This window comes from Neolamprologus brichardi, chromosome 6 (assembly GCF_056152115.1).
Source record: "Neolamprologus brichardi isolate AB-2024 chromosome 6, ASM5615211v1, whole genome shotgun sequence".
Classification (NCBI taxonomy): Eukaryota; Metazoa; Chordata; class Actinopteri; order Cichliformes; family Cichlidae; genus Neolamprologus; species Neolamprologus brichardi.
Genome location: NC_142109.1, coordinates 8926875 through 9063708, shown reverse-complemented (window position 1 = coordinate 9063708; position 136834 = coordinate 8926875). Strand labels below are relative to the sequence as shown.

The following is a 136834-nucleotide window of genomic DNA, read 5'->3' as shown; positions in this document are numbered from 1 at the left end:
TAATTCATATTGTGAATATCATTAGAAAAGAGTAAAATATACTGTAAATGAGAAACATCTGAGCTTCCTTAGCAAGAGGTTCAAAATGTATGAATTCCATGCGAAATATCCCTGCAAGCGAGGGTCTCAGCTTCAATACTTACTGTAAATAAAAAGGAAAAAATACACTCACAGCGGGGAAATTAATTATTTGATTCACTGCTGAATTTGCAGTTAGCAAGACATGAAAGGTCCATTCAAATGAAAGTAATATAAAAATAAGATACTGTTCATTTCTTTGTAAGTCAGCAAACTTAGAAATTCAGCAGGGGATCAAAATATGGTGTGTGTGTGTCCCCCTACTGCTAAAGACACTAGTTTGGGAAATATGCGTATACGTTTTCTTTACTTAGTATCTATACTCGTGAATATGAAGCTACTTACTAAAAGTGCAGTGAAAAATGTGTCGCAGCATGCAGCATTATTATTAAGTCATTTTAAAAAGTTATTTAACTGCATCAACTTAGAAGCACCCTACAGTTTGCATTGAAATAATCCAATAAAAGGGTAATTACTGACCAACATCACTGCTTTAACGTTCTCCATAAATACTGAATTTGTCTGAGTGCTTTGCTGGGCTGTTATCACACTTACGTTTCCATCAGTGGAGCTTCTGCTGCAATGCTACAATCAGGTAAAGCCATCCGTATACAGGACGGTGTGCACTGACTTAGAGCTTGTCTGTCCAGCCACACTAGTCAGCTACAATATTAAAACAACCAGTCTAAAAACAGATTTGAGGTGTGAGGGATAGATTTATTTTAGTTAACAAAGGTCACATTTTCAGTGTGACGTTTTGGTCATAGTTTAAGAATTCACATGCTAATGATCACAGAAGTGAACACAAATTATTAATAAGAAAAAATGACAAAGTGATGACATTTTCCAAAAGGTCAAAGGCCAACATAATATAATAATGTTTTGCAAAAACACTTTTCTTGTCATTACTCAACCCTATATCTCAGGAACAGAAGGGAATATTGTGATCACTGAACTGAGACTAATCTTTAGTGCTGATCTATTCAATTCCCATGAAGTCTTCACTACATGCAGTACATTATATAAATCTGTTTTCAACATACATGCAACTGAACTGGTTTGCAGTGGTGTAAAAAGTAAAAAAGATATTCTAGTTCCTCAAAAGCCGGGCTAAGTGCTATAGATTTGGTGCTTAGTACCAAAATACCATAGAATGTAAATAAAGGATGGCTGTTAGGCGCATACAGTTTAGTTGCATTGACTTCAGTTGCTAGTTTGCAGTCACGAATACAACATGATGTTCATTTTGTAAATCTTTCTTACATGTCATTGAAAAAAATTACCGGATTTCATATATTTAGACTTCCAACATCTAAAAAAACAGAGTAGCTGGTAAAACGATTGTCATGACAAGAAGATGATTTTGTTTTTGCGTGTATTTTTGCCATGAAGTTAGTCTTTAAATCAAACACACCTCTTGCTCCCTCACTTACTCGCTGTTTAGTTCAGTTCCAGCCAAGATTACTAAAAGAGAGACCTTGTGCAACAGGATCTATACAGCCAATTTCAAAAAAGGTCAGTCACTGTGTAAAATGTAAATAGAAATAGAATGCAATGATCTCATCAACCTCACAAACCCATATTTTATAACATAGAAAATATATGAAATGTTTAAACTGAGACATGTCACTATTTCATTAAAATACAACTCAGAATTTAATATAAATTTAATGGGTTTTGTCTCGTATTAAACTATGAAGTTGTGGGAGCACTACTGGGAACTTTGCAGAAATTGTGCAGCACATTTAGTTAGCAGCCTTTGGGAATACTGGTCATTAGGCTGAGAAAACCTTTGGATACAGTATCTGTCCCTAAAACTGTTATTTGAATACATAAAGAATAATTTCCAGGTTTCATAAAGCAACCAGCAAGTTGCATCTGACAGACAGGGGAGTCGTATAGAGGTCACAGCCTTCCTGTTCTGCAGTGTTATGGCACACAAACAGAGGAGCAGGGAGTACACCGACTCCTCAACATGGCCCACTCGAGTAACAGCCTTGAACACCTGCAAAAACATGCAGAAATTATGCAATCTAGTATATCTGGGGAAGTACATATTTAGACTGTGCTGGCTAATTTGCACTTAAAGCACCAGGGCACACTCTCTGGTACTTGGTTTGACAGCTTGGAAATCTGCAAAACTACAGGAAATCCCATTTGTATATTGCATGTGTATCAAGTGTTCAATTCTCCGGGTACTCGGAGTGTACGTTGGGTACTCAGGGCACTGCAGCCAAGAAGTTGGTGCAATAGAGCATTTCAATGTTGGAGACTGTAGCCAAATCAAACTAATTGGTCCAGTCCACAGAACAATTTAAAATAGCTCATCTTGAGGCTGTAACTTTTTATGACCTTTCTATTATCAGCGTAGCCAGAGGGTGCATTAAATCTCTTACTGGCAATAACAAAAGCCTGACCGTGAGATTGAAGCATTATTAATTTTCAGATTACCACAGATCTCTTGATGAGGACAGACAGTATGTCCTCTAAATACGAGATTTACTAAAATGCTAAAAGGTTTGTCAGAACTTATTAGCTGTTGGGAAAAAATGGGACTGGGCTGTTTTTCACTAAAGTGTTTGAGGGGCTGTTTGTGTTAGCACACGGGACTGCAAAGGACTCAGTGAGACGCTGGATAGAACTGATAATGAACATGTGAACCAGCAAATATTTACAGATGAACTATAGCACTCCAGTGATGTATTTTTAGATCCCCTTTGAACGCTTAAAAGCCACGAGAGTACTTGTTTCGCTTGTTTTCCATTAACTTTGACAAGTAAAAAAAATACACGCGATGATGTCAGTCAGGAGAGCAGCTTATCAGTTTAGTGTTGTTGATTAAGCTTCGACTAGATTGGCATACGTTTATCTGGGGATAACTCTCCGATTATGGGGATGAATCCAATAACCAGATAATAACATAAAACCCTCAGCCCGGCCATCAGCCAACTGCTGATCCTGAGTTCTTGGTGGTGGAGGGGAATGTTAAGGTTGAATGCCGGCATCAGCAAATCGGGTTAATAGGGAGAAAATGATCGGTTACTGGCTTCTCTGGGGATAAGAAAAGAGTGTGGGCTTATTTGTTTGGATGCTGTGAAGAAGAGCGAGTAAAATATTCTATTTTCAAAGTCTTAGAGGGAGCAATTATTGAAATATTAAAAAGGAAAGAATTCCTGAGGCACTGGCAGCGGGATAGACTGAACAATTACCTGAACTGCTGTCAGGAGATTTAACCATTGATCAAGTCACTTCGTGAAAGTTCAGCTTGGGCTGCATTCCCTCGTCGTGGGTTTAATGTTCCAATCGATATTCCTTGATCACAAGTGTGACAAATCACTGAGCAAGTGATTAAGTCATTTTCTGCCATTGATCACTTGCATTAAATCTTGAACATGATGTTTTAAAAGGTTTAAACAACCGAACTAATAAAGGGATACAAAAACGGTTTTATAAAGTTAGTGCTTATAATTTTTTGCTGAATTTTTAAGTTGATCAATCAATCAGTTTGCTCAGACAAGTGCCCACTCAGTGTGCTGGCAAATGACTGTTTTAATCCCCGTTTGTGTCTCAGCTTGGTTATTGTGTAATTTCATGCAGATTGGTTTTTGAGACATTTTTCTCCTGAATGAGAAACTGCGGCTCTGTGAGGATATCGTCCATCTGTTGCATCTCCTGAAGGACCACAGAGGGATTGTGGGGTGGCGACATTATGCAGTCACACTTGCACACACACACTCTTGCACACAGACGCCTACCTCTTTGTAAGGTAATGCTGTAACATTTTCTTGCACATATGGTGTGGTCGATGTGATCAGTGAAGGCCACATTATTATGGCTCCAGTGGGATCATTTGTCTCCCGTCGGTGTCGTCGGTGTTTTCCACCTACTGTGCAATCTTCTACGATGCTTTGTACTTGGGTACCAGATGGCCACTTTTATTTGTGATACCCTGCATCCATGAGAATGTCATAAACATGCTGTTATGGACTGACATACAGTTAGTGTCGCTATTACTTATTAACTGGCTGCTTCATTAACTTAACCTTGCGATTGGCAGGTTGGACCACCTGCCAGAACTGCAATAATTTTTCATGGCATAGATTCAACAAGTTGCTGGAAACACCCCTCAGAGATTTTGATCCATGTTAATGGCATGATAGCGTGCTGCAGATTCGTTGGTGCCACCAGTGGCGGTCCTAGCCTGTTCGGCGCCCTGGGCGAACACTCTCTCTGGCTCCCTTGGTTTTAATTTTGCACTCCAGTATGAACACCCATCCCCCAACTCGAGGATCACCACAACATAACCTAATAGACCTACACCTTAGTTCACAGATTAACTTTGTCTAAGGTGTATTTCTGGGATTTCAAACAACCCAGGATTCAAATCATGAATACATAATGGGCTTGAATTTACAACATTATGAATGAAATGGGCTCTATTTGGAAGCAGCAAGCCCCCCTCCCCTTTTGACGGGTTGTGTGTGAGACTTTAAATCATCAGACTGTAAATTTAAAATTTTAAATTGTTATTGATCCCTTTACCCCTGGTACTAAAGTGTATATTTATTTCCTTACTCTTCTTATATTTATTGTTTGTTTATTTGCACTGTTGTAACTGGAGCCTCGTTGTCTCGTCTCTCTATATACTGGACTGTATGTAGCAGAGATGACAATAAAGTTTACTTTGACTTCAGCAGCAAGCAGGCGCACCGAGGGCTCTCGCGCTCACTTTTCGTGTACAGAATTACGAAAAAACATCGGTGCAAATTATAAATCTGTATCATGATGTCTGGTGTTTTCGTGTTTATTGGTTTGTTTTTATTTTGTTTTACTTTGCGAGTTGATTATTAGATGCTGCTCCAGCCGGTCAGAAAATCCCCCGCCGCCCCGCCCTCTCCTCTCTGCGCCGCAAGCAGCAGGCGCAACTCGCAAACGAAGGGCGCCCTTACTCCCAGGAAATGGGCGATAGAAAGCCGATCGGTGCCTGTGACATTCCCAATATGCGCTGGCTGATGTCGGGGCAGCATGAGCATTTTTTATTTTTTTTGCCGATGCCCGTGATGCCGCCCCCCACCACGATGCCGCCCCGGGCAACCGCCCGTGTCGCCCGTATCTAAAACCGCTACTGGGTGCCACATCCATGATGTGAAACTCCCGTTCCACCACATCCCAAAGGTCTTCTGCTCAATCGAGATCTGTTGACTGTGGAGACTTTTCACATTAGAGAGTTTTGTGACATGGTGTGGGTGTGTTATCCTGCTGGAAGCAGTCATCAGACGATGGGTAGGCACTCATACTCAGGCAGGTTGTGGAGTTTAAACAATGCTCAGTTAGTACTAAGGGGCTCAAAGTTTGTAAATTCTGCACCACCATCCACCGCCACCACTAACTGTTGATGCAAGACCGGATGGAACCATGCTTTCATATTGTTTACACCACCTAACCCTGACATCGAAATGTCACAGCAGAAATTGAGAATTGTTGGAAGTCTATGTGAAATCCTGCTTTTAGGGGCCATGAGTAGCATCGTGCAGGGGCATAACCAGAGTTTAGAACTTGGTTAGGTGCAGAGATTTTTCTCTTAATGTACCATATTTTAAGTGCAGCACCTGGGCTCCAATGACCAATAGAAAAGGATGGCCTACTAAAGACACCAGGTCTTAGAATTGCAAGCAAAAGCAGAAATAGTAAAAACTGTAAAGGAATTTATTTTCTAAAGCTTCCCTCTTTTGCAGGAGTGTAACGGTGTGTAAAGAAATGTGGAAGAAGAGAGTTATGTGTTTAAAACAATTAAATACAATAACAACAACAAATACATCTTCACATTTAATCAAAAGCACAAGATGAACGGATACTTACGCAGGGGCTCTGACCATATTGAGATGCTTGTCTGCGTACCTTGACTGCAACAAGTAGTATGTGAGTTACTGTTGGCTTGTTACAAGCTCAAAGCAGTCTGGCGATTCTCTTCTGACCCTTGACCTCAACACTCACTGGATATTTTCTCTCTTTCAGACCATTCTCTGTGAGCTCTGGCAATGGTTGTGTGGAGAAATCTCAGTAGATTATTAGTTACTGGAATACTCAGACCAGCCTGTCTGGCACCTCTCAGTAATTCAGGTGTACTTAATGAAATGACAGTAACGTCAGTGTCTGGTCACACCAGCAAATCATTAAATGTAACCGACTCCAGCTTGATGTGCCTTTTGAAATTTCATTGCAGCAGTTCACAGAGCAGTCAGTGGTATAAATCCTTTTTTTTTCTGTAGAATTACACACTTTTGATTTATTTCCACAAATATTCAATGTCTCATCATATATTTCTTACTAAAAGTGTTAGCAAGTGCCCCTTCAGCACTTTTTAGAAATCCGTCCTCCTCAGAAGTGCCAGGCTTAAAAGCGGGCACTCCCCCAAACTGGAGAAAACTGGGACAGCTGTGATGTTACTCCGAAAAAATGTTTTGTGTGAGAAACCCCAAACTGTATCCATTACAATGAGATTATGTGGATTTTTTTCCCCCACTTTGACAAGCTGTTTGGATTGTAAGCACATACAGTACTGTGTGTAAAAGAAGAATGGATATCATTTGCTAGAATCAGAATTCCTGCTGGTATACTTCCCTGTTAAACATGCAGATATGTACACACAAACACGGCATATGCACCAATTAGGTAATTAGTTTGGTTGGATTCACGTGACACAGCAATGTATGCGGAGACGTGTGCATATGAGTCATAAGTAAACAAGTGAGTGTGTCAGGCCTTAAATGAGGTGAACTTGCTCCAGCTGTTTCTTGACATTATCGCCGACTTTCTCCAGCTGCTACTGGAGGCTACACCATTCATTTACTCTTCCCCACAGAGGGGGGTGCGACAGACAGAGACACAGAAAGCGTAAACAGCTTTGGCAAAATCTCGATGCTAATTAGTCACGTGCCAACTTCAGAGGGTTTGTGTGAGTCTATGTGGAATGGAGAATTTGCTCAAGAAATACCTTTGATGGCTCTCCTCTCCCATGCATCCTGATTACAATTGTTGCTGCCTGTGCTTTTTCTGCAACTGGCAAAAACACTGTGGCGTAGGTGGACTGACCATCATGAGTGGCCAACTGGGACCAGCAGCGAGCTGAGAGAGCTCTGTGCCTTCCCCATGCACAGAGAGGGAGGGAGAGAGAGCACAGCGTGGGATGAGGGGGCTGGGGGGGTTGTTGAGGGCATCACTTGATCACTTGTCTGTGGCTCTACTTTTAGGCTCTTGTTTAATTTCTGTAAATAGAAAAAGAGCATGCAACGAATGAACATAAAGCTCTGGTGAACTATAAACATTTATAGGCATCCTGTAAAAGTCAGAGGGGGAAGGGGTCGTTTGAAAAGCATGCAATGTAAGGATAATTGCCTGTTAACCAGCCGCTGTTGTTCTACTGGGTGACTGCTTTTAATAAGGAGTGGGGGTCCCTAAAGGCAATAGCAGGGGTTAATCTACAAATGGTTGGCAGGTGTGTTAACCTGCATATGCTTTTCTTTCATATTATGGGGTTTCAAATGTATCTTAACAAGTCATTTTGCCTTTTCACATTAAGACATGGTTACTAGTAAAATGAACAATGGCTCTTTCAGTGTGAGAAAGCGTGAATGACACCAGGACCCTGAAATCGAGGCAGCCAAACAGAATTCATCCAGAAAGTGCAACTCAGCACACAAAAGGTCAGCCTTCTCTTAAATGTTTGACCTTCACTGTACTCCATGCAGGGCGTGACATGGGCTTTTGGGTTGTTTTTTTGTTTTTGCTTTCAGATTTCAACACTTTAAAAGTATTGAAATCCAGCTGACGGGTTACGTCACCAGTGTTACCCCTCTGCCTCTTAGCAGATGCACTGATGATATAATTTGAAAATTCTCAGTGATTTTCATAAAAAGTTGACTTAGACCTTGAGTTCAAAGTCACTGAGATTTGAACTTTTGTGAGATTTTTAGTAGCTGCACATATGGTGTCAATTTCAAAATCCTGCATCGCCTCATTCTCGAGCTATTGCATTCACAAACTTGGGTGTCCCACCTGCCCAACGGCGTTTTAACAGTACCCCTCAGCCTTTTATGCAAGATGGGGTAAAAAAAAACAAAACAAACTATAAAGCTTCTGAGTTCAAAGCTTTTTTACCTGCAACCACAATTTGTGAAATTGCAACTAGTTTGGGAGCAAAGCCTGGTCCAAAATAAGCCAAGTGCATTGTGGAAACTTGAAGCTTTTACTAGAGAAACTCTTCAAAATGTGTCTTTCTGTGATGCAGTCAAACACTATGAATCCAGATCCAGTGGTGGAACTTTTGAAATTAAAACTGTCGCTTCCTTAATGTAGTTTCAGTGATCTTTTATTTTATCCTATTAACTTGTTTGTATTTATTTCTGCTGCTACTCACCAACCTGCCAGTTTCTCACATAGCCACTGCTTTTTCCAGTTAATGTCAGTGCACACTGCAAGACTTTTGCACTGATTTTCCACTCCTAAGCAAACCTGATTCTGCAGCTGCACAGCCAAACCTTATTACTCCAGCTGCATGGTATGTGTATATACCAGCCCAGTAATATTGCAGGTTCAGTCTCATGCTTTCAATATTTACTTACATGTTCCCCCTCTCTCTCTCTGAATTTATCACATCTGCTTACGGAAAGCATTCTCCCCTCTGTTAAATCAATCAGATCTTGCCATGACCTGTGAAACTGCTGCAGGGAGCTGTCATTTTATTTTCAGATCAATCCAGCCCTCATCCGCCAACATTCAGCTCCAGTTTCAGAACCAGCAGCCAACGCTTGCTGGATTGAGCTCATCAGCAGGCCCGCTCCATATCTTCAGATCATTCTTCACCTCTGCTCCACCACCACGGCCTAGACGCCATTCAAAGTGCGAACAGCTTGTCACAAACTAAGCTTGTATAATAACGACGTTCCTAATCAAATTAATTCGTTAATTCGTTTTGGATGCTTTTCCCTCCCTCGGCTCCATTCTGTTTGTAAAAGCTAGTCGCTTCTCTATTTTCTATTGAATCCGCACACTACTGGCTCAGTAGACAGTTTGACTTGTCATGTTGTCTGCACAGGTGCAGTTAATACAATTAAAAATGGCTGCACTGTGCATGCTGGCCTCTTTGGGACACTTGATGGAAACAAACTTAATGAAATTAGTTTCACCTGTGCTTTTTCTCATTTGTCAAGTTAAAATGTGCAGCGTTGAAAAGGTCTGCTGCAGCCTGCTGTCTTCAGAGACAGAGACCATTACCCCAGCTAGTTTTTCTTTGGACTTTTGGCTGACTGCCTGATCCCTCCTGGCCTTGTTTGCCTCTGATGGCTGGCTACCTGTTACTGACCTAAATGCTGTCTTTTTGACAAGTAAAAGCCTATTTTTGTCCCACTACCTGCTGTGTTTGCTTGCAGGTCTCATTTCAAGTCTGCTATAGATACAACCTAATTTTTGAGGCTCCACATTTAATATGTTTTTATGAGCAGAGCACAGAAACCCTGCTGACATTAGTAGGAGTAGCACAGTTAAGTATATGAATGCACTGTATTGATTTTTAGCCACTGCCTCTTAGGATATTTCCACCTTCACTACTTAACCTGTCGACAAACCTGGACCTCATTACCCCATTAGACCCACGCTATATGTAGCTTCCTAGTAGTTCAACTTTCTTCTCCAATTTGTCTATTGCAGCCTTTTTCTCTGCATCTACCCACCTGCCAGTGTGCCTGCTTGCATTGGTAACTTTGAACCCAGCTAGTTTTTGGACTTTTGGCTGCCTGCCCGAATGCTTCTGGTCCTGTTTGCCTCTGCTGACTGCCTACCTGTTTCTGACCTACATCTTGCCTTATGCCTAGTAAAGCTTCTTTTCTCATACTTACTCCTACCCGCTGATTCTGCCTCTGAGTCTGACACCTGTTACAGTGCTAACCTAAATTTCGAGCATGCTAAATGTAGGGGCAGAGAACACGAAAACCATTCCAACAACGGCAAGAGCAATGGAGCACAGTCATAAAAACCAAACAGTGTCTGAAGAATTTGTCCCAGCTAGTGAACCACGAGCTAATAAAGGGCACTGGAGGATAAAACTGTCTTCTTTTAATGCTCACCTGAATGTTTGATTTCACATTAAATTTCATTACCATTCATGTTACGAGTGTTTAAAATGCCAAGTTCATTTTAAAGGCTCTCTTGAAAAAAAATGATTATACTGTCTCTTTGTAGACCACGCAGTACTTTAATGTCTTCTCTGCGGGGTGTGGTGTTATTGCCGATCTGTAGAAGTTAGCCCTTCTGAATATAAATTTATGGAACCTGCCTCGTCCCGAACATCGATACACAAAGGGGAAGAGAAAAAAATTTGATAAATCACAGCTGCACATCTTCCACATATTAGGCGTAATATGAATAAATGTCTCAGATTGCAGTACAATTAGTCAAAGCAAGCAGCAAGTCTGCCAAGTCTAAGGCCACAGCTGTCCCTTCTGCTAGGTGTCTCTGCTCCATGTCTAAATAAAAAAGAAAATCAACTATGGGTGGACTGCCTACTTTCCTCTACTTAAAAAGATCAGAAATTGTAATTTGGCTTCATATAACAAGCTTACAAGATGCGTCAGCTTTCATATAAATTCCAATTCTGTGCTTCCGAGTGCCAACACAGGTGTTATCTCTGTTCCACAGTACCATCCCGACATGAAAGCCGAATCTCAGAACCGAGTGGCTCCCGATGATCAAATAATCACCTGCTGTGCAGAAAACAACGTGATAATTTTATCTCTGTTGCCCCTTTGCTCTCATGTTCTCAATAGTGGAGTAGATCTAAAGCTACACCAAGCGAACTTACAATGTTGTGTTCAAAACACCCAGAGGGGAAAGATGCTGAAGCTGAATCATGTTTTAATAGCCCCTTTCAAGAAATACAGCTAAGTGGGTTTGCTGTAATAAATGTTGTGAATGTAGATAAATACCAGAGATTTGTTCTAGTAAATGAAAGCTCATTCCCGGAAGCTGTAGAGGAGACAAATAACGTTACTTTCCATTATCTGTTAGAGATAACCAATCAGTCAGATATCATCCTGTGACGGGAGGTTGCTAGTCATTAAAATCAAAGCCAAGCTTTCTCATAATAAAGCATTAATTCATTAGGTCTACTTTCAGTAAATCCTGCTCTCTTTCCTCATTTATTACACTAAAACGTTCAAATAAAAACTCTAAAATGTTCGACTGTTTTGTTTTGTTTTCAAAATATTCTGAGCTGCAGATTTTTTTTTATTTGTAAAATATTAACTTTTGGTGATAACAAACCATACAAAAAACAAAATCAGGTAGAAATGCGGACACAATAATCAGAGTACGAGATGCAACTGAGAAAAGCCACAGATGATGTGGTTACATGGAATCCGTCATGCACAATCATTTATCATGTCCCCATACAGGTATATTGTCACAAACTGATATTATCTGGGACATGATTGGCTGTTACTTTGAGTTTGTTTTGTTGTACATGTACAAAGACAACAAAGGGCGATAAATATGCATATGCTTTAGGGATAATAAATGAATTTCTGAGTTTTCTTGATTGCTACTAGGCGCACATGCTATTCTGTGCTGTATCTATGACCTATTAGTCCATTTATAGCGGACATGCTTTTTACTAAACTAACTGATATATTCTCATGGGTCCACACCAGTCATTTGTTTCTTTTGTGATAATTTCATTCCTTGACTTTCTTTTGTTCAGCTTTCACACACATTTGATTTTTTGTAATTTTTGTAATTCTTTCCCCACACACCACAAAACAAAACTACTGCAGTAACTGTGGAGGAATTAAATACATTTTTATGTTTTCAGAGGCTTCAGACTGACAAGCAGTTTCATGGCCAGGTGAGAGCTGCTCCATTGTTATTTCATGACAAATTAAGTGGATAAAATATCTGGAATTGATTCCAGCTGTTGAAGTTGCATTTGGTAGTTTTTTGTTTGAAGTCTCAATAAATATGAGGTCCAAACAGATGTTGATGACAGTAAACTTTGGGAATAGCAACATTTAAAATGTGGTACATTCTTAAAGAAAAAGGAATCCAGTTGCCCACTCACCAACACCAACAAAAAAAGATAAATAAAGTGGGTGATCACAGAATTCTTTCCATGGTTAAGAAAAACAACTTCACATCAAATTAAGACATTTTTCAGGAAGAAGGTAGGTGTTTTCCTGTCGCATCAATCAAGAAACACCCTTGTGGGAGGAAATGTAGGAAGCTTACAGCAAGATGCAAACCACTGGTTACACTCAAAAACAGGAAAGCCACATAATACTTTACCAGAACACATCTGGTAAAACACCAGAATAATGGCAGGAGTAAAGTATGGATCCGAACCATACCACATCTGCCAAAAATGGTATGGTATGGTATGGTATGTATTACTGCCAGTGGAACTGGGTCACTGGTGTTTACTGATGATGAGTAAAAACAGCCAGGAGAGTCAATTCCCACCTTAATTCTTTGCACTATTTTCCCTCTCTCTTTGAGAGACCTAACATTGACCCTGAACACCATGTCTGCTTTGTACAAGTCCAACATGAAGTTTACCACTTTAGCCTGCATCACAGTATACCAACTGCAAACTAATTTCCAACCGAGCATGCTATTATTTTCTTATTATTGAGGAAGTATTTTGATGTTGTCACCGGAGGCAATACCAAGCTGCAGCACACAAAAAGATGAACTCATTCAGCAGCAATATGCAATAACCTGCCAATCAGATTTAATGGCTCATTAATTGAAGGTGCTAGAATGCTGTTCTGGCCTTTTCCGGTCCGTTCCAGCCCATTTAAACCCCCCTGGTGACTGCTGACAGAAGTAGCAGAAAGTGTGCAGGGTTATACTCTGTGCTCAGCCAAAGATTGCAAAACTGACTAGAAAGCTTTTCATCCAACCTAACTCTTCAGTGAGCAAGTCAGCCACCTCATCTCAACCCAATAAAGCATGTCTTTCAATTACTGAAGACAAAAATGAATACAGAGAGACCCACAAACAAGCGACAGCTGAAGGTGGCTGCTGAAGGCTTGGCAGAGCATCTCAAGGAGGAAGCACGGCATTTAGCGATTTCCACTGGGCCTCTAAAAATGTTGATGATATCTTGAATTAAAGCTTCAATCACATCTTGATTGTCTGATTTAAAATGTGCTATATAAAAATGTGCCATTGTTCAAATAGTCATGGACCTAACATTATAACTTATATATAACTTAATGTCCTTCTTTTTTTTAAATTTTGTTTTACAGAATATCATGTTCTCCCTCATAAAAGATTTTCACATTTCTCCACAGCAGGTCTTCTTCATTATGTAAGTCAATAAGTAACTGTCATACATCCTTTCTTAACCTCTCAGATGTTTTAAGACAATTTATCATCATTAACTAACCCTCGCGTGCACACACACACACACACTCAAACTCACACTTCATTGAAGAAGGCGTTTGATTGGATACATTGCCTGCGAGTCTCCAATCTGGCTTGTGGATGCACAAAAACAGCAGTTTTATGTGAGTGGCTGGAACAAATTCACTGCGGTTTGGAATTCAACAGCAGGAAAGTGCGTCTCTGAACAGGAAGGAATTCAACATGTGACTCAAGGACACTTTAGCAGAAGCAGCAGGGTTTATTTGAAACTGATGGACACACAGCAGGGCCCTCGCTACTCCGACAGCCTCGCTGTTCTCCACGATCCAGCCTATCCAGGTGGAGCCTCTGTTAAGTGGATATGAACGTATGAGCCCTGCTGCTTTCCTCTCTTCCCAGCTCTCTGCTCCTCTCCGTCTCAGTCTATAGATTTGTCTCTCCTGCATGCAGACAAACACACACACACACACACACACACACACACACACACACACACACATACACAGTCCTTCTGTCCCAGTGGGACTTCTCTACACTCACCCTCTGACCTACTACAGAGACTGCTTGTCTCAGAACAGCTGTTCCAGCTCGAGACTCTGCCGACTCCTTCAGCAGGAAAACTAATGCTGGCGATCCACTCACTGCTCTTCTGCCCGTCTGCCGTTCACCCAGCAAAGCCTGGTAAGCAAGAATGGTCACAACCGCATCCGTTTCAGACTCGAAAGGTAAGTAAGCAAGGGAGGGCTTTTTGTGGGGAGCTTTTGCTTTTCATTAAGAAGCCATGCATTTAGTTTCTTCCTTAAAAAAAAGTTTATCTCTTATATTCTTCTGCACTAATATTTCTCGACTCAAATAGCAGTATATCTTTATCTTCTGATACCACTCCTGTAACTTGATGCATGACCTTCGAGTAACTGGGTTTTGCTCTATATGTTGTTCCAGAAAGGCAGCTCCAGCGTGTGGGGTGACACTGTAACTTTCCTTGACTGATTCACTCCGGAGGTGCCCAGGAACATGTCAAGCATGATTGATATTTACTGTTTTCGGGCCCAGAGCAAGCTGTTGTTGGGGAGCAACAATTTCTCGCAGCAACTTCTGGATGTAACAGCTCCAAAACAGCCAAATAATTCAAATTTTAATCCAAAGAGAAAAAAATAGCACAAATGCTCGAAGCTGTTGCCACCCTGTAGCTCTCTAAAAATCACTAAAGAAGCATGCAAAGAGAAAGAGACAGAGAGAGAGAGTCATACCCTCTGCTATCATTTACCAAATACAGTGGTTCACAGTGTTTTTCTTTTTTTCTTTTTTATTCTAAAATGAGGCAACGTCTGCTTGAAATCAATCCTCACAGGTTACAGATCAAATTAACCTTTTTCAAATTAACCAAAATTTGAAAATGACCCCTTCCCATTTGCTCAAATAATTTTTGGAGTCCTGAAATTATCCACCACTTTAAAAATGCAATTTATTTGAGGAAAGCCTTAAGACATTAAAACTACCCATTTTTCTTTTTCTCCTGGCTGCTCCCTTCAGTGGTCAGCACAGTCCAATATAACCATTTCCAAGCCCACTCAGGCTGGTATCTCCACTTTTTCTCAGAAACACTCAACTTGGGCTGTCCCTCTGATGTACTCACATTCACCCTTTACACTCACCTCCAAATACTCCACCCTGCCCGCACTCTCCTCTTCACTTCTCTTGTGCACCACCTGTTGCTTTGGATGGTTAACCCCAGGTATTTAAACTTCGTTCGCTACCTCTGCTCCTTACGCCTTTCCACCCATCTCCCTCTCATTCACAGATAATGTATTTTGTCCTGCTTCTACTGATTTTCATTCCTCTTTTTTCCAGCACATACCTCCACCTCTCCAGCATCTCTTCCACCCGCTCCCTACTCTGGCAGGTGTGATCGACAAATATCAAAGTACACGGAGACTCCTGCCTGACCTCATCTGTCAAACCGTCCATCGCCATTGCAAACAAAAAGTGGCTCTGAGCCGACCCCTGGTGTAATCCCACCACCACCTTCAATCTATCTGTCACTCCTACCACACACTTCACCACTGTCTCATGAACCTCCTGCACCACCCTCACATACTTCTCTGCCACTCCTGACTTCCTCGTGCAATACCAAAGTTCCACTTTTGGCACACTATCAAATTCTTTCTCTGAGCAAAACATTTTTCACTCTTTTTATATTTTACTGGTTATTTTACATCCATCATTCAGTTCAGTTCAATTTCATTTACATAGTGCCAAATCAACAAAACGGTTGCTTGAAGCGCCTTTATATTGTAAGGTAGAGACCCTACAAAAATGGAGAGAAAATCGAGAAAACCCAGCAATTACACGACCTGCTATGAGCAAGTGCTTTGGCCACAGTGAGAAGGAAAAACTCCCTTTTAACAGGAAGAAAACCAGGCTCAGGGAGAAGCGGGCATCTGCCGTAACAAGTTGGAGGTAATTCAAGACAAAAGACGTGGAAGAGAGTCAGAGATGAATAATAACTAAATGCAGCACATAGTGAGTGAGAAGGTGAGTGAAGAAGAAACAGGGTGCATCATGGGAGGACCCCAGCAGCCAAGACTTATTTCAGCGCAACTGAGGAAGGATTCAGGGTCACCTGATTCAGCCCGTCATCTATGTGACACTAAATCTGACATACGTCTACGATGAGTTTAGTGCACATTAGCTGTTCACACTGAGAGCTCTGAATATGGTTTTTAAAAAACGAGCTGAGCCAACTTCGCATTACCTGCGCTACCTGTTGTGTCTGGAAGCAACAACTATGAAAGATATCAACCAAAAACCGAACAAATCCGCTGACTGGCTGAACCCTATAGCATGTAAGTCGCTGTTTCCTTAACAGTGCCAAAAATAGCTCCGATGTAGCCAAAGGCTTGTTTGTGTGTGTGTGTGTGTGTATTTTTTTTTTTTCCTTAAACACCAGCGAAGTGTTCTTGCTACGCTTCTCGCCACAGTGGGTTTTATATCAAAGCCAAGACCTGTTTTGATACAGCCGGGCCAGCCGGTCATGTGTCGGGGGGAGACGGCAAGGTCGTCTGGGTTATGGAGTGAATCCAGTGGAGATGCAGCAGTTTGTGGCTCTCTGCAGTTTGTTTGTTGTCAGGCGGGTCCATCTGGCGGGCAGCAGAAGGATTGCTCATGTGGAGACGTTAATGGCACATTTTGTGTGTGTGTGTGTGTGTGTGTGTGTGTGTGTGTGTGTGTGTTGTTGTTGTTGTTGTGGTAACTCTCACCTTCATCTGTTATGCTCCATTTCCCCCTTGAGCCATCTCATGACACACTTTCCCACCGTTGCTGAGTCCGGATGAGAGGAAGTGTTTAATGCAACAATAAAAAAACGCGCACTGTATAGCAAAGCTCCGACCAGCAGGCAGGTACACTGCAGGGGAAATGAACTTTTACCCACTTAATGGTGCTCCATCTTTTGAAATAAGCGGAGGTAGTTTATTAATTAGGTTCACGTCTTATTCACGTTTTATTAAGAATGAATGTCACGTGCTTTCCTTGTTTATTTTTTACACTGCATACATCAGCGTGCGTCGCCGTGTATATGACTGCTGTTGCCCATCCGGGGGACCTTATCTCTTCACACCGGAGTGTGTGGAACTCAAGCCCCCGGCCGGCCGCCGAAGAATAGCGGTCGTTAAATATTCATCCTCCGTTCCCGGTGGCACACTTTTCCTCCCTGCAGACCGACCCTTACTGCTTCGAGACCCGCTAGAGCAGCAGCAAAGGCGTAAAGCTGTGTGAGTAATTAAGATTTTTTTTTAATTAAAAAGGGGATTGTTTTTTATTTTATTTTGATTTTAGTCTTTCGCTCTATCTTGACCCGTAGGAGGATGGTGAAACGTGAATATGGAGCTCCAGTAACGTGAGGCTGCCCGTTCCGAGGTCTGGTGTGTGCCAGGGAAAGGTTGGTTATAGGTGCATAAATCCACACCCATTCCCCCTCCCTCCATGCCTCCCACATACAGTGCACATCTATCTGTTTGCCTGCATGCTTTGGCTTTGGTGGGTCTTATTCTCTCCTGCAGTATAATGTTTTTCCTGGAGCTGGATTGTTTCTCCCAGCCCGTTATTATAAGACTAAACTAAATCATGTAAGGAAATGCAGAATTGTTAGGTAACTGCTGTGTGTTGTGCAAGCTTTTTGCCACAGGCCTGTAAACTTACCTGATATCCGACCAACTCCTGACTACAAGAAGTGCTGCAGGTGTAATGCTGCTCCACTAGATAGCAGCAGATTACTGTGTGTGTATGTGTGTGTGCACGTGTGTGTGGATGTATGTGTGCAAAGTGACAAAGATGGTCTACAGCTTCCCCTTGGGACCTGAATGCGTTTGATGAGCCTCATCAAGTCCACCTCTGTCATAACTCTGCTTTTTTTGCCCCCTCCCGGGCATTTATCCCAGTTTCTCTATGTTGTCTCTTCTCCGCAAATTCTATCAAAAGATGGAGGACCACCTGCCAGCAGCGATTGCTTTGGGAAAAGGGAGACTGGCTGCAGCTCAGAGCTTTTCACATTTGATAAGGGCTTTTCATTCTCCTTCAAAGGCGGATGTACAGTTTGAAACAAACTGTGGGAAAGCCAGGGGAAGAAAAAAAAACACTCTTTCATCACACTCTCCATCTATTTAATACACACGTGCACCCACTCAAAGGCATCTTTATGAGCAACCCTGTGCACACATGCACTGCTTGTGCCCTTTCCTGGTGTGTAATGATCAGATAGACTTACATCCAGAGACCAAAAGATCAGGATCTGGCAACCCAACACCTATACTCTGTAACAGGACTGATCCAGCAATCCGACCCCTTCCCTCTCGAAGAGGAATAATTTGGTTGATGGCACTAATAATCACAGCCCTGTTACTGATCCTTCACTGGTTCTCTGTGTATGTGTGCGTGTGTATGTGAGAGTCATTCCTCTGTCATTGATACCTAGAGGGAAGACGTCATATCTCTAGCAAGTGGGTGCTTCTCCTGCCTCTGCTCCTTCTTCTGCTGTTACGTATGTGGAAGTAGGTTGGTGGTGGCTGCATTGCTCATTTTGAAGCTGTTTAAATATAATATTTCTTGAAAAGAAGCCTGTGTGAGCAGGACACACACACACATGCACATAGCTGACAGAGTTCAGGAAACAGAGTTAGAGAATATTTAAGGTTAGATAGCATAAATGTGTGTCTGGGTGGTCAGGTCAGGGTTGTTATTTATTACATCTTTGTGGGGATGATGACATTTTACTGCCAATCAGGCTTATCTTATGCATCCCATGTCTGTCTACCTCTCTTTTTCCTTCTCTGTCTCTCTCTCACTATCTCAACCTTTTGTATTATTTATGCCCCGCCCCCTCAGCCGCCCAGAGATCTCAAGTTTCACCTGTAGAGCCAGATGACAAATTAAGACTCCTTCTACGAGCTGCCAAAAGGAACTCTTTAAACCTACACATATACACACATACACGCACATTGGTTGTCACACACTCTGAGGAGGGCTTGGTGAACAGAGTGGCGTGTTGAGTGAGAGAATGTGTTGTAGTGAGCAACAGAGGACAGAGTAGGTCAGAGGAAGAAGCTCGGTGTGACCCAAAGACATTTGCCCAGAGTTTTTTGCTGAAGAAGAAACTTGCAAACAGGACGCGTCAGATTTGAAGACTGCAGACCCCAGCCAAGAGCGCAGCACTTCCTCTTTTGTGACGTTTTTTTTTGTCAGTGAAGTGGAGGTGACTATGACGGGAAAGGTTTGGATGAATGATTGCGGCTTTAACTTCAAGTCTACAGATGAAGCACTGACTGGACCGTAGAGGGAGTACAGCTGGAGCTGGTGAAACAGCTCCATATGTTGTTTGTGTGTTTTCAGTGCTTGCAACTGCACAAACGCAAACACCGTAGGGATCAAACTGTGTGGAAATGAGTAAAATCAACACAGTAACAATCTCCTTTCAAAGAGTTTGCAGTGAGGTTTACAGTCAACACGTTGCATACTAATGTAGAATTGCAATTTACAGAAGGCTTTTAGAGCTGACCTTAAAGCCTATAGTACAGCTGGACATTGATAGATGATGGCTCTTTTCACTGAGGTTGTGTATCGCTAAGAGATTTCTGCATGGAAACTGGACATTTCTAGATAATGTCTTTATATTGTAATATAGAGATAGGTAAAGGATATGATATTACGACAGTATTCGTGCTAAGACAAGAACACTGACTTATCTTACTAAATGCATTTTACTCATGTTTCTGAATGTGAGAGCAATATTAATGTTAGTCTTATTTGTATGTGTGAGATTGTAGACATTCATCTATCTATCTGTCTATCTATCTATCTACCTGCACAGAAGCCTTCATGGGGACCCGATCTGGGCAGTGTCAAACTGCTTTGGCCAGGTGGACCTGTCCTTACACAGATACAGAACCCGCATATAGCTCTGGCACAAAGTCAAACAGGCACATATAAGGCAAGGAGTCTTTTAAAGGTCAGACTTTTTGGAACACAACATGCCTTTTATTGAACTTGAGACATTCTCACGGTGGTGCCTTCCAAACTCTACACATGTGATATCTTTCTATTTGTCTTTTGAAGGTCAGCTCCATTGCATCTCGTAGAGAGGGCATGGTGTGCCCTTAGCCAAAATGCCTGGCAAGAAAGACCCCAAAAAGGACGCAAAGAAGGGTGGAAAACCTGAACCAGAGAAAAAGAAGGAGGAGGAAAAGAAAGGCAAGGATGACAAAAAGGGAGGGAAGGACGACAAGAAAGCCAGCAAGGATGATAAGAAAGGCGGAAAGGATGATAAAAAGGGTGGGAAGAAGGGAAAAGAGGAACCGCCCAAGGGGAAAGATGATGGAAAGAAAGGAAAAGACAAAGGGAAAGGCAAGAAAGTGGAGTCTGAGGAGGAAGAGGAGGAGCTCCTGAGCGATGAAGAGGATGAAGAGTTCAGTGATGAAGAGGATGAGGAAGACTCAGAGGATGATAGGAGAGGGAAGGGGCGAGGAGGCAGGGGAGCTAAAGGAAAGAAAGTGGGGAAGTCTAGACGGGGTGAAGACTCAGAGGAGGATGATGATGATGATGAAGATGAAGATGACGAGGAAGACGAGGATGATGAGGATTATGGGAAATCCAAAAAAAAATCCAAGGATGATCGCCACCATAAAGGAGGGAAATCCGATGCTGACGCAAAGAAGAAAAAGGGCAAAAAGAAAGAGGAAACACCACAGATTCCAGGGAAAGAAATCCCAAGGAAAGGTCTGAAGAACATGTCCAGGATGTTCATGAAGTTTTCAGGCTTCAAGCGACGCAGGAACAGCAGGAAGAAGCTTAAAAGTACTTCACGTTTATTCCTGGGTTTGGGGAAGAGAAAGACGCGAATTGCTAAGAAGAAACGTCGCAAGTCCATGCTGAAGAACACCTCTCGTTTCATGATGAGATTCAAGGCCAGCAAAAAGAAGAAAAAGGAGAAAGAGGCCAAAGAGAAGGCAAATGGTGGGAAGAAGCCAACCTATATGCTGCTTCGCCTGGGAGGGAACAACTCCAATGAGAAGAAAGGGGGCTTCTTCAAAGGCTTATTTGGGAAAAAGGACGGTGATGGGGCTGTTGACGACTTCAAGAACAGAAGTGTACTGCTGGGGAAGGTTGCAGCGGCAACTAACTGGCTGACCAAACGCTTCCTGTCCACCAAAATGCGGGAAAATTCGGGACAGCATGGCTGGCAAGGGCGTAGAGCTCACAGTCGGCAAGCCAGCTCCCGACGTTATCTCCAGGGTTACCAAAACAATGGTTATGAGCATGATGAAGATGTGTACGGATACCAGAAAGTATATGAAGGGTATGATGACGGTTATGGAGATGAGGCAGCATATGGAAATCATGGTCACTATGGTTACTATGACAATGACAATGGGGCAGGGGGAGCAGGATATCAAGACCTTGGTTACTATGAGGATGAAGGATTCAATGATCCAAATGCAGAATATTATCCTGATGTTCTTTATGATGAGAGCACGGGGGATTATTATAACCCTTATTCCTCTGCTGATTACTATGCTTACGAGCAGCAGCAGGCAATGTATGGTGATGAGGGTCTGGACTACTATGCAGTAATGGGTGATGACCATATGTATGGAGGGGAGGTGGATGGGTTCCTTGACCCTCAGACTCAGGGCTATTACGATGAAAATAATCAGGGAGTTTACTATGGTGGCGAACAAGTGGGCTATTATGACATTGGACAGGCAGGTTATTATGAGAACCCTTATGTATCATCTATGGGAATGCAAGGTGGATTTGCACAGGACTATCAACTTAGCTATACTGATGTTGGCATGCCATACCAAGACTTCAGCTCCCAGCAGGCAATTGGATTCCCTCCAGGAGGCCAACAGGTGTTTGGGCTTGGAAACCAAGTTGTAGGTCAAGGACAGGACCTGTATGGAAACCAGAATGTTGGCCAGATGGATCAGTATGGAGATGATATCAGTTTAGTTCAAGGGGGGGAGATGACGTTTAGAGTTCCCAGACCTCAAGTGCGCCTTTTCGGGAAAGAACGTCTAGATGTTACCTTGCCTCCTCCACCAACTTTGCCGCCTGATCCAGAATTTGAAGACATGTCAGATATCCAGTACGAAGACCAGATTCCTCTCGTGCCAGGTCAGCCTGGTGGCATGATGTCATTACAGCAACAGATGGCAATGTCACCACAACAACAAATAATGATGTCTTCTCAGCAAAATCTGTTGCCCCCTCAAGAACCAATGATGATGTCCCCTCAAATGATATCACCTCAGCAGCAAGTCATGTCACCGCAGCAGCAGATGATGTTACAACAAGACCAGAGTATGTCCCCCCAAATGATGTCATCGCCAATTATGTCACCACAGCAACAAATGATGTTAACGCAGCAGCAGCCGATGTTGCCACAACAACAGATGATGTCCCAGCAAATGATGTTGCCACAGCAGCAGACGATGCCCCAGCAAATAATGTTGCCACAGCAGCAGATGTCACAAGAGATGATGTTCCCACAACAGCAAATCATGTCACCACAAGAGCAAATGATGCCACAGCAAATGATGCTGCCACAACAACAGATGATTTCACCACAGGTAATTCAAGCTGTACTGTGTCATTGAACCTGACAACGTTCTTAAAGCTAGAGAGTCACAGGAGGGTGTCTTTGCTGACTTTCAGTGTGATTCATATTGCAATGTGAATATAAAAAAGAAAAAAATAGGACATTCAAAAGAGTACACATGCACTGCCCTTTCAAGTTACACAGTTCTCTTGTTTTAAATAATCCCACCACACAGAGAAATGTGGCAGTAACATATTCCATAAATAAAGAAAATATTGCTCAACATTGTTCAATTCAGTTTTTCTATATAGTGCCTAATCACGATAACAGTTGCCTCAAGGTGGTTTATATTGCGAGGAAAAGATTATACAATTGTATAGGAAACAATCAGACCACCACGACAGCGGTAAGGAAAAACTCACTTTTAACAGGAAGATACTGACAGAAGCAGGTTCAGGGAGGGACGGCCATTGGTTGGGGGCGAGGGGAGGGAGACAAACTAAAAACACACTGTGCAGAGAGCCAGAGATTAGTAATAACTAAGAGAGTGAATAGCGCTGAGTGAAGAAGAAACATTCATCATCGGAAGCCTCCAGAAACCTAAGCATTGTACAATATAACTAAGGGAGGGTTTGGGGTCATATGATCCAGTCTGATCCAATCTTAAAAGTAGAGCAGGTGTCTGTCTCCCAAGTTCAAACTGGGAGCTGGTTCCATAAAAGAGTGGCTTGAAAGTGTCTGCCTCCCATTCTACTTTAAAATACTCTGGGAGCCACAAGTAAACCAGCAGTATGAGAGAGAAGTTGGGGTAATATGGTAAATTTAATTCTAGATTTAATATGGAGCCAATGAAGTGAAGCCAGTATGGGAAAAATATGCTCTCTCTTTCCCTCCAGTCCCTATCAGTACTCTTACCAACTGAAGGCTTTTCGTTTTTGGGGGGGTGGGGGGTGGGGTTAGGACAGCCTGATAATAATTAATTACAATAGTCCAGTTTAGAAGTAATAAATGCATGAACTACATGTAACACTAAACGATTAGTGATAGCAGCATTAAACCATTTCATTTCATTTGAACTGGAAATAGCCATAGATAATCAATAAGCCAATGTTAGACAGGTGTACCTGCTTTCTTTTTTGCTTATGACCAACAATGTGATAAATAGTTCTTTGAAATAATTAGTGTAACATTTTCTTGATAAAAAATAATATTCCAGGCAAAATCAGCTTGCAAATCTGATAACTGCTTTTCACAGCCTGTAAGTTACTGGGCTAAAGTCCATGTTTCCATTTTGAACATAAAGCTTTGTGCTCTTTCAGCAGCAGATGATGACTGACCCAATGATGATGCCACAGCAGCAGGGTTATGGCCCACCATCCATCCCTACTCCAACTGCAATGATCATTAAGCAAGCGAACATGTCCCCTCTTCCGGGACGCCGTATTCAACCCTCTCCGACACCATCCCGCCGTTCTGTCATTATGCCCTCCCCACAAATGCAACGTCATCCTTCTGCTATGGCTTCCCCAGTACCCTCTCCTATGTTTGCACAAAGACGCAGTCCCTCTCCACAGCCATCCATGAGGAGTGGTTTAATTAATGCCCAAAGACCGCCCTCTATTATGTCTAGGCAACTCTCACCTCCTTCCTCGCCTATGGCCTCCCCGCTTGCTCGTCGTAGAATGCAACCTCAGAGATCACCCTCTTCCCTGGCTCGAGGTCCTTCACCCCCCCACTCTCCCCGTTCCTCAATGATCCGGCATAGTCCCCCACCGTCACCAAGACCATCAATGAGGCGACGATCTCCACCTTCTTCACCTCGTGCTTCCATGAGAAGGCGAAGTCCTCCACCAGCACCCAGTCCTGCCCGCAGCCCATTTGAAGCTAGAAAGATTCATAGGTCACCATCCCCTACCCTCTCTCCTGCTCATGTATCTCCCCCCCTCTCTCCACAACTCAGCAGAAGACCATCTCCTTCCCCATCTCATCGTAGCTTATCTCCTGCTGGGCCCCGGCCTCACCTATCATCCCCTACTCTTTCTCGCCGCTCAACTCGACTGCTTAGGGATCCAACACCAGTGGCCCGGCCTCGGATGGGTGGAAATGTTCCTTTAGGTACTGTCAGACCCTCCCCTATGGGTCTCCGAGGACGTCCAGTGCCCCCACCAACCCAGAATGTGCGTCCTTTTCGTGCCTCCTCTATAAGAAGCAATAGGTCTTCTGTTCTCACAGTGGACTCGCTTCACTCCTCTCCTTTCCACTCCCCTCACATGGTCCACCGTGCTCCCTTGAGGAGAAGAGAATCTGGAAGATTACCTCCTCGTCCCATTGCTCGAGGACGTCCACTTGTGGCCCAGCGGTCAGTAAGAAGTATGCCACCCCCTTCCCCACAGTTGTCCATTAAACACATACCGCACTCCGCGTCCCCGCACCTCTCTCCTCGAGTCTCCCGTCAGCCCTCCCCCCTCTTGCCCCCTCGTGCTGTCCACTCGCCCACTTATACACCAGAAATTATGGCCTATGCTGATCCTTACACTCAACAGTCACATCAATTTGTAGCTCCATCTTCTCCCATGCTTTCTGGTGCTTTGCAGAACCAGTCTCTCCGACAAGCCTCCTTCTCATCCCCCCTTGGACCTCAGGTAGCCCAAATGGTAGGGATGGAGGATATGGTTCCTGAAGTAGACCCTTATGTTCCCTTGTCCCCTACTTTGTCTGGTGCAATGCAAAACCAGGCTATTCGTGATGCCTCCTATGTCCCCTCACTCCAGAGGCCAGTGTCACCTTATGGTCAGCCTATGGCACCCTCATCTCCTATGCTGTCTGGGGCTCTGCAAAATCAAGCTCTACGAGATGCATCTTATGTTTCACCTTTACAAAGGCCAGTGTCACCTTATGGTCAGCCTATGGCACCCTCATCTCCTATGCTGTCTGGGGCTCTGCATAATCAAGCTCTACGAGATGCATCTTATGTTTCACCTTTACAAAGGCCAGTGTCACCTCTTGAACCTTCTCTGTCCCCTTCTTCTCCATTACTATCTGGAGCTCTGCAAAACCAGGCAGTGAGAGAAGCGTCCTATGTATCTCCTATTTATAGACCTCAATCCCCTTATCCCCCATCTGTACCTCCATCTCCAGTGCTCCCTGAAGCCATGAGACATGGACAGGCACTAAGAGGCGTAGCTTCCTATCAGACACAGTTCAGTTTGCCATACGGACCAACTGTTGTTACGCCATATGATTATATCTCTGAGCCTGCCCCTGCGCCGCTGCTCCATGATGCACTGCAAAACCGATCTGGTTTGCAGAGTGTCTCAACTATGAGATCCCCTATGATGCAGCATCGTAACCCTTATGCACCAGCTGGGCCTCAGCTCCACAGTGCTCTTCAGCAGAACCCAAACCTTCGTCAAGCTTCTTATCACACTCCTGTGCAACTCAGACGATCTCCATATGGACCCAAACCACCCTCTTCCCCAGCATTAGGAAGTGCCCTGCAAAACCCACAATTGATGCAAGCGTCTTACCGTCTGCCAGATGGAACTTTGGTTTCACCATATGCAGATCCACGTTCCTCCCCATTGCTTGGCCATGCCCTGCAAAATCAGCAAGTTCGTGGAGCTTCGTATGTTTTGCCCGATGGATCGATCAGGGTACGTAAATGGAATATGTCAGTTATGTAGGCTACAACAACAGCTGCCTCATTACATTATACTCTTCTAATTTACACTCTGCCTCTACCCACATAGGACCCTCGTATGCCTCAGAAGCCAATGTCTCCTAACCTCTCGAGAGCTCTTCAGAATCAGAACATTAAGACTGCTTCATATACTCTTCCGGATGGGACCATTATAGATCCTAGACAGCAAGTAATCCATGTCTTATGTTCCTTTCTTAACTCATTCTTTTCATCATCTGTTTGTTCAAAATAATGAATCTTTTAATGCATTTTTTTCTCTTTGTTTTTGCTCATTCAGCAACCCATTTCCCCAAACTTGGCTAAGGCCCTAAGCAACCCAGTTTTGCGTGAGGCCTCCTACTCTCTCCCTGATGGGACCATTGTGATTGACCCCAAGAAACAAAAGTCCCCCAATCTCGCAGCAGCACTTCAGAACCCTTACCTCAAAAGTGCATCCTACACCTTGCCAGATGGCACCATCATCATTGATCCACGCAAACCTGTCTCTCCAAACCTTTCCGGTGCCCTCCAAAACAGCGCCTTGCGGAGTGCCTCATTCAAATTACCAGAAGGGGTTCAAGACCCCAATACACCCATATCACCAAACTTGACCAAGGTTAGTTATTGATATGTTATGTGCTATGAATTTCTCTTTCAACTCACCCTCTCTTCCCCACATAGTAGGACTTGTGTAAAAGTTAACAAGTATAAGTATCATGTCTTTAAAAGTTCTTGTGGCTCCAGTTTGTCTAATAATCACTGTTGACCTGAGGTGCCTCTTTAATTCACTGATGACTAAATCATTTGTCTCTGTTTTAAAACATAGGCTCTCCAAAACCCAGCCTTGAAAGGAGCTTCATACACACTCCCAGATGGAACTATTATCATTGACCCAAGAAAACCAAAGACCCCCAACCTGGCAGCTGCCTTGCAGAATCCTTATTTAAAGGGTGTGTCCTACACCCTGCCCGATGGAACCATCATCATTGACCCACGGAAGCCAGTTGGCCCTGATCTCTCTAAAGTGCATACCTGTTAAAAATAGTATATCATTTAGCTTTGCTACAGTAATCTGTTACTATTTATTACTATTTACTATTACTATTTATACCATTCTATAAAGTATAAAGTAAACATTATTTGTATTGCTTTTATTTATGTTTTTATTGCTGTTTTAGTTGCATTTTTTTCTTCTAAAGTTAAGCATAACATTCTAGCTATTACAGACTATTGAAATGAAGTGTAATATTGGGGACATTTTAGTGACCTAAACTGCACTCTTGAGTAACGTCTCTGCTTTTCCTCTGCCTCCTTCAGGCTCTTACGAATGCAAACCTTCGAAGTGCATCATATCGTCTTCCTGATGGGACCCTGGTAATCCCTGGTCAGCCTCCAAACCTTTCATCTGCTCTGAGGCAAAACCGGGCTCTTCGTTCTACAGGTCTCTATCATTTGTCAGAAAACTCTGTGCTGACAGGCGTGCCCAGACCCACACCTCCCAACCTATACACTGCGCTGCAGAAGGAAGATATGCGTGGCGCCAGTTACAGGTAGGAAACTATTCTGTTACTGGAAACTATCACAAGTGACCTGATTAGGTTTTTCCAGGTAAATAACCTGTTAGGAAATCAATCTGCAAGCTGGGGATTCATTTAAACTAACTAACAGACAAACCCAAATCATCTCCAGTTGACTTTATAAAATCTGCATATGTTGATGGTTCTTTTATACTTTGATTCTGACCATTTTGCAGCATTTAGTCTTGTATACTCCACATACTAGAGAGTAGGCCCACTTAATGTTCGTGTTCACATTTTGCCAGTGTTCCACAGTTATGTGCTATTCATCAATTTTCTTGTCCATTAGGCTTTCAGATAAATCACTTCTCACACGGCGGTTCCACAATCCAAGCCTGTCTGATGCCATTCAAAACCAGCAGCTTCGTTATGCTTCATACGCGGTGCCAACAGGACTGCAGGGTGAGGACAATCGCTATGCTGTGATTCCTCCGTATGGGCCACGCTCAGGCCACTGGGCCAGAAATGCCCAAGGAGGAGGGGATGGAGGTGAGGACGTTTGGGCAGCTGAGAGGGTTTTACCACATGGCACTGTCCAGAATTTATCTAAGTGGTCGATGTACAAAGAAGATGGGGTGTTAGAAGGATATTCACCCGCACCTCGATTTGTGGATGGAAAGGCTCAGGACCCAGACTGGGCTCCGGAGAGAGAGAGAGCCAGGCCGAAAGTACCAGGTCAAAGCTGGTATGACAAGGTACCCGAATGCAAGATTAACCCATTTTTAGGAGGATTTAAGTTTCTATAATTTTTTACAATTGGTGGAGAATAGATTGGCATAGGAACAAGCATAATGTACAGATTATTCAAGCAATAACTGAGAAGCTTTAAAGCTAAATGGCCCTAGCAGCATTTCCTTGTAGAGTTCACAAACATCTGAATTTCTGCATGTTTTGAATCAGCTATGCATTGAGCCGTGACTGTACACCCCAGGCTTTGTTATTTGTGAGTGCTTGACTAATTATGTACATTTCATGTGTGTGTCCAGATCTATTCTATCCTAAGCATGCCCACAACAAGCCACAGGGTTAAACGCTGGGCGGAGGGAATGGAGGACTTGACACAGCTCCCGTAAGCACAAACCATTATTAGCAGCCTCGCTTCTTATTTACTTATATCACACTCTTACAAGCAGTTTATTCCCTGAGCACAGTGTAACACAGTTTATTCTATGGCTTGTTTGTTCCCAGTGTCCCTGTAAGCTCTGAAAAGCTTTGAAACACTATAATTATGTAAATTATATGTTAAGTATGTGAGTGTTATTAAAAACACATCCAGAGCAAAAACCCCACATTAGATATTTGTTTTGTTTTTAACTACAAGTCTTCGGAAATCAGAGAGCTCTTGAGTGTCTTTGAAAACGAATTAATGCTGGACGTCAAAGTGAGAGTGGGAGTGCTGCTTCAGCAGGACAATATGTGCTCAGGACATGAATTTAAATTTTCTGTGTTTAATTTCAGTGAGCTGAATGAGACCACTGTTCTGATGAACCTGAAGAAACGCTACGATCAGGATCTTGTCTATGTATGCTAAATCACTCATTTGAAAATTAAATAACGTAATATCATAAAATGTCACGGACACTGCCAGCTGCCTCAGTTCGTTTACCCTCCCTTTCCTTCTGTCATCTCTGTCTTCCACTCAGACCTACATAGGCAGCATCCTTGTGTCCGTGAATCCATACAAGTTGCTCAACATTTACGGGACAGACATGGTGCTCCTTTATGAAGGTCATGGACTGAGTGATAACCCCCCGTAAGATCTGTGGTTGTGTGTGTGTGTTTGGGCTTTTGCCTGTGTTGGACCTGTTAGAGTTTCTGCAAAGAGGTAATGCAAGATAGGCCATTTTTGAGTATTTTACTATTAATAAACTGCACAAGAGTATTAGGCTCGAAATGATTTAATTCTAACTTTGTCTCAGAAGTATGACAAAGGTCAGACATTTTCCTATGAATTTAGCAAGAAGTCACCCTTTCTAGACTATTTATTTATTTATTTTTGTAGACTACCTGTTTTTGGATTTATCAGATGTGAACATGTCTGCCTTGTTTAGAATATAATGAATTAGACGGCACTAGCCCTGTAGTTCTAAACTGAAAAAGTCGACAGGAGCTTTTCTTTTTGTTTATAAAGCAAAAAAAGCAGGTAGCTAGCTAGCATTATAGTTCAGCTTAAAAGATGCCGTTATTTTTTACATTCTGCCAGGCTGCCACTAGCAAAGTGATACACTGAGCTGGCATAGTTCAGAATAAAGAAAATATTTCCTTCATGAAACTTTTTTGGGGGAATAAACGGGTTGTAATTCATTGCAAGAGATATTGCTAATGACTTTTTCAAATGCAGTTTTTGGCAGTTTTATATACACTTTATTCTAGAGAAAGGCAGACGTCTACACAGCTAATTTCTCCTGGTTACCTTAACCCAAAAATCTAGATGCATAAATAAAACTAAAGGCCAGAGAATGGTTCATGGTTCCAACTTTTTCTGAACCATGAACCACAATTGTTTGAAAATGGAGTGCTTATTGAAACAATTTTTTGAAAAAAAGTTAAAAATATTAATTTGCATCTATATGAGTTTAAAAAATGTATTGTGTAATTCATTTTGGTTTTCGTGGGTGAAAAAATTCACACTGATGACGCAAAAGTCTCAAAAACTCACAAAACACCACGTATCAAATGTGATACACTAACCGTTAAAAGGTTAAACCTTTAAGTGAAACCTTTACAGCTGTGTTTGTGTGGGCATACGCTGTCCCACTACATCTGTCTACATGTGTCGTAAGCTGTGCTCTGAGATCCTGTACGGCGGTAAATAAAGGTGTTAAAGGCCAGCACTCTCAGGTGTTAGTAACAGGCTCGCCTTACACTGTTAATGGTCTGTTGCCAAGGGAGAGTTTGGTTATGGATTTCACTGCCACTTCTACACACACCAAGCTGACATGCACACAGCTGGTGTGTGTGTGTTTTTATTCTAATTCGACATCTTTTGTTGTGTTGCAGTCATCTCTTTGCCATTGCTAATCTCTCATATACCACCATGATGGATGCCAAAAAAGATCAGTGTATAGTGATCAGGTATGAACTGCTGATTAAAGTCTGATTAAAGGCATCATAAAACAAGCGCTGTAAATCATTCATATTGGTGGTTTTTGTTATTCCAGTGGAGAAAGTGGGTCAGGAAAGACTGAGGCCACTAAATTGATCCTGCGTTACCTGACAGCCATACACCACAAACGCAATGTCACACAGCAGGTATATGTCCAGTGTCCATTTTTTTTGTATGAGTGGACAGACACAGAATGAAGCTCATATTTAGACAGTTTAAACTAACTTTTTTTTTCTTTCACATCGTGGTCTTTAAATCTATCTTCTGCCTTCAGATAGAGGTAAAGTATTCTCATCGCTTCCCCCATATTTTGCTCTCTTTGCCGTCATACTGAAAGTGCTCATAGTAATTTTCCCTCTGTGCTGACTGGGCAGATCCTTGAGGCCATGCCCCTGTTGGAGTCTTTTGGGAATGCCAAAACAGTGCGCAACGACAACTCTTCACGCTTTGGCAAATACACGCAGATCTACATGGACGAGTGAGTAGTAACAACTTTTGCTGATACATTCTTCTTCTTTCAGCTGCTTCCTTTGGTGTTGGTGTTACGCCAAAAAGGGATTTCCGATGTTTCAGCGTGTTTTTTTATTTGTAATATTTTTGCTTTCATTGTTAGATAGACTGTAATCTATAGCATTTATGAAGAGGCTATATATAAAATAAAGAAACGGCCTATTTTGTGACTCTACTCTGTGTTATACATTATCTCGCCCATTTTGGTCACTTGAAATGTCTTTATAGATATGTAATGTTATCCCTGTATCATAACACACACACACACACACACACACACACACGCACACAGAGAATTGGTGACACTGGACTTACTGGGGAATATGCAAATGTGTCACACTGACACAGTTAGATAAGGTGTTGATTTTCTGTTAGAACTGTGACAGAGAGCACATTACACATGCATGACTTGTTACTTAACTCAGCCTTACTCTGTGTATGCATGTGTGTGTGTGTGTGTGTGTGTGTGTGTGTGTGTAATTTTACCAGGGGTGTAATCAGCGGTGCCATAACGTCTCAGTACCTGCTGGAGAAGTCACGCATTGTCTTTCAGGTGAAAAACTCTCAAACACACGCATTCACACAACAGCTCAGGTGGAGTCTTTTTACCACTGAGTCATGAGCCCCATTCAGACATGCACTCCTTTCCATTAATCTAACACCATCTGAACCTAGCGCTACATATCCTAGTAGGCACACTGTTCTCTTTTCCTGTAAAACCTGCAACAGCAACCTTTCTTGGTACTAGACCACTTACACGTCACCGAACGGCATTTGCGTTGAAGAACAGGCAAACACAAAGTCGTAACAGTGTCTTACCTGTGTAATTAAGTTCACTGTTAATTTCAAGTAAAAGTTCAAGTAAAATTTAAACATTGCTCTGTGATGTGCTTTTGCCATCCACAGTCCAGATATACCTCTAAGCCTGGTGTAAGGGAGAGTTAAATGTTCACATACTGTGGCTCTAATAACAGTGACGTATATCTGAATGGCTTTGAATGACAGACAGCTGTGTCCTACAGACAAAAAGAGACAGATGTAGAGATGTAGCCCGAGACCTTTCTTCGTGGTCGCTTTCATCTGGTCACACATCCTTTGAGTATCCCTCAAATATGTGTTTCTCTGTCAACGGCATTATGTGTGTCCGTTTCAGTCATAAGAGATTTAAACTGCTAAGCAGTCCTAGTGTGTGTGCGCCATGTGTCAGGGTGACTTTTTTCTGTATGTGTGTTTATTCACAGGCCAAATCAGAGAGGAACTATCACATCTTCTATGAGATGTTGTCAGGCCTTCCTCCTCATGAGAAGCACTCACTGTACCTGCAGGAAGCTGAGACTTACTACTATCTCAATCAGGTGCTCAGATTCAAACACGCAGACATCCATCAGATATCAAAGAAAATCACAAGGACATTAACCTCCTGTAGAGTTACCATTAGCATAACTGCTACTTCAGTAAGCCTTAAGCCATTAAGTCTTGGGACTAAAATTCAATAAGAACCATACTGCAAAAGCAGCCCAAGAGTTTCTTGAGGCAAAGAAATGGGATAATCTGTAATGACCAAGACAGTCACCCGATCTCAGCCCAATAGAGCATGCTTTTCAGTTACTGAAGCCTAAACTGGATGGAGAGAGACCCACAAACAAACAGCAACTGAAGGCAGCTACAATAAAGCCCTGGAAGAGCATCTGTGTCACGTTATCTATAATATATATATTTATAAAAAATGGCTTGAATTCCTAAACAGTTAATGGAATTTTTTTGTGAAACCCATTTAATTAAAGCTGAAAGTCTACACTTGGATTACATGTTGATTGTTTTATTTAAAATCCACTGTGGTGGCGTGTAGTGTGATCCAAAATCAGCCATTGTTAAACCAGTCCTGAACAATGGATGGTCATCCTGAAAGAGATCAGACTAATGTCACAGTATTAATGTAGCACAGAAATGACCATTTCATTGCTCACAGATTTTCCATTGTTTTTGAGAATTTACTGTACTAGCTGCTTTGCTTCATAGGTGTTGTTTCATTTGTTTCCACATTATTACCCTTTGTTATTTCTCCCTAGTATTACTCATCTAAAAACTATGGCTTATGCCAAGTCGTTACTTGGTTATCACCACAGTAATTACATGCTAATTAAAGGGTATTATCACACTATCACCTATAAAACGCGTCCAAAATGATTTAACACAGGATGAAGTGATCACACAGAGCAACTTTATATTTAAATACCTCCCCCGGCATTACAACAGAGCAACCATATCTGCTTACAGTCAACTGTTTCTGACCTTTGAAATGTGTTGATGCTAAAACCATGAAACCACAGCCTATCCTGGTGAATAGGATTAACGTTATACTTGAATGTCCACATTTCAACATTTATATTGAAACACAGGTGTAACTGCAGCCTAGCAAAGCTGCAGGCACAGCTGTAGTCTTGTTTCTTCTTTGTCAGCTGTCCTGCCAACACCAAGTTTTTTTTTCCACACAAAAACAATTAATTAGGGCCATTTGTTCATAATTATGACATTTTCTGTTTGTTTTTGCACCTGTGGGCTTTATTTCCAAGCTGATTTGCGCTGTTGTATTTCTTTATGAGGTAGTGTTCATCTTGGACTATTTCCCACCCAGTTAGCGGTGTGTTTGTGGTAATTACAACAACATTTTTTGAAGAGTAACTTAACACCGGGCTGAGAGATAGCGTGTCATTGCTCTCCCTGACTGAAAGTGTGCTGACAAGTGAGCCCTTTTGCACTCGTAACTGCAATCGCCAGTGAGGTCACGGTGCTCTGATACACCCTGAAGTGGATCCTCTCCATCACTGCACCAAGAGACTCAAATCGCTGATAAGTTGCTCTTAGATTAGACCTAAAGAGGGTAAAATGTGTTTTCCCTAACGGTGCACGTGTGTGTCCATGCATGCAGGGAGGGAACTGTACCATAGCGGGAAAGGATGATGGGGAGGACTTCAGGCGTTTGCTGAGTGCCATGGACATCCTGTGTTTCACCCCAGAGGAGCAAAATGGCATCTACAGACTTCTTTCCTCTGTCCTTCATCTGGGGAACATCTACTTCCAGCCACACCTGGTCTGTCTTTCAAACACAAACATGTATTTAGTTTCACGACCTAATGGTGAGGATGACGTTGGCAGTAATAAAGACAGTGACTCCATATGTATGTGTCTGTGACTGTGTCCCGCAGGCTGAGGGTCAGGAGGTCGCATCAGTGGTGAGCACGCAGGAGATAAGGGTGGTGGCTGAGCTGCTGCTGGTCTCACCCGAGGGCCTAGAGAAATCTGTCACCTTCAAGCTGACAGTAAGTGGTGCACACTTTTGCAGAAACAGCCCCATGCACACACCACAGATATGATTATTTCTGTAACAAAATATAGATGTTAGATATCAGAGATGTGTTTGATCCCCCAGGATACGGTGCGGGAGAAGATCTATACTCCGCTGACAGTGGAGAGTGCTGTGGATGCCAGGTGAGTGAGTGACTAAAAGTCTCAATCTGTTAAATTAAACATGATGCACCTTGCTCTGCTTGGGGGAAAAAAACTGAAAATCTTAGGGCTTTTTAATGTCCTCATGTTTTTTTCACCCCCTTCTTTAAAATCATACCAGGAGACTGCTGAGAGCGAGCGAAGAGTCTGTGATATTCTCTTCCAATCTTTGGTAGAGGCATGTGAGGACAAAGGACGTCAGGGCTTGGAGTCGGGGGGGGTGGGGGGGTTTCAGATGTCCTCTGTTTCCATAGGAACCGGGTTTTCTGTTTCCATAGAAACCTTATTGTGCGTTTTTCATAGAGATGCTGTTGCCAAGATCCTGTATTCGCTGCTGTTTAGTTGGCTGACGGAGCGCATCAACGGACGCGTCTACCCTCGCAACGAAGCCCTCTCCATCTCCGTGCTGGACATTTATGGATTTGAGGTCACACCGAAGAGCACTCGCAGTAACGTCACACCTGTGTTTGTGTCTGAGCTGACCCGTGTGCTAAGTGACTCACATAACCCCCGGTTGTCTCTTCTGTGTGTCCTCCAGGAGCTACAGGTGAACAGTTTTGAGCAGCTGTGCATCAACTATGCCAATGAAACTTTGCAGTTCTACTTTAACAGGGTCATTTTCCAGGAGGAGCAGGTCAGAGAACCACAAGTTAATGTGTTCATTTCCCATTTAGCTCACATCAGTGACATCACTGACCAGTTTGTTAGGTACACCTGTTCAACTTTTCATTAATGCAAGTATCTAATTGCCCAATCACATGTCAGCAACTCTATGCATTTAGGCATGTAGATGTGGTCAAGACCACCTGCTGAAGTTCAAAGTGATTTAAGTGATTCTGAATATGGCATAGTTGTTGGTATGAGATGTGTTCGAATGGTTTAGAAACTGCTGATCTGATGGGATTTTCCCAAACAACCATCTCAAGGATTTACAAAGAATGGTCTGAAAAAGAGAAAATATCAGTTTCTCTGTGAAAATGTCGTTTTGATGTCAGAGTTCAGAGCAGAATGGCCAGACTTCTTCAAGCTGATAGGAAGGCAACAACCAATGTATCCAAAAGAATGAATGCACAATGCCTTGAAACCTGAAGCAGATGGGCTACAGCAGCAGAAGACCACACTGGGTGCTGCTACTGTCAGCTAAACATTGAAACTGAGGCTATAATTGACACGGCTCACCAAAACTGGACAAAAGATTAGAAAAATGTTGGCTGGTCCACTGAGTTTCAATTTCTGCTGCAACATTCAGATGGTAGAATCCAAATTTGGCATAAACATCATGAAAGAATGGATCCATCCTGCCTTGTATCAATGCTTCAGGGTGCTGTTGGTGTAATGGTGTGGGGATATTTTCTCGGCACACATTGGGCCTCCTTAGTGCCAAATGAGCATTGTTTAAACACCACAGCCTACCCTGTTTAAACACCACAGCCTACCCGAGTATTGCTGCTTACTATGTCCATCCTTTTATGACAACAATGTACCCATCGTCTGATGGTTGCTTCCAGCAGAATAATACACCATGTCACAAAGCTCAAACCCTCTCAGACTGGTTTCTTGAACACAGTGGGTTTCACTGTACTGAATGGCCTCCACAGTCACCAGATCTCAATCCAGTACAGCACATTTGGGATGTTGTGGAACAGAAGGTTCACATCATTGATTTGCAGCCAACAAATCTGCAGCATCTGTGTGACGCTATCATGTCACTAAGGACCAAAATCTCTGAAGAATGTTTCTGAGCAGCTTGTTGAATCTATGCCATAAAGAATTAAATCAGTTCTGAATGTCAAACAGGAGCACAAACTAGCAAGGTGTTCCCAACAAAGTTTTCAGTGACTGTATGTATGCGAGGCTGCCTGCAAACTATCACAATAGTTTACAGGCAGCCACAAAGCAAAAACAACAACAACACAAAAAAACCACATAGTTCGCCACTGAAGCCAACAAGATAATTTAATGTAGCGACAAAAAAAGTTAAAATGACACCAGAGAAGCTTAAAGAGTTTTGTGTTAATGATACAGAAGCACAACTATGAAACCTATATTCCCGTTTCACAGTTGTAGCCCCATGTCACCCGTCTAAAAAAGGAGGGATTTCCAGAGGCACAACTCAGGCTATCAAATCTTTCACAAATCATAGCAGAAAGCAAGAAATAATTAGCAGCGAGTTAGTTGAGTTTTACACACACCAGCCTGACGAATCTTGCGCTTGTTTTGTGCTGAATTGTGCTGCGTAGGAGGAGTACATGCGGGAGCAGATCAAATGGCAGCAGCAGCCCTTCGGCCACAACGAGGCATGCCTCGACCTTATTGCTGCTAAGCCCCATGGGATACTGCGCATACTGGACGACCAGTGTGGTTTCCCTCAGGTAAGCCCATTCCTGTTAAACTAATAACCGTTTTCTCCAGAGTTATTGGAACTCGCTTAAATTGAATCAAAAACACATACAATATGAAAGTGAATACAATAAAGGTAAACACAAGCAGTTTTTAATTAAGACAAAGGTGTTTAATGACTTATAACTCCACGGAGAGAGAAGCCCCAAGTGTGCGAAGAACAAGTGATTGAGACAGACTCAGTATGTGGAAAGCGAGCGCACTTATAATAAGCTTATATTAGATTACAGGAAACTTTGGAAGAGTTGCACTCTTTAAGCATACTGTTAAAAAAAAACACAAGCCAACAACAGCTCTAACTTCATATTTCATATCTCAGTTTTTAAAAAAATTGAGTTAAAAAAGAAAAAAAAAACCTGCACTATTGGATTTCTTATTAACCAGGAGACTGTATTGTAGCCAGCTTCAATCAATACGAAACTATCCCACATGCTCACTTAATTGCCTACCTGCTGCTATCATTATTCCCGGGGCTCCCAGTGTAAGAAGCTGTCTGAGCTCATAGTGAGATAAATGTATTATAAGTCTCTGATGCTCGGAGTGAAACATGAACACGCCGTTACATGAAAAACCCACTGAGGCGATCTGCCAAACGCACACACGCAGACACGCACAGGAAACGTGTTTGTGCTGTAGAGGTTTAGTTTCCATGGCTCAACAACCATTAACCATCTCCAATCATTGCTAGGCAACAGACCACACCTTCCTTCAGAAGTGCCACTATCACCATGGAAACAATCCGCTCTATGCCAGGCCAAAGATGCCACAGCCAGAGTTTACCCTGAAACACTATGCAGGGAAGGTCACCTACCAGGTACTTCCTGCCTTCCCTGTTTTCTTTCTTTCCTGCTTCTCTGTGTTTTGCTTTTTAACATTTTCAACTTTTAATTTCTCAACATTTCAATCTCTTTTATAGCTTTTTTTTTATTCAATGTTCTTCCTCTGATCATTTCCTTTACCCCCCTCTTTTTTGCATTCTCATATAAAGTGCATCTGGAAAGTATTCACAGCTCTTTGCTTGTCCTACATTTTGTCATATTACAGCATTATTTCAAATCACTGATTAAATTCATTTTCCACTTTAGAAATCTACAAACAGTACAAAAAAAGTTTGCTTGAAATTTTTGCAAATTTATTAAAATAAAAAGCTAAAATATAACATGCACATAAATAAGAATTCACACCCTTTCATCTGTCAGATGTCTGTACAACTTGATTGGAGTCCACTTGTGGTAAATTCAGACATACAAGGGCCGCAGGTCAGACTCAAACTGGGGCTTTTCAGCCGTATAGCATATGTGCACCTGCTCAAACACTGAGTTAAACAGGTGCCCATCAGATCCAAAGTCCACATTGTTCTTGGATGTAAGGATTTTAAACAATTTAAAATGAATACACACCAAAATCCACAAATCTGACAAATGACATTTTTAATTGAAAATTTGAGTGAGTGATTTTTCTTTTAGTTGACTAATTGCTTAACAGCTCCAGAATTAACAGTCTGTCCATCCATCTATTTTTTTTCTCCATCCATTCTTGTTCAGGCTCACATGCGTGGCTTCTGTTGTGAATAAATCATTGTGAAATAGTACACGAGAGGTTATTGAAGGTTATTAGGTTTTTCATCAAAATGTCTTGCTTCGGCCAGTATGATTGTGAAACAGGTAGTCGCTTGAATGCTGTGTGGTATCTTTTAAACATATTCTAATGTAATCTGTCAAAGACTCCAGAGATATTTCCGTTCCATAAAAATCTCCCTGTCGTTCATGCATGTGGCTGTAAATTTCTGGTTTGAATCAATTTGCAATAGTTTTGAATGATTTGTGATGCAGGTCTACAAATTCTTGGATAAGAACTTTGATATGGTGCGCCAGGATGTTTTGGACCTCTTCACCCAGAGCAAGAATAGAGTGAGAAGTGGAAATGCTCAAAAAAATCACAAGTATTGATTCAGATACTAAAGTATGGTGAAGCATGATATTGTAACGTGGATATTATCTGTGTCTTTCTGTGTGTGCAGATGGTTTCGAGCCTCTTCTTGAAGCACTCAGAGTCTTTGTCTCAGCAGCGGTCTAACGTGCGGCGCAGCAGCGCAGCTCGCCGTTATCAGGCCAACACGGTCAGCGCAAAGTTTCAAAGCAGCCTGCAAGAGCTGCTGGAAAAGATGGAAAGGTTTTAGGCTCATTTATCTTTTTAAAACAAGAAGACTGCATCGCAGCTTTCTTTGAAATCTCTCCCTCTTTGACACTCACTCGAGTTCCCAGAATACACTGAGCCTGTCATCAGTTCAGGTGGACCACAAAGTCAAGCTCAGCTACAACTGCGATGAATCAGCTGAATGTTCAGCTAACAATCTTCTATGCATCCAGCTGACAAATTGCATAATGGGTGGGCAATTTAAGTAGCTTTATCCTAAAGTCACACAAGGAAAAACAGTGGACCGCAGTGCAGCCGTGTGCAGTAAAATTAAATGCTTGCTTTGAAGATGAGAATCAGGTCAGTTACTGTCTTTAAAGCGGTTTTGGTGGATCAACATGCTGATAAAATAACAATACAACTGAGCCAGTGTGCAGCTGAATAGGGTCAATCTGGCAATTATGTGAAATCTGTTTGTGATAATCTGGTGTTTAACTGTGACTAATTAGATTCAATCACAAATCTGTTGGCATCAAATTCACATTAACTACTTTCATTCAGACTCCAGACACAACCTCATAGATTTGAAACAAATATTCAGAAATTACTTGCAAACTAACCATGTTACCAGCAAACCTGCTTTTATATAGACATGTAACCAGATTACAATCAAACGGAGAGATGAGTCCCCCGTTGCAAAAAAGACACCTGCATACATGTTAACCTTGACTCAGAATATAAATTAGAAAGTTACTTGCCAACTTTTACCAGTCTGTATGTGAGTGGTTGCAGAGAGTCAAGTCAGACTGCAGTTGTTTGGAGACAGGTTGCCTACCACCAGGCAACTGGTGCAGTCACCTTCCAATCAAAAGTGGTCGCTCAGAGGTCCGGTTTTTCCTAGTTGCCATGAGGTTGCCATCCTGTTTTTGCTGTAGTGTGACTGAGCCATGACTCTGCTTGCAGTTAAGAATCATCTGCAAGTCCCTTTGTACCAAGCCCCCCCCCCCCCCCCCCCCCCCCCATCTCCTCCTTTTATGGTGTGTCTGACTTAATCAGTATCATGTCTGCTGTCAGTTCTGTACAGACAGTCTCGTTGGTCCTCTCCCTGCTGCCTCTAGCTTTGCACGTGTGCACATGAAAGGACGGGGAGGTGAGCAGCGCCACACCACCAAATATGAATCGCAGTCGTGGGAAATATTAATCTCCTTTTGACTAAAGTGGTCCTGACTATCACTGGTGAAGAAAGATAATGATGCTTCATAAATGTATGAAATTGTCTGTGATGAGAGTGTCTGATGTGGGCAATGAGCAAAAGAAGGAGTGGTTTCTTTCACAGCTCTCATCAAACAACGCACACTCTATCATGGCCTTGTTCCTAAAGGCGAATTGAACAATTTGTTTTGCCGTGGTGTACCATTAGACTAAAGTGATTATCTCTGACAGCCTTATTAGCCTCAATCATGTCTCAAATATATGAAAACTGAGGCCTCAGGAGGTCTGTCAGTCTGAAATTGTTAATAATGTAGCTCCAGCTATAAAAGTACATGCCATGCATTCTCATTTTCAGCTGGAAAGTAGACTTCCCCGCACAGTTTATCAGGTTTCATCAGCTCATGCATTTGTTTATTCACTCACCCATCCATTCATTCTCATCTATCTGTGACAGGTGTAACCCTTATTTTGTGCGATGCATCAAGCCAAACCATCTTAAGGTATATTTGCAAGTTGGATGATGTGTGCAGGCTTGCAGTGCTTTCTTGTTTAGATTTTTATTCATTTCTGTTTTTAAAAAAAGCATATATATATATGTGTGTGTGTGTGTGCATGTACATTGTACTGTTATAGGAGCCAGGAATGTTTGACATGGAGTTGGTCAAAACTCAGCTGCATTACTCCGGCATCATGGAGACCATCCACATCAGGAAGGAGGGTTATCCAATCAGACTGCACTTTCACAGCTTCCTATCGAGGTTGGCCACCTACTTATCTCCAAGCTGATTGTGTTTGAATCATCATCCTCAGCTTCCTTTCCTCAAATAAATTGTTTCTGCTGCCCTCTCCACTCGCTGCTTTCAGTTTTCAAAAATTGCTCAGATGATTGGTCTTTTTTTTCGGGGTAGAATACGTTTCACACAGATTTCTTCACGCTGAAGTAGCCATCTGGCTTTTGTCACCTCCTGCAGTAGGAAAGCAGCTGAAATCAATTGATCTCACAGCACCGTTCACTGCCAAAGTAGTCTGAGAAAAAAAAACAATGTCAGCACAGTCCAGCGTTTACATTAAGATTCACAGATAGAAGTTACCGAAGCTGTGAATGCCCAGATTCCCAATAAGCTCTCAGATTCACCGCAAGTAATAAGCAAAGATACACAAGATTTAGGTGTTTTCACAGAATTCAGATTGAACTGTCACATGTCGATGCAGGTATAAAGCCCTTCTCTGCCTGAAGGATACTCCACCTGCAGACGGAGAAAACTGCGTTGTCATGCTCCAAAAACTCGGTCCAGTGAAGACCGACTCGTATCAGCTGGGTGTCAGTAAGGTGAGCGTTCTCAGAAATCTGCACACAAGTACAAATCGTGAGGTCAGCTATGTCGTGCTTTAGATTTAAAAACAGATGAGTTTTTATTTGTGTGTGTGTTAGATTTTTCTGAAAGAGGAGTTGTATCAGCTGCTGGAGGGCAAGCGTGACCGTCTGCTGAACCTCGCTGCCAGGACGCTGCAGAGATACACACGCATGCGCTTCATCCGAAAGAACTTCATCAAATTCAAGCGCTTTCTGACTGTGTTTGAAGCTCGTAGCAGAGGCTACCTGGCCAGGTAACGTGCCCATCGTGTTGCCTTCATCTAACGCTTCAAAGCATCATCACTTCACATTTCAAATGTCCTTATATATATATGTATATATATATATATATATATATATATATATATATATATATATATATTTCCTCCTCAAAAAATACAGAAAACAGAGAAAAACTCCAAATAGTCACAATCTTATTTCTCTATTCTAAAAATCTTAAAGCTGAACACTATCAGTATCATCAGTCTTTTCCTGGAAGTTGACTGAGCCTCGGCTTTCTTCAGCAGCCAACATGTTGCCCTGTTTAGTCTGGAGTTTCAGTCCTGCACTTGGCAATTTAGGCTTTAGGGTTTGGTTTCACAGAGTCAAACAGGTCAAACCTTATCTCAGACAACCTGCTTCTTTGTCCTTGATGTGAGGAGACAAGGCCAGAGGATTCAGGCTGTACTTATCCATCAAAGGTGATAGATGTCTGATTCGCTGCCGGCCCAGCAAAGCCCATAGATGTTCCAATTTACATTTTGTTCTAGTGTGTAAAAAAATCAATAAAAAAGCACTAAAACTCAAGGTCAGACATTTCAAGACATTAATTATATTTCAGGAGCGGCTGGTCTCCCTCTGATGAATTTGGGGAAATGATACATTAAATCTTGTTACACCAGTTGCAGCATTAATTCTTATTCGAGTAGGATGTCAGACTTTTGAACAAAAACATGGCAATTTTATTCATTTCTTTATTTACATACAGTCATGATAAAAAGAAAGGACATAATAAAAATGATATCAACTACTTTTTAAAATTAGGTAAATGCAACCTGACATCAACAAAAGTGCATTACATATTAAACTTTGTCATTATTTTACTTTTTTTTTTAACAAAAATTAAAGCAAAATGCAGAAGCAGTGTGTGAGAAACTAAGTGCAGACCATGACTTAATAGTGTCTAAAACCACATTTAGACATTTACATACAGTAATCATTTTCTGTGTGACTTTATCAATCTCTCACACCTGAATGCTCCAGAGCAGAAAAGTGCAAAAGCTTCTGCTTCTATACAACAGCTGCTCACATTCGCTGATGATCAATTTGATTAACAGCACCCAGCTGCTACTTACCCTCTCAATTCCTATGGAAGCAGTAAGGGTCACCTTAGTTTTGCACACGCTGCTGCTGCATTTTGCTTTAGTTTTTGTCAAATAAGCGCATGACAGTGTAATATGTCACATTTGTTTGCTCATCTGAGATCGTATTTTTGTCATTTTAAGACCTGCTGATGACGTGATTGTTTTTATAACGTCCTAAAACATAAAACTTCCAAATTTTAAAATCTGGTATTTCAGTGATTTTGCCAAGACTCTATGTACTGAACATTAAATCAGTGTTTTCTCTGCTCTCTGTTTGCTTCTTTTCGAATCCTTCATGGTTAATCCTTCCCCTAAACAGGAAAAACTTTGCTCTGAGGAGGAAGTACCTAATCAGGTTACGCACTGTCGTGCTGCTCATCGTCAATCGCCAGCGTTACATGAGGGTAGGCGCACACAGTTTGAATAAACTGCTGGACGCATACATATTTACATATTTCTAAAAACAAGCAAACAAATAAAAAATGAACCAGCCTGTCAAGTATGATGCTGTTGTGTTTCTGTCAGACAGTGGTGGAGCCTGCAAGGAAGGCGGAGGAGGTGAGACAGGGAGGACGTAGGGAGAATACGTCAAAGGGAGGAGGGCCGCATTTTGAGTAAAAGAAGAAGATTTCGTGTACGTGTATAAATGTTTGAGTGTGTGTGTGTGTTTGCAACGTGTGCAGGATCGCATCAATCGAGAAGTGGTGAATGTGACAACATTGCCCATTCCCGCTGAGCTGGCCGCCCTGCTACAGGCTGCTTCAGGTACACACACACACACTCATATATAACACTTGCTGATATGAAGACAGTGCTATAAAAAACCTCCATCAGAAGATGTGTTCCATCTTGTTTGCAGGTGGCCTTGAGAATATTTGCTGTCGTATTTCTGTGCTCACACACGGCCTGCTGCTTTTGTTTGTATGCGTGTGTCGTGCAGGTGGTGAGGAGCTGCATTCTGACTGCTTGGCTGTCGTTCAGGCTCCAAAGGTTCAGGTTGACCCCCAGCTGACCCTGCCCCTGGACATCAACAACTACCTCATGACACACTACATCCGGGCTATGTTTAGGGTAATAATGAAGATACACAGTTATGTTCAGATTGTGTTAGAGGACATTACACTGACTTACATTTATCGCATGTAGACTTTCTGTAACCCTAAACATGCTACTGCTGCTACTTGCTGAACCATAAACCTTTTACTGTAACATTAAATCAAGTGGTTGTCATAAAATGTAATTATTTACATCAAGAGGACTTGCTTTTTGTCACCACAGGGGAAGCAGGTCTGCACAACATCACTGTCTAAACAGCTTCATGTCCCTTACAACAGGAAAAGTACAAGCACTCGGAAAATGCATGCAAATTTTTGTGAATGGTTTAAATAAATGGGAAGCGTCACAGGACTCATTTATATGAGGGTTGTAAATGGTGACTGCATATATCATTTCTCAGGCTGAGTGTGTGTGTTTATAGGAGCCGTTGTTTGGGATGGTGACAGCCCCGCTGGAGAATTCCCTGATTCGAATGGATGAAGAGCTAAAACACGGAGCCCTCAACGTTTTCCTTCTGGTATAGTTACATTCAGTTGTTGCTGGGTAACTCTGGTATCTACAGTGTAAATGAAAACCTTGCGGTGCTGAAAGGTCAAATCTAATGTCAGGAAATGAAAAGCAATCAAATGAATGTGTCCTCCAGTTTTTGGCACTTTAAAAATCCCTCAGCTACAGTTAAGTCCACAGGTTTTTGGAAAATTATACTTTTTTTTTCTTGTAATGTTGCCTCTGTATGACACTTTGGTGGATTTTAAATCAAACATTCAAACAAGCAGGTGACCAGGTGAAGCCAGGTCTCTTGTTATTTCTTTAAAGCTTAGGCAGATAAAAGATCTGTGGCTGAAGGTGCATTTGCTGGCTCTTCAGCTCTCAATACGGGGTCCCAAGACATGCAAGGGAAGGAGGCTGTCAGAGAGGTGGCAAAAACTTTAGGAGTGGCCAAATCAACCCGCACCAGAGTGATGGGAAGAGAAAATATGGAGAAGGAGAGAGACAGCTCACCATCCAAAGCATATCACATTATCTGTCAAACATGGGGGGAAAATGTTACAGCATGGGCATGTATGTATGGCTGCCAGCGGAACTGGGTCACTGGTATTTATTGATGTTGTGACTGCTGATAGAAGCAGCAGGATGAATAGTGAAGTGTGCAGGGCTACACTCTCTGCTCAGACTCAGCCAAAAGCTGCAAAACTGATTGGACAGTGCTTCACAGTGAAAAAGGATAGTGACCTAAAGGAACCCAAGAGTTTGTCCAGGCGAAGAAAGTAGAAAATATTATTCAGTGACCAAAGTCAGTCACCCGATCTCAACCCAGCCGAGCATGCTTTTCAGTTAGTGAAGGCAAAAGTGAATGCAAAGGGACCCACAAACAAGCATGCATCAAGCAGCTACTGAAGCTTTCCTTTTTTATGGAGCTTATAGTTGGGGCTGGATCAGGTGACCTTAAATCCTCCCTTAGTTATGCAGCAATAGGTCTAGGCTCCTTCATGGCTTCCCATCAAGTACTGACTGTTTCTTCTTCACTTACCTCTTTTCACTCACAGTGTGTTTTCACACCACTCTGTTATTATTAATTAGTTATTATTAATCTCTAGCTCTCTTCCAAAGTGTGTCTTTTGTCCTGTCTTCCTCCCGTCACCCCAAACCGGGCATGGTATTCTGCTGGAGGTTTCTTTCTGTTAAAAGCGAGTTTTTCCTTCCCGCTGTCACCAAGTGCTTGCTTATAGGGCGTCGTTTGATTGCAGGTGTTTTCTCTCTGTTATTGTAGTGTCTTTACCTTACAATGTAAAGCACCTTGAGGTGACGTTTGTTGTGATTTGGTGCTTTATAAATAAAACTATATAAATTGAGGGAAATATGCATAAAAATAGCTGTAGTTCCTAAATAGTTCATATAATATTTATATTAAACCACTTAATTAAAGCTCAAAGTCTGCACTTCCATCACATCTTAGTTGCTTGATTTAGTATCTGTCCAAACACTTGTGGTTCTAACTGTATCTGTGTTGATTTAACCATCAGTTTAATTGGACATCAACTGTTCAAAATCAGTAAAACCTTTTTTGACCAAACCTATAAATTTGGGGGCTTGAGTTTTACTTATGCATGTCTTAACTACCAACTACCCGTGCTTTTAATAGATACTTAGGTTCATGGGCGACCCAAACTTGAACGGGGCTCAGGAGAATCTGTTCGGGAACTACATCATCCAAAGAGGACTGGCCAATCCCAGCCTCAGAGATGAGATTCTGGTTCAGGTGGCAAATCAAGTAAGAACCACTTTTTGTGTCTACTAATAAACTACATTACTAATTAATTTTTTTCCTAATTTACTTCATTGCTGTCTTTTGTACCACTAGGTGTGGAGGAATCCTAACATCCTAAACTCAGAGCGCGGCTGGCTCCTGCTTTCTTCCTGCCTTTCTGCCTTCCTGCCCTCTCAGAGGCTTGCAAAGTACCTGCTGAAGTAAGACGTGAGCCTGCAACATATAAACCATCCATCACTATTAGCAACAGTTTATTGATCTTTATGCTCTAAATTAATTTGTTCTTTTGAAGTGTTTTGCCCCTTGGTATATTTTTGCTGTGGTTGTGCTGATACTTGTGTTTGTTCATGCTTGTTGTTGTTTTGCAGGTTTGTGTCTGACTATGGGCCGGAGGGCTATGACTGTGTGTGCCAGCACCGTCTGCTTCAGGCCCTGCAGAGGCTCAGTGTCGGGCCGGAGTATGTCAGGACGTACCCACCCTGCCTACTGGAGTGGACCGCCAATCGCAAGAAAGCTCACACGGTTCTGCACGTGCACTGTTTCGATGGTGAGAAAATGAACAACACACAATGAAAACCTTTATGAAAGAAAATGCAAGCATTTTTTTTTTTTTTTGCCTTGTTTGTTTGGTTTTTTTAGAGATGTGCCAAAGTGCCCCTGAGCCTGAGCCTGGGTCTACCAACTATATTTGTAGTCAGCATATTTACTTTCTTTGAATTTAGTTAAGCTCAATCCTATTTTCAAATCATTTTGTCGTTTTGTAAAACTTGCTAAGAAGCAAAAAGGGATATGATAAAAAGGATGTTGAAAAAATTGCATTTATATATATTTTTTAACTACCCTTTGCCTTTTTGACTGAATGCTCTTAATCTGGCGCAGCAACACTGTGCAACATGTACACACATAATAACTATGAGATGCAATCAAAGGTTACCTTACCTGATATAAAGTTGGAGGATCTCCATTTTCAGGATCACCTCCTTGTGTACCTCTGGTTCACTTTCAGTGAGGATGCTGCTTTTCTATTGCTCTTTGGAAGCGGGTTTTTTTTTTTTTTACCTATTTGTAAAAGAAGATGGGAAGAGGGCAAAAACCAGGTTAAAATGACTCATGTCTCAGTCTTTACTGAGACTAGATGGTGTCAAGTATTATGTCAGGAGCCTGATGTTGGAGAATGGTCCTAATTTTTTCCCACATTCAGCAGGCGTTGCACTGTGAATTTATTACCCAGGATCGGTCTGTGAAAACTGAATCTTTCTGTAATGTCCTGAGATGTCCAAGGGAGATTATTCACTGCCATTATTCACACCGACACAATCATCGCTCACCACCCACAGTGTTTGACAAACGATTTTGTCCTTTTCTCCAAAGATAAATGAAAGTTGAAGCCTCGGAGTAATCTAAAATTAGCAGGAGACCATCTAAAATGTGAGATTGGCCACATTTATATCTGTATGGGAGGAGTTGTGGTCTTATTATTGAACCTATTGAACTGGTCATTTGGTACAATTTGACTCCCTGTAGCTGAGGCAACCTCGACTGTCTTTATTTCCCCCTGAGCCCTGTCAATGTGTGCACTCTCCAGCATGACAGCGGTAGCTGTCTCTCTCATTTCCGCCTGTCATTCAGCTAATCTGCCCTCGAGCCTCGTGGCAAGTCCGCTGAGGATTAGACAACACCTGATACTCGCTCTGGTTCACTGGTCTTGTTTGTGCCTGTTTGCTGTACTGGTGTCTGTGGGAATCTTCCCAAACACACCAGTGAGGGCGCTGAGAAGTTTGTTTAAGCAATACAGAAGGGAGAATGGAAGACAAACACAGCATTTAGCAGTTCATTTTATTCACTCTGGGACATTTGTTCTTCAGGTGTGTCCTTTCTGTGTCCACTGCACTCATGGACAACAGGAGAAGAGATGGCCAAAGACATCTTACAACACAGGTAGCATCTTTGCACAAAATTCACTGGGCAATGTAGAAATGCTGAAAAGAGAAAAGCTGATGACAAGTGAACAGATTACAGTCTTGTATTGTGTGTCTCTGTGTGTGTATGTGTGTCTAGGGGTGTGGTGGAGGGCCGTCGAGGATGGTCGATGCTGCTGAAGAAGCCGGCTCAGTGGGTGGAGCTAGAGGGCTCAGACTACGTTCTGGACCTGATGTCAGATCTGGAACTTCCTGCTGACTTCCCCAAACACAGCAGCTACTTCATCATCTCTGCACAGGAACCAACCAGAGTGCGGGCCAATGCCAGCATGTAAGAGACACACACACACACACACACACACACACACACACACACACACACACACACACACACACACACACACACACACAAACACAGAAATCTCTGAGATTTCATGAACCCATCCAGCCATTATGGGGTTGAGTTTGTCACTGTTTACATTTTAAGATGATGAAGTTAATAAGTGCATTTTCTCTGATGCTGTACTTACTCATAACTTTGAGATACTTTTGAGATACAACTTCAGGCCTGCTGGAAATATTCAACTTTCCAATCCACTGGTAGCACAAATTCCATTTAAAAATGTACCAAGGCTCTTTGGATCCATTGTTACAGGATTTTAAATAATTTCCCACTGGAATTTTCTTTAAATATTTCACAAAAGGCTAACATTAAGGGACACATCAACAAGGTTAATATAGATTTATTTACTGCAAATTTAGATTTTCTTCATTCTTGCCCTGTTATTGATGTCACAACCCCAGATATTTATCATTTAACAACCACTAAACCCAAATACCTAAGCATACATGATGATTTAAAAACAACTCCACCTTCACCTGATACATCTCTGAAATGTCAGTATGATGAAATAATATACAAAAAGTTTCTAGCCTCAGAGGTATTTTAACTTCAGATGCTTAAGGTTAGTATAATTATAAATTATGCTTTCCTTTGTCTGTACCTGCAAACTGAGTGATTCAGTTAGAAACAACAGTAAATATTGTTTGTAGCTGTTCTCAGCAAAAAAAAAAAAAGTCAAAAAAAAACAAACAACAAAACTCCTTAAGCTGCAGACTGTATATAAAAGATGGAAGTTGCCAGCATGATGTCAGGGATTCATTTGTGAAGCCACGTTTTAAAAGTTAGATTTTAGCATTTTGTCTGTCGCTGTCTTACTTTTATTGAAGCTGGAAGTGGGACACTTGAGTGATTAGAATGCTGCATAATCAGCTAATGTTTGCAAGCTTGGCTAGCAAAGTGCATCTGAAAAACACAGATATTTGCTAATTAATACTGTGTAGCATACAAATAAAATGCTAAATCTCACCCAGACTTCAAAATGTACTCTTTGTCAGATCGTTGTCAGAGAAGCTTAGCAGGTAGCTATTGGTTATGGCTCTCTGGGTTGGTACCCACCTATCATTAATGCAATTAAATAGATTTTTTTTTTTTTTTTTTTTTTTTATTGATTTTTATTGATTAGCATTCAAATATCTCAGTGAAGACAGAACAAAGATCTACCACAAAGCAAGAAAGCATGAGACAAGGCTAATCAAAAGGTATTGGCTGAAGCATTTGCTTATTACGCCAACCCTTTTAACAAAAGATCTTTTAGCATGCAGCTCCTGTACACAGGGCTCGAAGCAAATAATAAATAGATGAATAAGAAGACTGAACATTTGTCACGAACTGAGAAATTTGCTATGGAGACCAGAACAGGTTTTTGTTCCCGGGTGAAACATGTCAAATTATGCTGTGAATTTGGATTTTCTGGCATGTGAGTCTCTGGGGACTGACTTTCACTTTTGAATCCAGCCTCAAACACCAATTCTTTGGCTTCATTTTCCAATCGCAGAGGTTGCCCCCTGCTTAAAAGTAACTGCACATTCCCTGCTTGGCACCAGATAAAAATGCAGTAGCACAAATAGTGACTCATTGGTTCACAAAGCCGAGCTTTTATTAGCTGAAGACAGTTGGTAAAGACCAAAAATGGAGCTTCCCAGAAAAACACAGACATGAAAGTTGCTTGGAACTGTTGGATGTGTACATAACTAATTGTTTGCATGTTAGTAAACCTTTAAACAACTTTAAAGGACATTTTAAAAGTCTGTAAAGGCGTCGCCACCAGTTTTAAACAGCCTTTTCTTTCTTATTGTGTTACAGAAGCCTGTTGGGGGGTGGCTTTAACACAAACGATGATGTCATATCTACAGCCATGTGTAGCTCGGATGCAATCAGCCAAGGTACGTCACTACACCAAACATATGTGTGCACATATTGATTGTGACTGGAGCAGACTTCAAAGTCCTCTCCCCTCTCTCAGACCTGGAGCCTCACAGAGGGATGGATCGTTATCTTGACAGCCTGTTTGACCCTGTGCTGTCTGACGGAGCTGGAGTAAGTTACATAATTCATTCACTCTGAAACACTTGCGCATGCGAGCAGACTCCTCCATCAACCATTTACTGTCAGTCACTGTAAATCTCTGTAGAGCTCTATTTTTAGAAAGTGGGCATGGAGTGTGCCTTCAAGGAATGAGCTGTATACTGGGTAAAAGTCAGTTAGATGTACAATGCATATAGAGAGCACTTTTGCCACTAGCACACAGACAGTTGTGAATATACTTCTGAGAGCAATTTCCAATAGAAGCACCCAGTTTCAGGTCTGTCCTATGGACGTGTAGGTCTGAGATGTTCAGAAAGTCTAGTGTTCGATCGAATAAACCTTTTTGTAATTTGCAGTCATTTTTTCCACTAATAATAGTAAAATATAATACAAAATATAACTGGATAAGGTGCATAAAATGAGAATAAGGACAAAAGTCATTAAAGAGAGCAAAATCTAATTAAAGAAGAACAATAATTGTTTTACATCACCTTCTCAACAGGCGTCATCGAGAGACTGAGAAGATTTAAAAGGAACACGAAACTCAGTGGGAGTTTGGTAGAGAGTGAATATCATAATGTGAGGCCCTAATAGCAAAAGCCTGAGCGTCTTTGTCACAAACTGTGAGCTCCAAGTTAATTACAGCAAAACTGTGACTGGGAATTAGGGCATGTTTCTAGAAAGGAGGATATTTAGTAAAGTGTGTCTGGTGATTTATGTTTTTTAGCCTGGCTGTGCCAGATAAAAGCTTTTTTTCACTTGAAAATTGTTTTCTTACAGCAGTAAAAACAGTTATTCTTCATCTAAAATGTGTGATTGCAGAGAATATCTGAAGACTGAGTTAAAGCCTTTTGTCAGGGCAGTGGTGCAGTGAATGCGTGACTTTGTCGGCCGGCCAGTCCTCTAGACGCCGATGTGGTGAATGTTAGTCGTGCTATCGGATGTGGCTGACAGGAATTAGCATGTATCAGATGTGTTCTACAGACCTCTCCCGGCCAGCAACCTATTCCGTTACCCAGTTACCGTAACTGTCACAGCCACCAGATCGCCACGATGATTTCCCACCCAGGGGATCTGCTTACGAGGGACTGACACTCTGGCAAATGAAGGGCTTATTTTTTAATGAGACATGGCCCACAAACGCACACACTCCTGAGGATTTATGGGTCAGTGGCTGATTTCTGATGGAACGGTTGCACACTGAAGAGGGAGATTCCTCTGATCACACAGCAGACAGTCACTCGCTCTAAGATACTGTAAGCACAAATGCTGTTTCAACAAGCAGACACACAGATACATACATATATTGTATTTATATTTAAATATATACACATACAAATATACATAGAGTTCTGTGCAAAAGTTTTGAGCTATCCCTCTTTTCTCTACATTTGCTTACAAGCAGCCTGACCTTCTTGTGATTTTTAAAATGGACAGTTCTCCAGGCTTTCTGAAGGCCTTTCAGAGTTTTTCTTTGAAGATTGGCTGCTTTAAAAAAAGAAAAAAAAATCAGTTTAGACCTTGAACCTGACATTTTCAGAGGAATTTTCTTTTTGTTAAGCTACTTTTAAATTGTACCTTTAGGCACTTGGTCCATTTTCTTATTTTGTATCTATGAAAAATGACAAATATAAGAGTTTGAATGGGATCAAATGGTATTTGTGCATCAACAGGTGATTACCGAAGAGCTGTTAGCTAAAAATTTTTACCTCAGCACTGTGTGCAGTGTGTCCTTAAAAAAATTGAGGAAGCTGAACTTTGCTGAAACCTCATTAGAAATGGTTTAAGTGGAAGTGTGGCTGTGGAAAAAGCCATGGAAGCAGAGAAAATGCATTTGGTTTGCCAAATTATACAAATTACACAAGAGCTGAACCGAAAATCAGTGACAACAGGTGTGATTGAGCGATTAATCCAAATTCAAAGTATTTGAAGTGTTTCTTAATACATTTAGAGCAAAAATGACTTTGACTCTTTGGTGCTTGACCTCACGGTGACTATATTTATCTTTTATATACAGTCTGTGGTTTTAAAGTCTGCTTGTGTATCCTCACCAGTGTTGGGGAGTAACGGAATACATGTACCGCCGTTACGTATTTAAAATACAAAATTTGAGTAACTGTATTCCGTTACAGTTACCGTTTAAAAGGGTGGTATTTAGAATACAGTTACTTTGTTGAAATAAATGGATTACACGGCGGTACTTTCCTGTTTCATATTGTGGCGGGTCAGGACTGTTTGTGTTTTGTTTGACAGCTATGTTCTGTTGTTCCAGGCGGCAGCGTTACGGTTGCCATGGTTACAGGGTGACGCTCTCTCTCTGCGTGTTTCCTGGGTGAGAGAGGCCTTTTTGTTGTTGTTGTGCTAAGCTAATAGGCAGAATGCTACAGGTATAGCTCTAAAGAATGTAGCATCATGGGCAGTGTAGTCCGTGCTGCAGGGAGAATGGACTGCCATACACGTTATGTGTCTGTGAGCGAGGGAGGGAGAAAAAGGAAAAGTATGAGCTGTCATCGAGCAAAACGGGAGCTGGAAGCATGTAAATATAATAATAACCACTGCAGCCAAGAAGAGTGCCTGACAAGCCCAGTTGTAAGTAAGCTATTAAGACTCGACTGTACACCGTATTCGTGTTTTCCTCCAAAAACAATAAGTTCTGTTGGAGCAGCCTTTCAACGCCTCTCTCTGTCTCTCGCTAGCAAAGTTGACCCAGACAACAAAGTAAAGCTATTTTTCAGCTACTAGCCGACACAGAACCCGACGTATTAGCCAGAGGTCCCTTTACTACGGTTCGGAGCCGCGGACCTTCAGTAACAGTAATAAATCACAGCAATAGTACATTCATGTAGTTGTAAACAGCATGATAATATATTAAGTAATCCAAAGTATTCGGAATACGTTACTCTCATTGAGTAACGTAACGGAATACGTTACAGAATACATTTTGGGACATGTATTCTGTATTCTGTAACGAAATACATTTTAAAAGTAACCTTCCCAACACTGATCCTCACAGGAAGTAGAATCAGCTGGAGGACTTTCCAGCCGGATGAAGGGAGCTGGGGGAGTTGGTGGTGGTTGGCATCAACAAGGAGCGTCCACGGGCCCACCGCCTCCACCTGGAGGTCAGTCACAGACATGGGCACACATGCTAAATATTTACTCCTTCGCACTCCACAGTCCTGACAGATGATTAGCGTGTGAAATAAAACAAACACACTTAAAATCTGACAGAAACTGGATGGCTGTGTGTGTTTGTGTTCACAGCTGTGCGAGTACTTCCTGTGGGAGGTGTGATGTCGCCTCCTGTTGCTGCAGTGGCACCTGTAACACCTGGTTTGTATAACGAATGATGATGATGGGGGGGAATCATCAAACATGATTTTCCATCTTGTTTACTGTGTTTTTCCTCCAGATGCCCGGCAGGCTGTTTTGTCCCAGCAGCAGCAGGCGATCGTGAACCAGCAGGCCGTCATCATGGTGCGCCTCGGTTTTGGATCCGTGTCTGTTTATCTATCCCACTGCTCTCTGCTACCAATGTAATGTGTCATGTTCTTGTTTCTCAGGCCCAACAGATGACTATGCAAGCCATGGCTATGGTCGGCAGCCCGGTGTCGAGTCCGCCCACCTCCCCGATCACGAGCCCTCCCATGAGTCCTCTGTTCCATCACCCTCTGAGCCCTTATGCCCCCACGAGCCCGTATGCTGCCATACCGCCAAGCCCGTATGCAAACATGCCACCGAGCCCCTACGCCAACTTCACCCCAACTCCCTTTGCTGCAGCAGACATCCCGCCTCGCCCCCATCATCTCTCTGCTCAGGCTCCGTCACAGCCTCAGGCTCGGCCTCCTGCCGGTCCCCAGACTCAGCCTCAGGCCTCCCCTGCCAACCCTAACCCTGAGCCAGCCTCCACAAAAACTGACAAAGCTAACCCAGCAGCACAGGTCAGTAACTCCGAGACATGTGAGGAAACAGTTCGCACTGACACGTTGCGTAATATTCCAGCACTGCCGAGTGTATAAAAGAGGCTGCCGTGAACTTAAAGCAACAGGAGCCGTTTATTTGAAATACAAAGAAGATATGTGTTGTCAGGATAATAAGCAGCAGCTGGTTCAAAAAAAACAACAAATATAAAAAAACAAAACACATAAATGCATCAACCAAAGATCTGCAATAGTAAACATACTCATTTCTATGCCTAATCAGCCAATCAAAATCAAGCTTATCTGAAAGTGACTCTCAAATGTTCAGACAAATGAGGGTGAAGCAGTTGTGCGACTACAGCTGCTGCGGAGGCGGCTGCAACTTTTCTTTGGTTCTGATATCTTAGTTTTACTCGTGGAGGTTACTCTGGGTCTGCAATCCTCCGCAACACTGTTTGGAAGTGGTATCTTTTTTTTTCTAAGAGTAATAATTGAATATTTTGAGTTATGAAGCTGCGCCTGATATTATTAGAAAGGTTGAACCCCAGTGCTCCCAGTACCAGAGACAGAGGGGGAACATCTGGTTTCACTGGCTCTGTTATTTAAATATAGATATGTGTGGTATCTACAGAAACATCAGAATCTCAGCTAAAAACTCACTAATTCATTAAAGAGATAAATAGATTCACAAACACTATGCACAGCACCCTGAAAACACAGATCTCTTTATAAGGCGAGAACAATCAGCTGTGACTGAACTTGGACGAGTGACGAAACGTTTCTTCCTTATTCGTTTCTTTATGCACAGACGCAGACGGATTATATGGTATAAAAGACAAAATAAGGTGAAATTCGGTGTCTGCCTTGGTTACTGTTTTGGTTTTGTTTCTTTGGTTGCAAATTACAAATTTAGTTTGCCAGTCTCATCCTTCCTTTGATGTGATGCCCAGAATCCCTACCTGCAAACATTTACTCTCACAGTTTGCCCATCTTTATTTCCCTGGCACACGTTGCTGAGTAAAGTGGCGCGTATTAAGTATTCTGAGGAGAAAATTTCAGACAGGTTATGGGCGAAGGAGTTAAATTGGATTGAGGCAAATTCCATCAGTGCGAGATTTCAGCTCACTAGTTAAGAGCCATCCATCAGCGGCACTCAAAGACCAAACTGAATAGAATATCTCCCTCCGTCTCTGCTACATTCGCTAAGTTCATGTCAAGTGATGAGATCCTCGGGTCATCCCTTTTTTTCCCTCCGAGCTCATAAATTTCTGGGATGGCAGCTTTGATTTGTACAGTGAGATATGTAAAGTTGTTTCAGCGTCTATATGACTTTTCCTCTTACATTATTACAAATCCTCATGTTTGTAGTGGTCAAAGGGAAAATAGTTATCTGAGACGGAAAGATGTCACCCTGTGCATTGACTGTATTGTCCTTTGATCCACCAGTTTTATACCTTTCATTTTAGACCTTCCTTCATGTCAGAACTCTGGCATGTCTATCTTTTAATGTTGCAAATCAACAACAAAAAAGTCCCCCAAAAACATTATGCACAGTTGCAGACTATCCACAGGTTTGTCTGCACCAAAAACACTGTCAGCTTCTTTTTTCTTTGCTCTCACACTGACTTCTCTGGCAAAATTGCAGATGACTACATTGAGCATCTGCAGAATCTTGAGTGCTAACTCTCTGTTTTCTCTCTCTGTGTGTGTCTGCGTGGCTTTTTCAGGCTCAGTCAGCCAAGGACAGCGTCCCTCCGAGAAAAGCTCCGGGCATCCCCGTGAACAAGGACAAACCAGTCAGGAAATTTGGTAAGAGAGTGAGAGAGAAGTTCGCTTCTCACAGAACTCTCATTTAAGAGAGCAGAGGAAATCTAATCTGTTTTTTTCGGATGCCTCAGCCCCAGTTGTGACGTCTCCTCTGCCCCCTGCTGGAGAAGTGGTGAAGTATTCAGCTCAGACTTCAGATCATGTCATCCCCAGCCAAGATATCCAAGGTAACTGCAATTTTTGATAGGTTCACACACACATGTGAATAAGCGAGTCTTTTTCTTGACATTTTTGAAATATTGTATAAAACTTTGAAACCACCCTCTGTTGACATGTTTTATTTCATTAAAAAGAAATCATTAATAGATACAACTCTCCACCACCACCGCCGGACCCACTGCCACCTGGCAAGAGGTGAGGCTACACAAACAAGCACGCACGTGTTCTGTGTTGAGGAATCAGCTCGGTGATCAGATTTTCTTACAATAAACTTTGCTTGTAAATCCAGCACAGCAGTTGATGCTGTCTGCAGACACAGAAATAACTGTGCACGCTGTAAACAAAGCACCGACAGACACTGGCTCCGACGTTAACGCCTGCATTAAGCACGCAGCACCAGAACGATCGTGTTTACACTCAGTAAACATAAACGCAGATTATGCAATTTGATGTATTTGTAGTAGAAAAGCCCTGCGCACTGTAATGTGTGATGTTGACACTGTGTGGTTGTACTTAGGAGACCAGAAGGGAAGTTTAAGAAGACGCAAACACCTCGCGATGAAGCTTTACAGATCCTCAAACCACAGATGGAGAACCCTCCTGCTCCACAGGTGAACACACACGCGTGTTAATGCAAGCAGCATATACAGTTGTGGTCAAAAGCTTAAATCCACTCATCATGGGCACAACTGTCATGGTAATTTAAGGTTTTTAATTTTCTTTAATTTATTTCGTTCTTTTTACTGGGTGGAATGATTGTACAGATGCAGCTTTAATGACTTAATAACTACAACTGGTTTAATTTAGTTTGAATTTATTTTTTTATTTTCTATAATCCACACAAGGCAAACCAGTCCCACTGGCAACAAAACAGGTCCAGAGCGTGACGCTTCCACCACCGTACTTAACAGCTTTTGTTCTTAGGTCTGAGCATCATCTGACCCTGTGTGGATGCAAACTTTTGACCACAGCTGTAAAAGGTCACATAACAAAATGTTTTTGTGTCTCCCCAGCCCAAACGTCCTGCTGCTGCTTCACCCTCTGCGTCTGCAGTGAAAGAGGCAGGGTTTAAACCCACCAAGAGCACAAAGACCAGAGCGCCTGCCCGTCCCCTCCCCATACCTCCTCCAGGTATACATTGATTTGTGTACAGATGAAGCTAAATCACTTGCCCTTGTTAGAAAAATCTCAGCTTTAACCAAACAACAGTAGTCATCTCAGGACCCTATAATCCTCAGGCTCAAAGAGGATCGACCATGACCAACTGGGATGAAAGGAAAGAGGAGAGGGAACAGTTCTGTTTTGTTTAGATCAAATAGACCTTACAAGAAGAAATTATGTGCTGAAGATATTGTCTGGCTCACAGAAAACCTGCAGAACCTGATTTTAGTTCAAAACTGTGTTTCAAGGCTTATAAATGATGAATAAAAAAGAAAAACCCGCATGAGCCCTGTTTTAGCTTCCCTTCACTGGTTTCCAGTCAGCTTGGGAAATTAATTTAAAGATTTTATTAATCACATTTTAAGCGCTTTATTGCTTGGTTACGAGCATTATTACTGCAGCCCTACCAGCCAGATTGTCAGCAAGGACTCGGATGACTAGATCAAGTCTAAAGCTGAGTGTTTTTTTATTTTCACCAGGGGACTCTAAGCTTCTGGATCAGTCAGTGACGAATTTTAAATCACTTCTCAAAAAGTCTTTCAATAATGTCTCTAATTTACTTCACATTTTATAGTATTTATTGTCAGGCTTTGTTTGCCTACTTCATTTTCAGAGGTCTGCTTTTATTCATCGTACTATATTAAATTGCTTAATCTGAATTTGCCTTTATAAAGTAACTCATAATGTATTTGGAAAAGTGCTTTATGAATAAAGTGGTTGAAAATTCCCAAGCTTTTATTTCTCCTCCAAACCTCTATGCCACATGTTTAGTTAATGTTTTAAAAAAATAACATATATGCTTATTGTTACATAAAATTAAGGCCAAGCACCCAGAAAAGAGTCTCTTAACAGTTTTCAGGTATTACTGGGTCATTATGTTGCCTCCTTGCCTCTTTTTATCTACTTCTCTGTCCTCCTGACCTCATCTAGGAAATGCCACTTTAATAGTTCCAGGTTTCTCTGAGAATTTCTAGTAATTTGATATCTGGTTATTATAAAGTTTTGACCTACTCACTGGATAGTTAATGTACTTGCATTTGGGTTCATTTTCTTCTCTAAGTTGGTTATTTGTGTTCTTAGTTTCCTCAGTGTTTCCCAGTCTGTTCCTCCATCTTTCTGGTTTCTGTCTTAATGTCATGGTCCCACCTGAGTAATTTCTTTTGTTTAATGCAGAGTCTGCATTAGTTCTCTTTCCACATTTACTTGAACACTTGGGTTTCTTTCCTGCCCTGCATTAGCGTTTTTTCCTGCTTCCTGAATGTTTTCACCTGTGTCTAATTTTCCCTCCTGTTCCTTGTTCTCAGTTAACCCAGTGTGTATAAATAGTCTTGTCTCCTCTTAATCCCTCTCAGATCTTTGGTCTCCTCCCCCTGTTTTTCTGTGATCTGTATGTTCTCTTAGACTTTTAGTATTCTTCACTTTGCCATTTAACAGCTGGCTTTTGTATCTTGACTGTCAGTTGTAATTTTCCTGACAGCTCACATTACCTGCTTGTAAACACTAAGTAATAGCTGAGACAACTGTAATAGCTCTAAAGGTCAGGATATTGACAGTTGTGAAATGGGAGGACTGTCACAGCAAGCAGGCAGTGAGATCCCACATGACCCTGAAGGCACATAGATTCTGAACTATAAGAAACGTTTGACTTTCTGTTAAAAAAAGAAAAAAGTTTACAAAATGTTGGAATGAGTTTTCCCTATTTTCTGTAGTAAACTAATAGCAGACATAAAGATTCACTTCACATTAGCCTCCCCTATACTGTGGAGTGCTAACTCGCACAGGTTAGGGTGCTAAACAGAAATGGTGAGCATAAACACCCTTGTCTGGTTTCCCTCCCTTGTTCCCAGTTAGCCCAATGTGTATAAATAGTCCTGTCAGATCATTTGTTTGCCTCACTCTGTGTTTCTGTGATTTTAAGGTTTCTTAACACTGCAAGCAGTTATTAAACTGTTTACTTTTGTGTCATGCTTGCATTTTGTAACGTCAAAATAGATAACTATAATAAATTACTCTGGACTTCAGGGGAAGGAGGGCAGTGAAATGCAAAGTTTCTTTGCGTAGCTTAAAGCACAGGTTTGCCTGAGCACAGCCTCATCTCTATCCTCGTGTATAAATAAGAGTGTTGACCGGAGGTAACACAGACATAATCTGACCTGTTTTATGCAGTCTCTCGAGAACTTCCAGTAGAGACACAAACTATCCAGACGCAGCTTCATCAGAGGACCAATGAAGAGCACTACACCTACACCAATGTTCCCTGGAGGCTGTATCTGAGGAAGGAAGTGAGCGCATATACAAATATAAATCATAAAAATTCCACTTATTCTGACCTGTATCTCCTCACTATTAAACCACGTTTCCTTTCCTTCACAGGTATTTTATCCCAAAGACAGCTTCAACAGTCCCCTGGTGCTGGATCTAATTTTCAAACAGGTAACTTTTCTTTTCTTTTCTTTCTTTTTTAAATTTCCAACCCATTTGAGCTCAATAAGTTTAACTAATAACACAAAGATCATAGAAAGATTCGTCTTAATAATTTCTAACAATTCCTCTTCTCTGCTCTCCTCTGTCCTCCAGATAGTAAATGACACCTTGTCAGAGGCGTGTGTTCGCGTCACCCGGGATGAAAGGCAGAAAATGAAAGCTCTTTTTGGTAGTCTGTCTGTTCTTCCGGGAGACACTTTTTAAGATTGTATGCTTGAATCTCTTTGACATTCATGAGTTTGTGTGTGTCTTTTTGTGCAAATGGCAGCTAAGCACGGCGTCAGACAGAATATGGATCCAGTGGAGGAGCACGTAAAGAAAACTGTTGTCACAGCAGCCAGGGAAACCTGGGAAATATACTTCTCCCGACTCTTCCCAGCCTCGGTGAGCCTGGCGGTGAATCCTTAGGGCAGTATGATTTCTGAGTCGGTGGGGAATTTTCATTTTTAATAACACTTTTTTTTTTTTATATATTTTTTCTGTCTACATTTCTGCAGGGTAGTGTAGGAACGGGGGTGCAGGTATTGTCGGTGTCCCACAGTGGAATCAAACTGCTAAAGACTGTAAAAAGCAGTGCTACGGCTCCAGACTACTTCCGAGTCCTAAGACCGTACACGTATGTGCTTGTTTGTCTCTGTGTAGATTTCTGTCACAGACAAATACACCAAACATACACGGAAATACAGCACATAATGCAACAAGCAACGTTTGCACAATTCTAACAAACGTGACTGTCAGTATTTGGTGTGAACACCTTTAGTTGTTAACACAGCCTGAACTCTCTTAGGAAACATTTCTCATCCTGTCTTTAAGAAGTATTCAGGAATAGTTCTCCAGGCTCCGTGAAGGACATTCAGAGCTCTTCTTAGGATGTTGGTTGCCTTCTGTTCTCTGCTGATATGATCCCACGCTGCTTAAAAGAGGTCTGTTGAGGTCTGGGCTTTGGGGAAGCCAATCCGTGACTGATAGTTTTTCACTTTTCTGTCCAGTTATGCCTTTACTTTACAGATGGCTATAGGCACTCACTGTTGTACCTCTCATTTGATCTCCTCTATACATACTGATGACCAAAAACTTTAAAATTTGGTGCTAACCCATGTCAAATGAATTAGCACTGTTGCCTCACAGCAAGGGTCTTTGTGGAGTTTGCATGTTCTCCTCTGTGTTTGTGTGGGTTCTCCCAGAGTCCCGGTACTCTTGCTTCCTCCTACAGTCCAAAGATATGCAGTCACTGGGGTTAGGTTAAATAGTAACTCTAAACTGCATAGTTGTGAATGTGAGTGTGAATGGTTGTCTGTCTCTGTGTGTTAGCACTGCGACAGACTGGTGACCTGTCCAGGGTGTACCCTGCCTCTTGCCCTAAGTTAGCTGGGATAGGCTCCAGCAGCCCTGAAACCCTAACAAGGGTAAGCGGAAGAGAATGGATGGACTCCATTAGACCTGTTGCTGCTGCTGCTGATTTTCAGTCCAGTTCTTGTGTAATTTCACATGCCTCAGCCTTTTCTCCCTGTCTTCTTTCCACTGTCACCATTTCCATTGTCAGTGAATAGTTTTTAAATGGCCTGTATTTGTATAGCGCTTTTACTAGTCCCTAAGGACCCCAAAGCGCTTTACACAACCAGTCATCCACCCATTCACACACACATTCACACACTGGTGATGGCAAGCTACATTGTAGCCACAGTCACCCTGGGGTGCACTGACAGAGGCGAGGCTGCCGGACACTGGCGCCACAGGGCCCTTTGACCACCACCAGTAGGCAACGGGTGAAGTGTCTTGCCCAAGGACATGACTTTCTGCTATCGATAGTTTCTTACCTGACACTTCTTTTATTCATTGGCTTCTTTTTTTGTATATGAAACTGAAGAAATCAATTATGTCTTTATATACCAGACCGCAAAAAAACATTCCTCTGAAAAGGACTGAAAATGAGTGGAAAAACCAGCCAGTGTTCAAAGGAAAACTTTGAATGGTCTTCAGAAAGCCTGGAGAACCAGACCACCTAAAAAATTGAGAAGAAATGACGGTTGCCTCGAGACTTTTAGACAGTACTGTATCTCCAAGCTCTCACCAATTTGTTGTCTGATAGTGTGTTTTATTTTGTTTTTGTTGTTAAGATATTTACTCCGCTTTTTTTCCAGCTATGCCGACATCCTGTTTGTGACCATCCCATCTGAGAACATGCTGGAGTTCAATCTGACCAATGAGAAGCTCATACTGTTCTCAGCCAAGGCACCACAAGTCAAACACCTCATAGACACGTTCATCAATGAGATCAAAAAGGCACAAAGCACACACACACACACACAATTCACCTGAAACATTCAGCTTAAGTAGGTTATGCCAATGTCCAGATACACAAAGATAAACAACAATTACACATATAAAACGTACGCAGGTATTTGAGCTGTTTAAAAAAAAAAAAGAAAGAAAAACAAACCAAAAATAAGCTCTTTTTTCTGTGTTTTCCCTGTTTCCCCCTTAAGGACTCAGACTACGTGATTGCAGAGCGTAACTTTGTTACAGATGACCGCACGATGCTCAGTTTCCATAAAGGTGACATCATCAGGCTTCAGGTTATGGATGGGCTGGAGAAAGGTGAGGCACTGGTGTGGAAGTCACGCTGTATTCTGTGTGAATCTGCGGCAGACTCATGAGCTCATATTCGTCTTTGCTCATTCTCCAGGGTACAGCTATGGCTGCGTGGTGAGGAAGAAGGTTGTGTTTTTGGAGGAGCTCAAAAGAGACACTCAGGACTTTGGTATTTATGAAATCCTGTTATTTTAATAACAAAAAACAATCAGTTTTGCACAGAGTTCCCAGTTGTTGGACGAGGCCCAAATATAAACAAAGCGACAATTCAAAATGACGGTTTTAAAGGATTTACTAACCTATGCTGCGCTGTGTACCCTGGGGATGTGAGGGTATTTTTAAAGCCAGGGAAGAATAGCTGCAGTCGTGTTGACGGCGCCTGCGGCACTCTTTAAATACAATATTGTATCAGAAAATTATTTTCCAGATGGATGACTGCAATGCAGTTCCAAAACTATTGATTTATGTGTTTTCTTGAGGACATAAAAGATGAAATGGGATCACAAATGTCACGTCAAGCAGTCAGTGGATAAGACAAACTACAGCAGAAGTTTGCGCACATATTTCTAATTTAATCTGATGTATTGGTTTTGTTTTTCGGGGTCTTAAATTCAGAACTTATAAATTGCTCATATAGCACTCCATGCTCATGTTTTATTCATGTGAATCCTGCCCGCGCCATTCAGACCGCTCTCATTCAACCACAGTCCTTAAATGGTAGCATAAAAAGCTATATTTTTACATAAATTAACCTTTAATGTTAAGTTGATTTATGGGCTGCATAAAACATTTTTCATCAACTACGTGCCTGAAATGTGCGTTTGTTTTTTCTTTTTTAAGATTCATTGCGTGTGTGTTCTTATGAAACACAAAAAGGGGCTTACTGCTGATCTTGGGGCAAAGTGCTGGTCCCTATAAGCCGACGTTTCTTTTACTTCTGCCTGAAACAAGATGATCTCCAAAGTTGAGACACAACGGTTTTCTTATCCAATTACTTCTGTCACTTCTCTTTGAGTTGGTCCCCGGCCCTGTTTACGGCTTGAGGATGTTAAACTTGACCTTATAGCCACATGAAAAGCTAAAACAATTTTATTTATTTTAAGAAAGGAAAGTAACGTTGTTTTGGAGCACTATATCAAAATTGGAAGATTAACAATTCAGGTTTTTTCAGTCATATTGCCACAGGAGTATAAAATCATGCACCTAGCTATGCAGTCTGGCCATACAAAAATATGTGAAAGAATGGGTCAGTCTGCAGAAGGGATGTCTCATTTTATGTAAAAGGCCACATACTGCTTACTTTCATCTAAGAGTAAACCTCTGTTTCTCTCACTGTAAAGAAGTTTAACTGCACATTAAATCTGTCAAATATCGTAATATAAGCAAAAAAAGAAGGAAAGTTCAACAGTTCAACTCATTTCTTTCCTGCATGATAAAGAAATTAAGTTAATAAAAGACATCTGTCAGCACGATAATCCCCAGACTGTCCTGTAATTACAAAACAAATTTTCATTAATTCACAGGAAATTCTGTTTCTTTTTTTCTTACTGTTGGTCTATTTCAAAAATCAGATTTCTATTCTAGATAGTGGAAAAAAATGGGTTTTCTGTCATTTTCTTGTTTATCTTTTACATAATTTCTTTGGTGTAGTAAGAATGGCCGCAGGGAGGTCTTTATCAAATGCTGTATTTTAAAGTACACAATTTAAACCCTCCTTCATATTTCCAAAGCCATCAGGTGGGCGGGATTGGAGTCCTTGTTGATTCTTTCCTCCAGGTCTTATGTTTGACACTCCTGTTCTAAAGGGTTTCCTAAATTTGGGTGTGGAGCTGTCATAGGATGGTAGTTTCACTACAAGTCAGTTAGGGACATTTCTTCACTCATAGATATTTCCCAATCAACTGCAACATGTACTGTTGCAAAAGTCGAAGCATTTAGGAACCACAGAAACTTGGTGTAAACTTACAGAGCAGGTTGATGGGTTGAGCTCCAAACCTCCTCTGGCATTATCATAAATACGAAATCTGTATTTATGGAGCCATGGAAACTGTGGCATAGGTTTCCATGGCTGTCCAGCTGCATGCAAGCCTTACATCACTGAGCAAAATGCCAGCTGTCAGATGAAGTGTCTCTGGACTCTAGAGCAGTCAAAACATATTCTGTGGATTGATTCATTTTATTTCTCTATCTGGTAGTCTGATGGATGAATCTTGGTTTGGCAAATAACAATTGTATGCTTCTAACTTTGCTTCTTCTCCTCAGAAAACTGAACCAGTTTTCACATAAGTCTGAAAAAGAAAAAAACAAACAGCGTCTCTGGAAACTATGAGCCAGCTGACAGGTTAAACTATTGAATATTGCAGCATTAATTTCATCACTCGCTTAGCTTCGAGGATTGCTACAGCACCATGTCATGTTTGGGATCAGGGTTGGAGGTTTCCCCATATCAGATAAGTTAGCCTTATGTCTCTACAATTAGAGAGGAGACTGCCTTTTGTGCCAGGTTATCAGTGTGGCAGCAGAGAGGTGGGAGGGGGATCACATCTTGTAAATGAATGCAAAGCCTGCAGATCAAGGTCCGACCACTTTAATTGAAAAGCTGACCTGCTGGTAGAGGAAAGGCTGATAGCGATCAGGATTTGCAGTAAAGCAAAAGCTTGTTTAGGCACAGTGAACAATCAGGTGTTTGCCCTGCATCACCTGCACCTTGTTACCCCTCTGCTCTGTCTGCGCATCAGGCTGGAAGTTTGGCGCCGTGTTCGGCCGCTCCGGCACATTCCCCGCCGAGTGCGTCCATCCCGTCGCTCCTCCTGACTTCCTGTCACTTCCACTGGACCGAAAGTCGGAGCCTCGAGGTGGAGCGGGACAGTTCGCTGTGTCATCAGCTGTCGCTGTCGCCGTAGCATCCACCATGGCCGCGCATGAGATAGATCAAACAATTGAGGTTCGGAGACACTCACACACATACAGATTGCTTGCTTTTCTGTCAAACTGAATTCAGGTTGTTTTTCACTGTCACTCTTTGCCTTTCAGAAGGTCTCTGTTGATGGCTTTGCTGATGGAGATCTGGATGAAAGTGCCCTGCAGGACACGAAATATGACATGCTGGAGTTTGCCAAGAAGTACTTCAGACAGGCGGCCAGCGGGAAAGGGTGAGGGAAAACACAGAATGAGTTTACCGTGCTCTAACAGCAGAACAGGAAAAAGATGTGTTAGTTATCTTTTACTCTTAGTAATCAGCAGGGAATAGACAAAGCCATCAGACTTCCTAACAATAACACTCTGTTGTAATTTTGGCTGTATTTTCATGTAAAATTATCACTGAGTGAGAACATTAGAAGCAACAGAATGTCTCCTTAATTTTAGTGCACAGTCTTCAAGTGGATGCAGCTGCGGAGCAGCAGGAACAGCGGACCTGTTGTTGTTAGAAATTTCTCTAGGCAAAGATAAAAGAGTGAAATGAGGAGGTACAGCCCGAGAAGGAGCATCAGACAGGGGCATCGAAAGTAATCAAAAATACTTGAGTTACTTTGAAAATCATTTAGGTGCTCCTGTGTTCATAAGTTCTGCATTGAAATACAATTTACGATGCTAAGTCCTGCTCCAATGATAGAATATTAAAATGATGTAACACCGAGAGGTACTAATCTGCATCATAGGTACACTGAAATCAGCTGTGTCGAAAGTGCTTGCGTACTCTTGTTTAGATACATATTTGAAGGTTGCTAATTTTCAGGCAATTCAAATAAATGCTCTGTTTTATTGGAACTAAAAGGCAACATGAGGCATGACTGACTGTGTTCACAGAGATTCCCTGAAGAGCAAAAGCAAGAACAGAGACTCCCGGGAGCCCATTGAAATGATCAAGTTTTCCAAGGTGCCTTCTTCTTTGCTCTCAGTTTTGCTGTCGTAACACTACGGCCGCACCGAGTCGTTCGCGTAACTTTTCTTGTACCGTGTTCACCTTTGCAGACGCCTCTGACTGAATCTCTGATAGAGTTCACAGATCCGGCCATGAACAGAGTGGCAGCCGATCTCTTCCTGTGTAAGTTCTCACCTTCTGTCGTCTTCATTTGCATTAATAATTTTCTGATTTTTTTACAACCCGGTGTTGTGCCAAAAAGTGATTGTCTGCCAAAAACTGATTTCCGGCATTTGCCAAAAACTGATCGCTTGTATTTAAACTGCTATAAATAACTTGTTGATCTACAATATGTGAAACATATGCCAAATATATCCCTCGTGAATTATATCAAGTCATCTTGACCAACAAACAACATTCCTGTAACAAGGTAGAAGCCGCAATCACTTTTTGGCAGTGACTTTTATGTATCCTTTATTTATGCAGTTAAAAAAAATATATTGTTTGCTTTAAAAATGTCTCTTTTAAGGGTAATCTGGCCAAGAAGACATCTGAAATTGCAACAAATGCAAAAATAGTTCTGTAAACATATTTTAAGTGGACAAAAGGAAGCTGATTGGTTATAATCAAGTACAATAACACAGCTACAAAGATAATTGAGAAACAGGTAATTTTTTAAAATTGTGTATTTAACCCCTTTGCAATACCTGTTCACCGAAGTCTATTTAGCAACATACGTAACGATATTACACATGAAAAAACACACGGAAACATTGGAAATCAGTTTTTGGCAGGCAATCACTTTTTGGCACAACACCGGGCTTCAAGTGATTCTCTGTTCAGAGGAGATGTCCTCGTATCCTGTGCCATCTACTGCATATCTGTTCATCTCGGCAAAGGAAGAGCTGAGGTTCCTGCTTTTTCCCCGTAAAAAGGATTTGAGGGGAATTTTTCATTATGTGATTTGACCATCTGAAGTTCAGGTTTAAATGTTGTTGGTGTGCGTGTGTGTGTGTCCTGGTTGTGTATTTTATGTAGCCATCATGCGTTTCATGGGCGACTCTCCATTAAGGGGGCTAACAGAACAGGAAGTGGTCAGCACTTTCCTCAAGGTAAACATACAGATCATTTTTCGCCTTGTCTACTTTGCTGTTTTCTCTTTGACAGCTGGCTAATCTTTTTATGCTGTTTTTTGTGTGTATGTGCGTGCGTCCATCCACCGCACAGCTCATAGGAGAGTTCTCCTTGATGAGGGATGAGGCTTACTGCCAGCTCCTCAAACAGCTTACCGCTAACACCAGCTCCAAACCGTAAGTCCGCACACCGACACACACGGTACAAGCCTCTTTCATCACTGAGCCTGTGATTCCGAGCGTGCACTCCTGTGCTCCACAGCGACAGTTGCCAGCGAGGCTGGCGGCTGCTGTACATCCTGACTGCTTTCCACTGCTGCTCTGAAGTCCTCAAGCCCTTCCTCCTCAAATACCTGCAGCAGGCTTCTCGCAGCGCAGGAGTGCAGTATCAGGGTAACGAGCGGGCACAAACACACAGCTTTTACTGTCCCGTGAGTGTAAATATGTAACGTTGCCTATAAAATTGGCAGGCATAGCTAAAGCGTGCGAGCAGAATCTGAAGAAGACGTTCCAGTTTGGAGGCCGCATTGTTCCACCCAACAGCATGGAGCTGAAGGCTATGATGGTCAGCGTCTCTCTTTAATTTATGTCCCGAAGTTCACAGTTTATCACGTTTTTTTATGCTGATTTGTGCATAAAATGAATAAAAAGCAAAACTATTAGTTGTAAATTGTACTAAAATAATGGTGTCAGGTTTAGGGAGCATTCAAAGCTGAAGCTACCCCAGCGCTTAAATAGTGCTGTGCTCCTGTCTGCATTGTTTCGTTGCACCTCTGTGGGTGTGTACACTCTTTGTTCACAATTTTTTTTTTTTTTACAAACTGAATAAGGACAGACACAATTTCCAAACCCAGTCTGCCTTGAATTAGAATGAAGTTTACTCCTATTATGTTATGTTACAGTACTGTTATTGATGTAAGCAGTAAGTTAATGAGGTAGCTGGCTGAACTGAATTGGCTTTTGAAAGATGAAAAGTTATATTCTATTTTATTGTAATAGGCAACAAATTGAATGAAAGACCAAACCCAGCAATGGTCGGATCCCACCAGCAGGCATTGTCTGAATAATCAAAGCTTTTTTTCTCCCCTTTCTCTTTGCCAGGGAACTCGATTGTTGTCCAAAATCTATTACACATCAGAAAGCCACAGTGTTGCAGTGGCTGACGCGCTTCTGGGGATTATAGTGTGAGACTAATTCCCAACAAATGCACAATTTTCTCCTGTTTCAGCAATACTTGGCAAAAAAGTGCAGCGTCCAGCTTTTTTAGCAAATAACTAAAGGATACAACTTGGAAGCCACTTTAAAAGATTTATTGAGGAACCAGCAGGCTTGGGGGGCTGAATGCTACAAACAGGAGAGCCTAATGAGAGAAAAACATGCTGTTAATTTAAAATAAAAACAGGTTTCATCGGGTGTAGGATCTTGTGAAGTAGCCCCACTTATACAGTGTGTGTAGTTTAATCTATAGCAGTGTATTACATGTGTATGTGGTCGTGCCTCCTCAGGCGGGACGGAGTTCAAAACGTCAGCTGTTCCTCTTCCCCGGGGGTATCGAACGTCACGTGAAAATCAAAACGTGCTCTGTGAGTGCTCAGCTGCCACTTTCACCGTCACTGGTGTGCATCATGAGAGCGAGGAGGTCGTGATGCATTCGTGTGTCTGCACTGACACTGTTGTGTTTGGGTTTTGGTTTTTTTTAGGTTGCCCTGGAGGTGATCGAGGAGCTGTGTTATGAGATGGGTCTGCACAAGCTGGAGGCTATGGAAGAATATGCCATATTTTTAGTGACCAATAGAGGTATGCTCATGGGCAGCTTGTCTCAAACACATACAAACACATAAATATTCAACTTTGTATTTATGCTCTTTGAGAATCTCTGTTAGTTGCTCTCTGAGGTTTAGCTGTAGGAGAAAGTCAGGGGATGGTAAAACTCATCATCTAATCCTTTGCAGGTCTTAAAATGAGGTAAATACAGCCCGCAGTGAACATAACACATGACGTATTGCAGTGCGCCATTTTTAATTTACCCAAAATTACACTAAAATGCAGAAGCAGTGTGCGGAAAAATTAATTACACCTGTGATGATTTCTATCTGACTTAACGGGGTAAGAAGCAGCCGGCTGCTGCTAATCAGATCCACTCGATTAAAGCAGAAGTTTCGGCAGGTTGCTCATCTGCAGCGTTTTGGTGTGAGTTAACTCTGGAAGGGCTTAAAAGGCCATTTCCAAACTATTTGACATCCACCATTCAACAGTGAGAAAGATTATTCACAAGTGAAAAACATTCAAGGCAGTGCCATAGCCAATCAAGGAAACTCAGTTTCCTGGACTCAAACACAACCTGGAGACCGACAGCTTTGCAATTTCAAAAGGTTTATTAACGAGTATGCTCAGAATTTTAACTCAGGAAGGCTGGTCTGCCAGAGAAGGCAGGTAAATTAGCCAAAGTGTAATATGTTATATTTTTTATTATTATGTCCTGATCTGTAAAACCTTATCATTTGAAGAAGGGGCACCTTCTCTCACATGACTGTACCTCTAAAAGTAAACATTTTTTTGTGTGTATTTAAAAACACAAGTGATGTAGAACAGCCCTATGGCTCATTTCCTTCTGCTTTATCAATAATTTAATGTTTAAGCCCCTTGAAATGCTCTCACAGTACATATACTTTATACAAAAACACCATTGTTGTCTTTTTTCTTCCCTGAGCATTAAATATCGCCACATGATAACAGCTGGCAGCTGCTCTGGCTCCTGCGCTTTTCCAAAGCACAGCAGGTCACACAGCATGGGGCTGCACAGCACATTTCAGAACACGAGTATCAATAGTTTTAACTCCTTTTTGGGGGGGCGAGCAGTGGCCAGTGTGAAAATATTCACGTCCACTGTTTAAAAACTTTGCATATTTGCATGTTCAGGTCAGAATGTGCGTCCTTTGAACAAGCGTGAGTACATCCTGGATGTGGCGACAGAGGCCGAGTTAGTCGACACCGGCTACAGCTTCTGGTTCAGGCGAGTCGTCTGGACTCAGCCGCTCAAGTTTGACAATGAGCTCTGTGTGGCCATGCACTATAACCAGGTACAACATTTGCCGCACATACTGGGTAGCTGCTGTTTACCTGTGTGTATGTATGTGTGCATAACCCTGTTTTTGTGATTATTTAGATCCTTCCAGACTACTGTAAGGGTCTGCTGAATGTTCTTCCACATGGAAAAGTGAGCGATCAACAGTTTCACCAGATCTCCAAACTGGCAGCTTTGCAGCACCGAGCCAAAGACAACATCTTCATTCCCAGCATGTGAGGAAACAGCAGCACTGAGACAGTGGTTATAGTTTAATTCTAATGAGCCCCAAAGAGGACTTTAAATTTAACCTGGAGTTCAATTTTACTTAATTTTACATACTTACTTTGTTCTGAACAATTTACTTTAGTGATAATCATTGTACTGAAAACACAAACTTATTGTACTTTAACAATCCTGATGTCAAGCAAATCCCAATTAAAAGAAAATATTAGCAGCAGGCATGGATAGGCTCCAACTCTGTGCATTTAGGCAGATAAACATACTTGAAGAAAGTTAATTTAAATGACTGAATGTGGCGTGGTTGTTCATGCCAGATGAGCTAAACTCAGTATTTCAGAAACTGCTAATCTGCTGATCTCCAGCGTTTTCAGAGAATGGTCTAAAGTAGAGAAAATATTCTGCGAGCAACAGTTCTGGTTCAGATTGGCCAGACTGTTCTGAGTTGATACAAAGTCACAGAAGGCATGCAGAAGAGCATCTCTGAATGCATAGCACACTGAACCTTGAAACAGAGAAGCTCCAGGCAGCAGATGACAACACTGGGTGGCACTGTTGTTAGCTAAGAACAGGAAACTAAATTTTGCACAATTTGCACATTATCTGCAAAATCTGGTCTGGTAAAACCTGATTTCTGCTATAACATTCAGAATTTGGCATACACTTTGTACAAGTATGGATCCATCCTGTCAACAATTTATCCTGCAGGTGTAATGCCTTATTTTCTTGCCATACGTTTAGCCACAAGCATCCCAGCAAACCTGAATGTTGTTCCTGATCGTGTCTATCCCTTTATGGCCACAGTGTACCCATCTTCTGATGGCTGCTTCCAGCAGGATAACGCACCATGCCTAAAAGCTCAGAACATCATAAACTGGTTTCATGAACAATGAGTTCACTGTACACCTTTGGGATGTGGTAGATTGAGAAATTCTCATATTCAATTTGCAGCTGACAAATGTGCAGCACCTCTTTGATACTGTCATGTTAATATGAACCAAAATCTTTGTGGAATGGTTCCAGCAACTTGTTGGATCTTTGCCACAAACAATGACGGCAGTCCTGAAGGAAAAAAGAGATCCAGCCTGCTATTAATAAGATGTACCTTATAAAGTGTTCAGTGACTGTAGATGGAAGTCGTTCGTGAAGTAAAAACAGTGTCAGCATGTTTCTGTACATTCTTTATTTTTGTCTAACTTCGGTTTTGTTTTTGCCTTTAAATTCTTATAACTTGTTAACTAAGTTATTCTTGATATTTGAACGTTGAACGAACACTTTCCCCAGTATTTCTGGATGGGTTAGACTTTAAAATGAAAAAATTCTGTTCCCATCGAAAACTTTGGTAATACTCCCTACAATGACCAAATTTGTTGTGGTCTTTTATATCTATAATGTAGTATGAATGCTCATTTTAGTGGTGAGAAATTACAGCAATTAAGGTGTGAAATAAAGGAACGAGAATTTAGTGTCATGCTGAAAAATGAAGAGTAAAGACCTCATAAAATGCCCTGCAAAAATGAAAACAGAGTAAAATCTTGTATAATGTGTAATGTTAATGTTTAAGTGGAGGATTCTGACTCGACTTGCAGCAGTTTAGTAAATGCAGGCACAGACTGTGGTGCAGTCACCAGTTATTGTGTTTAAAAGGCATGAGTGCTTTTCTACTTTCTCAACTGTAAAAACTCTTATATGACTTCTTGCTCTAACCGCTGTTATCCTCGATCCTTCCTCCCCCATACACAGACACACACAGACACACACACAGCCTAAAGCGGAGAAGAGCAGCTCACTGAGTTGTAAAACTCTTCTGGAGAAATGTGGGAAATCACAGAGTGAAACAGACTGCTGTTTATCTGATACTCTGTTTCTGTTCTCCCTCTCCTGCAGACACGAATTATCGGAGTACATCGCCACACCTCTCTTCAAAAAGCAGCCACCCCAGCAGTGGGTTACCATGGCGACACAGCATATGCAGCAAGTACAGGCACTGAACCCGCACCAGGCCCGAGCACAGTTTCTGGGTAAGATTGCTGTGGACATTAAGAAGCGCTGCAGGAACACCTGGGTGGTGGTCTACAGTAATGTGTTAAACTAAAACTCAACTGCTTCACCCTAAGATTGAAAATTGACTAAAATTTTTCTTGTGCGCTTTCAGGCCTGGTCAGTGCATTCTCCATGTTCGGCTCTTCGTTCTTCTACATCCACAGCAGCAGCTCCACCACCTTTTACGCTCCCTGTATCGTTGCTGTCAATCAACACGGTCTCCACTTCCTCCACAAAAATACCCATGTAAGGAGCGCGCACACACACACACACCTTTGGTCGGCTTATGACTCAGCGCATCGTGACGAGAAGATGAGCTCATATGCAGAGCTGTAATTTCAGAAGACAGCTGTAAAAGTTTAGTCTCTGTCATGCAGGAGATGATGGCACTGGTCCCCCTGGCGGATATACAGTCCACCCGCACCCAGAGACCCACTGCTGGGACCAGTTACCCTTATGTAGACCTCACCTTTGGGGATATGAACGCACAACGTGTCATTCAGCTACAGCTGGAGCAGGTATTATGCAAACCACACATCTAAAGAATCTTGATCATCTTTAGCCAGTCAGTTTTCGGGCTCTGATCCACTCTTTCTTCATCCTCAGGGCCTGGAACTGTGTCGAGTCGTCGCCATGCAGGTGGAAAACATGATGTCGGTGAGGGAGAAGAGGCTCACTCTGCCACCCAGCGAAATCACCATGCTGTAACGCACAAACTTTCACGAGTGCTCTTGCTAATGTACATGAGACCTTCATAAATAGCCTACCTCTTCTCAGCCTAAGGTGTTTGCTATATGTATCTCACACACACAAATGTGAGGTCACTTTCTATGAGTGCAGAACAAGAATGGATCTCAATACTGGACGAATTTCTTGTTTTTCTATCTGTGTGACTCATTAATAATTGCACTTAACTGTTTTATGTGTACAGAAGCTGTAAATGAAATGTGGGGAGGCTTTGCAGGGCCGGTGTCGTGCCTTCACAAAGTTTTATAACTGATAGGCTACATGTTTTATATTTTTTTATAAGTACAGTTGACTGTACTCTTTATTGTTATATTCAGCCCTTGATAATGCACATTTTGTTAAAAAAAAAATCAAAACAAGAAACATTATATATAAATCACAATAAATCAGGGTTTTTAAAAACAATTGTGAACTTCTTCAGTGATTATTATATTACGTGCATAACTATACACTGCTGGGGAAAAAGTGGAATATTTAACCAGCAACCTTCCTCCTAATCAGGTATTTACTGACTTCATTGTTTACACACATAATATTAAAAATATACATTGTTTCAGTGTGCGAGAGTTAAGCCAAATACTGCTTGCTTCCAAACTCTATAGCAGCCGGTAAGTAGTTATTTTTACTGTATAACAACACAGTTTTTATTCCATTATATTCACTGTTTTATTCTACTTCGTGATATGTAATGAAATAAAAAGTTTGCATAAAACTTTAAAAACTATTTTTTTAGTCGTACAGTTTTCTTTATTTGTATATCTGCTATATAAACTGAGAACCAGCGGAGTTAATAAAATAAAAAAACAGAGCTATCTGGATGTAAAGTGTGGACTCAGTGGAGGTAAATAAGTGGGACAGAATTAGCAGCAGCGGACTAAAATGTGTCCTCGGGGCTCCCAAAATGGATTTAGCCCCGCCCCACACTGTCAAATCGTCACCGAGCATGCGCAGACTTCTGGCAGGTTACACGAGTTTATTTTCAGCCTTTTTCTTGGAGACGGTTTGTGCTGGTGTAAACTAAGAGGAGGTCAAGATTCGTGCACATATAGCAATGCGTTTCCCAGGCTATTGGAGTTAAAACCTGACTCGTCTGCGGAGCTCTGAGGTCTGGAGTTTGACGGCGACATGTGAAATGTTGCTGCGTGGTTTGTCTGTTTTTCCAGGCGGCGACGGACAGACCCAGCCAGGCTAGTGGAGCTAACTAACTTACTAGCTTGCTTGCTCGCTAGCTGGTAGCCAGGCCGCTCAGATAATATTTTTCGCGTTTCTGCTGGCCGAGCGTGCTGCATTTGCCACGGCTCTGTTTTCCTGAGAGAGTCCGGTAAGGTCATCTCCAGACTGTCAACTGCCACACCACATCGTTACTTCAATGCAGACGCGGGGTGGCCCAGCAGCTTAGCTAATGTTAGCTACTTTATGCGCTGCGAGAAAGTAACTGGACCCTTTAAAGCAAGTGATATTCATCTGTTAGACGTCTAGTCCGCTCACGCTAACAAGACCCCGAGAAATTGGTGTTGAAATGCAGCGCTGATGCGTGCTATCTGTTAGCTAGCAGCCCTCGTCGCAGCACGCCGGTCATCTTGTTTTGGCTGATATGGCAGCCAGTGGATACTCCGACCTGAGGGAGAAGCTCAAATCCATGACTCCGCACAGAGACGACTACGAAAACAAGTGCGTGGACGAAACGAGCAACGGGAAACCCCGAAAACGCAAGCACCGGGAATCCGATGACGACGAGTACGAGCACAGCGATGACAGCACGGACCTCCGGGAGCAGGAGGCCCGACGGGTGAGGAGCAGCATCCAGCAGAAGACCATCTTCACGCCGGAGGAGTGCGCCCTCATCGAGAAGAAGATCGACGAGGTGGTTGCACAGGCAGATGCCGGACTTTACCGCGAGCACACCGTGGATAGAGCGCCCCTTCGGAATAAGTACTTCTTCGGGGAGGGCTACACGTATGGAGCCCAGCTGGAAAAGCGTGGTCCGGGTCAGGAGCGGCTGTACCGCAAAGGAGAAGTGGACGAGATCCCGAGCTGGGTGCACGAGCTGGTGATCAAACGGCTGGTGACAAACGGAGTCATCCCAGAGGGGTTTGTCAACAGTGCAGTCATCAATGACTATCAGCCAGGTGGCTGCATCGTGTCACACGTGGATCCTTTGCACATCTTTGACCGGCCCATCGTGTCCGTGTCCTTCTTCAGTGACAGCGCTCTCTGCTTCGGCTGCCGCTTCCAGTTCAAACCGATTCGGGTGTCTGAGCCCGTGTTTGTCTTGCCTGTGAGAAGAGGAAGTGTCACCGTGCTCAGGTGAGTATAGCTGTGTTTGCTGTCATGTCTTGTGTTTTTGTGTAGTTCCCACGGGCTGCAGAGAGCAGTCACTAAAAGCCTCTTTTCCCCTCTCTCAGTGGCTATGCAGCAGATGACATTACCCACTGCATCCGACCGCAGGACATAAAAGAAAGGCGTGCAGTAATCATCCTCAGAAAGTGAGTCAACACACTGTGATTTTGAAAAATTGACCATCCTAATTTAAACCTCTCTCTCAACCCCATTGTTTCTTATTCTGCTGCTTCTTCTTTTTGGCAGGACTAGACCTGACGCTCCTCGACTGGGCTCTGACAGCTCATTAAGAGCTTCTTTGGCACAGAAACCAGGTCGCCTGAAAGCCAAACGTTCTCATCGCAAAGCAGACCCTGATGCTGCTCACAGGTATCCACCCGCACGTGCTAACACACCAGGGGTCTTCATGGTACAAACTAAACTGAGAAAAGTCAGACTAGCTTTTAAAAACAGCGCACAAGTATTTCATCTGATGAGAAACTGGTCAAAATGTAATTGGAAAACATAGAGGCTGCAATCAGTGAGTGCTAGGAAAGGGTACCAGAGTTTGGCATTAAATTGGTACTGATTCCAGTCTCCTCTAAACTGAAGCATTGATAAGTGTCTGGACAAGTGGTGCCACTCTCAGTATTTATGTAACGTTAATTCATTCTAACAAAGCCGGTGTTTAGAAATTCACAACTGCCCCCTGAAAATGAGGCTGCTAGTCTCAAGCAGATTGTCTGCCCCTCAAGTCACAGTAACTAGGGCTATTAATGAGTCTTTTATGAAATGCACAGTTGGCATCAGTGTGAGTACTTCTTTAAGTGGCCCTAATTAATTCTCAGGCAAACAGCACAATAAACCCAATAAATGAGGCAGAAAGCCTTGACCAAAGATATTGTAGGGTTAAGTTTGTTGACATGACAGTACAAGCAATGCTTGTTTTTGCCAGCATAATTAGATGTGTGGAAAGTGTGATGTGTACAAACAAAAGCATTTGCCTATTTCTGCCAAAGAAAAAAAAAAAGCGCAGCAGAGTAGGTGATCCCATGTTGGGTCAAGATGATGTGTGTAAACACCAGTGAGTGGTATTCATCATACAGTCTGTTCAAGTTTAAACATGTAGAAAAGAAATCAAAAGTAAAAAAAGATATAGAGGGTGTCACATCTTGCTTTTTAAGTTGCTGTGACAGAAAAGTGTCTTACACTGAGGTCAGGGACGATACTAGCCTCTGGTCTCGCTACCCACTTGGAAAACTGGGCAGCACTTAAGCAGAACTCTAAGCTGTAATATTTTGTCATGGCTCAGAGGTGGTGAATCTGCAAGAATAAACGTGAGGTGTGTTAGTAAGATAACTCTGTGCGATGAAAGGGTTTGTGATGAATGACCCAAATGTGACTCCACCAGGCCGAGGGTTCTGGAGATGGATAAAGAAGAGAACAGACGTCCTTCACTGTCCCGTCATCGTCACAGCATCACCTCAGAGAACTACAGGAGACGCGGCCAAGACTACGACAAAGAGCAGGAGAGTTCAGGGCGCAAAGTCAAAATGAGGCGCCACTGAGGACTCCTTTCACATGTGAACATATGAATATCTGGTCTTTTTTTGTTTTTTATGTAAGCCCATCAGCCACAACATGAAAACTACTGACAGGTGAACGTGATCATATCGATGATCTCATTACAGAACAGCGTCGTTTGAATCCCCGGGGTCCTGGCGTTCATGTCAAAGTTACTTTGGCCAGCTAAACACTGGAGCACAGCAGGACAAACAGCAATGAGGAAAACATCTTAGCAGGACACACAGGCAGCCATCAGAGACACCCCTACCCCTATGGCATGATAGGTCAAATCTGTTTTGGCAGCACTGAGTGCAGCCTGCACCGTTTTGAGCAGGTGGTTTTAATGTTATGGCTGATTATTATATTTCAGTATTATATTATTTGTTCATTCAAACTTGCTCCTTTTGTTTCAGTTTGGCACAGGGAGGGCAGTTATCATACTGTTGCTTTTTGATTTGAGTCTGGATTAGTTTTTGTTTCTGGCAGACAAAGCTTACATCTCTGCTACTTATTACAGCACTTGGAGTTATTCACTACAGTTAGGCTCTGTTAATAAACTGTTCAGTTAAATTAAACTTTTTGTTTGTATGTTCATAGATACCTAAAACTGGCATGTTTTGTTTTTTTGTAACCAAGATGTACAGACCTTGAGAGCTGAAAGGAGTATGGACTTGTAAAAAGGAAACCCTGGGCTGTAATCTAACTTGTTATAATGTACAATATGTTTATATAGTGTTTGATTGGAGGACTTTTATGGAGCGTTTGAGTTTTAGCACCTACGTTTCTGACCTGTAACTTCACTCAGTTCACTTTAGCCTCCATTTTGCAGTTTTAAGTTGCAGCAGACGTGAAACCTGGATTTCTGTTTTACGATTCAACTCGGCCGCATGGCTTCTCTTGCTGGTCTGTCAGCTGGAGTGATGCACCATTTCAGGAGCAATGGAAAAACTCAGGTCTTGTTTTACACTCCTGTTTCATTCTGACGTTGTTGCTGTCCCGTGCTAGATCTAAATTTTTCTCTTTTAAATAAGGTGAAATTGGGGTCAGTCAGAACTTTAATTTGAGCAGAATGACCTCCATTATGTCCTGTTTAGTTTGGGTCTGAGCAGAAACAATTTCCTTGCGGTTTGCTGTGTAAACATAAATTTGTTGCTTGCTTCCAGTCAGCCATGTTTGGCAGAGGTACTCATTAGATGACTGCTTAGTATGGAGTTACATATGAGCAAAAATAACCTTGGTTCAGAGGAGAAATTGCTTTCTAAAAACAGGACGTGGGGTGTTCATGGCTCTGTAGCTCGGCTAAAGTTGAAATGATTGTGTGGACAGTGAAGGAGCATAAAATGGTTTCATGGGTTTTTAGTTGTCATTTGTTTTGACTGACAAAGGTCCTCGCTAAATGAAATAAAGCTGAATTTGCCTCTCCTGAGTCTATTTATTCTGCCTGCCATACTGACAAATATGTATTTGTTACATTTTTTAAGTGCAGAATTTGAGATTAAAAGATCAACACTGGTCACTTCTATTGAGAAATCTTATTTTATATCTAATATCAGTAAGAAGCTGAAACATATGTCACTACAATTTACTGAAAACTTTCCAGCCACTGCAAACTGCTAAACAAATGCAGTTATGAACATTTTTTAATGGTCTGATTCTGTGGTATCAGAAGTACAATTTCTTCTGGAAACTTCAATCTAGAGTACTCTCATTTTATTATTTCCTCACAAGCTCCACCTCATGAACTAAGTCAGGGTATTCATCTAAAGTTTCCTCTACAAACTACTGCAGAATTTAACATCTGATCCAAATGAGCTGTTTATGTTTTTACACTATGTTGAACTGATGAAATTTAACTTCAGTGAAGGCTTGCTGAAAAGTCTAAAAACCTTCTTTCTTGTCAGCCACTTTGAGTAGGAGAGAACTTTCATCTTCACTGAAATCTCATCTTATAGCTTTGGAATAGTTAATTATTAAGTGATGATTTAACTTAAAGGGAGAACCACAAAAAGGAAAAAAGCTGTCCTTTAAAATTCAGGTGTTCCTTTAATTTTTTCCCTTTTTAGATGTGTTATATATAATCTGCATATGAAGACATACATCTTTTGGTTGCCTTTGTACCTGAAGAATTTTGGGTCTGTGTCAGTAAGTAAAATGCATAAAATGTTTCAGTTTAAAAATAAATAAATTAATTAAAATCATATATATATATATTACATTATTTTTGGAAATTCAGATAAATGTATAGAAATAACCCGATTAGTTAGAACAACTGTACAGAAGAGAGCCGGACAGTTATTGAAGGTCTGTTGTGCTAGAGTGTCACCAGGGGGCGCTAATGCACCTTTAACGATGATTATCATATCCGAAATTTAAAAAAAAAAAGACGAAGAAGAAGCCACCAGCTGTTAGCTACTGTTTATGGCATATTTATGGCAGCAAACGACAGTCGACAGGCTTTTTTTTATTTGCCAAAAAAGCATCAAAAGACGTGTTCTGTCAAACTCCAATGGTTCTGAACCTGAATATCACATTTTCTTCGCACTGAGTGGTAAGCATATTTATCAGGAGGGTGGAGAGATAACTTATATAATGGACTGCTAACAAGGCTAACCAGCTGGCTAGCTGCTAACAATGAGAAACGCTTTGTTTTTGTCTGCGTTGTTATTCGGACAGCTGTGTAACTTTACTGTCTGTCAGTATGTTATTCATTTCCGTCGACATATTTTTCGACTGTTTTTGTAAGGCTAGAGATGAGAGGGGAGGTCGGCGCTAAAATACTGTCACAACTCGTTAGTAGTGAGACCTTCAAAAGTTTGAGTAATTCCAGATGTTTTACAGAAGCACTTAATTGAAGTCTCCTCTCTTAAATTTCCAAGTCTCCCTTTGAAAAAATGCCTCACCAATGTATTTGGAGGCTGTTAAAGGACCAGTTATGCAAGCAATTAGTTCGTTTGGATATAACCCAGAGCATGACTAAAGCAGTAACCGCAATAATATAATATTATTTGGAGGTAAAAACAGAAACAAGATAACAAAACACATAAAACTAGGTGAGTGATTAGCAGACTCTAAAAGTTGTTTCTGAAGAGGAGAGTTAAAGAGGAGTAAGAAAAGTTAAAACAACACCATATGCTTCTGTCATGACCTGCTTTCCACACTCTTTGTCAAAAGCACCAAGAGACAGATAAAAGAAACGGACTAAACAGGGGGTTAATCAAACCTTAAGCATGGTTAAGGTTCCTCAAAGTCTGGAGCCACATTCTGCAAAATTGACTAATTTGGTCCAAACACGTTGTCAGTGAAATGCTGAGAACGCATTGCACTATTCTGCATCGTGACATCACATGGAAACAGGCAAAGAACTCTCTTTAGCAAGCAGCAGAATCAGAGCATCTTGGATTCATGTAAAGACAGTCGACTCTGAGAGAAATTAAACCTTCAGAAGACTTGTGGCAAATTCTCCAAGATGCCAAATATCTTGAAGGCTTGTTTTAAGGGCAAAAGATCAGCACACCAAGATTTTTTCTTTTCAGTTTACTACTCTTATTATGAAGTCAATTAACATTAGAAACCTTTCCACAGTACTCTTACGGTGAACATACTGGCAGTCCATTCAGCAGGATAAACTGCAAATCCTTTAATCCTGTGGGAGAAGTCTAACTTTGCCCTTTCTACATTTGCCATACTTAACATGTGATATGTTTAGTGTTTGGTCAGTAATCTATCACACAGATGGAAAAGGAAGAAAATTGCATTTTATTTGTATAATGTCTTTGTTAGTGTCATATATAATGGCAATGGCAGGTTTATTTATATAAGATGTTTCATTGCATGTAAGCTCAATGTGCTTAAGATAAAAACCTAAAAATCTGTGCAGGTTTGCAGTGCTTTAAAGTGAAAATGGCAAAAATAAAACTTTACAACCTCCCATTCACACACACTCACAGCTATTAAATGTAGAGTTTGTTTTTGTTTTTGAATGTTGGCAAAGACGGAGCGCTGCCTGTCCTCTGTCAGTTGAAGTCTAGTAGGATATCCTGCTGCTGCTGCTGGTGGTGCTAATGTGTCTGTAATATAGTGTTTTATTTATTTATATATATATATAATATATTTTTTCACGCTTAAATTAGCAGTTTGAATGCGGTGGTATGATTAAGCACTATTGTGACAGCAATCACGATATTGATGTAAGTATTGACCTGATGATAACAGAACAGTGACCTCTGTTATGATAGTTAAAGTGACACCACCATGCTGTACATGCTGTAACTAAATGACTCAGGGATGCACCGGGTCTATAAATAGAGTGCTGCTTTGGTCTTGGGACCTTGTGCCTCTTGCAGGGAGTGAGGACACAGAGTTGTTTGAAATGGTTTTGAGTAATATCTTATAGCTATTTGTGGATATCAGGCATCTGGAGCTAAATGCAATAAGCTCAACAAACTTTTGGCTTTGTACAAACTAAAAATACATTTCCATCACTGTCATGTTCAGTTGTAGAAGCTTACAATCAGCTTAAACAAGCTCCTTAACTGGAGTTTTGCAGTGCACTGGATAATAGACCTCATAGTGGGAGGGATGTTTTACCAACAGACTGATGTGTCACAACAGGAAAATCCCAGGTGTCATCAGTGAGGGCTGGTGTACTGTAATGAGCTTAGGAGCGCAATTAATGGGATTGATTACGCCTGTGGAAAAAGACCATGACACGAAAGTCTGCTTTAAGTTAGCTTGCCTTTCTATAACACCTAGCTATGAAAGAAAAAAGAAAGGAATATCGTTGTATCAAGCCCAGTTAGGCGAATGCATGTCAGACATTGATCCTGTGAACTTACCTTTTTTTAAACAGAACCTTTATTGTGGCTGTTTCAGGTCTAAAATATGACCTTAGTTGCACCATATTCAAGGCAGCCTTTGCAGACATATTTAGTTCCTGATACTAAAGCAGTGAGCAGAGCCCTGAATGGTGTAGTCAGCTACACCAGTCTGTGAAGCTCTCTTCATGTAACTACATCACTATTACTTCAGTAACAGTTCTGAACACTCCCAATGTCAAAACTGAGCTGTCAGGATTCCCACTAACAATCATAGCCATGTTTGTTTATGTAACACTGTTTCTGCCAGCACTTTCTGACATGTTTAGTTGTTCTTTAACTGGGAAGTGATGCTGCTTTAAAAAAGATGAGAGCAGGTTTTGTCATTCTAAGAAATACTCTGTGGCTCGTAGAAGTATTGACATAAAGAGTGCTGAAAGATTAAGAACCAAGCCCTTCATTCAAGGTATAAAAGCTTCAGTTTATTTCTTTAATGTGTCCACACATCTTTGAAGAATACTCTGCTCAATGTGTGTAAAGTTATTCATCATATTAAATAGAAATGTTGCTGTGCACACTATTCCACTTTCATGAATTATTCAGACTTCAACACTTTAGAGTGCTGTTGCATACAATTATTTCTAAACGAAGAGAAACCCCCAAAATGTTGTTTTCCCTCTGACAGTCAGTCATATCTTATGTTGCCTTCTGCTCTTCCAAATGCATGCCGTCTCCTTTTCCAAAGGCTGACCACGATAAGGGAGAAGATGAACTTCCAGAGCAGTCGGAGGCGAGGAGAGGAAGGCATCGCTGTAGTGATTGACTTTCTGCTGTCTAATGCCCGGCTGGTTCTGGGAGTTGGAGGTGCGGCTCTGCTGGGGATTGCTACACTGGCAGTGAAACGGGTGAGTGCTTTTTGAGTTTGTTAGTACCACATCACAACATCTTTTCCAAGCCCAGTGAGTATGGAAATATTGTGTATCTAAAGGGATGAATGACAGATTCCTCATCATTTGTTCATCATTTTTGCCTTTTCTCGCCTTTATACATCACTCTTGCAGCTGCCAGTAACAATAATTTTGAATTCTGATCTAATAATCAGATCAGAATAATGTATGCGATTCTGAAAAAGATCATTATGCACAATGAGTACTTTTACTTAATGTACTTTAACTGTGTTGCAAAAGGGATGAAACAAGTAAAAGTAATAGTGCAAAATCTGAATTTTGCACTATTACACATGGATCTAAAAATCATGCCTTATGGCATCTCTCCCCATTTTCTTTGCTGTATTTATGTCAGTGTTAAATATTATAATCTCTTATGATTCTTTCACCCTCATCTATGCTAACCCATTTAAAAAAAATAAAAATCTTACATGCACTTTGGACTGCATATCCTGAGGATGGTTCTGTCTATCAATGTTTATTTACTTGTGGGTTGTGATTGTGTATGTAATTGTATTTGTGGAGTGTACGCATGGCTGCACGTCTGTGACAATGAGTGTTTTCGTTCAGCTGATAGAGCGCGCAGGCCGCGCAGCAGATGACGAAAAGGTGGAGCGGAAGATGGCTGAGAGCTGGGAGGAGTTGAGTTTGGTCTCTGCTTCTCCAACACTCATCAGGAAGGGCATAGAGGGTGTGGTGATGAAGCATGTCGCCAAGGCAACCAAACAGCAGAAAGGTATTTGAGCAACTGAAAGTGGGCACACAAATACACAGAACGTATCCTGTGTGACACCTTCTGTAATTATATCACAGCTGTTCTCTTTTCACTCAGCTGATCTCTGCCAGCAGCCTCAGATGCTGGACGTGCAGACTAAACCGGAGTCAAAGTCCAAGAGGCTCCAGCTGTGTGCCCTGACTTTGCAGGTACACTCTGACACTTCACCTCTGAGCCCTTGAAGAGAGAGAATATGAAGTCTCAGCAGCTGCTCTGTAGTTCCTCCGTTGCTGTTCGCTCATTTATGTATGCGCGTCCAGCATGTTTTGTTAAGTGCAGTGCTTAGGGGATACATATTTATTATGCACTAGTTAGGCTGACAGAGCCCCAAGAGCCCTGCCAATTCAAAAAACAGTGTGTGCTGGGCAAGCAGAAGATACAGAAGAACTCAGACAAGCATGACATTGCTCTGAGGTATTGTGCATAACATCCACATAAGCAGAGAAATTAGTATAAGATAATTTCTTCAGTAAATGTTAGCAGTGCTTTTAAATGGTCAAATCAAGAGTTGCAGTATAAACTTTGGGAGTTGCCTTGCATGATGACTATAAATAGACATAGATGTGTTAGAACAAAGTAGGGAGTATTAAAACTGATTTTAAATCATATGAATTGTTTAGGAGCGTCTGCAGCAGTACTACCACACAAGGGCGGCGCTCTCTCCCCAGGAGGTGCAGAGGGCTCAGTCTGTGGCTCTGGACATCTGCACTGAGATCCAAGGTTTTCTGCACAGCCGTCACCCAGACATGCCTCTGGGTGATATGAGACTCGGCGGTTCTCTGCTGGATGATTTGCAGGTATAGACAACAGAAATATATTTCCCACTGATGGGAAACGTGCCTCTGATTTTGTCTAGCAACATCTTGGAATTGTTTTGTTATGTGCTGGTCTTTAGGTGGTCAGTGCAGACCATGCGTGCCTGCTGGTGCCTCTACAGCTGGAGTCTTCTCTGTGGCGTCTCATCCCAGGAGAGGAAACGTTGCTCACGCATCCTCTGCACTGGATGGTCCGACGGATCAATCTAGAATATTTTCCCAAAGGACTCAGCTACTGGGACAGGTGATCACCACACATTTTTTTTATGTCTGTATTAAGTCAAACACATGTGTAGCATATTAATATAGTGTATTGGCCTCCACTTTCCATTTTAGAAGCAAAATTAATAGAATTTGGGGGTTTTTGAGACGCTGTTAAATGGATGAAACAAGGGTCTCTACTTGTGTCTTGCAGGTATTTGGTGGGCGGCTATCTGTCTGCAGAAGCTGTTGTGAACATGTTCATTAAGGCTGTCATGGAAACTGTGAACTGGCCGTCAATCAGCAGCACTTTGGACTGTGTCGTCAGACCTGTACTTGGAGGACCTGACCTGAGATTGGAGATCCGGTGTGTGCCCATGCTTAACTGCTGATTTGTTGAAAATTGTGTTTTTTAAACAGTAACATGTTGTATTTAATAGTTCACTGCTGACATTACTTTTTTAATACAGTTTGATATTGTATGACGAAGCACACACACCATTCATGAAATGAGCCTCTGGATCTAGAAAGATGTATTGGTCCAGATTAGTTTGTGATATACGCTCAAAAGGTATAAATATTTATAAATATTTATATTTGATACAAGAAAGACCTAGCTTCACCCTCAGTATAATTTTCATTCAAACCTGAGTTTATGAGTAATCTAACCAACTAACATACTAACAAACTGAGTGATGGGTATAACTAAGAAAATAATAAACTCTACAGAAATGTCTGTTTGCATTGAACTGACACTCCTCTGTTGTCATGCTGCAGGCCTGGAAATGCAGTCGAAGGAGCAGAGAGCGACTATCAGCCCTTGTTTGTCTCTATGTTGCCTCTGTTGAGCGAGGGCGATGTGGTCCTGACCGCCCAGCCAGAGTTTACGTCTCCTTGGGTGAACGCCTGGCACCTCTCTCTCTACCCGTGGGAAACTCAACGTCTGGCTCAGCTTGATGCAGCCGACAACGGCTACCGCAAACACACCCTTAAAATCCTCAAAGCGGTGTGCAGACAGAACCCTGCCCTGCGACCGCTCAAAGCTACCCCGCTGGCCAATCTCATCCTGCACCTTAGCGACTCCGAGAGCGACTGGTCCGAGACCAGCTTGGATGTAAGATTCCAACAATGTATCACAGAGCTAATTGGCTACCTCGAGCAAGGGGCGCTGCACAGTTACTTTAAACCAGCCGTCAATCTGATGAGCGGCTTGTCAGAGGACCAGGTGGACCAGATGGGCTTCATGTTCTACTGTGCTGTGTCAGAGCCGGAAATACTGCTTATTTAACGCTGCACACCCACAGCATGTCAGATCTCTCAAGCTCTGACATGCAGAGATCAAAGGAATAATCTTATCTGTGATGTCTGGTTCAAGGCTCCTTGTCTAGCGCCTCCATATTTGACACAAATGAAAAGGGCACAGTTGCTGTGGCATAATGGCAGGCACCATGGTTTGATGTCTACGCTGGTGGAGGAGACTTTACAAGGAGGCTGCAGATTTGCCAATCAGGCTAAACAAGGCACTCTGAGGGAAAGAGACAGGCAAAGAGTTGAAAAAATATTTGTCAGAATGTCTGAAATGGTGTGTCAGACCTTTAGATTTGTGTGGTATCTTTCCCAATTACACAGCTCAATATATCAACAGCAGAAGAGGAGAATGGCTTGTTTCTTTATCCTCTGATTAATGGTGTGTGCCCTGAATCATCTTCTTAGATCACTGAAATGTTCTCTATGCAGATCAATAATAACATGATGAAAACCACCAGCTGTTGCTGCACTATCCAGTGTATCTGAGTTGGGCTTATTTAACTCATTGTGTACATTTAATTATGATGATGGTTTGAAGTGCTGAGCATTTTTCTTTGTCTTGTTTAGTCTTCTGTCTGTTGTGAGTCGTTTCTGGGTATAATAACCCTTTAAATTATGCTTTGAACCTTCCTAATGATTTTATGCAGTTTTTTTTTAAATACAGAGTGAATGTGGTGGGAATATTTTAATTGTGTGCTTTGATGGTCGTAAGAGAAATAGTTTTTCTGTGAGTGAACAGCAAAACTGCAAATAAAAATGAAAAGCTTTTATTTAGATTCATGTAACTTTGTTATATTAAAAAGTGTTTTACGTTTATGAACCTATAAGGTGGCATGTCTTGTGAATTTCAAATAAGTCATGTGGGTACCTCAAACTACTGCATAAGAAACTTGTTAGGCCTCTTACAGTATATTCATTCAGCGAGCTGTGAGCACTGAAGCCCACTCACCTGTGGTTCAAACCCTATGTTTGTGAGGAGCAGCCTCAGAAGAAAGTTGGTTTAAGAGAAAGGTGGATTTAAAGGATAAGGGACTAAAGAGGGATGAACTTGGAGGCGGCACCAGTGCCCAGAAAAGATTAAATAAAGATAATTTTGACCTGTGTGTCATGCAAAGCTGCTCCAGTAAAACAATAAAAAATATGGAGCTGGAAATAAACATAACAAGTGTCCTTTGAAATAATTTGACATGCTCTTATGTATTAACTTGTCTTTATTGACTCTTTGTTAAATCCAGAAACAAATTAAACATCCTTTTCCACATATAAAATAATCAGGTCCCATCACGCCTTAAAGACCTCATAGTACCATATGACCTCAGCACAGCACTTTGCTTTCAAACTACAGACTTACTTGAGGTTCATATGGACTTTTTGATAAAATTGAGAAACAACTCTCCATTAGTTATGCAGCAAAAAGCTACGCTGTGTTTTTAACTGGCAACTTCCTTTTATAAGGCAGGTTTTCTTTTCCACTGTTGCCAAGTTCTTGTTCATAAGGGGTCATCTGATTGCTAGGGTTTCCTGTGGTAGGAACAGTTTCTAAGATTTGGTGCCAAAAAAAACTGAACTTAATAGGATTAAAAAACAAATATATTCTAATGAGGTTTCTGTAGGCTGAACTACTTCAGTCAAATTAAGTGTCGATCCTCTGTTTTTAAGGTAGTATTTCTAATATGAGCAAGCTGACTTCTATTTTAATCTCTACGTATAATTTTCCAAACCTAATGCAATGTCTTAGTTTTATTGTTCAGATTCAGCCGTGTTTTGTGTTAGGTGTAGTGTGATTCAATTAATTAGAGTAATAATAGTGATAAACATTATTTATGTAAGACCTTTAAGTCCTTTGACAAATACACAAAATTAGAAAACAAAATTTGGCTAAAACCAGCCAAATATTAAAGACACAAAAAAATGCAGTAGACAATACAACAAAAGACACTGCATTATTGTGTAGACATGTTAAGTAAAAAAAAAAAAGCGTGCTTCCATTAAAATAAACTGAACAGATAAATAAAATTAGTGGTTAGTATAATATAATTCAGGCTTTAAAACTAACAGAGCGTTAAATCAACACTGTACCACACACCGATAATGACAAGCTTCATGAACACATGAGTTTATTTTGCAGCTTGTATTTGTCTGTAGGTGCCCTCTTGAGTTGAAACCAATGACCGGAAGTGTTTATTATCGAGTCTGGCTGCAGTGCGGACCTCCCGCCGGGCTTCACATTAAAAGCACCCACTTTGACGTCTCAAGGAATGGGAGCGTCTCGGCGTCTCTCCCTGCGGCTGCCCGTCACAAGGTTAAATATTTGTAAAGAGGCACAGGTCAGATATGTGACAGCGAGGCACATGTTTTAGACTCAAAGTTAGCTTGCTAATTGTGAGAAAAAGAGGAACACGTATCCCGGGAGAAGGTCGGCAAACCGTGTGACTTGAGCCCGCAGGGAACTTTCGCTTCTCCGTCGACTTTTCTGTGCTGCGTGTTTGTGGAAGCGCCGCTTGTTTGCGCTGAAACGCAGTGGTTAGGAGGACCCACATTGAAGTTTCAATCTGGTTAACTTTCAATAACATTATAGTTTTGTTGCAACAAAAAATTGCGCAGCTGTTTATATTTTTTTTTACCTCCTTGGTAGCGGTTGTTGTTGTTGGGTCCCGTGTGAACAGCTGACTCACGGACTGTAGGCTGGGCGGCACCGGGACATGGCGATGTTTGAGCCCGTAGCCTACTCTTCCTCCCCTGCGGAGTAGATCAGAGGTACTCGCTGATACCCTCCTGGGGGCTGACCCTTCACCGAGTCAAGATGATCGGGTCACCGGACCTGCTGGCCTTCACCAGCACGGAAGGCTTTGGGGGAGAGGAAGACGAGCAGGAGGCTCAGGGTCTACCCGAAGAGCTCTCTGTCCCTCGCTTCCCCTCTTCTCATCCCTGGAGCACAGCGGCACAGTTTCACAGAGACTTCATACTGGTGGCTGAGTTCTCAGAGCAGGTGTGTTTGCTTCATTCAGACAAAAACTGCTGGTTTGTTACTGTGATCGCACTTGTTTTAAACGGGATCACATGTTTTTGGGGGTTTATTTTCTGTCTATATAGTTTTAACAGGGTGGATTCTCGTAAACACTAAAAAAAGCTTCAAATAATGGGGTCAGTACACCTGCAGGTATTCCCTGTGTGCTTGATATAAAGGTGTATGAGGCATTGGAGAAGGGGTAGCTTTAATATGGTCATCTTATGTACAATCAGTCAATCATGGTATGAGCTGAGGGGCTACATCAAGTGTAGGATAATGAAAGATTATTTTGAACTGTTATGTGAAGCTATTTTACAGTTAAATAATACAAATATGGAGCAGATAAAGTGTCAAATGGGATACGCCAAAGTTGGACCCCCATATTTACTGATTCTCCTTCAGAAACAATAGGTGTTGAAGTATTGCAAACCCATCTGCTAAAGATTATTTTGTAAAAAAAAAAAAGTTTAAGTACATTTATAAATTCTCAGAAGAAAGCTAAAGACAATCCAGGACTAGGTTCATAACCCTGCTTTATCTGCATTAAGGTGCATAGGTATTATAATAGCACGGCATCACTTGTTACACACACACAATCAGGCTGCATTCTCTACAGTGCAACCATGTTTACTCCAATACAAACAATATATTTCCTGCTGTTTTCTAGATACTTATGCATCACTGTGTTGCAGCAGATAGTGAGTTGACGTTGATTCATTCAGGAAGTCTCTTTAAGATTAAGATCTTTTTTTCAAGACAGAACTACTGAATGATTAACAGGAAATACTTTCCAAGTCAGTCACACAAACGAGCCACCTCTCACACAGAGGGACGCCGAATCAAAAAAGTTACAAATATTAAATTAGCAAGTGCAGCTTCAGGGTTCAGTGATGAAGGATGAATAAAACACATGGCATGACATGAATACACAAAGGCAAGTAAAGAAATAATATTAAAACAAAAACAACAAATGAGGAACCAGGTTTAAGCATTGATGGTAATATTAGTCTTAATTTTGTCATCATTCTTTATTTCTGAAAAAGCATAAAAATCATCTGAAAACAACTTTCTTCTGTTTATAAGGCCGTCCCTTGTAAACAAGTACATTTTAGGATGCCTGCTCCCAGCGGTATCCTACAGATACACGTTCGGCAGTTTGCACCTCAGGCATGTTAAAAGCTCATGACAGTAAAATTAGAAAAAGACTCAACAAGTATTGCTTGTTTGGAAGCTTTGCCATGACAAAGGCTATTCTCTCTAAAGAGAACATGGCAGCAGAGCTTGTTAAGTTTGTTAGCTTTAATCTGAACAAAACGCAAGACTTCTGGAAATTTGAACAGATGAGATCAGGATGGCGATGTTTGACCGTAATGCACAGCGCCATCTTTGGAGAAAACCAAACACAGGACACCTCATACTAACTGTTAAGCACGGTGGTAGAGGGGTGGTGATTTAGGTTTGTTTCACAGCCACAGGAACTGGACTCTTTACAGTCATTGAGATGCCCATGAACTCTTCTGTATATCAAGGAATTCTAGAGTCAAATGTGAGGCTGTGTGTCTAAAAGCTAAAGCTTGGTGCAAACTGGATTGTGCAACAGGCCGATAATCCCAAGCACAGCTGCAAATCTACAACAGTACGAATAAAAAAGAGAAAAAAATCGAGCCGTTTCAATGGCTCAGTCAAAGTGTGCACGTCAATCGAAATCTGTGATGGGACCTTACCATAGCTATGCAGAAACAAATGCCTGAAATTCTCAATGAACTGAAGTAATGCTGTTAAGAAGAGTGGAACAAAATTCCTGCATAATGGTGTGAGGGACTGATAAAGTCATAGAGGAAATAATTACTTCATGTTATTGCTGCTAAAGACGGTTCTACAAGCTATTAAGTCATGGGGTGTGTTGAGTTTTTCTCATGACTGTGAATGGCTTTTCTGTAGACATTTTCTTCATCTTATTTAAGGCTCTAAGAACAGAGGGTGTGGTATGCTCCATATGTGGTAAAAGCCCCTGAATCAAGTTTGTGATTTTGGACTACCTGAATAAATCCACAAATCTAAAATTAAAGCCAGATGATTAGTGACTGATTTGATTACATCTCTACAAACCCCCTGCTCTGTGTCTCCAGGTGGGTCCATCCCCTGTGCTGACAATACCGGAGGACTCCAGAGTCCTCGGGTCATTTGACCTGAACCACTTCTCTGTTCGCATCATGTCTGTGGATTACCAAGCGTCTGGCCCCGGCCACACCCCTCCATCCTCTCCCGGCCCCCGACTCAACTTCAGCGAGGACTCCAAAGTAATCCTGGGAGATTCAGCAGAGGATGCGTTTGCATATGTTCATCACCTGACACTGTACGACCTGGAGGCTCGGGGGATGGTGCGCCCTTTCTGCATGGCCTATGTGTGCTCCGACCAGGTGAAGCTGATGGAGAACTTTTCTGAGCTATCGACACGTTTCTCCGAGGCAGCTGAAAGCCTCAAGACGGGAAACAGACAAGCATTTTCTATTGAGCTGCAGAGAAAACTACAGGAGCTCGAGTAAGAGCAGCACTTTTTACTTTGATTAATTTGGACGGTTCTGTGCAAAACTGTTTGTACTAAAATATCCAAGCTACTTACTTCTAAATATCTTTAATTTGAGCAGATTTAGAGCGTAAATTGGAAGGAATAATGAAGACAGCCTGAAGAGAGTGAAAATGCTTCAATTTCTATCTCAGTGGTGAAAAGGGGAAGCTGTTAAAGAGGAAGCAGTCATAAGCTCAAGCATCACTTCATTTATCAAACAGGATGCTTCTTATTTTTCAGATCCTCCTGTGTGGCCTCTTGTTTATTTGGCACAGCTGCATTTAGTGATAATTTCACTGTAACTTTGAATTTCTAGCCTCAAGCCTAACCCTAACCTGAAAGAGGAAGGAGCTGGATACCACCTTCCACTAGTAATGACTTGTAATGTGCAGGGTTGGTTAGCAGGTCTAACATTAGGCCCCGCCTTCCCTGATAACCTTTTGCTAACTTTAACCTTCTTTTTGTTAAAAGAACTGCATCCCCCAGCTAAAAATCAAATGGATTTTTAATGTAGGATCTTTTACTTTTACACAAATCCACTCACTTGCTTATAACACAGCTCTTCAGTCATCAAATCTCAGAGATGCTTTTATGTTTTAAAAAACATGTATAAACCCACATAAGTGTGTATTCAGAAATGTAGACTCAGAAGTATCTTGGGCATGGTTGTCATGGTAATTTTGAACTTTTAATGGTTTCTTTGAACTGTTCTTTTTTTCAGGGTGGATGATTGTACAGCAAAAATATTTAATGACTTTAAAAAACAAAATTCAGCTGCGCAAGCTTGAATTTATTTTGGACTTTTTATAATCTCTGATACAAACAGATTCAAGCACCCCACTTGAAAGCCTGTGGGGTGCTTGAAACAGAAGGTACGTTTGGAAGACTCTTCCAAACCTTGATTATTTTGGCTAAGATTGTGGCTCGTCTTCTCAAGAAATTTAGGTTTTTCCAGAAGTTTGTAGTTCATGGCAGCCTTGAAACTGTGACACCACTGTTAGTTAATTAAGGGCTGCTCACCACATGTTACTCCCTCTGTTTCAGGTACAGACGGCTGACCCTTCGTAAGGGCGCAGAACGTCAGACAACGGTAAATGGGTTGACAGAATCTGAAGGAGAAAGTGAAGAGCTCGAAGCTGTGGAGCATTCAGTCTTAAATCACAGAGAGCTCCTTCGTCAGGTCGCATCTTACCCAAACAGGAAGCTCAAACAGCCCGACTTCTTGCCCTATGACCCAGCCACCTCTCTCCCAGATCCATTGCTGTTGGCACCTTTTGAGCCATGCTTCTCGTTCTCCACCCCCTCCTGCAAGTCAGAGCACCACCTGAAGCCACTGGAGGAGCTTTGCAACGAATACTACCTGTCTCTTACGAAGGACCGGCTCAAAGACACAGAGCGACGTCTCCGTGGTGACAGAAGTGTCCTGCGAACTACTTATGCCACACAATCATTGTCCAGGAGACTAACGCTCACCAACTTCCTGTTTGAGCTATGGAGCCCGGACGATGCTGATGAAGAAGGCACTGAGGTGGAGCTGCCGAAGGACACGGGGAGTAAGAGGACTGGCGGGGCGTTTCAGCCAGAACCACCAAGCATGGAGTCGTTCTTCTCCTGTGTGGAGGAGATCCCAATCAAACTGGAGGCAGCAGAAGCACATGCACTGACCCCTGGGCCTGGTCCTGGCACAGAGATGACGGGGAGTGTAAGCAGCAGTGACAGCATCGAAGTGCTCGGAACTGAGAAGTCGTACATGACGCAGCATGTCGCCGACAGCAGAGGTACGGCAGTGGGGGGGATTGGGTATTTTTGTTAGTCAATTCATATAAGAACAAAAATAACAAATAGTGTCTGGTTGTTGATCAAGAGCGCCAAATATATCAGAACCGGCCCACCTAAAGGTCTAATCAGGTCCACTGGGTGGCTTTCAATAAACTCTGACATGTTAGATTTTGTCTTATATTAACTAAAAACCACACATGCATACCAAACATTTGATCCTCTGCTCCTGTGTGGATGTCTGGGATTTAAGGAACAAATGATGGTTTAAAGAAATATCAATGAAAAAAAGTCTTTCGGCTTTTCATTACATATCTAGCCAGATTACATCCTTATTTTAAAATAAAAAATGAAACAAAAACCTTTCTCTTCCACAGACACACCAGTCGGAATGATAGAGAGTTGCAGCAGGCGTGCAGCAGTAGACACTGGCATCAGACGCCCGCGAACTTATGCAAAGCGTGCCAACAGCGAGGACAGCATTGAAGTGCTCAGCACCACAGAATCCATCCTTACCGAAGACCTCACTGCCATCACAGAGGAGGAAGCAGAGCTGCAGCCTCTGAGCAACGGCTTTGAGAATGAAGAAGAACCACAGATGGAGGATAAGTCTTATAAAGTTCTCAAAGAAGAAGAGACACTGAATGCACCTGCTGCAGTAGGCGAGGATGAAAATGAGGAAGATCAGTTTTGCGTTGAAAGTGAAGAGCCTTTGGAGCAAACAACGGTTACTGATGACATCACGATCAAAGAGCAACCAGGCGCCATAAAGATGAATCAGTTTCGCAAAGACAACAGTGAAGAGAAGACCTCCAAACTACTGCAAGGTAACACGTTGTACAGCTATTCATTTCTCAAGCTCTCGTTATTACATCCATGCTATAAAACTATGAAAAACATATATTCACTTTGTCGGTATGGTTTTTATCCGTTTTAAATAAAATCTGCAGCAACACAGAAACTAATGAGAAGCTATTTTAAAAATGTGGAAAATATGCATTTGTAATCGTGGCTATCTTAGTGCAAATTTACAGTTTATTTTTTTTCTTCTGACATGATTTAAAATTATAACGGCTGATCATTTAATAAAGCGTTTAATTGCTAGGGAAAGTAGCTGATTACTGTAGTTTTTTTTAAAAAACATATAAAATATTGTTATTACTCCACAGCTGACGAAGCGATGAAGCCCTCACCTGAGGTTCACCAGAAGTTGCGGCTGATTCCTCAGGACCATGCGAACTTTGCACCTGCTTCCTACATGGCTGAGGTGGATCGCTGGTCTTCCCCCCGCCCTCCCCTGAGGCTGCTGAGTGTTGATGAGGAGTCAACACTCAGCAGCATCAGTTTCACTGAATCTTCAGAGCTCCCATCCCCCATTCAAAATATCCACAGCAACATCTGCTGGGATAAGAGGAGGAGGAGAAAGGCTGGACTCAGAGCCCTCAGGTTTATCAAGCACAACTCGTTCTCCCAGCATGCAGTGTTCTGTCTCCTGAGTGGCCGGCCACTGGTTGTCATCGGAGGAGACGAGAACCTAGTCAGGAAGACGGTGGATGCTCTGACCCTCTTCCTGCCTGCTCCTGGTCCTCATAGAAGTGCTGTGAAGATGTGTTTGACCACGCCCCTTCAGCTGACTGACCTGCTCACCTGGAGACTGATGGGAGTGCACAGGTGAGGGATATCTGCCATCCTGCTGTTTTGTTTTTTTTACAAACTGTTCTCACATCGGTACTTTCTAGAGAAAAACACAGAAAAACATTACATTAAAGCTGATGATATTTGGTATGCAGGCGTTACAAACTCTTTCTGTGATGTTGCCTCTAAAAGGAGATTTGCCGCCGGAAAACAACAAAAACACAAACTGCAGTGGAAAAAAAAATAAAAAAAAATTGACATAGCCACTGTGATGTTACTCATTGGTTTGTGGACTTGTTTTGAGTCATTACCTTTATGGCCACTGCTATTTTGTTTGTTTATTTTTATGAACTTGGCAGTAAATATTTCGGTAACAGGGTGGCTAGTGGCTAATGCTAGGTTGCTGGTCAGCACTAACCAGATACGTGCTAACGTATAAATAAAATAATACTAAGATTTCACTCGCCAAAACCAGAGTACAGACTTGTTAAATTACATTACAAGTCCTGTTTTTTTTTTTTTTGTTTGTTTGTTTCGTAACTAAATTAAGGTAATTAAAAGTCAGCAACGTCATACCGATGAGATGTCCAGTTCATTGAGCTAAGGTTAGAGCTAGCAGGCAGCTATGGCTTATATCCTCTAGTCCTCAAATTGGCCAAACCATTAATAATGCATGACTATATTAAACCAAATACAGTTTAACTGGATATCTTATAGAGAAATTTAAAAAGTATGACCCTCCCTACAGTTGTAATGAGCGAGGAGGGGACATTGGCCAAAAAGTTTTTGTCCCAGACTGTAAACATGTTTGTCTGCTGTCAAGTTGGGTGCTTTAACTGTATACTGAATATAAAAGCTTTTAATCAGGTGGCCATTTAAGGCGAATGACTGCAGTTATTGGTCAGACCTGGAAACATTAAGTTCTGTCACCACCTTTACAAACTGAGCAGCTGAGGTTTATGCTTTTCATTGTTTACTTGCTAAGTTTATGGCTCTAGGTGTCTTCAAGTTGATCCGAAATGACAGTAAACTGACATGTGTAGAAGGCTACAGCTTATTTCTTTTTTTCTTCTTCAGCTTCAGGCCATAAATGAAATTTATTAATATCACATCCATGTCATGGTTTCTTCCACCAGATCATCCTCAGCTTCTTTTTCCACCATCCTTCCTTCTCTGAGTCGCTACAGTCGTTATGTGGCTCTGCTGGACCTCGACCAGAGGACACTGCGGTGCCCGTCTTACTCTGGTTCTCTTCTCAGCAGACTGGCCAATCCTCACACTGGTATCACCCGGGGCATCACCTACCTGCAGCATCTGGAGAGCTGCCTTGCTGCGCTGGTCAATCGCGTACTGGTGTACACTTTTATACCTCTTTTTAAAAATCTATGCGCGGCTAAAGAGAAGGGTAACACAGAAGAGAATTCCTGGTGTGAACGAGGACTCAGCGAATGTGATTTGAGAGTGATGAGCCATCTGTCTCATCTCGTTAAACAGCGGTATGCGGGGTGTGGACCTCCAGTGTTAAGATTTGCTTACAGCTCAGTGCAAATGCACAGAAACACAATGACGTCATAGGTGTCGAGACGGAGAAAAAGAGAAACCCTGAATGTTTCGATGTTTCTCTAATTTTTAGGTTTGATCAACTGCTGCTGTGAACATTTCGGTACAAAAAAAATATTTTTTATGTGCAGTGTTAAATATAGATTAAGGTCACATCGTTGCACTAGTGCCTCACTTGGCATCAAAACCCTTCCACATGCTGGCAGCCTTATCACTTAATGACACATGAACTTGTAATTTAAGAAAACTGAGCCTTATCTGAACACTGTGCAATGTAAGTAAGCCTGTAACCTCTATAGAGTACTGTTTACTATAGAGTACAGCATGACATCCACATGACACGTAGGTCCATTACATCATTACTTTGTAAAAACCTGTCACCCTGCCTTTAGCATGTCTGATAGTCACAAATAACTGGCAGCTTAAAATTATTCTACGACTACTAATGATGATAATGTGGCCCATGCAGTAAACCTGCAGGTCTGTTGGATGTCAATGGGTTCTTGCTAAAGGTTAAACAGAAAGATCAGTACCATTTTGTTTGAACAGACAGGTAGTGCATTACATTGAATCACCCATCACCAAAGTCTCAAGTGAAGCATTGGTGGAGAAGTGTACACTGTTTTGTAAAAGCTGTATGTGGTGTAAAGGTATTTGTACTTTTAAAACACTTTACCACTGAGTACTCAGGTGCTTTTTACTGCAAGCCTCATTCAAACCAGCACATTTTTCTATACTGGAGCCTTGTCACACATTTGCACAAACACTGAGGGATGCAGCAGGGCCAAATGTTTAGTATCTTGCCCAAGGATATTTGATGTGCAGGCTGGAGAAGCCAGGGAGTGAACTGATCACTAATGTTTCTTGGCTGAATTGATAATGGATTTATAGTGTTGGCATTATTATGCCAAAATGGTTAGCTTGCATGAACACCAGATAGATTACCTTTTTTCTTTTTTATTCCTTGATTATGAATTTGTAGAATTTTTCTTTTTCAAATTAAGCAGAAACAGGCCATAGCACTTACAAATTCTTTTTTAATTGATATGGTTCAGGTACCTCTTTTCCACTGTAGTAGTACCAGTGTGGGCGCAGATTCTGCACCAGGAACCACGGATTTCCTTAGAATTAAAAAATTGTAACGTTTTTGTAAAAAAAAAAAAAAAAAAAATCCTTATTTTTGCCTATAAAAGTACACATTACACCATCAGTTACTGTGGTAACTAGAACTCCATAAAAGCCCGCTAATCCAACCGTGACTTCTTTTTTTTTTTTTATATACAGCACATGATTTGAAACAATAAAGTGCCTTTATAAAATGACAGAGCAACAACATCCTTCTCTTTGACAATTGTACTCTTGTTTATCTTGCTGTGTAGACAAAATCATTTTATATTCAAACAGTGATTCAGCAATCTAATGCATTAAACTGTCTTTTTATTTATAAGTGTAACATATTAACATTTTACGAACATTAAAATGGTGAATCAATATCAAGTCTCTTGTCATCAGATGGTGAATAACAGAAGTATGTGCATTGTACTAACACGAACTGGTGTGAGGACGCAGGTACAGTCGGACATCTGTAACAAGCTGGCGACTCTCCACAGTATTTAACCCTTTGTGGAAGGCAACAGTGCTGTAAACAGTGTTTAAGACTTCTGTAGCTCTGCAGGGGGCAAGAATGTGCAATCAGGATGCACTGGAACAAGAAGAAAAGTAATGACACCAATGAGATTCAGTCAGACACACGTGCAGTGCTGAAATGATCACATGGCTGTTAGAAAAAAAAATCCTTTATCAGACAATATTTCATAGTTAAAAAGTCCTTGCTTGTCCCACTTGTGCTGAGGTAATGTATGAGTTGGTATAAATATATAGCTCTAACGCTTTTAGAGCCTCTCTTCCCTCCATCACAGACACTTATCGCACCTGCTGCATCCGCAAAGCAACTTTCATTGTGGAGGAACTGCACACACACACTCTTCACCCTGCTGCCTTCTGGCAAGAGGTACTGGAGTATTCAGGCCCTCACTGCCAGACTGTGAGACAGTTTCTTCCCAAGCTGTCAGACTCCTGAACACTCAGTGACTGGACTGACACACATGCATACCTTCATACACGTCAATACCAAGCACTTATCTGCAGAATCACACACACACATTCATACACCAAGTTACTTTTTGCACATTTCTATTGCACTGTTGTGTCTGTATCGTTCTGTCTGGTGTTGCACTGTCTTTGTTTTGTGTTTTTGCACACTGCACTTTATATAGTCCTGTGTCGATTGTCTGTTCTATGTCATATGTAGCACCACGGTCTTGCAGGAACGTTGTCTCGTTTCATTGTGTACTGCACAACTGCACATGGTTGGAATGACAATAAAGCCACTTGACATCACACTCCATTTTTATATTTACATTTAACGCACACAAACTTTTTTGGGGGAACTGGGATTGTATCAAATCAAAGCTTTTCTGTTTCTGGAAGTTAATTTGATTAGCTAAAGGATGCTGAGATTTGTAGTGATTTATCTCAAGTCGTGTTCACATACCTGCTGTTTTCCCTCTCCTGTGCAATCCCCTGAAAGAATCTTTTCAGATGTTCTTCACTGGAGGAAAAACTTTCACAAAGCCACCTAAAGGCCCATGAATTCTCCTGCAACACAAGAAAGCTGATTAAACAACAAACAACAGCACAGCCCCAGAGAATTCAAAGTGTGAAATTATAGAATCTTTTCAGTCAATAGTGACCCCAAACAAACAGACAAAGCATATAATTTTAAAGTTGTGGTGTCATATGTTTAACTGCGAGTAACACTCTCGCCTAAGAGAAAGCATCCTGCATCCTAAGTGTAATAATGTCAGAAGAAAGACTTCTGTGAACAGCTGGAAACTACACACTAAACTTCAGCTGCTTTTATTAATTTGGAGAGTTATTTATCCATTACTGGTGTGTTAATCTGACCTGTCACAGGTGGTTTCCATCACAGATGAGACTTGAGTGAAGAGCTGGATCTTAAACATTTCTTTAGAGAGCAGCTACAAAATTGTAGATCAAAGTAACTGAGGGAAAACAGTGTGTGCCTCCAATAACCGAAGACACATGGATTTTATGACTCTTCCACAGTGTGTCTTTTGTTTTGTTTTTGTTCCCCCCCCCCCCCCCCCCCCAAGTCTTAAAAGGTAGGTTTTCCTCCCCACTGTTACCAATTGGTTGGGTCATCTGTATTACCTTCCAATAAATCATAGCAGGAGGTGACTATTCCTGTGATTTGGTGCTATATAAATAAAAAATGACCTGTAATCAGTTTGAGAAGAGTGAGGCTGAGAGTGATTCTCTCAAACAATCAGATCACCAAGCTTTTCCATGTTTCTTTATACTGTACTTGTCTTATTTGTTATGCACGTCTGTTGTTTTGTAATTTGAGGGGGGAAAGAAAAAAAAGGAAGGACATCCAGTGGCAAATGAAAAGATGCAGATCCATCCGCTGTGGCGATGCCTTGGGAAATAAGGGAGCCGCGAAAAGTACCTTTAATTATTTCTTTAGCGAGATAAAGATGCAAGAGACACTCAAACTGTCATAGTTACACAAAATTATAGCACCGTTATTGTTGCGTGTGCCAATAGAGCCCTTTACATGACATAGCTTAAGTATGTGAAAGCACAAACAGTGGCTTTCTCTATGGAAGGAAAGCGAGAGTTGGCTACCTTAAAGGTGTTGAGCACAGGTAGGATCGGATACAAAACGGAATCGAGGATTCTTTGGCTCAAAGCTTCCGTCACCAACAGGAGCAAGGCCTGATCTGGATACACCTGTGAACACATTGGACTGTTTAGTTCTCACAAATTCTAAACACTGAAGTGTAAGTGTTAATGCACTGACCTCATGCAAGGATCGTGGGATCTGCATATTGGAGCCCTTCTGATCAAGCAATATCCCTTTCATAACATCCCGCGCTTCCTTCATCATTCAGACATTGAGGAGACAAAATACAGAATGAAACAAAGCAGAGAAACATGGAGAAAGCTGCAAGTCTAACTCTAACAATCAAGAAGTACACACCTGCAGAAACTGCATACTGGGCATGGGTAAAGCAGTGAGTGAACCGCAAGGCTTGTTGACAATCGTGAGCAAACTGGTCCAACACCGAGACTGGATCAGAGGAGTATGAGACATGCAGTCAGACATGGGACATACTAGACAAGGTTTTAACAAGTATAAAATGTACCTAAACCAAGAAATAAAGATGGCAGATATCTAGAGACAAAAACATTTTTCAGACTTGAATGAGGAGATTGCTCAAAAGCAAAAAGGAGCTTTTAACTTACATCAGCATATACAGCACTGCAGCATCCCTGAGCCCTGAGAGCAAACCTCACCAGCTCATGACGTTTCAGCGGCACAGCATCTACACACAGAGGGGAATCAGATTTCTTATCAATCCTTGTTTTATACTAAATCTTATCCTGAAGCTACGTTTACACTGCAAACCTCATTGCTTCATTTGGATATTTTGCGTTGATTTTTTTTGTTGAACTGTTCATATTAATGTTGCAATTGTGTGGCCAAAATCAGATTCCCATGTGACCTGATTCACAGGAGGCGGTCATACAGACGCAAGCACAGAGGTCACAGTTAGTATAACTTTAAGGGGCTGTAGCTGCAATCACATGACATTATTGTGCGTGCGACATCTCTATTGAGGTGTATGTGGATGCACAGTTGAAGCTGGGAATGTGGAGTGATGACATGAATGGCTTCAGTAATGCACTTTCAACTGAATATTTCGTGATAACTACAGTAACACTAAGAAAAATCAGACACGAACACAAAACTGACTTGGGTCACTTCTGAACTTGGTACGAACCCACCCCCCAAAAAACAAAACATCTCTGCTGGACCTTCAATAGACTCCCACGCTGCACCAGCACAGCAGAGCTCTCCCGGTTTACTGACTGTTGTCAGCTTTGGTGCAGTCGCTGTTTCAAAGACTTTGAGATAAAAGAGGAAGAGGTCCGGATTAAAGCGGGAAGCGGGAGCATTCACAGAGGGGAACAAACTTGTGAGAGCTGATGAAAAGTCTCCAGCCATGCACATGAAGTAGGGGATGAGGTCTTGTATCTGCTGAAACCTGACAGAGAAACAAATCCAATGCAGCAAATCAGCAACATGTCACTGCTGGTGTCTAAATATTTAAATGTTTACGATTTTAGTTTCTCTATAGATGGTAACTGCAGATTGACAGTCATTTCTGAACCTATATTTAACAAATTAATGAACTCCAGATGGGGTTTTAAACTATGAAATATGGAAGAGCTACAGTTTTCCCCTTTTTTAATTAAAAATTTATTATCCATCCTAGACTGGAAGAAGAAGATTGAAAATGTGAAGCAAGTGCAGAAGTGCCTCAAACCTCCCCTCTTCCTAATGGCCGTGGCGTGGGGGTGATCGGCTTATAGTTTTTACTTTGTAAATGTAGAAAAAGAAAAAAAAAAAAACATGTTAAACCTACGACACTGATATCCTGATCCAGGAAACTGTCTCACTCTCGCCTGCACCTGGATCAAGGATTTTCTTACAAAGTGCCTACAAATAGTCAAGCCTGGTCCTCATCTCACCCCCAAAACTGTGAGTGCTGGTTATGTTTTTAAATCATGTACTGCCTTTTCAACTCAAGTGCATTACTCAGGACTGCCACTCCTAATGTCACTGCATCCTCAACACAACAACATGAAAGGCTTTATTATTATGGTAAATGGCGCCACCGGGCCCTCTGACCACCACTAGGACTAAATAAACTAAAATAAATAAATAAATAAAACTATGCATAGACTGAATAACACAAAATGCACTTTGCTGGAAAGAAAAACAGGAACATGTGCATGTACTCACTGTGCGGTGTCGTCTGTCTGGACGACTCGTAGATATCGACACAGCTCTCTGTACCTGCAGACAGAAACAACACAGTTAGACAGCTGTCTACACACAGCAAAGTGGATGAGTTCACGTATATGAACCTGCGCTGACGCTGCAGTAGCTCCGTCCTCAGCAGAATCACAGAAATCTGTTCAGCCAGGACGTCTTTCTTGCCTTTGTCCTTACGCACGCCTGACACGTTCTGCCCCTTCATCACAGACACGAGCAGGACGTCGTTCCAGGGGCGAACACACAGGCTGGAGCACACAAACGTCAAGTTATAGCAACAACATATACATGTAACAGGTAACCCTGGAGGTTAAAAGGCGAGCACACCTGTTTTTCATGTTCCTCAGCTCAGCTGGGAAATGCAGTTTCTTGCAAAACTCCTGTAGTTTGTTAATGAAGTCTGGAGTAAAATTAGCCATCACCATCTGTCTCTGTACCAATGCTATTACCCTGGTAAGCACACACAAACACAAGTAGAAGATGAATATCCAGGTGAATGAGCTACAGGTATAACACAAGAAGTGAATGTGCATGCACTTACCTCTGCAGTAACATCATTTTAGCTGTATCAACATTAGCCATTGGAGAAGCCAAGATGAAACCCCTGTAAATGAAATAAAAAAAATATTGAAAAACATTTGAAAATGAAGAAAAAAGGAATGCGTGTAGAAGCGGAAATGCTGCAATGAGTACCCTGAGAAATGGAAATGTCTAATAAAGTCCTCAGCAGCCCCCAGGCTCATGATGACTGCCGCTCTGCTGTCCTGTTGATCTGCCTGGTTCAGGAACGAGGACACAAACTCAAACACCGGTGAGTAACTGGAACAAACACAACAAAAAACAAAGGAAAGTTAAAGAGACGTCCTAATATACAAGTGTGTGGACCCGTTCCAGCACTGCACTGCTAAAATTAACAGCTGACCTCACTGAAACGTTACGTCAGACTTTTTCAATTTTATATCATTTTAAATAATTACTTACAGCAGATCACAATCAGCGTGTCTACAGTTTAGAGGAGAAGTCAGTAATGCATGAAAAGAACAAGCAATAAATAAAGAAATAATTTAAAAAAAAAATTAAATTAAAAATATAAAATCACAGATTTACAACCAGGCAGTCCTATGAAAAGAAACTGAAGCTTTTATAACACTATCTCCAAATACGTCACTAAAAGCAAAAAAAAAAAAAAAGTGTGTACCCTTTCTCCAAGAATGGCTGATGCCTTAACATCAGCCGTGTTAAACAATATTGGTCACCAGGACTCAGGGAACCAAAATGACCTCAGATGGTCTAAAAGGACATGTGTTTGAGGTGAGCCTTGGTGATCTGTAGGATGAATAGCTGGTCTTTCCACAAGTTTAAGCTCATTACTGGGAATGTTCAAGGCAAAAATTGTCACAGCAACTTCCAGGCATGGACCTGATCCGTAACAAGATATGGCAGACTTGCCCCCAACCGGTCCCAGCAGTTAGCTGCCCCTTCCTGAGCTCTGTTTTGCTGCAGGTTTCTCCTGCAGTGTGAGTTTTTCCCTTCACACTGTCACCAAGTACTTGGCTTGTGAGGGGTCGGCTAATTGTAGGATCTTTACCTTACAATCGAAATCACTGTGAGGCACTTGTTGCTGTAATTTGACACTATATAACGAAAGTTTATTGAATTGACTACAATTCAAGCCCAAGTGAATATAAAGACCACTGATGGCTACTTTCTTCTTCTTTTTTGCGTGGGTTTCACAAAAAAACTGTACCAAACAGATTAGAAAGACCTCCTACACCTGATGGAGCTCATGACATGTGATGCTCTGACCAATGACCAGAAGGAAGTGCTGAACAAGGTGATCCACGACAGTGGTTCACACTTCAATGTTGGCCTTCTGTCAAATGTCTAAATAATTATAAAAAGTTATTGTGAACTGGACTGTACATCAAAGCAGAGCATTAAGTGATTTACGAGCCAGCTGCTTGATGTATACCTGCGAGCTCAAGAAGCTTAAAAAGCCTTAAAAAGTCTGACTTGGGGAAAGTGATGAAGTTCCATGTTGAAGGCGGTGGCGGCAGTGCCGCAAAGGCAGAGGGCAGAGACAGCGGACAGCTATGACCATGCCCGTAGACAGTGTAAAAACACTGACCTGAATAATCAATGTAAATGCTCCACATATTTATAGACATATTGGGAATCTCTTACAGCTATGGATGTGTAATTAGTCCAGATGTGGCTCTTAATCACTGCAATATAGAAATCAAAATCTTAGTGTTATGAAACATACTTGTAGATGAAGCCTTGTTGGTTCTCTTGGCTCAGACCATATTCCTTTAGTGCCTCGCCTTTCATGTAGGACGAGTAGAGCGCAAAGAGCTCTTGTCTGAACTGCTGCAGCAACGTCGCTGGACATGAAGTGAAAAAAAAGAAATACATTAGTAAGATATATTTAAAGTCACAGTACAAGAGGTTCATCTCGAGTGTCTCCTCGCATGAATTTGTTGTTTGCACCTGCTTGTCGGAGGTGCGAGTCCATTTCTGACAGGGTGAGGTTGAAAGCAGTCAGTCCTCCCAGCAGCTTATGGTTTCTGAGGTCGCTCCAGAAGGCGCTCCTCTTGTGGCTGTTGCAGTGACAAATGCCGCTCACGCACCACATTTCACACTGAAAAACCAGCGAGAAAAGCACATCAATCACTATTTCGTAAGAGACCTCCCCATGACTTCAAGGACCTGCTGGGGTCATACGGATGTAAAACGTCACTGACATAAGCTGGTGCTTGTTCATGAAGAGCTCTAAAAATCAAAACCTGAATTTTTCAATAGACTCTGAATTTAATCTGGAGTCACTGCAGCTCGGTCAGCAACAGTGTGCCATGAGAGCTCTTGGAAGACTTAGCACTCTGACCAACCTTCAGACATTCCAGGGAGTTGTGTTTACTTAGAAAACAATGAATTACAGCAATCCAAGAAATAAATGCATAAATAACAATCTCCAGATCAGAGTGTGACACAATGGGGCTTGACAATATGTCTTTAGTGTGAACCACAGATCAGACATGAACACTCAAAGTGATGTTCATGTCAAATCCTGATAGAAGTTTAGCAAACAAGGCAAGGGGACCAAGAGCTTCTATTTCCTTAGGCAAAAATAAGTCAGGGGCATAAACAAGGACTTCCTCATTAAATTGGAGAAAGCTGTTTGCCATCCAACTCTTCATAGACCTATTCAGGATCTGTAGCTTAAAAAGAGAGCTGTATAACCGAAGGTCATCAGCATAGCAGATAGCAGCGATGACAGTCATGTCATTAAAGGTGCCCAAAATGTGCTGAAGAGGGAGCAGATACAACGGAAACAATAAGAGCCCAGTACAGAACCTTATGACACACCACAAGTAAGAGAAGTGGAAGAGGACCTGTATTCAAAATTAGCTTAAAAATGAGCTGATAACACTACAAAAAAATTATTTAATTCTTTATTTCCCCCCGTACTGTTTCTTGATACACTGCATTTATTTAATTTTTGAGTAGGCAAGAGACAAAACAAACAAGCAAAAAACCAGATGAATACAGTTTGGTGAACCCTCCAAACTGCTGGTCAGATACATTTTGTCCTGTTAACATTAACATTAACACCTACCAATGATGCCAGCTTATCGCAGATGTAGCAGAAGCACTGATCACAAATGAGCTGGTTACTGTCTACTGGCATGTTAGTCTCCAACTCTGTAGGCCTGAGCGTGCCAAAGAAAAGCAGTGTGAGCACCAGACACAGTAAGACGGGGGTAAAGAGCACTGATGGTCATTTCAAATTGTATCTCACGTAAAAGGGTGTATGGGACAGTCGTAGCGAGCATGAGGTAGCACATCAGCGTGGCGGGAGAAGGTCACGACCAGGTCTTCCTCCAGAGTGCTGGGAGAGGACACGCAGTCTGGAACACAGAGGCTGTTAGTGGTTAGTCATAAGATCACATGGAGCAAACAAAATAAAACCGCTGGCACCTTTTTCCTTCACATCCTCCACCTCCACAATGAGGCAGGACATGTCTCTGCCATCCTTATGATCATCGTCATCATCACTACTCAGGATGATTATATCTCCACTGTCTGCTGGCGTGCACATCAGAAATGCCTGGTTAAAAAAACAGAAAGAAACAGAAAAAGAAAAGCCAACCATCAGCTAGTTCACAGATGCAGACCTGCAGTATGAAATGCGTGCATGAATGTAGACTTAACCCTGCAGTCATGCAGGCTGCTAGCCCACAGGCTCAGCTGTGTGCTTTGTTGTGAGTTTCTAAACTTTAGAGGTCATACTTTCTCAATAACACTGTGTTATTCTGCAGCATGAACTGTTCCAGCCAGGCCTAACAAAAGGACAGTACGGTTTTCTTACTTTTAAGAGGACAGTTATTTATTTTTACACCTTTAGAAACGCGTAGAAAAAAAAGGTCGACCTCGCGCTTTATTAGTTGCAGGCGAACGTGTAACGTAAACCACATAAATGACCGCGTCGGTACCGTAAACCATAGTTTTCTTACCTTGTTCTGTTTTACTGTTTGCGTCTAAACCGAAGTACGCTTTCCTTCGCGCCTGGCGACTGAAATTTCTGCGTCACCGGATGTGATGGCGTCGCTTCCTCTGCTGCTGTTTCTTTCTTCTGTGTTTTGCGGCTGTGTAACAGCTTCGAGTTGCATTACCGCCGCCTCCCGCAGAGAAGAGAGAAAACAATCTAATTAAGGTGAAAATCATCATCTTGTTAATATATTCCTCCTAAAAATGAAGGGAACACTTGGTCACCAAGTCGAGTCTCTTCAACTTTGTCAGTTAGGAAGTAGAAACCATGTAAGCTACTTCTTCAGGTTAACATCAGTGTTAGTGTGGTTTGAGGTATGAGCTCACCACCTTCTGACCAATCAAATGTTCGTCTTCCCTCCTGTCCGACCTCTATGCTCGGACAGGACCATGTTCAAATCCAGTTTTTCTATGTACTCTTTACTTCCTCTCTGACAGTCAAACACCACTGCAGATAACATGTATTAAATTAAATACTCAATAATAATCTGTCAGATTTTACCAGAATTGTGATCTTGGTAAATCTGTTTACTAACACTTTCCTTCCTTTCTTTCCTGGGATCAAACAGACCTTAATGATATATTCAAATGCCAAACCCATTCATTAAACACTTTTAATACACAGCTACTGCACTCTGTCCTCTCATAGCAGGTTACTTTCAGTATGCATAAATTATGTGATTTATCAGATGCTGCCAACATCAATAAACCGTGGGACTTCAACCTATTTGCTGACTGCTGTTGTTAGGGTGAGAGAATCCCGATGGGGAAAAGAGACCCGGGTATTATGAACTTCCCTGTCAGTACAGGGCCCAGGTTACCTGGAGAGGCAACACCAAGACAATTCCCCCAAAAAGGAAGTGACTTTGCAGGCGATGGCTGCAGATCATTGCTCTCTCCTTATCGCTCCTGACTGACTTTTTTCTCTGGTTTTGATCTTTGTTCGTGTCCTTGTCACTGCTGGTAACATAAGACAGTACTAGCAGCCAATTTAGGTTGAGCAGAGACTCCAGCTCCTCCAGGAAGGTATGTGCTCCGTATGTGCCATCACAAAATTTGCCATGTTTTACAACACAGACTAATAAGCATGAAGGAGTACCAGGAGATTAGCTGGATTGGTTTGTGGAAGAAGTGAAAGGAGGAACACTGCCAAAGTTCTACAAAATGACCTCTAGCAGACTGCTCATGCGAATGTTACAGAGCAAAATGTCAGATAGAGAATCAATGAGCATAGTATGAGATCCTCCTTTAGCAGACCTGCGCTCACAGCCCTTCACTTTGCAGCTTGAACACAGATCCCTTACAGGTTTACCACTGTTAGTGATCAGTATAAATATATAAACTGATATGGATGTATTCATGTTACTGATTGTTTTAAAGATTGCTTGTATAAAAGTAAAGTACATGTTTACATTTTTCCCTACCAAATGAAAATTTCTACTTCTGGTAGGTAATTTTCACATATACAGCCCAGACACCTCTCCTCTCCTCCTCTGTGCTTCGGTCTCGTCCAGCAGTCAGCACAGGAGGAAGGTTGAAACTGAACGGAAATATAAGCCATTTCTGCAGAATCAGTCTCAACCAAATCAACAGGAGATCAAACTGAATCCATTAAAACACAAAGTAGTACAGTCCTGTACTGATGAAAGGTTTGAGTGGGCTGAAGCAGCGAGTCTGGGAATAGCTGCTTTAGAAATCAGAAATGCGTTTGCCTCTTATTGCCAGATGATTTATCTTCAGCTCTGGGTCATCAGGTTCACGCTTACTGTTCGTTTGGATAAAAGTTGACTTTGAAAATGCACTCTTCATACAAATGAACTGAACAAACCTCACATTTAACAAAGGCCCTCAACTTGCTTACAAATGCAGGTAATCCTCACACCAAACAACGTTATGAAACTGCTGTTTGTTTATCGAAACGCTGATCAATATTAATACTCAGTTAACCCGAAATCCACAAATTTTATGACCAGTGTGGGTCACTGAAAGCCAATGGGTTGGTTGGGTACCTTTAAAATGACAGTATAACTGAAAAGATGGATATGAAGAAGTTTTATTTTTCAATAAACAAGCCAAAAAACTTGAAACTGCAACATAAATTACAATGACATCACTGTTTTTCAAGAATAACGCAACCCGAGCCACTATTTTGATCCAAGTCCATCCAGGGTTATAAAGTTTATTACAGAACAAGCAGCAGGTAAAAGAGTGGTCGTGATGATCTCCTGGAGTTCAGTCATACAGCGGATGTGCTGCTGCTCTTCCTGTCCCTGTTGCGAGTATGACACCTCCTGGCTGCTGCTCTGTGGTTCCTCTGGGCCTCCGTCAGCCCATCTGCAGCCTCTGTTCTCAGCTCTGCAGCATCTGTCTGGGACTGCAGCGCTCCCTGCTCCTCCTCAGCGCTCTGAGCAGGCATGTGCTTGAGCCACTGCTGGTAGTAACCACGGAAACCGTCAATTTGGACCAGATAGTTGTTTCTGGATTTGTACTGGGATAGAGAGAGGGGAGAGGGTGCCAAAAAGTGAGGGGAGCAGAGTGAAAGGAGAAACATGAGTCATACAGTCACCTTCCAAGTTGGATCTTTGTTGTGCCACAAAATGAGAAGAAGTTGTCTGTTTACAGACTACACTGAAGTCTGTAAACAGAGAGGCATTAAGATTGACAGCATACACACTTCAATTAGAGCAACATAGTTTACAGTGATTTTTATTCCCGTGTTTCCAAATTAGATTTTACTTGACTGGTCTGTCTGTGTATTTTAACATTGGCTGGACTTGCAACTTGCCTGCTTTGGACTGCAGCCGGTAATAATTGTTCTGCTCTGCAGCCTCAGTGAGCTTGCCACCAGCTGAAGTCTGTGATAAGAGACTCACTGAAGAGGCAGCTAATTATATGGTACTTATTTGTGAATTAAAAAACTTATAAAGGAGTATAAGTGTCTAATGTCTAATAATTATTTGAAAAGAGCATATGCCTACTCTAAATATGTGGGAAACACTCATGTACCAATCATTATAGATGTGCACAGTATAGATGGGTGCATGCTGACCTGGTCATAGTTGGGAGGATATTGTGCAGCAAACTCCAGCTGTCTGATGATGACCTCATTAGGCCAGACTTTCATGTCACTCATGGTTTTAAGGATTGTTCTTAGGTAGACGTAATCCAGTTTGCGACTCGCTCGGCCAATCAGAGCAGAGAACACGTGGACGTTAGGCCTCAGTCCTGCTTCCTGAGGAAAAACGCATAGAGCAAAGTTAACTAAGATGCACAAGCACCTAAACCCTGCATTCTTTCTACTGACCAGCAGGGGGCGAGTTCTGCACTAACAATGCCAGAGACAGAATTCAGGTCAATAAACATCCAAATTTAGTGTAATAACATATGTTTTGTCACCTCTATGTCTTTCAGCAACTGAAGGCCGTCTTTCTGTTTGTCACAGGCTAATGCAAGGCACCCAAATGTCTGCAGATCCACATTTACATTGCGCTGTCTCATTACACTCAGCACAGCCTGAAAAGTGAAAGAAGTGTGTGAAAAACAGCACGCGCAGTTTAAACATTTCTAACTCAACTTTTGTTAACGTTTACCCAAGTTTAAAATTTGTGTTCCTTCTTCCTCCAGATTTACAAATACCAGATAGACAACAGTTTTTCTGAGCACTATTTCACCTAAGAAGTTGCTCCAGGATGGACGTCACAAACAAAAACAACAGATACTTCATACATGGCTACACACACACACACACACACACACACACACACACACACACACACACACACACACACACACACACACACACACACACACACACACACACACACACACACACACACACACCTTTGCCTCGTCCAAGTCCCCGGCTCGCGCTGATCTGTGAATCACAGAGTTGAAGAACGCGACATCAAGCTTCACTTGATGCCGTTTGGCGACCTTCAACAACACCTGCAGAGACTGGTAGCCTGGCTCCATCGTGTTGGCCAGTAGGGTCAGAGTCCTGAGGTTTGGACTGAGTCCGTTAGCTTCCATCCTCTCTAGAAAACCTTTAGCTCCACCGATGAGGGCGAGCCTGTCTGACATTTTATCTACAGTGCCAAGGGAGACCACAGCACCTCTTTTACCCTCAAAAAGTTCTAGTAGGTTAGGAGCAGAGGAGTTGGCGACTAACTCTCCGGGTAATCGGGCATTTACTGTTTGCCTGACCGGTATCATATGGGCTGAGTCATGTCTGAGTCGCGTCTCACTGCTGTCTTCCTTCTGCTCAGGCTGGATAAATAACTGTCTCTCAAGTAGGTCGATGTCTATCACAGCCTTGCACCTGGACTCCGACGCATCCTTGCTCCCTTTCTGACCCTCACAGTCAGTCCCCAGCAGAACAGCAGTGGCCAAGGCAGGATCGCCAAGTCCACAATCTCTGGCAGTTCTCAGGAGCAGGGTATAGTTGTGCGAGTCAGGACGAATCCCTGACCGCAGCATCTGGCGCCACACCTGAAAGGAACATTACGAATGAGCTTATTTGTGTAGCAAGTATCAATATTGTTTAATGACCACCTGATGTATCATTGTCAGATTCTTAAGATCAACGAGAGCTGGCATTGGTTGGGCTATTTTAAAGTTTACTCCTAAAAACATCCCACACTTAAGTATTACGTACCTGTAACGCCAGCCTGAATCCTGCCTCTTTCTCCTTCAAGCAGCCCATCAGCAGGTAGTGAAATGTCTCCTGAGTTACAGCATGACCATTCTCCAGCATCTCCTACAAAATGCACACAAACCCAGAATAAGACACAATTTGGTGACAATGGATGAGTTTCCTCCCTTATAAACATGCAGCTGTGTGTCCTACCCTGAGCGTATAAATGCAGGCCTGAAGGTGGTTGGTGACGGCGTGCGCCTTCAGAAGAGCGTGGTACGTGATTGTGCTGAGAGGGTAGTTTTTGCGACGGAGCTCTTGCTCTAGCTTCAGCGCTTGCTGCAGGCCAGCCTGCTTTGAAGGCGACTCGGCGCAGGCGTTGAAGAGCGCCGTGTAGGTTGCATCGTTAGCAGTGAGACCGCGCTTCTTCATCTAGGAGAGAAAAAAATAAATAAACACAAATAATTACAGAAAGGGTTTCTGACTGTGTATAACGATCTGTCAGAATAAAGGACAAGAATGAATAACACACTTAAATATAAAAAAAAACATCTACAATGAAACTAAACTGATTGTGAAAGCTGGCTCTTCTATGGCATTAGTGGACTAAAGCAGTCCCCAAGCTTTTAACCCCTCTGAATTTGAAATAAGACTTCAATTTATTTTAACACACAAACACATGGGAGTCTTGCATCAGTGTCTGAAGCTTTAAAAATACTAGAATCTGTTCTTTGATTATAGCCACACTTTTCCTGACACAAATCTGGAGGATGGAGGGATTGGCAGCCTGTTGGCAAAGTAATGTTTCTCATTAAATCTTGACTGCCATACAAATAAATTTATAGTAACTTTGATGGCTGTAGTAGCTGGTATGTGGGGCAGTTCAATTGTACAAATCATTTGTATTAATCTTAGTCTCTTCTTGTGGATATTTAAAGCGAGGTCCATATTCACGCATCTTCTCTATGGTCTTCCTTGTTTCCCGCTGGCAGCTCCATCTTCAACATCCTTTGTTCACTACATCCACCATCTCTCGGTCTTGCCTCTCTAACTTTGTCTCCAAATTGCTTCACCTGAGCTGTCCCTGTGATACACTACATTTAGAATTTTGTCCATCCTGGTCACTACTGATGAAAATCAGAGCATCTTCAACTCTGCCACCTTGAACTACTCCTATCTTTAGTCAGAGCCACCGTCTCCCAACCATACACCATAGCAGCTCTTCTAGACCTTCCCTTTAAATCTTTCACCCTGCCTGTTGCTTCGGATTGTTGACCCCAGGCATTCACCTTCTCTACTCCTTGCACATCTCCTGTCTTGCTTCCACCTGCTCCTTAGCCTCACTACATATCACAACGTCATCTGCAAACATCACAATTCAGCAACTGGAAACTGCAGCACCTGAATCAACACCACTCTAAAACTGTCAAACATGAACATTTTAACTTAGAGTTAGAGTGTACCTTGCACATTGACATCTCATTTCAATTGGTCAAATTAAAGATGCTTACATCATTGTAGAGTTTGAAGGCTTTTTTCAGCTGTCCAGCTCGTCCACAGCCTCCTATCAGGACCGTGTAGTTGTACTCCTCCGGCTGCAGCCTCTCTCCCTGCAGCATGTCTCTGCTGAACACATCCAGAGCCTCCTGTAGCTGTGAGAGCACAGAGGAGGGTTATAAACACATCAGCAGGGAAGAGAAAGAACAGAATGCTCCTTTACGTTGGTTGCCAAGTTAAACACAAAGAAGAAGAAGAAGTAGAGAAAGAACAGTAGTTAACATAAAACTGCTCAGCCACACTAACCTTGTTCTCTTTGATGAGCTTTTTGCATTGTAAGAAGTACCAGTACGGTGTATTTCTCCTCACGAGCCTCCTCTGAGGTTTACCGGCGTCTTCTCGCTCTTCTTCGTTCCCGGTTCCGTCTTCCCGGTACTGCAGGTCCCGGAGGCCTGGGCTGCTTTTCCTGAACGACCTCCTGGAGGCCATGTCGGTAGACAGAGAGCCGAAGTTTTCCCATTCAAGTGGTTCAGAGGGGGAGTCCAGTGGGCCCGCGTCTCCTCGGGAGGGGGCTGACAGACACACGGGCCTAGGATGCCAGGGAGTGTGTGTGAGAAGCCTGGATAAGGATAAAGGGTGCTGTGACACATCCCGTCTGCCTGTTAGAGTTAGCGGTTCTGATGACTTCCTAAGGGTTGAAAATGTGCACAGCCTGGCAGCAGGAAGCGATATTTTCCTCCCGTTTCGCACACACGAACAGGCGACGGACGTCAGCATGTTTGTTAGTGTTAGCGAGCTGGTTAAAAGCTAACGGATCATGTCAGGTTTCTTCCTTTTGTGAGAAAACTACAAAATGTGCTACAAAGGCTAGCTAAAGTTGCACTAACTAGCTGCTGACAAGCTGAGTACAACCACGATGTTTCAATGACACAAACTTGCCCAGACCTTAATAGTAGATATACAAATATAATTATGAGCGTCTTTTTGGGGGATTATTTTTAGATCGTTGGAGTAAATTAACAAATTTAATAGTTTAATTAGAAGTATATTTATATTAACGGTTTACATAAACTGTTGAAAAATACCAGTCTAGTTAATTAAGGATGGCATACTTCGATCGACTACATCGACAATATGTTAGTACGCCTGTGTGGTGTTTAGGCTTCACATTATCTTTAGATAGATTGATATCGCCCCCAGCTGGCTATGAAAGTACATTTTCCGTCTTTTGAACGGGGTGAAATGAGGTGAAGGATAAAGCCACATCTTTCTATTTACTAAACATCCAGGGAAATGTTCTAGTTAATATCTAAGTGGCGGGTCAGGTGGGGTCAAGCAAGGCATAAATGAAACAGGTAATAAACCCTCAAGTGAATAGGCAGGATAGTTTAGTCAGCATTATTACCCTTGCAAGGAAAGCTATACAGCAGCATGTCACACTATGGTATTATTTCAGCAGAGGGCTCCAAGTTCAGTTTAATAGGCTAAAGCTTGTTAACGCAAATACTTGACCAGCCAATCACATGACAGGAACTCAGCGCATTTAGGGATGTAGATGTGGTCAAGATGACCAGCTGAAGTTCAAACCAAGCATTACATGACTTCAAGTGTGGCAGGTGGGATAGTTTGAGTGTTTCAGAAACTGTTGATTAACTTGGCTTTTCCCACACGATCATCTCTTTTTATTACACTGAATGGTCTGAGAAAATATTCTGTGAGCGGCAGAGGAGAATGAAGCTGATACAAAGGCAACAGTGATTCAAATAACCAGTCGTTACAACCAAGGTATGCAGAATCACACCAGGTGCTACTTCTGTGCGCTAAGAACAGGAAACCGAGGCTACAGTTCGCACAGGCTCACCAACACTGCACGAGAGAAGATTACAAAAACATTTTCCGAGCGGAGGAGTCTTGATTTCTGCTGTGACATTCAGATTGTAGGTTCACAATTTGGCATAAACAGATATGTTTAGTTATAACAGTTCGGACTGGTAGGGATGGTGTAAAAGTGTGGGTGAGTATTTTTTGGCAAACTTAGGGCCCCTTAGCATCAACTGAGCATCACTTTAACACAGCCTATCTGAGTATTATGGCTGACATTGTTTTTCCCTTTGGGACTAGGCTTTACCCATCTTTTGATGGCTGCGTCCAGTAGGATAACACACCATGTAACAAAGCTCAGGTCATCAAAGTGATTTCTTGAAGATTTAGAGTTAAGTTAAAGGTGAGTTGGACTTAAATGGAGTCCACAGTCACCAGATAGCAATCAAGTACAGCACCTTGGTGGTAAAACGGGAGAGTCACATCATGGATGTGCAGCTGAATAATCTGCAGCGACTGTATGATGCTGTCATGTCCACATGGACCAAAATCTCTGAGGAATGTTTCCATCACTGTGAACTCTTTATTGTCATTGCACAGTCATAGTTAGTACAATAGCACAACAAAGTTTGAAAAGTGTCCCACGTCGACACTAAGCACGACTAAACACAACACAGTAAAGTTTAAAGTGGATAAAAAGTGCAAAAAAGGTATGAATAATAAATTAAAGAATGAATGTTCATTGCAGCAAGTGAGTGTATATGTTGAAGCTGTGATTAATTTCATTACTTTTAAAAATGCTAAATTAAAATTTTCATGAACATTTTTAATTTAATGCTAGCTTTTATTTGAAATTAAGGAACTAAGTATTTTGGGGGTTTTCTAAGTTCTGCATTTTGCTGTTATTTTGAGACAAAGCACTGAATTGTGATGTGGAGAGCAGTGCACCTGTTTCCTGTTACAATCCCTGTAGATACATACATTTGGATCTTAATTTTTAATCATGCAAATTACCCAAAACCAACAAAAGTCAAATACTCTTGGTGAAAATAATCTGCCTTTATGGCACCCTGAAGCTGCCTTTGAAGAAAATAAAATGTCTCTCTCTTCTTCAAGTCTTTATTATTAAAAGGTCAGCATGGCACTCGCTGCTGTGGCTGATCAGAAAAATCAGAAATCTACAACCCCAGTGTAGGAGAGACAGCTTCGGCAGTGTTCGGAGTGTTTTTGAGACTGCGACTGAAATCACAGACACCAAGAAGTTTGGAAAGATTTTGCAGCTGTTGGAGTTTACAGATGTGTGAATGTGGACAGATCTTCAATTTTTCAGTTGAATTCAGTTTTATTTCTATTTTGCCAAATTAGAACAACAGTCCCCTAAAGGTGCTGTATATCATTGTCCCATGGACCCTACAATAATACAGAGAAAACCCCAACAATCACACAACCCTCCACGAGCAAGTATTTTTCAACAATGAAAAGAAAAAACCTGAAAATGTAACCAAGGAGAGGTGGCGACCGGTCTTTTCCCGCTCATCTAGCCTACCTACAGTAAATTTTAGTGTGTCATAGTTCCTGACCAAGTCACACAGACTGATGGGTATCCATGGCTACTCACTCACTTTCTGTGTGCTTTGTTTGACTCAGACTGACGGTGAAGGACATGATTCATATTCATGCAGCCACACAGCTTGTCAGGGTGATGGCATGATATTCTCTGCGGTCATCACTGCTGTAGGTGAGCCCAATATCACACAAGAAGTTCCATCTTTAAGTGGCTGTAATAAAGGTCTGAGTAGAGCTCCTGCTGATGGCTCTGTGGGTCAAAGATTAAAGGCAGTAATTAACTGTAAATGGTGTTCCATGAACATTAAATATGATTCATTTTGACTTTCTGCTTCTTTCCAATTCATTTTGAACTTTGTACATGGTGTTAAAAAAGTCTGTATCCCAAATACACTTTATAAAAAGGTAATTGAGTATGAATATGATAACTTATCAAATAAATCAAATCGCCACCCAATTTTGTGTTCTCAGAGAATATTGAAATGAAAGAGATGTCAATATATTATTTTGTCTCAAACTGAGTACACTGAAACACAAAAAAGAAAAAAGAGCTACCTCCAGTGCTATTCCACTATAGTTACTTTAAAAAAAATAACAGCCTGACATGAATGGAAGAGCAGCACACAAGGATTAAAAATTATTTATACAGACTTTATTATGATATTTGGTACAAAGTTTAAAATACAAATGCATCCTAAAATCCATTTTGGCACTTCATTTTAAAGGAACTGTAATGATTTGTGATAGAGAAGCCACAACCGTCACAGAGCCGCAGTGCATCTGAAACATCCTGAAACGAACCGTGAGCCTGAGTGAGTCTATTTCCCTTGGAAAGATGATCACCGGTGTAAATGTAAACAATCGTGGAGCACACAAACAGAAATCATGGTGCTGATGACATTCAGTCTCAGCATCATTTGTGGATTTTATTTCGTGCAAGAGAAAAAAAAAAAAAAAAAAAAAATGATGAGAGCACCTCAATTGCTGAGCACCAATCACACTAAAGCATCCTGATGAGGTCACAATGGTGATAAATGTGGTGGTTGAGCCACGTGGCTCTGAAACAAAGTGATCCGGTCCAGCAGTGTTAATGGGATCTCTCTGATGACCGAGGGTAGGTCTTCGTGTTGTAACGGATAGATGACCACACTGAGTGCCGGGCGCTCTGCTGAGAACCTTAAGAAGGAAAAAAAAGAAGAAGAAAAAAAAAAAAAAAAAGCCAGAAAACACACAAAACGAGTGAAAAGACCCCACAGGTAAAACTTTTGACAGAATATGCCCCCTAGCTTTAAATACATGAACACAGTCACCAACCTGTCCAGCAGAGCTTTCTGCAGCGTGCGACACATCACTAAGGTGCCGCCCATGAACATGTGGCACATGACGACATGGCAGCACCGCTCCATGAAAGTTTCTGTAGCTGATGGGTCAAAAGTGCCACAGCGTGAGATAAGGCAGACGCGCTGCAGTCGGGAGCAGCAGGACAAAGCCTCGAAGAACGACGCGTTCGCATTCAGGTAGGGCTGCTCCAACCTAAGAAACAGATGCACGTGGTTAGTTATCCATCCATCTTCTTCCGCTTTATCCGGGGCAAGCAGCCTAAGCAGAGAAGCCCAGACCGTGCTCTCCCCAGCCACCTCCTCTAGCTTATCCGGGGGAACACCAAGGCGTTCCCAGGCCAGCCGAGAAATAATCTCTCCAGCGTGTCCTGGGTCTGCCCCGGGGCCTCCTGATGGTGGGACATGCCCGGAACACCTCACCCAGGAGGCGCCCAGGAGGTATCCTTGTCAGATGCCCAAACCACCTCAGCCGGTTCCTTTTGAAGTGGAGGAGCAGCAGCAGCTCTACTCTGACCCCTCCCGGATGGCTGAAATTCTCACCCTATCTCTAAGGGAGAGGCCAGCCACCCTTCGGAGGAAGCTCATTTCCGCCGCTTGTATTCGCGATCTCGTTTTTTCAGTCACTGCCCACAGCTCGTGGCCATAGGTGAGGGTAGGGACGTAGATCGACCGGTAAATTGAGAGCTTCGCGTTTACACTCAGCTCTCTTCACCATGACGGACCGGTGCAGCGTCCGCAGCACCAGTCCGTCTGTCGATCTCCGGCTCCCTTCTCCCATCACTCGCAAACAAGACCCCGAGATACTTGAACTCCTCCACTTGGGGCAGGAACTCATCCCCGACCCGGAGTGGGCACTCCATCCCTTTCCGGCTGAGAACCATGGCCTCAGATTTGGAGCCGCTTCACACTTGGAGGCCATCACCCGATGAAGCCAACAGAACCACATCATGCGCGAAAAGCAGAGATGAGATTCTGAGGCCACCGAAGTGAAAGCCCTCCGCCTAGAAATCCTGTCCATAAAAATTATGAACAGAATCGGTGACAAAGGGCAGCCCTGGCGGAGCCCATCACCCACCGGGAACGAGTCCAACTTATTGCCGGCAGTGCGAACCAAGCTCTTGCAACGGTTGTATAGGGATCGAATGGCCCGTAGCAATGGGCCAGACAACCCATACTCCCGTAGCACCTACCACAGGACACCCCGAGGGACACGGTCGAATGCCTTCTCCAAGTCCACAAAACACATGTAGACTGGTTGGACTGGTATAAAGACAAAAATCTGAACAGACATGTCTTCAGTCAGAATTAAAAGTAGAAACAGTCTGTTTGAGATTTGTTCCAGTTCAGAGTAAAATATAGACCAGGAGTGGGCAACTCCAGGCCTCAAGGGCCAGTGTCCTGCAGGTTTTAGATCTCACTCTGGGTCAACACACCTGAATCAAATGATTAGTTCATTACCAGGCCTCTGGAGAACTACAAGACATGTTAAGGAGGTAAGTTAGCCATTTGATTCAGCTGTTTTGGATCAAGGACACATCTAAAACCTGCAGGACACTGGGCCTCGAGGCTTGGAGTTGCCCACCCCTGATATAAACCAATTGGACAACTGGAAAGTGAATATCCTATTTATTTAAAAGCCTCTCAAAACCAAAACATAATTCACAAATTACACTTGACAGGTAATTAACATTAAATGCTTTGATTGAAGAGAGTCAAGGGCAGGTCAATTTGGTCAACTTTAAATTTTGGGTAAATTTTATTTCCTTAATGTTTTTTTCTCCAAACTAACAGAAAAAAAAAACTGAGCCAACTCTCTGCTGGACAGTCATACAGGTTAGTGCTTCTTAGATGAGATCCTCTCATTTGGATATATGAACCTAACAGTCTATAGGGGGGAAAAAGAAAGATAAATATCAATAATATTTAAGTGATGTTAATGTTCTTGCTTCAGGTGTATGAAATCAGACAGTTTTAAAGCACATTTTCATACTATGAGCATACTTCATACTATTATATAAACAAAGCGAACACAAAGTCATCTTCTTACCTGAGCTCCTGTAGCTGCGTGCACTGTTTAAGTGTGTCCAGCAAGGCAGCGGTGTAGTTCATGGTTTTCAGTGAACCCAGATTGGCGAGGGATAATACTCGCAGGTCTCTGCACTGCTTTGCCAGCTGTACTAGTCCCGTTCCCCTAAGAACTCCAGGAAGACCAGCCAGAGTCAGGCGACGCAATTGAGGCAAAGCCTCAAGCACCGCCAAATGTGCGTCTCCAATTCCTCGTGCCCAAGCGCACATGCCACGAGGCTCCACGCTTGCACGAGTGCACGGCTCAAGCCGAGGCAGTGTGGAAGCAAAGCCTGGACCGATAAGCTCAAAGGTCTCTAAAAAAAGGCAGCCAGCTAACAGCAAAGCGAGCCCCGATGTGCTGTCCCCTGACACAGAGGACTCTGAGGCAGCCTTGTAATTCTGGAGGCCCACACGAGGAACCTTCTTCAATCCCTGGAAAAGCGGAGAGAGATGAGTGTTCTGCATTTGCGTGTGATTTGTATTTAAACCATCTGACAGGGCGCAGGCAGGGAGCGTGAGGGAGAGCAGGTGTCTGAATTTGGCCAAGCTGGCACACAGGTGGGTTTCCCCTTCCAGCCCAGGTGAGTTTTCATGATGATAATGTGTGTGCATCAAGTTTAGGTATTTAATGTTGGAACAGCTGTCTGCCAGCTGGCTCATTGTCCCAGCAGCCAGCTGATCTTCCACAATCCTGCACTCCGAATAAGGAACGTGGTTGATCCCGCTCAGATTCAGACTAACCAGCTGCGTGGCGTCTCTTACACCCCCGTTCAACAGCGACTGGAACACCTGTGGCCACAATGCCGGGCATCGGCTGAAGCTAAGGTGTTTGGGGCTGTTTCCTTCCAGAGCTTGCTTTAGCGATGCAGAGTCCAGCCATGACCGAGGGAGCTGCAGGGCAACCAGGTCGCCCCGCTCACCCAAGCTCTGAGCCACCGAGGGAGCAGCAGGCCAGGGAGCCGGGTTTGGGCCGGGGATGGACACAAGGAAAACTCTGAGATGCTTCGGAACGTTAACGCTGAACACTGCCAGGTATAGGAGGAGCAGGGTCTGGTTTACCTAAGAACATGACAACACAGACGCGTTAATTAAAGCCCATATAGGAACAGGTTTCATGGACATAAGCCCCAACATACTCACCTCTCCTGGAGCCAGCCTGGCAGTGAACTCCTCAAGCTGTTTGTAATGTGGCACGCTGCTCTGACCGACCATTAACTGACAGCAAACGCCGACACCCTCTTTGGTCACATCTGGGATGTCAAACTGCAACATCAGCCTACGGTGCAACGACAAGCAAATGGACACAACACTGTATCATTTAAATATCATACATTTTTGTTTTTTAAGCCAAAGACTCACAGCTGTCACATAATTTACAAATGACAGCCATTTTATAGGATATTTATAGATTTATTTAATTAGACACGTTCCCTCGTTATGTCATGAAAATTAAGCAGATCAAAGAAAAATCAAAGTAAACCTATCAGAGAGTGGCTGTATTAAAGGACTGGCAGAACACCTCAAGGAAACGCAGTATGGTGGTCCAGAGAGCCAAAACCTATAAAAACTGTGACATTGTCCAAATATTTCTAGACTTTGAAGAGGGCCGCTCCTAAGCATTTGAAGGGGGTTTAGGGAGGGAAGGGATCAAAAAACACAGTTGGGTCAGGGCCAACATCCTTACTTGCGGAGTTGGGCACAGCATGGCACTACACCGTAGCTTGGTGTCAACAGCATCTGCCTAAGCTCCGACAGGCGGCTCAGTGCATCCACCGCCTCTGAGCTGAGCTGAGCAGAGTTGAAGCCTGGTGTCACGTCAAAAGCGAGGGATTTGAGGGAAGCGAGGGAGGAGAGGAGACGGGACAGGCGAAGTGAAGTGATGCGACAACCGGTAACATCTAGGTGCGTCACTCCTCTGCAGCGTGCGATGTGCTCCATGGTGGAGCCAGATAGCCAGTAGCAGCCATTCAGGCTCAGAGACTGCACATGATTGGCCAGCTGCTTTAGTATGCGTCGAACCAATGAGTCATCAGCCTGGAGAGAAATAAAGAACAGAGTCTATTTAATGTTTCATTAGAATACAACTTGATGTTACAGAGGCATTTTATGTTTTTTAAATACATGGAAAGTTGTACACATACATGAACTTGAATATTGCATTAAGTTACCCAATAATCCTCAGACAGGCTGACATTTGTGAGCAGGGTCTTGTCATGGCACAGCGTGTTAAGCTTCTGGCAGACATTTGCCACATTCAGCAGCAGGTCACACACTGGAATATGGCGCAGGATGCATAGCAGGATTTCATCAGACAAATCTGACATCCCCACGGAGGAAGAAGACAAGGTATCCTCATCGCACACAGCCTGAGCCAGACAGTACACAGTGTTAGTGAGAGGCGCTTTTAGGCCATTTGGAGAAAATTAGTCAATTAAATTCCTCTAGAAGGAATTTAATTGACAATATAATTTATACCATGACACAGTATTATTTTATGTATCTGTTGTACAGCTCTCCTTTTAATGTGTCCTGTTTTATTGTCATTTTTGTACGTTTAAAAAAAAAAAAAAAAAAAACCCCATTAATATCAGGTATGTGTTAAGTATTCAATTTACTCGATCAGAAACATTCTGACATCATTTCTCCATGGTTTATCTTTATTCATAAAGTATGACCCCCACTATAGCTGAAGCATTATTTAGCAGAAACAAAATAAAAATTAAATATTTTTAATAGAAAATGGCAATAGTGGTCACTGTGCTCCAGGTTATTTTTTATTTGATAATACCACTTCTGGACAATACAACCTTTTAATGGTTATAGTACCAGGGCGTTTGAGCTTAGCAGGTTTTCTCGATAAAACAAACAAACAAAAAAAAAAAACCCACACGCGCACACACCAAAACACACTTATTTCCAACACACTGTCGACGCCGGTAAACCAAACTCAGGATTAAAAAAATAATTGTGTAAAGTGTTTGGAGCATAACCTTACCTGACCGGCGTCAACATTTTGTCGCTAACGTTACTTTGAGCTGATCTGCTCAGCAGCACCGCTAACTAACTGTGAACGCCGTCTTCACCAACCTGTAAAATCTGGTAATCCATGTCGTCTGAAACTCCGCACACATCCCCACTCATGTTTTTAAAAAAAGGCTCATCCACCCAGCCGGAGCTTCATGTTCCGTGAACCTGCTGCGTGAAACCACAGGCGGCTGGACGTTTGTGTTACCGTTAGCTGCACGGACGATATATGCTGCCGCACGTGTCGGACATCTTTTAGCGACGGACACACTTCCTGCTGGTTCAATTTTAAAAAGTTGCAAATTTATAAATGTACACAATAAAATACAAATTCTTTTGTGAAAGTCATTAAATAAAGTTTTGTATTTTTTTTATAGATGCTATTAGATAGATATAAAAAATATACAGGGCGATAACAGAGCTGTCTTCTTTTTCTGGCTGCTCCCTTTAGGGGTCGCCACAGTGAATCATCTGTCTCCATCTCACCCAGCATCCTCCTCTGTCACACCAACCCTCTGCATGTCCTCCTTCACTACATCCATGAACCTTTCCTGTGGTCTTCCTGTTTTCCTGCTTTTTAATACCTGTTAAGAGGCGAGCTGCCGTATTCTGGACTGACTGCTAGAGGCGTAAAGATGATTGTTCAATTCCAAAATATAGGGCAGGGGTCCCCAATCCCAGTCCACGAGGGCCGGTGTCCCTGCAGGTTTTAGATCTCACCCTGGGTCAACACACCTGAATCACATGATTAGTTCATTACCAAGCCTCTGGAGAACTTCAAGACATGTTGAGAAGGTAATTTATCCATTTAAATCAGCTGTGATGGATCAAGGACACATCTAAAACCTGCAGGGACACCGGCCCTCATGGACTGGGATTGGGGACCCCTGATATAGGGACTTAAGTAGTCCAGGCGGGAAGTGATAAAAGCATGTAGAACTTTTTCTGGGTCCTTTTGTAAGAGATGATGTTGATAGTTGATAAAAAACAAACTTTAGTGAAACTCCTTATTTGGTAATCCATTTGAAAAAAAAAACCTGGCAAAAATTGCATCCAGATTTTTTACTGCAACAGCAACAGTAAAGATCAAAATGACTCGGAGTGTCAGTAGAGTCACTTTCATCCTCATCCAGAACTTAATGTTACTAAGGCAGTGTAGCAGAGGCTTCCATGTATCTCTGTTGTTCACATGAACGGGCATATACACCTGCATTATATCAGCAAAGCAGTGGAAAGAAATATTATGTTTTCTAAAGTTAGACCGTAGAGCAGAGGTGGGCAACTCCAGGCCTCGAGGGCCAGTGTCCTGCAGGTTTTAGATGTGTCCTTGATCCAACACAGCTGATTTAAATGGCTAAATGACCTCCTCAACGTGTCTTGAAGTTCTCCAGAGGCCTGGTAATGAACTAATCATTTGATTCAGGTGTGTTGACCCAGGGTGAGATCTAAAACCTGCAGGACACTGGCCCTCAAGGCCTGGAGTTGCCCACCAATGCCCTAGAGGCAACATATACCAGACGAGACAGCAGGATCTTGCGGTCCACAGTATCAAAGGCAGCAAACAGGTTTAGAAGAACTAAAATGGCAGGGCTGCCAGAGTCAGCAGTTAAAAGCAGATCATTAAGAACTCTCAAAAAAGCCATCTCTGTAATGTGACCTAACATTGACTGAAACTTTTCCCACATACTGTGTATGCTTAAAAATGACAGAATTTGCTTAAAAACATTTTTTCCAAGAACCTTAGACAGAAATGGTAATTTAGAAATAGGTCTGTAGTTAGAAAAAACAGCAGGGTCCAGGTTCTTCTTTTTAATAAGAGGCTGCACAACAGCATGTTTAAAGGCAGCTGGAATACAACCAGATATAAGAGAACTGTTTATGAGAGGAATACCTGGTTCCACTGAATCAAAAGCCTCTTTAAAAAGATGAACGAGAAGACAGTCTGAGGGAAAATTTAACCTCCTAGGAACTGGCGTCCACATATGTGGACATCACATTTTGGGTTATTTAGACCAAAATAGTCAATTTTGCTCAATAGGGCCTGATATCCACTTACGAGGACATTATACCGCTACTGTTCTATCAAAATTTTAAATGAATATCCTCATATGTGGCTCTCATTTTTCTTAAAAACAAAAATAAGGTAAAAAAAAAAAAAAGAATCTGGTAATTATTTGTTTTTACATTCATCGGGCCCCAATATGCCCAAATATCAAAGAGAAATTAAAAATGCATGCTGTGGAAGAGTTTGGGTCTTAGGAGGTTAAAGGTCTCATATGCTAAACCAGTCACAAATCACCAGTCACCAGTCCTGCTGTTTTCATACATGCCCCACCCTCACATATTACTTCTCCTGCACTCCTGACTTTGGCATGCAGATTGATAGGAGAGTTATGCAGGATTTATTGAATATTCACAAATCTAAAGTATTGGTAAGACAAATGTATGCCAGCTTTAGTGTTAAACAGAAAGATAGTAAAGTTTCAGTGCAGCAGTCTTTATATTTCCTAATGTATAGAACTATATTACATCTTATGTATTTTCTAAAGTTATTAATGTAAAAAAAAAAAGCTGATTATTGTTTCTCATAATCAGTTATTCACATGATGGCACTATAAAAAAAGGTTTTGTAGTAAAGTTATACTCCTCAAAATCCATCTTCAGTATTCAGCCTGCCATGAAGGCTGATGGCTGTAAATATTTGCTGTTTAACTCTTGACAGCAGTCAGACTGAAATGTGTGTTAAATTCTAATTTTTTTTAAGACTGATTAAAAAAAAAAAAAAATCTCTAGAAAACTAAGAAGAATCTACAGAATAATACAATGTTTGGATGGAGGCTTTGATGCATCAGCGTTTGTTGCATGTGCAGCACCTTACACTGACATGCAAACAGTAGCCAAATGGACTCCAGCCATCAATGTCATTTAAGCCAAATGCTTATCCCATTTCTTAATTTAGACATCCTTGATTCCTTTCCTCACATGACCCCCCCCCCCCCCCCCCAGTCCTTCCTACGAGCTGCAAGCTGAAGTGTTGTTAAGACAAAAGCAAGCTTTGGTTCTTGGATTTGTCATTTAACAAAGACACTATTGTTTCAGCCATTTTTTTTTGCCAAGATTAACATGAGACAGGTGTAGCTTATTGTTACAGCACAACTACATTTAGGACACTGAAGTCACAAGTGTTGCGCTGGAAATTAAGCGTGTAGAGTTCATCTTTTATTAAATTTTAATGTGCAAACTTAACCTTCTATCCACTATGGTTTGTAACTTCCAGGTGTCACACCTCTTGATCTTTGCCAGTTATACCAGCAAAGCCTCCATCTCAGATCCATTTTACTAAATCTTACATAAGCTTAAACAACTTTCCCAGAGTGCAGTTTGAGGCCAAATGATGAATAGGAGGTTACTTTGATGCATTCAACATAAAGACCAAATCAGACTTGAGTCAGACATGTGCGCTTTATTGGGTTGTTGTGTACACCAGAGGCTTAAAGCCCTATGCACAAACCTTCATACACCTCAATACAAGGTACAAGCCTTGTCTTTTGCATGATGACAAAAACAAACTGGACCAAGTATCATTTAAGGCTGAAAGTACAAAAACAAAACAAGTTTCAGATTACATAATTTACATATTAAGCAATACTACAGTTCTGATGGGCAGCGAGCCCACCAGAGAATAAACCTTCATAGAGGCAAATAAGGTGGTGAACAAAGACAACTGGAATGACCTACACAAACACGACAATGGATATCATGTTTCTCACACATTTACACCGTACTTCCCGCAGAGTTTCTCCCCATCAGGGGGCATGGTGCCGTAGCCAGAGTGATGAGGGAAAATGGAAGAGGTGTAGGCTCAGCATACACCAGTGTGGTGGTGTAGGCATGTATGCCGAGCTAGTTTGGGTTTGTAGCAGTGTGTGTTTTGGTGGGGGTGGGGACAGTCTGTTTAGAAGCACTTTCTGTGGACAATGCTGGGGCCGGACTCATCGTACTCCTGCTTGCTGATCCACATCTGCTGGAAGGTGGACAGAGAAGCCAGGATGGAGCCTCCAATCCATACAGAGTACTTCCTCTCTGGGGGAGCAATAATCTGCAAGGGCAGAAGTAGAGTTGTCAGCAATGAATACAGTCTATTATAAATGTATAATAAAACAGAAAGAACAAGAATTTTACCTTGATCTTCATGGTGGTGGGTGCCAGTGAAGTGATCTCCTTCTGCATGCGGTCAGCAATGCCAGGGTACATGGTGGTACCTCCAGACAGCACAGTGTTGGCGTACAGGTCCTTACGGATGTCAACGTCACACTTCATGATGCTGTTAAAGGTAGTTTCATGGATACCACAAGACTCCATACCTGTTGAGAGTTGGAAAAATTAGGGGTTAAGGTTAGCCTTGCTAAGAACTTTTTACAAATCACAGCAATTTGTCTTAAAGCTGATGCTGCTTACCAAGGAATGAGGGCTGGAAGAGAGCCTCTGGGCAACGGAACCTCTCATTCCCAATGGTGATGACCTGTCCATCAGGCAGCTCATAGCTCTTCTCCAGGGATGAAGAGGAGGCAGCAGTTCCCATCTCCTGCTCAAAGTCCAGTGCAACATAGCACAGCTTCTCCTTGATGTCACGCACAATCTCACGCTCAGCTGTGACACAAGAAAACATTACAGTTAAGATAAGAAAAACCGTGAAGCCTCACATCATGTCTCAAAAACCATCCTCATGCTCACCTGTGGTAGTGAAGCTGTAGCCCCTCTCAGTCAGGATTTTCATGAGGTAGTCTGTGAGGTCCCTGCCAGCCAGGTCCAACCTGAGGATGGCATGGGGCAGAGCGTAGCCTTCATAGATGGGCACAGTGTGGGTCACACCATCACCGGAGTCCATGACAATACCAGTGGTACGACCAGAGGCGTACAGGGACAGCACTGCCTGGATGGCCACATACATGGCAGGAGTGTTGAAGGTCTCAAACATGATCTGCAAGGAGAGCAGGAGAAAAGAGATGATCAATGAACCTAAGAGTCAGAGTAATCTGAAATAAGTTCGCATGTGTTAGTTCAGTCGTATAGAAAGAACAGCACACTGGGTTGAGTATTATGCCAACTACAATAGAAAACTTTCAAAACTGCTTTGTTACAATGACTCTAAAAGTTAAAGTGCAGCAAACTGCTCTATTATCATCCATTGCTTCATGCAGACACCCGTGTAGTTAAACACAAGTCTCAGTCTAATTTATAAACAGCAGTGCCCATGCTGCAGCTCATTCCTGATGCATCACAGTGCAGAGATAGAAACCTGAAGCATCTGCAGAGCTGAAAAGATCAGTCGAGGGCAGAGGAAACCTGGAGGGTTGAAGGAGGATGAGGAAAGACAGATTGAGCAGGGGAAGAAACACCCGAGTGGCAACACTGTTTCCTGTTGTTGGGCACTGCAGCTCAACAGTTTCCTGACTTAGGGGGAAGTTCGTCAAGGTGTCAGCTCTTGTTACCTGCGTCATCTTTTCCCTGTTGGCCTTGGGGTTCAGGGGGGCCTCTGTGAGCAGGACTGGATGCTCCTCAGGGGCAACTCTCAGCTCATTGTAGAAGGTGTGATGCCAGATCTTCTCCATGTCATCCCAGTTGGTGACAATTCCGTGCTCAATGGGGTACTTGAGGGTCAGGATTCCTCTTTTGCTCTGTGCCTCGTCACCAACATAGCTGTCCTTCTGGCCCATACCAACCATTACACCCTAGGAATGCAAAGAGGAGTGCGATTATGAAAAGGTCAGCAGTTACAAAAAGGTTACAAGGTATGTGAGGTTTATTAAGGAATATGTACCTGATGCCTGGGGCGTCCAACAATGGAGGGGAACACAGCACGTGGAGCATCATCTCCTGCAAAGCCAGCTTTGCACATACCAGATCCGTTGTCAACAACGAGGGCGGCAATTTCGTCTTCCATTTTCTGTATGAAGAAGAAACAAGACGGAGGAAAGGATTTTTAATCCTAACGTTCAGCAGTAGTGTGCGATACATCTGGCAGACAGCCTGGATGAAGTCTTGACGTTATTGAGAACGGACGCTGGATGTCGCAGTGGCGCAAGGTTGAGTCCTAATCCAGAGCTGAGAAACAAAGGCAGTTTCTCACTCGGGCTGGCCATGGCCATATAAGGCAAAAGTGAATGCAGTTTAGACACTGCTGTAGACCGGCCCGGAAGCCGCCCCGTGTGTCGCTAAACCTCAAATGACACCGACAAGCGACCACTCCCTTCACCGAGCTCACCATAACCGTTAACCACACAAACCCCTTTAGCAGCTGAACGAACAAATCACAGTTAAATCTGATATAAACGTCGTGACTGCCGCATTTGCAAGGTTACACGAACAAAAAGCCAACTTCGCACATTTCTTTAAAGCAGACGCACCAGGATTTGCACATTAACTGATAGCTGCAGTGACAAAGCAAAAACCCTTAATTTCAGAAGCTCTACTTACAAAATTAGTAAAGTCTCTATAAACCTAATCCAGCTAATCTGCATTTGCCTGCTCTGGTGTTTGAATGTTTGAAACCGGAGACACCAGAGCTGCAGACCTGCCACAGTGGATGCTTACATGTAAGCGAGAAGGTCAAGCTTTTTTTCCCCTTAAAACGTAGTCTTGATTTGTCGGACTACAAAGTGATGACAGCATCGAGTGGCAAGGTTATTTCACACCCTCTTAAACATAAGCGGCATCATGTCATCACATTTCTAAACCGAACCGTTACATGGTTAAAACTGTGGCGGTCAAAATAATAGGAACACCGTAAAGCCTAGCAAGTGGCTTCAGCTTGAAAGACGTCTCGAATGAGAAAAAGACTTGCTTCGTAAGCTAAGCAGTGATATATATATATAAAAAGAAAACACTCGCTGTTTAAAATGTTACATTAAAGCGTTAAAATGTGAGGAAGAAACTTCCACCGACATTCCCCAGTTGTCTTACCTGTGTGAGGGAGGGTTTGCGGTGTAGGAGAACTGTGACTGAGCGCTACACTCCGGTAGGATTTAGTGTCTGAACTTGACTGCAATGAAGGCCAATAAATTGGAGGATTTTTATGAGGGCTCGTGCTGCAGCCCCTCTCCATAAAAGGAGAACTTTCCGCACGGCGCCCGCTGATTGGTTCGGCTCCATCCACTGGGTGTGGCGCATGCAGATCATGGTTTGTGCGCTCTGACATAGCAGTGGGGGGGGACAAGTTCCACTAAACTAACCCATATACCCCCTAAAAGTTATCAATCCGGGGTCGTTCAGTGTTCAGTAAACCTGCTGATTTTTTTAAACTGTCTGCCATAATGTGATAATAATACATAAGTGGGATACAGACTAGTGGATGACAAATCCCACAACCCCTGCTGCAAAGCACTGAATGGTCCCTGAGCATGTATTAGTTATTACTTTAATAGACTGAATTAATCCAGCCTATAGTTATGTCGTTTTTACATCCTCTACATTGTGACGATGCCAGGATCATCGTGATTATAGCCTCAGTGATATAATATACACATGAATGAGTGCTCTTAACGGGGTCAGGGAATGCTTCAGAAGACGATTTCACCATTCCATTTCCCATTTGTTTGCAGATGCTTGTTTGTGGTGACAGGACTGGGGATGGTGTTTAATCTCAGGGTCACTGACAGCACGGTTAACCGTCTGTCTGACTCCTCTGCCCCAGCACACCAGCGTCACACACACACAAACCCACACAGTGCAGACTGACAGTAATGCATGTATCCAGACTGAGTTGCGGTAATATTTAGGGCATGACTGTAACAAGACTATATATATATATATATATGTATATACATATATATATATATATATATTTAGTCTGTTAACTGTTAAATCTTTTTTCTTTTACTATATTTTATTAATATTTTGCACTTTACTGCTTTTTACTGTACCAGTCTGCTGAGTGACTGTCTTCTGCTCGTCAAATACATTTCATTGCAATGCTGACCCTGTGCTAACTTGCATATGACAAATAAAACTGAGACTGTAAATGTCTTACCTTTTCATTCATCACCTCGCAGGAATTGCGCAATTGAGTTTACGGGGCTGATTAATCATGTGAATGACGTGTGATGAACAGGCGTGTTATTTTCAGAACATACTTATATTAAGTGTCAAAATAAAAACAATTAGGCCTGGATTGATTACTCAGGAACATGATTCACTTCTGGTATGCATACAGCCTACACAAAGGCAGGTATTTCACACACCATTGTTTGCCTCTGGCCTGAAACTATTTCAATGCTTTGTTGATTTTTTTTTTTTTTTAATTTTTATAATGAAAATCCTTCTCCAAGGCTCATTTTATAAGTTGACTAGAGATTAGGTGGCTGGATGGGCTTTAACTCAATAAGGGCACCGGACAAAGCCTCATAAACTTACATTAGGAATTCTCACAGGCCCTGTGTGTTCCTAATAAGGATATATGGGAGCTGGATCACCAAAAGGCACAGGAAGCAAGCTTTTAAAGTGCCTCACTTCTACAGATGGAGGAAGTGACCACACAGACATGCAAACACACACACACACACACACACAGCTAGGTGTAGGTAGGTGATCAGGTGATCAGAGAACTGGCTTTTCTGCTCAGCATTATCCTGCTTTGAATTGACGTTAAACACACACACACACACACACACACACACACACACACACACACACACACCAAGTATAGACCCAGGGCACCACCATCCCTTTAAGAGTTCCTTTGGATGACGTCCATATAAGGAGATATTGGAGAGAGTCACATGGGGGGAAGAATGCGCTGCTCCGGTCATGTGACCACTCTGAGGAAATGAATGAATCTCCCTTTTTAAGGCCATGTTTGTCTGTTACCGCTCACATTTTCTTCTGTATTCTTTATCCGATTTATGTTTCAATCACAGTTTTAAAAGATTAAATGTATCTTTTAAAATAATCTTTTAAACTTTGTTCTCTATCCAGACAGAAGTTTCTCAATCTCACGCCTTTCCTTCAGCAATTTCAAAACTAGGCAGCGTGCATGACTCATGCACGCATTACAACACATAAATGTAGGCACTCCCTCCCTGCATTGCTCACTCACACAGTCAGAGAAACTCACAGTCCTGGGTAAGGCCAGCTCTGACTAAGACCGTATATGGAAGAAGCTGGCAGGTAGCTTCTGTCCACTTCTCACTCATCCCCCCTCTCTCCCCACCCTCTCCCTTTAAACTCCCATTAAGTCTCCAAGCCACTCTCTTTTTCTGTATGTGAGCACCATGTATGCTCAGTATGCATACTTTACCTGTTTCAATCTACACCATGTTTCCAGTCGCTTAATGGTCACATTCCAGCAGAGTTTCATACACAGCATTGAGGGGGCGGGGCTCGTGTATGTGTGGTATGCCTGTGCTGCAGTAGAAAAAACGAGAATGAAAGAAGGTATAGGAAACACTAAAATATTAGATTAGAAGAAGCCACAAAATTAAGTCGTTAGTGGTCTTTTAGCTATTACTGCAGCTAAAATGAAAATCAGAGAAACCGCATTTAGTAAATAATAGCACATTTATTACTGTGAAATAACAATGCATCTCATGTGAATAATGTAAGGCATTAGCACGATGTCTTCTGTCAACCTTTAAGCTTACTGAATTTTTAATTCTAAAATATTATGTCCTATCTTAGAGTCACAGGGACACACAACCTTTCTTTTAGGCCCCTAACAGATGAGATACAGGGCTACAAGATTAGGAACAATAATGATATGCAGTATTATGCTTGCGTCACCTCATTTCTTTATATTTTGTTTAGGCAAAAACAGAGTTTGTACAATTCTAAGAAACTCGAAAGTCAATACTTTGTATGACAATCCTTACTCTCCAACATAGTCTGAACTCTTAGGCAAGCTTTCTCATACTTTATTTAAGTCGTCTTCAGGAATAGTTCTGGAGGCTTTCTAAAGGACATTCAAAGCTTTCTTGTTTCTCTGTTATACTGCTTTTTGTTCTGTTCTCTGTAAAGATGATCCCACACTGCTTCCGTAATGTTGAGGTCCAGCCTCTGGGGAGGCCGATTCATAATCTTTCATTGTGTGTTTTTCTACCCAGGTATGCATTTACTGTATTAGGAATGTGTTTGGATCAGTGTCATGCTGAAAAATAAACTTGTTGCCAATTAGATGCTTTCCAGATGGTATTGCATGGTGGATCTAAATTTGACAGCACTTCTTCTGTGTTCATAATTCCATCAATTCTGACAAGATCTCCATCACCACTGGCTGAAATGCAGCTCCAAATCATGACAGAGCCTCCAATGTGTTTTACAGATTAATGTAGACACTCACTGTGGTAGCGCTCTCCCTACCTCCTTCATAAAAAGACAATGATGTGAACCAAAAAAATACATAAATTCCAGTTTGGATTTACCCCTTCATCAGACTTGCTGCCACTGATTTTCAGTACACTTCTTATGAAATTAGGCACACTTCACCTTTTTCTCCCAGTTTCCTTTCCTTAACTAGGACTTCTTGACCTTTCCACTGATGGATCAACTGGATCAGGTGAAGATCCTGATGCATCTCTCCTGTCAGGAAACAGCCAGTGTCCAAATAGGAACTTCGAAGAAAGCCTGGAGAACTATTGTTCATCAACACTTGGAAAATTACAAAAAAGTCCTGCTCCTTGGAAGCAAAATATGTAGAAAGCAGGGGTGGTAACTAAAAATGTTTCAGCTAGTACTTAAATCAATTAGTCTGTACTAAAATGTGAGAACATCTTTGTGTTTTTATTTTATTATTGTATTCGTAAGTGTAAAGTCTTCAGTTGTTATTGGAAGTAAGTAGAGTATAAATATCCTTTGATGGCTTTAATTCCAAAAGTAAATACAATATATTGATGCCCTGAGTAACAGTATAACATTATCCAAGACCTTGTACCACACATGACAGACATGCAGTTAACATCTCAGCATCAGAAACAGATTTAATCTTTCAAAAAAAGAAAGAAATATGTACACATTTATACATTTACTGCCTTACTTTTTTTTTTATTAACAAAACACAAATATTTTAACTTTACAATGCATTAATAAACTGTAAAAACCAGTGTCAGAACAGATTGAATCCTCCATATGCAAGTTAAGCAGTCCAGCTCTTCCCCATGTCTACAAGCTCCATGCCTTCACAGTAGGACCGTGGTCGTGACACCCTGACCTGGTTTCATAGAGAAACATCGCATCATTCAAACTGTGAAACCACACAGACGTTTGTATCTTACCGAAACTCTCATGGAAACCACATGCACAGTCACACACTCACTGTGGGTGTCCTGTGAGAAGCCAGTTGCTGCAGAAGTGGAAATGGAGTCCAGTGAATGGGTTCCACTGGCCAGCTACACACTGAAAGGTCACTGGCCTTACCCGAGTCCAGCACACCATCCCCCATGCTCATCTCACTCCCCCTCCATCCATACTGGGAACTACAGGGTGCAAAAGGATTATTTACATTATTTAAACACTTCAAGTTCAAATTAGTAGATATTTTAAGCAACAGTTAGGGAAGAGAGTAGTGAAATCTTTGAATGAGTGGGTTTTTAGAGAGATTACTTATTAACATTTAAACTAGACTCAAGTGTATTTTGCATTTATGTACTAATTATTATGTTGTGTTAAGTCCTGCAGTTAATTATGGATAGTTCATTTCATTTCCTATCCAGTTCAACTTATCCCAAACTGTATGAAGTGAGTTTAGTTTGGATTACTTTGGAGGCCCAGTCCACTGATGCCCTAACATCCTACTTCTGGGAGAAACCTCTGCTGCACATGATACATTCATTAGAGTTAGCTGCTGTGGGAACTGGCAATTAAAAGCACCTCACACACATTTAGAGCTCATGCTAATGCCTCACAGAGTTTAATTAGAAACTCCATTTCAACATTAACTCTCCAGGAACTGACTAGAAATTTGGACTCTGTGCTTATGTATCAAAATCTGACATTTTATTGAAACTACCATGTATTAGTGAGATGCAGAGGTGGTGAACAGAAGGCATTTGCGGCTTCTGCTGAAGTGCCAAATACTGCATGCTCTCTAATGGCAACTTGAAGCTGGCTCCAAAAGCAAGTCAATGTCCACAGACTCCCATCCATGTTAAAATGGCCAGCTTTACAGTCTTAAAAAACAACAACAACAACAACAACAACATGTCCACTACAAAAATAGATTGTCCCCTCTCCAAAACATCTATACGGTGAGTGATTTATTAGTTTCAATTTCTTCTTATTTTAATAATTGATTTATCAGGCTACTAGAGTCTGATATTCCCCACCTGACCTATGCTGTTGATGCCATTCTGGAGCATTTGGAGAGTGACTGGGACATGAATAACTTGAGCCGATTATATAATATTTTATTACAGTGTATTTCTTACTAGGCAGCTCATTCTCTTGACAACGATTTCTTTAAAGCTATAACACATTTTGGGGTAAGACTGAAAAAAAGGCAGGTTTGAAATGTAAAAGGGAAGTCAGAGGTCAAATGTTACATGATATTTGGATGCAAGCTACGATGTGAGATTTACAATCCCCATGTACCAGGATCATTTCCTAAATGCTGCCAATGCAAACACAGGCAGAAGAATTTTAAGCAGTTTTAAGATAAAAGACATTTTATGAAAGTTTGACCTTAGGGTCCAAAGTAACATGGTATTTAGAATCCGAATATAGAATTCCTTATATCCCATATGCTGTCAATACAAAAAAAAAAAAAAAATGTCAGTAAGAAACAGTTTT

At 42.1% G+C, this 136834-nt stretch overlaps 10 protein-coding genes and 1 pseudogene across 14 annotated transcripts in view; 6 read left to right on the top strand and 5 right to left on the bottom strand.

Moving 5' to 3' along the window:
• The first annotated feature begins 20148 nt into the window (after nucleotides 1-20148).
• On the top strand, nucleotides 20149-22646 carry LOC148102482 (uncharacterized). Its single transcript, XM_087841629.1, has one exon. The coding sequence runs from the start codon at nucleotides 20154-20156 to the stop codon at nucleotides 22644-22646; it is 2493 nt and encodes an 830-aa protein (XP_087697755.1). The 5' UTR covers nucleotides 20149-20153.
• A 1285-nt stretch (nucleotides 22647-23931) lies between these two features.
• LOC102782354 (unconventional myosin-XV) lies at nucleotides 23932-74940 on the top strand. The gene is made up of 72 exons (XM_087842403.1): nucleotides 23932-26241; nucleotides 26338-26457; nucleotides 26566-26883; nucleotides 27094-27270; nucleotides 27585-27817; nucleotides 28134-28539; nucleotides 28831-28913; nucleotides 29303-29366; nucleotides 29488-29597; nucleotides 30845-30919; nucleotides 31006-31096; nucleotides 31325-31428; nucleotides 31950-32013; nucleotides 32702-32815; nucleotides 34390-34551; nucleotides 34667-34780; nucleotides 34891-34949; nucleotides 35271-35394; nucleotides 35506-35601; nucleotides 37208-37339; nucleotides 38056-38181; nucleotides 39200-39277; nucleotides 39388-39539; nucleotides 41170-41215; nucleotides 41349-41473; nucleotides 41928-42045; nucleotides 42148-42323; nucleotides 43753-43837; nucleotides 43959-43999; nucleotides 44104-44198; nucleotides 44374-44504; nucleotides 44911-45006; nucleotides 46633-46761; nucleotides 46852-46958; nucleotides 47127-47305; nucleotides 48624-48696; nucleotides 48817-49008; nucleotides 50884-50963; nucleotides 51044-51117; nucleotides 54119-54227; nucleotides 54370-54438; nucleotides 54518-54582; nucleotides 54669-55046; nucleotides 56753-56834; nucleotides 56924-57019; nucleotides 57146-57206; nucleotides 57529-57622; nucleotides 58025-58142; nucleotides 60339-60454; nucleotides 60546-60605; nucleotides 60750-60825; nucleotides 60925-61040; nucleotides 61154-61272; nucleotides 62798-62939; nucleotides 63143-63254; nucleotides 63343-63417; nucleotides 65987-66192; nucleotides 66285-66400; nucleotides 67056-67125; nucleotides 67221-67293; nucleotides 68149-68222; nucleotides 68338-68420; nucleotides 68506-68636; nucleotides 68714-68808; nucleotides 69749-69826; nucleotides 69944-70040; nucleotides 71163-71323; nucleotides 71410-71543; nucleotides 73435-73568; nucleotides 73703-73836; nucleotides 73968-74108; nucleotides 74197-74940. Exons 1-72 carry the CDS (start codon nucleotides 23932-23934, stop codon nucleotides 74296-74298), a joined length of 10776 nt encoding a protein of 3591 aa, XP_087698529.1. The 3' UTR covers nucleotides 74299-74940.
• Nucleotides 74941-75286: 346 nt separating this feature from the next.
• alkbh5 (alkB homolog 5, RNA demethylase) lies at nucleotides 75287-79644 on the top strand. Its single transcript, XM_006796169.3, has 4 exons — nucleotides 75287-76644; nucleotides 76743-76823; nucleotides 76924-77046; nucleotides 78068-79644. The coding sequence occupies exons 1-4, from the start codon at nucleotides 75932-75934 to the stop codon at nucleotides 78222-78224; spliced, it is 1074 nt and encodes a 357-aa protein (XP_006796232.1). The 5' UTR covers nucleotides 75287-75931; the 3' UTR covers nucleotides 78225-79644.
• A 972-nt stretch (nucleotides 79645-80616) lies between these two features.
• mief2 (mitochondrial elongation factor 2) lies at nucleotides 80617-87909 on the top strand. Its single transcript, XM_087841626.1, has 8 exons — nucleotides 80617-80770; nucleotides 83782-83941; nucleotides 84554-84719; nucleotides 84816-84907; nucleotides 85379-85555; nucleotides 85654-85817; nucleotides 85989-86141; nucleotides 86552-87909. The coding sequence occupies exons 2-8, from the start codon at nucleotides 83804-83806 to the stop codon at nucleotides 87060-87062; spliced, it is 1401 nt and encodes a 466-aa protein (XP_087697752.1). The 5' UTR covers nucleotides 80617-80770; nucleotides 83782-83803; the 3' UTR covers nucleotides 87063-87909.
• A 1386-nt stretch (nucleotides 87910-89295) lies between these two features.
• smcr8b (Smith-Magenis syndrome chromosome region, candidate 8b) lies at nucleotides 89296-99144 on the top strand. The gene is made up of 6 exons (XM_087841618.1): nucleotides 89296-90071; nucleotides 92222-92634; nucleotides 93706-94439; nucleotides 94815-95264; nucleotides 95607-96108; nucleotides 97209-99144. Exons 1-6 carry the CDS (start codon nucleotides 89886-89888, stop codon nucleotides 97645-97647), a joined length of 2724 nt encoding a protein of 907 aa, XP_087697744.1. The 5' UTR covers nucleotides 89296-89885; the 3' UTR covers nucleotides 97648-99144.
• On the bottom strand, nucleotides 96101-108148 carry zgc:112980 (uncharacterized). Of its 3 annotated transcripts, none has more exons than XM_087841619.1 (18): nucleotides 108076-108148; nucleotides 107540-107669; nucleotides 107361-107469; nucleotides 107178-107271; nucleotides 106052-106202; nucleotides 105828-105945; nucleotides 104255-104380; nucleotides 104103-104165; nucleotides 103889-104011; nucleotides 103654-103809; nucleotides 103529-103582; nucleotides 102538-102767; nucleotides 101965-102044; nucleotides 101699-101788; nucleotides 101519-101596; nucleotides 101344-101448; nucleotides 100187-100290; nucleotides 96101-96172 (listed from the first exon to the last, which is right to left on the bottom strand). In XM_087841619.1, exons 2-18 carry the CDS (start codon nucleotides 107658-107660, stop codon nucleotides 96145-96147), a joined length of 1830 nt encoding a protein of 609 aa, XP_087697745.1. In that variant the 5' UTR covers nucleotides 107661-107669; nucleotides 108076-108148; the 3' UTR covers nucleotides 96101-96144. The 3 variants fall into 3 exon arrangements, with proteins under 3 accessions (XP_087697745.1, XP_087697746.1, XP_087697747.1); XM_087841620.1 differs by lacking the exon at nucleotides 96101-96172 and adding an exon at nucleotides 98793-99334; XM_087841621.1 differs by lacking the exons at nucleotides 96101-96172; nucleotides 100187-100290 and adding an exon at nucleotides 100828-101134.
• Nucleotides 104810-105658, top strand: LOC118454595 (small ribosomal subunit protein eS1-like; annotated as a pseudogene).
• Nucleotides 108149-110180: 2032 nt separating the features above from the next.
• On the bottom strand, nucleotides 110181-115159 carry ptcd1 (pentatricopeptide repeat domain 1). The gene is made up of 8 exons (XM_006796172.3): nucleotides 114546-115159; nucleotides 114254-114394; nucleotides 112956-113174; nucleotides 112764-112865; nucleotides 111950-112597; nucleotides 111506-111622; nucleotides 111159-111341; nucleotides 110181-110597 (listed from the first exon to the last, which is right to left on the bottom strand). The coding sequence occupies exons 1-8, from the start codon at nucleotides 115014-115016 to the stop codon at nucleotides 110346-110348; spliced, it is 2133 nt and encodes a 710-aa protein (XP_006796235.2). The 5' UTR covers nucleotides 115017-115159; the 3' UTR covers nucleotides 110181-110345.
• Nucleotides 115160-116909: 1750 nt separating this feature from the next.
• fbxl18 (F-box and leucine-rich repeat protein 18) lies at nucleotides 116910-124276 on the bottom strand. 3 transcript variants are annotated; one of them, XM_006796174.3, is made up of 8 exons: nucleotides 124121-124276; nucleotides 123202-123399; nucleotides 122718-123067; nucleotides 122174-122309; nucleotides 121014-122092; nucleotides 118941-119159; nucleotides 118603-118802; nucleotides 116910-117876 (listed from the first exon to the last, which is right to left on the bottom strand). In XM_006796174.3, exons 1-7 carry the CDS (start codon nucleotides 124172-124174, stop codon nucleotides 118646-118648), a joined length of 2193 nt encoding a protein of 730 aa, XP_006796237.1. In that variant the 5' UTR covers nucleotides 124175-124276; the 3' UTR covers nucleotides 116910-117876; nucleotides 118603-118645. The 3 variants fall into 3 exon arrangements, with proteins under 3 accessions (XP_006796237.1, XP_006796236.1, XP_006796238.1); XM_006796173.2 differs by lacking the exon at nucleotides 116910-117876 and having other exon boundaries at nucleotides 118205-118802; XM_006796175.3 differs by lacking the exon at nucleotides 116910-117876 and having other exon boundaries at nucleotides 118205-118802; nucleotides 124029-124167.
• Nucleotides 124277-127505: 3229 nt separating this feature from the next.
• LOC102799139 (actin, cytoplasmic 2) lies at nucleotides 127506-131144 on the bottom strand. Its single transcript, XM_006796176.3, has 7 exons — nucleotides 131021-131144; nucleotides 129879-130004; nucleotides 129550-129789; nucleotides 128792-129038; nucleotides 128516-128707; nucleotides 128240-128421; nucleotides 127506-128156 (listed from the first exon to the last, which is right to left on the bottom strand). Exons 2-7 carry the CDS (start codon nucleotides 129999-130001, stop codon nucleotides 128013-128015), a joined length of 1128 nt encoding a protein of 375 aa, XP_006796239.2. The 5' UTR covers nucleotides 130002-130004; nucleotides 131021-131144; the 3' UTR covers nucleotides 127506-128012.
• A 3660-nt stretch (nucleotides 131145-134804) lies between these two features.
• Nucleotides 134805-136834, bottom strand: part of vap (vascular associated protein) — an 11151-nt gene continuing 9121 nt past the window's right edge. Inside the window, exons 11-12 of the mRNA XM_006796177.2 lie at nucleotides 135363-135522; nucleotides 134805-135257 (exon numbers count right to left, since the gene is read on the bottom strand). Coding sequence (XP_006796240.2) covers nucleotides 135183-135257; nucleotides 135363-135522 — 235 coding nt within the window. The 3' untranslated portion in view covers nucleotides 134805-135182. The remainder of the gene's footprint in view (nucleotides 135258-135362; nucleotides 135523-136834) is intronic.

Excerpts from the sequence above, each read along its gene's own strand:
- zgc:112980 (XM_087841619.1), bottom strand. The coding sequence starts at position 107,660 with ATGTGCACGCCAGCAGACAGTGGAGATATAATCATCCTGAGTAGTGAT. Across the intron at positions 107,470-107,539 it reads GGAGGATGTGAAGGAAAAAG|ACTGCGTGTCCTCTCCCAGC; the intron begins GTGCCAGCGGTT and ends TCTGTGTTCCAG. Across the intron at positions 107,272-107,360 it reads TGTCCCATACACCCTTTTAC|GCCTACAGAGTTGGAGACTA; the intron begins GTGAGATACAAT and ends TGGCACGCTCAG.
- LOC102782354 (XM_087842403.1), top strand. The coding sequence starts at position 23,932 with ATGATGCCACAGCAGCAGGGTTATGGCCCACCATCCATCCCTACTCCA. Across the intron at positions 26,458-26,565 it reads TTATAGATCCTAGACAGCAA|CAACCCATTTCCCCAAACTT; the intron begins GTAATCCATGTC and ends TTGCTCATTCAG. Across the intron at positions 28,914-29,302 it reads GAGGACTTGACACAGCTCCC|TGAGCTGAATGAGACCACTG; the intron begins GTAAGCACAAAC and ends GTTTAATTTCAG.
- alkbh5 (XM_006796169.3), top strand. The coding sequence starts at position 75,932 with ATGGCAGCCAGTGGATACTCCGACCTGAGGGAGAAGCTCAAATCCATG. Across the intron at positions 76,645-76,742 it reads GGAAGTGTCACCGTGCTCAG|TGGCTATGCAGCAGATGACA; the intron begins GTGAGTATAGCT and ends CCCCTCTCTCAG. Across the intron at positions 77,047-78,067 it reads GACCCTGATGCTGCTCACAG|GCCGAGGGTTCTGGAGATGG; the intron begins GTATCCACCCGC and ends TGACTCCACCAG.
- fbxl18 (XM_006796174.3), bottom strand. The coding sequence starts at position 124,174 with ATGAGTGGGGATGTGTGCGGAGTTTCAGACGACATGGATTACCAGATT. Across the intron at positions 123,068-123,201 it reads GCCTGTCTGAGGATTATTGG|GCTGATGACTCATTGGTTCG; the intron begins GTAACTTAATGC and ends ATTTCTCTCCAG. Across the intron at positions 122,310-122,717 it reads TGCTGTGCCCAACTCCGCAA|GCTGATGTTGCAGTTTGACA; the intron begins GTAAGGATGTTG and ends GTTGCACCGTAG.
- smcr8b (XM_087841618.1), top strand. The coding sequence starts at position 89,886 with ATGATCGGGTCACCGGACCTGCTGGCCTTCACCAGCACGGAAGGCTTT. Across the intron at positions 95,265-95,606 it reads GACCTCCAAACTACTGCAAG|CTGACGAAGCGATGAAGCCC; the intron begins GTAACACGTTGT and ends ATTACTCCACAG. Across the intron at positions 96,109-97,208 it reads AGACTGATGGGAGTGCACAG|ATCATCCTCAGCTTCTTTTT; the intron begins GTGAGGGATATC and ends TTCTTCCACCAG.
- LOC102799139 (XM_006796176.3), bottom strand. The coding sequence starts at position 130,001 with ATGGAAGACGAAATTGCCGCCCTCGTTGTTGACAACGGATCTGGTATG. Across the intron at positions 129,790-129,878 it reads TTGGACGCCCCAGGCATCAG|GGTGTAATGGTTGGTATGGG; the intron begins GTACATATTCCT and ends TTGCATTCCTAG. Across the intron at positions 128,422-128,515 it reads CTTCCAGCCCTCATTCCTTG|GTATGGAGTCTTGTGGTATC; the intron begins GTAAGCAGCATC and ends AACTCTCAACAG.
- mief2 (XM_087841626.1), top strand. The coding sequence starts at position 83,804 with ATGAACTTCCAGAGCAGTCGGAGGCGAGGAGAGGAAGGCATCGCTGTA. Across the intron at positions 84,908-85,378 it reads TGTGTGCCCTGACTTTGCAG|GAGCGTCTGCAGCAGTACTA; the intron begins GTACACTCTGAC and ends TGAATTGTTTAG. Across the intron at positions 85,556-85,653 it reads CTCTGCTGGATGATTTGCAG|GTGGTCAGTGCAGACCATGC; the intron begins GTATAGACAACA and ends GCTGGTCTTTAG.
- LOC148102482 (XM_087841629.1), top strand. The coding sequence starts at position 20,154 with ATGCCTGGCAAGAAAGACCCCAAAAAGGACGCAAAGAAGGGTGGAAAA.
- ptcd1 (XM_006796172.3), bottom strand. The coding sequence starts at position 115,016 with ATGCTGACGTCCGTCGCCTGTTCGTGTGTGCGAAACGGGAGGAAAATA. Across the intron at positions 113,175-114,253 it reads CCTTCAAACTCTACAATGAT|ATGAAGAAGCGCGGTCTCAC; the intron begins GTAAGCATCTTT and ends TTTCTCTCCTAG. Across the intron at positions 111,623-111,949 it reads GGGACTTGGACGAGGCAAAG|GCTGTGCTGAGTGTAATGAG; the intron begins GTGTGTGTGTGT and ends TTCACTTTTCAG.